Raw genomic sequence first — 144,179 nt, 5'->3', positions numbered from 1 at the left:
AACAGGATTATTTATGGGTAAATGACATATACTATGAACATGAAGGATTGTGCCCACCATGTGAAGGTTCTATTTGGTTAGCATGAAATTAATATACAATAAAATTTTACAATATGGATGGAGAGCATTTTATATCTGTTTATCTAATGTGCAAAATCACAACAACCAGTATCTCATATGTATAATGTATATTTTCTCCTGATTACTTCTGATTTTATTCTATACATAATGAAAATGTTATGGTTTGGATGTGAGGTGTCTCACAAAAGCTCTTGTGTGAGACAATACAAGAAGGTTCAGAGGTGATATCATTGTGTCTTAACAGTCTTAACTCAATCAGTGAATTAATCCCCTGGCAGAGATTAACTGAGTGGTAATTAAAGTGGTAGGGTAGGGCTGGAAAAGATGGTAATCAGGGTGTGGCTTTGGGGTATCTGGTAAACGGAATGTCTCTCTGTGTCTTCTGATCATCATGCGAGCTGTTTCCCTCTGCCATACTCTTCCACCATGATATTCTGCCTTACCCTGATCCCTGAGGAATGGAACCTGCTGTGTATGGATTGAAACCTCTTAAACTGTGAGACCTTAAATAAATCTTTCCTCCACTATAATTATTCTAGTTGGGTCTTTTAGTCACAGTGGTGAAAAAGGTGGCTAAAACAGAAGATGTCATGGTGCTATTACAAAATTGAAAATTTCATAAGTTTTTTAGGAGATTTTTTATTATATTGATTTCGTACTTATGCTAATAAGCTTGCTTTAAAAAAATCAGATTACCCATCTACCCACCTACCAATATATATTTGAATATATGTTATATGAAATCTTGGCTTATGCTGTATGTGATCCATTGCTTGGAATACAATGAAAAGAAGCAGTGTTCACATATATTTTAATGTTATTTTCTCCCTTATTGGAGACTAGAAGTTTCTATCAGAATCACTTTCTTGTTCCATCCTTTCTAATGGCAGAAATAGATAATAGAAATTGATAAGAAATCATGCATTGGGTTCCTTATTACTACATGTCTTGCCTCATACAGTTTATTGGAATCAGCCATATATGTGTATATATGTGAACAAAGTCAATGTTCTATTTTGTTTCAACAATTAAATATAGATATCTAGTCCTAGATTCCTAAAGTTTCATTACTTGCTACATGACAAGACATTCCTGGAGCAAGAGAATTCCTTGATTCTGTACTCTTATCTTTATAAAATTGTGAGGAAAATCTTTCTCAAAAGAGATTATGGAAAGGAGTAAAGGTAGAATATTGTAAGCTTTCGTTTTTCTCACTACTTTACTTCTACATCATAAACTTCTCCATTTGTTATTTTGAGAGGAAGGTAATAATAATAAGAAAGTGAAATATTTATGTTGGAAAAATCTTTGAAATAATGACTTAATTATTATAAAAATTAATCATTAAAAATATTGTTAAAATATTATTAAATTACTATAAAGTTAAGATTTAACTATCTCATTTTAAAGTGCTTCTTTAAATCATTCCTTCTCTTTATCAGTTACCATCATTTAACTTCGCACTTGAAATTAAATAAGATTTTTATTATAACATATAAATGTTTCCATTTTACATCTCAATATCACAGGGGGAAGAATGAAATACTTTTTCCGCTAAATCTTAAGATGTTTTATAATGCAAATTTTATTTTAAACAGGCTCAACCAGTTTTTAGTATGTTTTATGACTAGATATTTTTGATAGCTGAGTCAAAAATAGTCTGATAAATTTTCTTTGCAAGTTTTTGTTTTTTATTCTTTTGTTAGTATTTGCCTAATTTTATAATGCCTAATTTTATATATTATTATTAAGTTATCACCAAACTACTTATTCAAAGACCTCATCTCCTGTAAATAGTTTAGAAGTCAACTTTTAATTCTACTTCAGACTGTGTATTTTTCTAGTCTGCTGCAAATGCTCCATCTAAGGACTTCTCTTTGGCTTCCTCTTGGAGATCCTCTGCCTTTCTGATGCTAGAAATTCTGACTCCTGGACCCTAGGTATTGCTTCACTATCATTTTGTGAGATAGCTTTCAGAAAATTCTGAAAATTATAAGAATATGTACATATTTAGACATATATTTATTTTACATTCACACTTGTCCATGATCTAACTGGGACAGACTTGTGGTGTGGGAAGTAATTACTCTCTGATTTTTTAATTTCTGTTTTTTTATGATGTGGACTCCAGTGTTATTATAAAATATTTTAAAACTATTCTCAATTATTTAATTCTTTCTATCTCTTTCTGTTCAATGACATGTCCTCTTTAGATGTTTTAAGAATATTTATTTTCATCTCTAGCATTTCAGATTTCAAAATTCACAATAAAAATTTATGGCATGGGTTTGGGGGTGTGTGTGTGTGTGTATGTGTGTGTGTGTGTGTGTGTGTGTGTGTGTGTGTGTTATTTATTCAGTAGACTCCATTTGATTCATTCAATTTGTAAAATAATAATAATAATAATAATAGTAATTATAATAATAATGATGATGTAGTTGCTCCTTTTCCCCCTTAATACTGTTTGTTTCTAATTTTTGTGATTCTTTCTACTTTGTTGATATATTCCTAGACATATTATTATCATTTTTCTGCTGAAACCTGCATAGCCAGTAATTTAGGTTCCCAGGCAGGGCAGTGAGGGGATGGAAAAAAGAAAAACAGACAAATAGAGAAAAAGCTGGGTTTAGGTGTTGACTACTCCTTGGTAGGGAGTTAGTGAAATACAACAAACTCAACACGTTTATTACAGAGGTATAAACATCAAAAGGATTTATTGTGAAAAAATTAATTCAAAGTAAGGAAAATCAAGGCCATGAGTACAAGCAGCCTGATCATGATAATCAGCTTGTATCCATAACTTTCTACCCCAGGACAGCTGGCATCTGAACTTCAAGGTCAAGGACTTAATAGCTCATTGTCTAGCAAGGAAACTCTTATTGAATAGGATGTCATTATAGCAACTGGGCAGTCTTAAATTGATGCCTTTTCTCCTGACATTTTTCCTTAAAAATTTAATACATTTTAATATTAATTTTAAGTTTTTATTGGCCTATATACAAAACTTCTAATAGCTTAGTCATTTCTACATTAAATTTCAAAATATGTTTTTTAATCCATAATTTTCACATCATTCATGAAGTCAAGGAAGCAATGTTGTCCTTATAAATCTGAGGCTTTTAAATTTTGTTTATTTTTTAAAAATGAAATCCTTTAGGTGCTTCTGTTAATTTGTTTTTCTATTTGTTTGCTTTAGTTTTTCTGATATTTAGAGCTTTTTTCTCAAATATATATTAAACCTAAGTAGCTTATTCACACTTAATATATGTCTCTAAAGAGATATTTAAGAACTTTGTGTTTTGTAGCTAAAATTATAATTTGTGAGCCTTACATTGTTCAAATATTTACCAAGTTTTTCTGCCTTAATTTAAGGCATATTTACTGCTATCAACATTGATATGTTCTTTTGAACCAGCATATTTTTTAAATAAATTTTACAATTTAACATATGCTATATCAAATGAGGCATCTTTCAATATCAGAATTGGGTGAATGAGGGCAGTGCCTCTCTGTTCTATATGCATACATTCTTAATTATTTTCCTTGCAGTTTTATATTCTCTTCATTTGTGCCACATTATTTCTGAATCAACCTTCCAGAGGCAATAAACCTTCATCCTATTACAAGGGTAGGTTTGTGTACTAGATCCCTATGGTTGCTAAAACAAATAACCCAAAGTCAGTGACACACAAAATATATTTTTCACAGTTCTGAATATTAGAAGTCTGAAATAAAAGTGATGGCACAGTTGTGTTCCCTCCAGAGGCTTTAAGAGAAAATCTATTATTGTATCTTTCATTTCTTCTTATTGTCACCATTCCTTGGATGCCAACTATATCATACAAATCCCAGCCTTATTTCTCATTGCTTTCTCTATTGTCTTGTTTTGTTCTTCATCAAATCTCCATTGTCTTTCTCTTATAAGGACACTTGCCACTGGATTTAAGGCCAACTGTGTAAATACGGAATATGCTCATCATTTCAAAATTATCTAATTAAAATAATATATAATTCATTCTCATTATAAACACATTTAAATAGATTCTACTGTCATGTATAACCAAAAAGAACAAATAAAGACTATTAAATGACCCCTTTCTAAGTAGGGTAGCCTTCACAGGCCCTAATGATTGGGATAAGGATTTACCTTTTTGGAAGGGCAGAGCACTTTGAACCTTCTATAGATGGATAGTACCATGATTGTATGCCTTGGTACACAGAATCAAGGGTTACATTTTCTTTCATATTTTTAAATCATTTTGCTTATTTTCAGTATTATACCAAACACTTGCTGTGAGAGGCACTGTATTTCTTTCATTTCTGAGTACATTCTGGGATCTAAATCACAGAATGTTTACTTATTTATTTTTATTACATGTATTATTCTTGCTAACTTCTATTGTAATTATTAATACTCATCCACCAGCTTTGCAGTTATGAAAATCATTTAATCTCTCTTAAATATTGAAATTTTTCTATTATCTCAGTCATTGTTTTGAATGACTGATAAAAACCCATTTATGAGCATTTTAAGAAAAGCTTAGCAAGGAAATAGAGAACTATAGAGTCATTGATTCAATGTAAACATGAATTAAAGTATTACAACTATTTTTTCAAACCATAAACATTAATAAGCCTTTCTTGATAATACTGTAATTTTTTATTATCAAAGATGCCAGAAGAAGAATATAATTTCAGGCTATATTTTAAACATAGGAATAAAAGTATACAACATTTTAATAATCTTCATTTATAAGTGAAGCACCACAAGGTGGATTTTGTTTTGCTAATTTCTATCAACAGACAGTAAATTCTCAATAGCATTAAAATGTCTTGTGAAGATTATGAGTGCCCTCTACTAAAGCTGTTTTTCATTCTTTGAATACATTTGGCAAATTTACTGTTCCATGAATCAGTAAGATTTGACCTCACAACTAAAATAATTAAAAAATGGAGTGTGCAAATCACCACTCATAATTAGTGTTTTCTAAAGACCAAGTGGATCTGAAATATTTGTCATTTGAAATCCACCTAATGCATTTATATGAGTATTTTAGATTATATATATTGCCTCTTAATTCACCGTGCTGATGTTTATTTTTTTCCCCACTCTTTAAATGGTTGGAAAATGATCCATCAATATAGCACTTACCAGCTTCTCATGTGTGGTCAACTTATTGACCAAAATGAATAGCCTGTAGTTCCACTAAGTTAACTAACTAAATAATAGTTAAAAATAAATAAAATATAATAAAATAAAAATTCAAAGAGCCAAAGTTAAAATAATGTGATAACTTGTGAAATTCATAGTAGACTAGTCAACGGGATAAATGTATATTGATCCCAAGCAGCTTTTCAGTGACATAGGCGAAAATGAATCCATTTTCTGGATTTTGGTCTTTACTTTTCCTAAATGGAGGGCATTTGTTAACCACTACACACAAAAGTTTCACACATGGTACATATTCAAATTTTTGTAATAAATGGATTGTTGATTGGAAGGATTAAATTGTGGATGAATCAAATATCAATTTTAAAGGCTTATTGAAAAGATAATAATTATGAGAAAAAAATTTGCTATTATTTTTAACTTCTACAAATACAATAGTTTTTGTCCCTCTTAAAACACTTGCTAAAAGTGAACATAAAATCTGTTTATCCCTGATAAGGAGAAAAAGGTATGAGAGTGATGCAACTTCTTAATTAATTTATTTCTCTTCTATCTCTTTTAATTAATTTATTTCTAAAATATAGCAAAAATTCAAAACATATTTTAAGGAAGACTTGAGGATTAATTTTTACATTTGAATTTAAATTCCAGTGTCATCTTTATTATGTATTATACCTACTTACTTTTTTATTTTATGTTTTTAGAGCTATTGATACCTTGGATAAATGATACACTAGTTCGTATGGTATATTTAAAGACGTCAACTTGGGAATGAGGTTAATACCTCATGAATTTCCAAATCTCTATTGTAAATCAAATTATAACTTATAGTAGCATAAACCATCTACTTTAACTTTGACTTCTTTAGCACAATAAAATGCATTTTAGCTAAATACTAAAATAATTGTGAATTATTTGACAAACACCTCTCACTAGTTTTTGTGTAATAGATGTTTGTTTCATAAAAAGGAAGAAAACAAATATTTACTATTATTAGTTCATATAATGTTAGGGTGAACAAGAATAAGACTCATAAAACTAAGTAATGGGATAACATTTCAAAACTAAAAAAGATAAGTACATATAATTAATTAGTAACAAATATATAGGATCTAGTAATTAAATAAGGCAAAGTATTTCCATATTCAATGACAAAGTGTCATACAGAAGTAAATGTCCAATATGCAAAATTGTAGAAATGGTATGCACATTGGTTGACTTTATAAACTGTAGTTATGATGACGTACTTTTGAAAATAAGGGTAAAGCCCATATATAATATATCTAATATCATCACAATTTTGATCTTCACACAATGAAAAGTCAAATAATCAAGATTAAATAATGGAAGTTTATTTCCAAATATGACAGACATCAATTCTACTTTACTTATTTTTAGTTTATTTTTGTATATTTCTGTGACCTATTTTATTCTTCCAGAATTTTCTTACTTATTTACATAAACTTTAACAGAAAAAAAACTATGTTGTTCTAAGTACATTTTATACCTCATTTCCATCTCCATTTCCTTACTTTTAAATGTTACAGTAAGATAGTAGACATTAATATACTCAATTTGTACGAATATACCTTTTGTCCAAAAGGTTATAAGACTATTTTAATTTTGCACAAAAAATGAAACTATGACATAATCACAAGGATGCCTGAATCTGAACATTTATTATTATTATGTATGAGTTTACGTTAAAACCTAATTAGTGATATCATTGTAACATTACAGATTATTATAAGAGCAGAAAGTAAGTGAAAAAAAAAACCAACTATTTAGAAACTTAGGCAAATATTTCATAAGATATGTGATACTTGTTTTTAAACTTGAATAGGGAGGTATTTTATTAGAAACAAGAATAAAAATATATCAAGAAAAGATAAAAAGCTACAAAAATATGGAATAGCATTTTTCTTCAAATTGAGCAAACAATTTTAGTGCCCACTATTTTCTAGATGTTATAAGTCATCTAATATTTTTAGAAATATCAAAAAAACCCTAGTTCTATCCTTTTACCTTTGGCTCCTTTAATATAGCAGACATGCTTATGGATAAACTACCTTACATCAGTATCCAGGCCTGTCCCAGTTTCAGCCCAATTTAGTAAAGATGATTGAAAAAATAATGCCATATTATAAAAACTCAATAGGATCTGAGAAGAGGAGCTTACCCCATCTCAAATAATCATAGAAGACTTCAAAGAAGAGGTGACTGAGATAGATTTCATGAGCTTAGTGTAATTCAGCATGGTAAATAGTGACTGGAGAGGGTTTTCAACTAAGACTGGAGAAGGAAGCACAAGGTTCGTGTATTAGTCACCTTTGCATCACTATAAGGAAATAACTAACAGGGGCTACTTAGGAAATTAAGAGAGATTTATATGGCCTTGTGATTCTGGAGTTTCAAGTCCAAGAGTAGATGGCCAGTGCTCTGGAAAAGGGCAGCACATCATGACAGGAAACTGTATCCTATTGAGGGCTCCACAACAAACCAGGAGACAGAGAAACTCAAACAGTAGGATCCCCTAATCCCTTTCAAGGGCATGATGCCAACTCTAGGCTGGGTCACATGATTTAGCATTTTTTATTGAAATTCTGCATTGTGGCTCAATGTACTTCTAAACTAGTTATCTGTTTTTAATTTTTTTAAATTTTATTTGTATTCATTCATTTATTTATTTTAGTTTTAGATGGACACCATGCCTTTATTTTATTTGTTTATTTTTATGTGGTGCTAAGGATTGAACCCAATGCCTCACCTCTGCTAGGCATGCACTCTGCCACTAGGCTACAGATCCTGTCCCTAATCTTTTATTTTATTTTATTTTTGCTGTGCTGGAGATTGAGCCCTGGTTATTGTACTTGCTGGACAAGCAATCTCTGACTAAGCTACATCTCTAGTCTAGTTACCTTTTCCTTTGCTTGTCTCCTTTATATGTCCCCAAATTTGAATGGCTAGTTTATGGAGTTGAATTTGTGAGAGAAATACATGAAAAACTTTGTATATTTTCCTAGCTATAACTTCACAAATATGTGAACTATGATCAAATGAAAATTTATTTCAAAGTTTATAAAAAGTTATTCCATACCAGAATATAGACTATATAAAAAAATTGCTATTCTCATTAAAATTCTAAATTAGTTATGCACTGATTTGTTTCACCTAAATGATTTTCATTATTTGATAATATCAATAACTCACATAAAATATTCTGCAAGAAGGTAAGTACCACTGATAGTAATTGCCATTTTTTTTTAAAGAGAGAGAGAGAAAATTTTTTAAAATATTTATTTATTTATTTTAGTTTTCAGTGGACACAACATCTTTATTTTACTTTTATGTGGTGCTGAGGATCGAACCCAGCACCCTACGCATGCCAGGCAAGCAGGCTACCACTTGAGTCACATCCCCAGGCCCTTATCTCATTCTTTTACAGAAGATACAATTGTAAGTTACAAAGATTAGCGCCAATTTTCTTAAGTTATATGATCATACAACTTGTTAATTAGTAAAACATAATTTTAATCCTAATTACTGTCCCTATTTAGGAAATAATATGTATTATTTTTGGGGGGGTGGCAGGGGTGCCAGGGGTTACATTCAGTGGCCCCCGACCACTGAGCAACATCCCCAGCCCTATTTTTGTATTTATTTAGAGACAGGGTCTCACTGAGTTGCTTAGCAACTTGCTCTTGCTGAGGCTCGCTTTGAACTCATGATCCTCCATCCTCAGCCTCCCCGAGTGTCGGGGTTTTTAGCCCTCTTTCCCTCCTGACCTGCGGGACAGATGGGGAGAGCACACCCCAACTAGGACGAGCCAAGAAAGGAAAAGGCCAACTGACTCCCCGCAACCAGCCTTCCCTTGGAGGACCATCAGATGCTTCAGGGAGACCAGTCAAAGCAGGATCTCAGTTTATTGACAAAGCACACACAGCTAATATAATGTACATGAGCCAATCAGGATAAAGGTCAGCAGGGTGGGGAGAGTTCAAGTGTACACCCATCCTACACGAGCTGTCCACAAGGGTGGAAGGGTTCTGAGCCTATTCTATAGGTGGTCCGATTTTTTCATCACAACCCAGGCAATGCCTTCTGGCGGATCACTGGGCCCTATCTTAGCCACATGTGGCCCCAGGACCAGGAAGTGGGTAGCAGCCAGCAAGTTAGGTTTCCTCTTTTCTGATGCAACATACCCTACATGTTGCATGCCCTACATCAAGTTAGGTTCCTCCTTTCTGATGCACCATGCCCCACATATTATATCATGCCCTACACCTGAGGTGCTGGGATTACGAGAGTGCACCACTGCCAGGCAGAATATGCATTATTAAGGGAGACTTTGTGTTTTGTCTTTAATAGTCTAAAATTTCTTAAAACCTACTTGCTCATTTCACTTTACAAATATGCTTTGGTAACATCTATGAGAATGAGTAACATCAACAACCATGATCCACTGCTGACATACAGACATCACTTTTATTTAAACACTTTATAAAACTCCATGTAAATCATACATAAATAGGGAAATGAATAAGTAATTGTATCTGGGGGGCTTTATTTGTTTTTGTAAATATCCCTTAGGTCCAATGATAGATAAAATATGACTTAATTGAAAATATATAATTTTAATAAACATTAGAATGTATATTATGGAAAATAAACAAAAAACCCCAAATATGTGGATTCCAAATATTGTCAATTAATATCACAGACTCCTTGGGTTTTCTCATTTTTATAGTGTTTTCTCTCTAATCTAATAAAATTAATTTTATCATAAGCATCACCAATGCAAGTTTAAATTCCAAGTCCTTTCAGTCCTAATTATTAACTGTGCTTGAATGATAACCGTAATATTGTGTTTACAGTCATCAGGGTCACCTATCAGAAACAAAGCTGTGTTTTATTGTTTGCTACTACCATATGTTGGTACAATATGTTTTATTAGATGTAAATATTCCCAGACACAAAATATAGTGTTTCTCTTCACCTATCCTTAGACAGTTTCCCATAATTCTAACACTCATATTCAGAAATAATGAAGAAATCTCAGATTTTTAGACTTCCATAACTCATTAGTATCATACAATCAAATCATCATTTTATTTGAACTTACTGAAATTTGAAAATGAAGTGAAATATGTCTTGTGTGTACAGTGATAATTTATTTCGCTTATGTTCCTTTATTTGGTGTTTCTTTATTTAGATCTTTCTGTATTTAGTTCTTCCTAGCAAAACAACACAATGTAATGATTGTGTCTTTAATCTAAAATCCTCAAAATATTCAGTTCAGAGAATTTTAACAAGTTTTTACTAGTTATGTATGGTAACTTGTAAATTTAAAAATATCACATAACAAGAGATGCAAATCTCCTCATCAAAATGCTGTAATGTTTTATGTATATGATATTTTTTCTATAATTTACAGAATAAATACACACTAAAAATTTCTATAATACCAACATTTCTGATATTCTTAAACCTAATTAGTATGAGGAAAATTCTGTCTACACTTAATGTTTGCTTTGAGTTGAGGAAGATACAATTTATACAATTTATTCCTAGTTCCTAATCTTCTTTACTGAATTTATTCCAGTGAAGGTAGAGTGTTCCTTAAATTGGGGATAGAAGCCTAAGCATGCATAGGAAAGTTCCTTCTTTTTCTCTGAGAATTAAATGGTGGATAAAAAGGATAAGGAATTTCCTTGGTTTATCAATAACGCAGTTGGCAAGTATGTTATATGATGTTTATGATCAAGTTGCTAAGGCAGCCATATGCATATATTTGAACTGCTGGCCCATTTGTCCATGATATCAATTTATAAATGATCAACTCATTCTTATTTCTATATCTTTCTATTTCAGGTTCATGGCACAAACAATTCAAACTCTTTCTAACTTTATCTTTTAAAATTTCTATTAGATCATTTCATGAGCAATCAACTAGTGCTATCTTCCTGTAACACAGAAATAATTTTTTTTCTTTCACTTTTCCTTCTACCTCCAGGCCTATCATTCTTCTCCCTTTACAGCAAATGTAGTTACTTTTGATTTTCACTTCTCTTCACACTATGTATTGAATCCACATCAATCAGCTTATTGTTGAATACCATTCTGACAGCATGTCAAGATCACCTGAGATCACTATGCTGATGAGTTCTTTTGACAGTTCTCAACCTTCATGAGTTTTGACCTCTCAGAAACACTTGACACAGTTGATCATTTTCTTCTCTTGAATGATGTCTTTAGTTGGCTGGCAGCTCAGTATTCTTCATTGGCTTCACCTTCATCATTACTTACCCCTTATTCTTTTCCAGTGGCAATATGAGAAAAAAAAAAAAAAAACACATCTTTCCAGTGACTTTTGATGTTTTGTATCTATATTAACTACCTTGAAGATTTTATTCAGTTTTCTAAGTTTAGAAGCCAAATATATGTAGTGGGGGCAACAAAATTTATATATCCTCCAGTACTTGTCATTAACTCTAGGCTTATAAATCAAATTTTTAGGTCTCTATTTGGATGACCCACAAATAAAAACATCAGAGTGGATGTTTGAAAACTGAGTTCCTATGTTTCCTTGTTTTTTTAAACCTACTCACTGAGCTTCCTGAGCGGATAAATGGAAAATTCATATTTCACAATGCTAATTGAAAAACTTGGATTCATAACTTTTCATTCCATTTTATTCTACACTTGTATCATTAATTGAAATGAGCTTTATCTTCAATACATGCATATTTTAAATTGCATCAATATAATGCTATGACCTTGGGAACTAGCTACCAAAAACCTTTCACCCTGATTATGGCAATAGCCTTCCAAATGGTCTCCCTACTTCCAACAAGCAATTGGGAAAAGAGTAGTCAGCTTGAACCTGTAAAACATTATGTCAAGGCACAGCAATCTTCAAACCTTCCAATAATTTTCTACTTAATTTAGAATAAAATAGTCTTTTTCAGTAATCTATCTGCATTACATTTTTTCACACCTCTAAGCTCACATAGTTCACTTCTGTTATTCTTTGGCTCCCAATACAATCCACTAGACAAAACAGGAAGTTAGACATTCTTGGACTATATCACAAACAAGAATTTGTATCTAAAGTTTCCTGAGCTTATTCTACTATCCATACAGTTTTAATCATGACCACTCTTTTAGATTCCAATCAGTGATTCAGATGGCACTTACTTTAAATTGCAAGTTTCCATCTTGCAATTGCTGTATTAATCACCAGAATACTTTTCTTAACTGATATGCTTATGTATTATACATTTACACATGTGCTTCTTCAAATAGTCTCTAAGTTTCATGAGGAGAGGGATTTTATTTGTGTTATTAACTACTCCAACTCTGGGCCTACTCAGTACTTCTCCGACTATTTTCTTAGTAAAAATTTAGTGTTCACAAATTAATACCATTTTTATTAAACTTTCTTCCTATTATAATTGATCCTCATTAAAAATTTGAATGCATTTTGCTATTAAACTATATCCTGAATCTCTGAGATTGTTTTCTCCATCATTTGAATATTTTTACTGTTACAAAGTTATAATTTGCATAAGTAATAAACATACCAATAACATAATATAAGAAAGGAACTTAGGAGACAAAACATAATTTTAGTTACATATATTTTCAAATATTTGAAATTTGAACTTTTATAAAACTTTAATTGTTTTTTATAAATCGAGAACACTATCAGTATCTACTCTGAATAGGACAGAAACATTTGAGGCAAGAAGCAATAATTAATATTGATGTAAAGATATTGCATAAAATATTAGCAAAGAGAATTCACCACTACATTAAGAAAATTATGGGTCAGCATCAAATGTTTATGTGAGAAGTAAAGAGTGGTTTAATATTTTCAAATCTATAAATTTGTCACCATACAAGGAGATCTAAAAAAAATAGATGTGATTATCTTCATAATTTAGCAGCTTTTAATAAAGGATTTGACTTTATTTTATTTGACAAATTAAAAAAAATAATCTGTTGGGAGTTGCATTAAAGCTCGGTATCAATCTGTGTAGAATTGAATCAGTATCTCTTTCTAAAATGAAAAATGTGTCATTATTATTTCACTATATGATTTATAACACTTTTTTTTTCTTAATTGCCTCCTATGCTTTTACTAGTAGAATTTGTTTTAGAAATAAAAAACAAAAATAATGATTAAATATACAAATACAAATACTATTACCATTATCATGAACTCATTTTTATTTTGTTCTTGTGTGTGTGTGTGTATGGTGTTGAGGATCAAACTCAGGGCCTCATATATGCTAGGCAAGCACTGTAGCTCTGAGTTATACCCTCAGTCTTGCACATATTTTTAATGGATTGCTCCAATCAATCCATTATCTTTTATCTTAGATTTTCTGGCATCCAATCCTGATCCTTCTTAACTCTATTACTTTGCTTATGGTGATTTCTCCTTTCTTCTCTCCATCCATTCCTTTACTCACTCTTTCCTTCTTCTTTTCCTATGTTTGTAGTTTATTTTCCTTTAAAAATTTTTTACTCTTATTGTTTTCTCTTTGCTTATAATTAGAATTCTGAAAACGTGAAGGATTTTTTTTTATTTAGAATTCTTAGAGACCAAGGTCAGAGTTTCTTGTTGATATGCAAATTAGATAATTTTTTCTTGCCTTTTCTATATTTTCAACCCTGATACATTTTATGTTTATGCTTAAGCATGTATTTAATAGATCATAGTTTGTACAAATTCTATCTCAAAACACATATGAGGCCAGGCTTATAAATCTGTTGGAATATGTTGAGGTTATTTTGTTCCTGAAACATTGGAATACAGATTTTTGTTTTCATTTTTAACTTTTCCATTGATCCAATTTTGAGATCTTAACTAGAAACCAAATATTTTTCTAGTAGTTAAGTCTATATCTAAGCATTTCTCTTATCAAAATCCCATACTACACGCAAAGATACTTTTACCCTAAGTTGCCTGGAGGACAAATATCAGACAAGTAGGGATAGACTTTGGTGCGGGTGAAATTTTTCAAATTGGCCACTTCAAGGGGACCCCTTGAGTAACCTATGTAACCCCAAACTACTTGCCAAAAGTCAGCTTTGCTTTGTAGTACCAGATTGCTATTATAGCATTTTCACATGTGATCCTCCTGGTAACTCTACCAGGCATCTTTTCTCATTTGGAGATGTAAATAATAAAAATGTCTGCCATTCTTTTACCTCAGTGTCAGTGTACTGGGTCTTACCATCAAAGAAATCCATTGGTCTTATAAAACAGTTGGCATTATAAATAGGATGGTATGAAGACCACCACTGTTACGGTTTAGATATGAGGTGTCCCCAAAAGCTCATGTGTGAGACAATGCAAGTATTTTCAGAGGTGAAATGATAAATGCAATTAATGGATTAATACACTGATTTGGATTAATTGGCTAGAACAGAAACTGCAGGCAGCCAGTGGCTGAAAGAGGTAAGTCACTGGGGGTGCGCCTTTGGGTGTAAGTTTTCTCTTTGATGAGCAGAGTTATCTGTGATTCCTGGTTGACATGTCCTGAGAGGCTTTCCTTTGTCATGCCCTTCTGCCATGATGTTCTTATCCCCTGTGGCCCAGAGCTATGGAGTATGATGACCGTTAGCTGACCCTCTGAAAATGTGAGATAAAATGAACTCCCCCCTTCTATACTGTTCTTGTCAGGTCTTTTGGTGCTAGTGACACAAAATTGACTAAAATAACTACCAACTCTTGTAAAGGTTCTTGGCATACAGGACACCTAGAGAGTAACTTGAGATAGATATATTATCTTCTATTGTGCATTTTGCTCTCTTTATTTTTTGATTGCAGGTGATTGCCAAGTCTCTCCATACTTAAATTTCCTTGGGGTGTAAACTCCTATTCCAGGTGGAAGTTCACCTAGGGCAATAGAAGTGATTATTCACTAAAACCACACTTCCCTAGTCTTGGGCATTCAGGTGTGATTCTGGAAAAAAAAACTTGTGTTTTGCAGGGGTCTATTCCTAAGGCTTCTCATTTCTTTAGTGTTGATGGTAATTTGTGGTTTTAACTTTTTAAATATTTTTAGAAAATTAGAAAAATACAAAATAAATAAATAAACAAACAAAACCCCATCATTTGTGTCTATCCCCTTATTTTAGTAAACCCCTTTGGAGGAAGAGGCTCTTGGGTTTCCTTTCCATTATAAAAAGGACATGGTCGTTTCATTGACTTTCTGTTTAAGTGGGTGTAGTGAACTATTTGTTTTCTCTCTTACTGTGTACCTCACTGCTATTTCCCCACACACTTTATGTCTCTGAGACACTTAGAATACATGTAGGTTGCACCCAGGAAACAAATAGCCTAGTGCTTACCTCAAAGGAATCCTCTGGCATAAGGAAAGGAATATTCCAACCCTAGACCCTCTTCTTCATCTGACATTTTTGCACCTGCAGGTAGAAATGGCCTTCTCCTACCTCAGTCCTTTTTTAAGATGCCACGATGCTAGAGGAAATCATTCCTTCCCTAAACCCCTTGGCTACCTATGATGCTCCTTGTAATCAACTGAGAGAAAAGCAGTGGGAGTTTGCGATCATCATAAGTGATGCAGATCAGTGGAATGTAACTATTTTTCATCCTTTATCTCATATCCCTGATGAAGAAGGAGACGCAAGCAAGAGTCAGCAGAATTGCCCAAATATACAACTTTGTCCAAGTCTGCAGAACTCAGAAGTAACCATAATCAAATTCATAACAACTACTGGAGCCAGGCAACAGTGGCACACACTTGTAATCTCAGTGGCTCAAAAGGCTGAGACAGGAGGATCATAATCTCAAAGTTAGGCTTAGCAACTTATTGAGGCCCTAAGCAACTCAGTGACACCCTGTCTCTAAATAAAATACACAATAGGGCTGGGAGTGTGGCTCAGTGGTTGAGTGACCCTGAGTTCAATTCTCCAGTACCAAAAAATAAAAATAAATAAATAAACTACAGGATTATTGTCTAGGAGTTTCTTTCTTAGGATAAAATCCCTAGAAATATCTTGCTTTTCAGTTATCCAAAATATAAATCAAAGTCACATAGTTCTCTACAAATGCTGTAGATATAATATAAGGCTATAGAAGGGCACTTACACTCCCTTTCAGAGTCCCAGATGCTATGAAAAGTAACAAAGTCGTTAGCCTCAAGATACATAGAAAACACAATACTGGACTCTTGGAAAAGACATTCAGTAGGACTTTCATTGACCTAGAAGTGACTGTTTTAATTGGGAGACAAAAGATCTCTTCAAACAACTCCTTTTTAAATTCTTCTTTTCCAAATAAACTGCTGAATGGGTCTGTTTTGCTCCAGGTTTCAAGCTTTCTTAATTCAAGCTTCCCTTGGCTAATTTATATAACTTCCACCAACTTAAAAATTAACACAACAAAAATAGCAACAAACCTTATCTTGGCTCTTTCCTATATTTAAAAGAAAATTTGTCTTAGAGCCATTTATATGAAGCTTTGTATTATATGAGGCCTTTAATAATGTCTTCCTTTGTGATTATGAATTTTCAGGCCTGAGGACGTTCCACAAAGTCTTGTGTCCAGAAAGAGGCTTAATGCCCTCATGAAAATAATTTGTTCCATGGGTCAAGAACTTCCCCCTCATCTACAGTACCAATTTGAGCCATTTTTCCCCATCTCCCAAATTCTTTCACAATAATCTGACTGTAAAAAATGGAAAATTTAATCCAGCTCTCTATTAATCTCTTCCAGAAGGTTTAAATTATTGCTCCATGGTTATTTTCTCAGACAGAATACACCAAGAAATGACATAAGAATCCATATTTGATGAATAGATTCACATTTGGTAATAGTAATTGAAGTCATTATTATATCACATAATGATGAAACTAGACAATGCCTTCTTAATAATAATACATACCTGAGAAAAAACAATATCAGGCAACAGAAGCCCATGAAGTACAGCTAGACATAATTCCATTGGATATTGGTCTTGTTACTATTAGTTCTTTTAAAATATCTCACAGCAATGAAAAGCTGACTACCAGACTATACTATCCATCAATCTCACTCTTTTGTATGTACCTAAAGAGACTGAAAACATGGTCTCACAAATACCTACATATAGATGTTTCTTGCAGGTTTATTCATAATTGTCCAAATTTAGAACAATCAAGATATCCTTCATCATGTAAGTGAACAAATAAATTGTGGTGGACCTATATTGTTCAGAACTAAAACAAAATGGGATACCAAGACACTAAAAGACAAAGAAAAAGATTAAATGTATACTGCTAAGTAAAAGAGGCCAATCTGAAAAGTCTGCATACAATAAAATTCAAACAATATGGCATTTGGGCAGGTAAAAATACGGAGATAAGAAGAAGATTACAATATAGCCTATTTCAGAGGTGAATAATAAATGATTGGGTGGACCACAGAAGATTTTGAAGTCAGTGAAACTATTCTATATGATTGATACTATAATAGTAGATATGTGTAATTATTTATTTGTCCAAACTCATAGAATATATGACTCTAAATTGGACCATAATATAAAATATTCAAACCATGTGTCAATATAGCTTCATCAATTATTGAGAATGTACCACTTCATTGGGAGATCTTGATAATGGAGGAGAGTATGAACCTGTGATGCCAAGGGTAGATGAAAACTTTGTAAATTCTATTCAATATCACTAGAAACTGAAAGTACTCTAAAAGTTTATTAATTAAAAAACAACACTGTGACTACTATGTGATTTCAGTACTTTGCTCCTTTGATCCTGTATTAAGGAAGAACATATCATGTGAGTATGTGTGTGTATACATTTGTATTTGTATAACAAAAAGAGTAAATTTACTTCTCCTTCAAACCATCATTACTCTTTCAGTTCACAGAACTGAAAACAACTTCACATTATATATTTTAACTACTTAACAGAATTTGACATGGCAGCTACTACTGCATTCTGCAATTGAGAATATTCACTTCTCTTTGTGGTTTTGAACTTGGTCTGCTGTCCTTCTTCCCAATAAGAGAGATATTTTCTTCCTTGCTGAAGTTCAAGAATCATAGCCCCTTATGATTTTGAATGATTTTCAGTCTCCATGTGAATTTTTCTAATAGATGTATGCATAAGAATTATATATTAAAGATGGATAAGCCAATTCAAATATCACATTATTGGATTTTTAAAGAGTTTGGCTTAAATGAATTGAAAATTCTTAAAAAAAGTAAGTCATTTATCTCATAATAAAACTTCATAAACAAAGAGATGAGAAGTAATTGGATTTGGAGAAGAGAATTTGTATTAGAAATGATACAAAATGCCAAGTGTCTTCTTGAGAATTTACTTGTGATAATTATACTAACTGACACAAATATCAGAATGTGTGTTTTTTAGGTAAACGATGTCAGTTATTAGGTAAATTTGAAGATATCTTTAAATCATGTAGCAGAGAGCAATCAGAACTATAAATCAGCAATTGACTGTTGTATACATTGAGGTTAAAACTATAACAATGAAAGATGTGACCACTGCTGGGAAAGTGAAATGAAGAAAAGTCTGATGACCTAAAATTTAGAAGCCTTCACCTTCATACTGTATAAGGACAAAAGGATAAGAAAAGGATGAGCAATAAAAATATATATATATATTTCGAAACACTTTAGAAGTTCTATAGAAATCTGCAATAAAACTTTCAGTAAACCTACCCATGATAAGTTTACATAAACAAAATGGTGAGAATTTACACGATTTGAATTCAGATATTTTCTTGGGAATGTTCAAATTTCAGAGTGTGTTAATGTGCTCATTAGTAAGGAGTTAAGAATATTCTTGTCCAAATCCATGTCTACCTTTGCTACAGCTCATGCATTCATTATCTTATCCCAAGAAATATACAACTATCAAGAACGCCATCAACACCAAACTACTGAAGTGGCAAAAAAGATGCATCTTGTTCTGTACTCTACTTGCTGCAAATAAACTTCTGGCATCCTTTTTTATCCTCTCTTATTTCATCTGGAGCTCTGGGTCACCCTGGGTCTTGATCCTGTCTGATTACTAAGCAGATTCAGCATTCAGCACTTGCCATCAGATGTTGTCGCTATTTTCCCAGTGGATGCATCCTGTGACCCTGACAAAGATGCATCATACCACTGATCCCTTTGATTGCTGTACTGATTTCTATGATTGTTGCCATCTGCTATACATATAAACATCAACAACAACAAAAAGAAGAGAAAAAAGTCCACAGCTAATGAAATCACTCTAAATGGAAGGATTTCAGATGTTATATCCTATTTACTGCAACTCACAGAATGGAAATGAACTAAACAGTCTAAACATCAAAGTTTGTAAAAGTAGAAGTACATTTTAAATATGTTAAACTTTTGTTAGTATGACAACATCAGTTATTATAATTAGCTCTAAATTGCATAAGAAAGATATTTGGCTATACCTTTAAAGAAGGAACAAAACAACCCAAAAGAAAATGAAATTCTAAAGAATTAATTTTCAGGAGAAAAAATAAAATGAAACATTGAACACCCTGACTTTGCTGCCATAATGAATTAGGTTAGATACTTTTCCCTACACATTTCCATATGAAATGTTTCATTTGCAACTCACAATAAAACATTGAAACAGCATTATGCTTTTTATATAGATAAAAATCTTATGATTCTGTGATTCCCACTATTTTTGATTATAAAGGAATGAGTTTGTTGAAAAGTGATTAATAAAATATAAATGTTTGGGGATTAGACCCAGGCATTAATATATATTTTCAAAGTCACCTCAGCCCTCAGTAAATGCTAATGTGCAAAATCATCTTTTCTGTAAAGTCATCCATGAACCAACTAATCATAAATATTTTAGAGTATAAATCTGATACTTTCTTCAGTTTTCTTCTGGATTATTCATCTGTTTAAATATGGTTTCAATTTTATTAATTAGTGGTTTCCAAGAAACTCATGTATCATATTTATGTTAGGTTGGCAAAATATTCACAAGATTATTTTAGTTTTTCCTATCATTTTCCTACTTTGAATTATAATGTATTATATTTGGACTTTTATTTCTTTATTATGAGCTATTCAAAGTTTTAATTATTTCATTAGTGTTTATAAGGAATCAGAACCCAGATTTATTTTGTAGTTTTTTCTTGTATTTCCTAATTTGTTAATTTACAGCATGTTTACCACTATTATCCTTGTATTTCCTTGAACTTATTTTGATTTTGTCCTTGTCAATTCAACCACTTAACTCATTTGTGTTTATTTTGCTCTTTTATCCCACCTGTACCAGCATCTATAGAAAAGCACAATGTGGTGAACTTTTAAACATTGTTCATCCAGCTGGTGAGGTATGTTTACTTTTGCCCCAGGGAGAAGAAGAAAAATCCTCAAGGTACTTCATAAAATAACTTTCTATTTAGGAAAATTCTGGCAAACATCCCACATACTCTGAAGTTCTGATTGCTTCCATGTGTCCCTATAAATTCCAGCAAAATATCCGGACAATAATTTTAATAGTGGCACATCTCACCTTCTAAGGGACTGCTGTAGGTAATTGCATTGTGCCTCAAATACTTTCTTATGATAGATGTCATTTGAAGAGAGAAACTCCAGACAACCTTTCTTTATGGAATCTCAAATCTAGACTCTTCTGTATATTTGTAAGCATAGTCCTTTTTTTAATCTATTAGAGATTGAATGTTTGTGTCTCCCCAAATTCATGTGTCGAAATCCTAAACCCAAGTGTGGTACTAATAGGAGACAGAGACTTGGGGAGATGATTATTAGATCATGAATGTGGGTCCCTATGACTAGATTAGTGCTCTTGTAAAAGAGACTCCATGGAGTTACCTCATTCCTCTTCTGCCATGAGGGGACACAGTGAGAAGACAGCTATTTATGGACCAAAACAGACCCTCACCAGACATGAAATCTGCTGATACACTTAATTTGGTTTCCTGATATCCAGAAATATGAGAAATAAATGTTGCACAAGCCACTCAGTCAGTAGCAATTTTTTTACATCAACCCAGACTGACTAAGGAACCACTGTAGCCAACCTCACCAAATCCTGCCTGTGTGACTTTGAAAGCTCAAAATAAAACTCTATTTACAGGATTTTCTCCATTTGTACTTAAGACAAAATTCAAGTGGAATTTATGTAACCAAACGTTAAGTGTGTTTATCTCCAGTGATAAGAAGTCAGTGATTAAAGTGGTGTTGTTATGATGACTCAAAGATTCCATGAGGAATGGACTTGGACTTTTGATTTCTCTAACCTGAAAATGTGGCTTCCTTGATGATCTAAGATGGGAAAGTTGAAAATCAAAAACATAAACTGAGTTAGCTAGAAAAAGCTTTTTCTGGAAGTACTACCATGCACTTTCTCTTATACCTGATTGACCAGGGCAATGTCTTATGGCTCTATTCTGTAGAGAGAGTTGGGAAAAGTCTTTTCAACTGGGCACACTATCACCCTCAATGAAATAGGGATCTGTTCATTTAAGAAAAAGGAGAAGAATGAATATAATGTGAGGCAATTCACACTCTTCTCAGAATACCCTTGCATCTTCTTGTTCTGACTAAAACCATGCTGTCAGAAAAGACATTATAAAATTTGCCCCACATATACATACCATGGACTTAAGATCTAGACTGCGGAGTGTTTTTGCTCTCCTTGTTATCCTTTACTTTTTCTAAACTGTTTTTCTTATTTTTCCTTTCAAAAACCCAAGATAATTTTGAATCGGGAAAAAAATGCTTTTCTTACATATCTTTCCCTATGGAACTCCTACTCCTACTCCTCCCTCCTTGTTCACTTGATCACCTTATCTTCTGTTCTTCCTCCTAACACCATTTTTGTAGTATTCTTCACAGGCTACACCATCTGCACTGAACTTTCAGTTTCTTGACATCCTGATATTAAAAATTATTTCCTTAATCATATTTTCAATATCCATTATTAGAGCTATTTTCCTCTTATTACATGTAATTGCATACCTCTAAAATTTCTGTTGAAGCATTTTACATTGTAATCTCCAACTAACATCTTTTCAGGTGACTCATTCTCAACTCACTGCCCAAGAAATCCTCTAATACCCTTGCCAGACTCAGTGCTTCTTCCTGCAATTAAGCCTCACTACCTTATTTCCTTATTTTCTCCTTTACCCAATTTATATTCCACTTTCTTGAATAAATTCATGCCCTTGTTGTTATCAGGTTATCCATTGCTTAACTCATGCTTTACAATAATTGCTAGTAGATCATACTTAAGCTCTATCTGCATTACTGCTGGAGATGTTTAAAAACTGTGTTGAATGATGCTGTTTTACTCTCTAATGGGTATTCAACAGTGACCCTATAACCTTGAAATTTTGTATCTCTCTTCTCCTTGTTTGTGAATGACTCATTAACTTGTATTTCACTTTAATGATCTACAAGCAACATTTTTTTTTCTCAGCTTTTTGTTTTTATTTCAAATTCCATTGAGGGAAGGCTCCATTAAACAAAAACGACCTCATTTTATTTTTGGTATATTTCCCAAGCTCCTTTCACCAGAAGCTCATCTATTTTTTTTTCTCCCTTGAAAATTAATAGAACAACTGTTCTTTTGACTTTAACCTCAAGCTGATCTCTGAACTTATTTTGAATCATATCACTTTTTACATAATTTTATGCAGTTGTTACATTGCATTTTCTCCTCTCTACTAGATTATTCAAAACTTCATAGAAGCATAGATTAAAATGTATGATTTAAATCACCTCTTCAAAATCTTTCTATGCCTGGATTCCACAAGCATTTTATCTGCTCTTTCTCACAGAAAAATATAATTGAACATATACTTGCATTTATTATATTCACTCCAAAACTTCTAATTAATTTTTAAATTACAAAAATTTCACTTTCATCACTTGCAGACAATAAAGTGCCTCTTGTCAATATAACCAATTGACTTTATCTTACTAGATTTAATGGTTAATTTTCTGCTCTTTTCTAAATTGAGCTCTTATAAGACTTGATATAAGATATTGATATTTCTTAAAAAATATACTCATTGAAATATAATCTACATATCAAAACTTCAAACATTTGTTGTGTATAGTTCAATAATTTTAGCATAGATATGCTATTATTCCCATAATAAGTTTTAGAACACTTCTATGATTACTAAAAGAAATTTTATGTGCATTAGCCAGCAGCTAATCACTATCCCATCCACACACTCAGGCCTAAGTGATTACTATTATTCTTTCTGTATCTGTAAGTTTTCTTATTATTAGCATGTAACTTAAATAGAATAATATGAAATGACTCTTTTAGCATAACTTTCTGAAGGTATCTTGATATTGTAACATGTATTAATGTTTTTGTATACTAATATTCCATTGTATAGATACCCTATAATTTTTCAGACACTCATAATTAAGAGACATTTGGAATATTTTCATAATAGAGACATTATGGAAATGTAATAATAATCATTTATGTACAAGTACTTGTGAGGCATATTTTAATCTTTCTTAGATATATATCTATTTTTTAGAGAGAGAGAGAGAGAGAGAGAGAGAGAGAGAGAGAGAGAACTTTAATATTTATTTATTTTTTTTTTAGTTTTTGGCGAACACAATATCGTTGTTTGTATGTGGTGCTAAGGATCAAACCCGGCCGCATGTATGCCAGGGTAGCATGCTACCGCTTGAGCCACATCCCCAGCCCTAGATATATATCTAATTGTGTAATTGTAGGGTCATGGGTAATCCTATGCTTTGCAACTTGAGTGACTGAAAACATTACTAAAACAACTATACAATTTCACATTCCCATCAACAGTGTAATTGATTTCCAAATCCCTTACCTACACTTGAAATGATCTGCCTTTCTGATTATAAACATCGTAGTATGTGAAAACTACTATCCCTCTGTTTTAATTTGCATTGTCCAAAAGGCTAATTGTGCTGAGAATAATTTCATATGCTTATTAAATAATGTATAGACTTCTTTGGAGAAATGCCTATGAAAACTTTTTACTCATTTGCAATTATTTATTTTATATTGTTGAGTTTTAAGAATTTTTTAATCTATCATAGATGTAAGTTCCTTAAATGATACAGATTTGTACACACTTTCTGTGTAACTTTTTTAATGTTATGATCTGTAGTACCAAAGTTTTTAATTTAATTCAATCCCATTTACCTACATTTTCTTTTGTCAGTTGGGCATTTTGAGTCATCTTAGAAATGAGAATTCTAGTCCTATGCTTTCTTTAAAGAGTTTGACAATTGAGTGTCTTACACTTGTGCCTATGTTTTATTTTGAGTCAATTTGTAACTATGTTGTGAAGTAAGAGTTCTACTCCATTCTTTCATCTATCCATTTGTCCCAGCAGTATTTATTTAAAATACTACCATTTCTCCCATTAATATATCTTGCACTCTTTCTGAAAATCAATTGACCATAAGTGTGTGAACTATTTCTGGGGTTTTTTTGGAGGGTACCAAGCATTGAACTCAGGGGCACTCAACCATTGAGCCACATCCCCAGTTCTATTTTGTATTTTATTTAGAGACAGGGTCTCAATGAGTCCCTTAGTGCCTCTGCCTTTGCTGAGGCTTTCTTTGAACTCAAGATCCTCCTGCCTCAACCTCCCTAGTTGCTGGGATTGCAGTCACGTGCCACCACATCAGTCCTGTATGAACTGTTTTTGTACTCTAAATATGATTCTAGTGTATCATGTTTATACTTATGCAAGTATCCTGCTGTTTGTATTCGTAAAACTGAAGTAAGTTTTTAAACTGGTAAGTAAGCCTTCTCCAAATTTGTTATTTTCAACTTTATTTTAGCTATTATAATTTTTTTTTGTATTTGCATATGAATTTTAAGGATAACCTATGAATTTTCCTGGAAAGCTATAGCTGCAATGCTGCATTAAATCTATTGATCAATGTGAGGATTACTCTGATCTTAAAAAATAATATTTCTCCTTTTGATTGATGAATGTGGTTTACCTTTTCATTCTTTTATATTTCTCTATTTCAGCAATGATTAGAAGACTTTAGTGTGTGTTTCACTATTCTTAAATTTATACCTATGTATTTTATTCATTTTCATGCTATGTTACATTGAATAGCTTGCTAATTAAAATTAAATTTTGGGTATTGTATACTGACCTTGTTTATACAACCTCACTGCATGTTTATTAGTTTCAACAGCTTTTTTCCCCCAGGAGATCCTTTAAATTTTTAATATTCAAAACTATATCATCTATTATTTGCTTTCCAATTTGTATGTCTTTGTTTTTTTCTCCTTTAATTTCCCTTGTTTAATTGCTCAACTAGTAATTCCAGGCAACGTTGAATGGAGGTGAAAAGAATGCATATTCTTTTCTTTTCTTCATTTTAGCTCATTACTTTATTTTTGAAATATTTATATCCCTGAAACATCTCTTATTCCATCCTTTGCTGATTTTCTTCCTACAACATTGTTACTCTTTTTGAAGGTTTATCTTTTTTTACTTTAGCTCAAAGTTTTGGGATTAGCCAAAATCATCTCCTAAATTTTAGAATTATGTGTATATTCTATCATTTTTCTCAATTGATCTCAGGGATTTCAATTGCTGTAAATTTTATCTCTATGATTATTTTTTTTCCAAATAAATGCCTCTTTCACTTTTTATCTTCTTCACTTTCAAACTACCAAACACACAACTCACTCAAAATTTTAAAAAGTGCATGAAAATTAATATACAACAAACCTGTAATCCTCATAAGACTGTCTCTCAACTTCATGGCATATATGTCCATTTCCTTATATAGAATGATACGTGTTCATTTCTTATACAAAAGCTAAAATTCATTCTTTCTCCACCTAGCACAATCAAACAAATATCAATAAATTATGATGGATCTACTTATAGAATAAGTCAATGCATTTTTAATGCTTTATTTAATTCCTACTATAACTCCAGTTTACATATTTCTTTAATGCACTACTGCAAACACCTCATACTCAATTTTCTAACATATAATCACTCACACAATCCTTTTTCTGCAATGCTGAAGGATCTTTTAAAATCAGAATCTCATATTATGCTATTCACTTGCATATTCATCCTCCAAATCACTCAATGTATTTTGGGTAAAATTGAATTATAAAGTCTTATACAGTATATACTTTTCCTAAATATTTTTCTTTGTTATTATAATTTTTGATTTATTCAGATTCTTATTTTGAATGATAGCATAATCTTATGACTATGTTACATATAGCAAAATAAACTCTAATATATCATTCACCTAAATTTAGAAAATTATTAATACTTTGCCATATATGCTTTCTTTGTTCATTTTATTTCTGTCTACACACACACACACACACACACACACAAACACACACACACTTCTTCAAGGTATTTTAACTCATATGATAATAACATTGCATCCCTAAATGTTTCTGCATGTATTTCACACACATACACACAAAAAAAATTCGTCTCACATAAATGAAATATAATAATCACAGTAATAAAGTTTAAGGTTGGTATAAATTGATAAAGACCATTATTAAATATAGTGTCTATTAGTCTATTTTTGTTTCTATAACAAAATACTGAATACAAGGTACTTAAAACAAAAAAAAGTTTACTTAGACCAGAGTTTAGGAGCCTTAAAATCCAAACAGCATAGCTGTAGCTCTGTCAAGGGTCTGGTGGCAAATGACATCAAGGTTAGAGTGCATATTCAGCAATGATCTAATTCTTATGTGAAATAGAGATTACATGCTGAGATAAGAAGTCAGAGAGTGGGGAGTAGTCAGTAATGACCTCCAATTGTCTCCACTTCTTAAGGGTCCCTAACCTCACCATCATTACACTGAAGACTAGCATTCTAGTAAATAAATGCATTATTGAGGGAAAAACTACATCTAACCCATAGTATAGTATTGACATTCAAATTTCCTCAATAGTTCCAACAATGCCTGTACAGATCTCTGCACAAATCTAGAGATATATTCTAAGTCACCTTCAGCTGTTCTTTCCACTGTCTTTACTGACTGGATAAAGCAAAATGTTAGCCTTCTTATGTTTTTATTTTTGCTGAGAGATGAAATAGTAGGTACTGTTGTTTGATTCTTCTATTTTTTTTCTATTTTCTATTCAGTTGCCAATATACTTCCCCATAAGTATTGTGTCTTACAATTGAAAATCATTACTGTGGAGGCTAGGATCCTATGCCTCATTTTATGTCTATTCACCATTTTTTGGTGGACAGAGTGGGGGATACACTTTGAGGCATCTTCTGATACCTTTTGTTATTTTACCTGGGTATAAGGCTGGGGCTATAGCTCAGTTGGTAGAGTGCTTGCCTTTCATACACAAGGCCCTCGGTTTGATCCCCACAACAACAAAAATTTACCTGATTTCACTGTTGTACAATTATTGATGATTTTTGTTATGTTTGATACTTTCTTAAACTTCTGCTGGTGAATATGTTTCTAAATTTTAAAATGTTATTTGTTTACATTGTATAAGGTAAAAAAAATCTGGAGATTTTTCTGATATGGTTTCTTTTCTTTGCTGGAAGCATATTATTAATTCTTTTAAACTTAAAACACTACATCAAATGTTGTAACAGGGGATATAATACAGATGTCTCCATATTAGGGAGTGGAAAAAATTTGTAGGAATTATGAGGGCAAAATATTAAGAGGATACAGAAAATTTTTCAACCATATTGTGAAGATAATTTATTTAATTATACATTTTATGGTTATAAATGGACTTAAGATATTTTCTTTAAAAAGAAATGTTCAACATGAAAGGTATTATTTTTAGTCATGTTTCATAACAGAAGTTCAATACAGAAAAAAAAAGAATCCCTACTTTTACAAAAATGGAAATTGGTTTCAGCAACTACATCCGATGGTGTAATATCTCACAAATTCTGATAAGGCCAGCTCTGTAGAAATTCTAGTTAAATTCAAAAGTGTTTGATAACACAATCCTATATCCAAAGTCCAGGCAACTTAAAAAAAATTCAGGAGAGAAAAATGGAATGAGCTTCTCTTCAAAGGTACTCAAAAGCTATTAAGTCTTATTTCATATCACAGTACATGGGCTATCTCTTTTGTCACCCACCTCCAGGCAAGATTGCACCTCATATATCGGAGAGGTGAGTCTCTCTAATTCTTAAAATACTTCTGGGAAGTAGATATAACAAGTTCTCTTAATGTCAAAAAAGATAGCCTTTTAATCAGAAAACTCTCTGCACATAACCTTTCTTGAAATACATTAAACCCATTTTCTCACAGAATTCAAACAAGAATATAAGGAATTAATCAAAAGCATATTTAGAAAACAATGCATTTTTCATATACTTGGATAGAAAGTAAAATTAATCTGAAATAAGCTTTTATGAAGAGAAAGTGGCATTCGAGTTATAGCTTAGAAAATTATAATCATAGAAAACAAAAAAGGACATGGTTGGCAAAAATTAGAAAGACTTAGAAAATTATATTCTTTCTTATTGATAAAGTAGGAAGTGAAGTGAGAATAGAAAGGTAATAAAAGCATAAGGTCTTAGAGAATGGACAGAAATGTGTAATTTAGACTAAATTTGAAAATATCAAGTCAAAATGGGAAAAATAATTGAGATGGTTTAAAGATTTTCCTAGGAAAGAAAATTTAACAAAGCCAGCATATTTAAACATGTGGTGTGTATGGGTGTCTGTACATACATGTTTGTCAGTTGTGATACATACACAGTTTTGCTGTTGCTTTTCTTACTATTTTATTGCATTTTCAAATTAATATTAATATGTAGATATATGATCAATAACATATTTAATGGGATTAATCCTACTTCCAATTTCAATTTTTTGGATTATAATACATATTATAATATGGTTTGATGTACTTAAAGTTTGTTAAGAGGATATACCTACTTTTATGTGTTCCTAATTCATGTATGCTGAATGCATACATGATCATTTCAATAAATCAGGATCAGTTCACAAAATATTTATTTCCCTATGATGATACTGTTTAGAGCATACGAATTTTCTGATTATATCATAATAGACTTAGGGCTATCTACAATATAATAGACACCAATATTGCTGTATAATTCTGCATTTTAAAAATACCCTAAAAATAAACTGACAATGCTGTAATTTTTTTTCATTTCTGACATAAAATCATCAAGTTATTTCCTTTAGCTTTTTCAGACACCAAGCTGTCTCAAATACTAACTTAATTATGCATTGTCAAATTATATATAGACTCTAATTAACAGACCTCTCCTTCAGTCTCCTTCCATAAAGTGAGTAATCAATAATTCTAATGACAGTATTCATGGATGAAATAGATGAAACGAGACACTCAAGTTTTATGAGATCAATGTAACAGAAATTATAAATGTGAAATAGAAACAAATCCTTTTAAAAACCACATCCCCATAGAACATCGTTTTGTCCATTGCAAAATATCAGCAAGGTTGTGCAAATGATCACACATAAATATAATATTATTTATCCTCATCAAAATAAATTATAAAACTCTTCTTTCAATAAAAGTTGATTAAGCTATATATTAACTCTGTGTTAAATTTATTTAGCTTTAATATGTTTAATATAAAATATAATTTAAATTTCTGACATTCTACATAAGACACAATATGCATTTTAAGGATCTATTAATTTAAATTATTAAATTATATTAAATTATTATTAAATTAAATTAATTAAATTATTTAATTAAAGCTTGCATAATATATACCTAGTATATACTAATCTCTAGAATATAAAAAGGGATGTTATTATTTACAATACTTTTTACCTTTAGGGACTTTATAGGTTCTATAATTGTAAGCAAAAGGAAACTTAGTACTTTTCAGTTGTACATGAAAATTGGGACTCTTGTACACTTTTGATGTGGTGTAAATTGATAAAGCCACCATAGGAAACAATGTAGAGCTTCCACAAAGTTTTTAAAATACAGTTAAACATAAGATCTAGTAATACTACCAGGAGTATATATCCAAAATAATTGAAATTGTAATCTCATAGATGTATCTGTACACCCATGTTAATTATAGTCTTATTCACAACAGCCAAGCTCTAAAAACAACCCTAGAATTCATTCATAAATGAAATTTTTTTTAAAAAATGTGACTTATACATCCAAAAGATGTATAAGTCTTGAAACAGGAAAATTCAACCACTTGCAATGCACACAAGAATCTCAAGGACATTACACTCTTTGAAATAAAGCAGTCACAGAAGGACAAATGCTGTGTGATTCCACTTCTCTGAGTTGCCTATAATGGTCATACTCCTCATATTAGTAGAGAATATGATCATGACTACAAGTGGCTTAGGAAAGTTGTTTAGCAGGAATAAAATTATGTTATAAATTAATTAGGATAAAATTTAAAAAATAAGTTATGAGATGTGCTGTTTATCATATTGCCTTGTATTATAATGCATATGATATACTTCAAGATGTGTTCCTAACTCAATAAAGAAAAATATAAACAATAATAACAAAAAATGCTAACAAGGAAACTCTGAAAGGTGCCCATATGCTTTGATTGTGCTGATGACATTATGTGCGGTTGTGTATGTTTAAACTTATCACATTGTACATACTAGTAATATGAAGTTTTTCGTATGTTAAGTATATCTCATTGAAACTGTTAAAATGATTGAGTTGAGTTTTTGGATTGTAGCTAAGTGGTAATGTACTTTCTTTGCATGTTTAAGGCCCTAGTTTCTATTCCTCACACCACAAAATGATTAACAATAAATAAAATTTAAGTCATATTAGAATTTTTTAATATTTTATACCCTCTAAAGTTTTTAAAAATTTTTTTCAAGATATAAGAATTGAGTAAATATATTGTGGGTAGATGTGTATGTTTAAACTTATTTTACTTGTACATACTAGAAATATGAAGTTATTTTTCTGTAAAGTATATCTCAATAAAATGACTTTCTCTCCAAATTTTCAATGCAATTAAGACAGAGATTTAGACGTATCATTGAAAAGAAACTTCTCAAGGAAAAAATACAGACATATAGGGATATTAAAATTAAATTCAGTATAGTGTCTTTAATGTTAAACTAATTTATAATAAATAAATTATATATATATATATATATATATATATATATATATATATATACTATATCTATATATAGTCTCTACAGTTGTGGCATTACCTGGTATCTCACAAGAAGAATGGAGAAATGACTAATTGCAGACTTTCTTTGGTATTCATAGGGAATTGGTTTCAGGGTGCCTCCTGGGTACACAAATTCAAGTATCTTATGTAAAATAGAATAGTATTTGTATATTACTTATATACAACCTACCATATACATCAAATAATCTGACATTATATGTAATACCTAATATAATATAAATAAAAATAATTATTTTAATAATAAAAATGTCTTTGTGTGTTCAGTACAAATGTAATTTTTATTTCTCAATATTTGCTACCTGCAGTTTGTTGAATTCATGGATGTGGAACTCACAGAGGTGTAGAGTCAAGTGTATTTGTCTTAGAGTATAAGTGCATAGGTAAATCATTCATCAAATAATTGTTGAATTCAAAATTCTCTTTAATCTGTTCTCAATGCTGTGAAAAAAATGATGAATACAAGGCTGTATTTGCCCTAAATGTGCTTAAAATTAAGTGGGGCTTTTGAAAAAAAATATTAATGCAGTAGAAATGTATTAACTTACATGTGGATCTTGGGCACTTTGAAAGAGCTTAAACACCACCTAGTAATAATTAATACAAATATGGATGAAAATCCCACATGATTTAACTCTTAGGAGAAAAAAATATAGCCAAATAATAACTTTTATTTTAAATATAAGAACAAAGAATAAGGGGAAAAGAGAGAAAAGAAAGGGAGAAGAAATAAAGAAAAAAGAAGGACGAAAAGGAGAGGAATATATCATTAAAAAACTAAAGAATACTTTGGTTTTGAAGCTAGAATTATTATTTGCTTTTGAACTTGAGTGCCATGAATACAATCACAAACATTTATATTTTAGTAATGTATTTATAAACATTATTGGACTATTCTATGGATTATAATGACTTTATAGCTGAAAGTAACCAAAAACACAGAAATGAAAACCTCCGCATCTTTTGCCAACCCTGGAGTTATTTAAATGCTAAAGTTGTCATGTTTTATGAGCTGATGATTACAGAGCAAAATGTTCTGTCAAATCAAACATGAAATTGACAGAAAATGTGCTTATCTTTCCTATTCTGAGCAATTCAATGCCAAAGAGCACAACTAATTTGAATAATGGTTAGCTCATTTACATAATAAATTGTTTTTATTTAAAAAATATTTTACACTATGAAAACAATCAAATGATTTAATACATTATTCTTAGAATTATTTTAGTATTTTATTGACAATATAATTCTGTTCCCGAGTTCATGAAAATACATCAATATTAAAGATACTTGGAACTTGAAATCCAGTTCTGAAAATAAGCTGCCCTCCAGCAAATTGTATGATTCTTAAATTCTCTGTTGTTCAGGTCATGGTACCATGTGCAAAATGAAAGAATTATTTCTAAATAAGATAAATTGGACAGATTAATGCAAATATTAATTTGGGATTTTCTATAGTTTTTCAACCAAAGAAGTAGATAGATTTCCCATGACCTAGAGTTTATTCCTTCAGGTTAAAGTTCTTAATCAGAATTCTGAGTTCATAGTGCATTTTCTTTTGACATTGTACAATATAATATTCAAACCCCCAAATATCTTTTAGTCAAAACATCAAGGTTACCAGTTCAATAAAATAGCATCATGAGGATACTGTCAAATTTTGAAGCTGATTTTTTTTTCATTTCTGTATAAACAAGTACTATCTAGGTCAAATCTAATCAAAAACCTTATGATAGTTTTAATAAAGAAATGCATGAGTATAATTAAACATGGCAGAACCTTGTACATACTTAAATAAAATCCTTGGCTGGGAATTAATTAGGTCTGTTGATTTCAAGATTTATTTTCTGAACCTTTAAATATCCACATATAATATAGATTTTTAATAGTAACTTACTGTAGAAGAGTATTATTATATGACTGGATGCTTCACAATTGCCTTTATCTTCTTGGACAAGGTACTTCTTTTATGTAGAAGATTAACTCAAGATTGTCCCAATAATATATTTGCTAGAAAACTGTACTGTTCTTTTATAGCTAGTTTTATTGAAATAATCTAGATAATATTTAAGTTCAAGACATATATAATGAAATTTTTCATAATTTATCTAAAAATAATAACTTCTTAACTGATACACTTAAATTTCAGTCAAAAATAGGACTTCCTAATGAATAATCAAAACACTTATTTCAGAAATTTAGGATGACAAAGATTCCAGCATATTTGGAAACTTGTGTCTTCCATGGCTGATATTGACCTAAGTGTCAAAGTCTTTGAAAAAATCAAGGAAGATAAGAAAGCCCTACAAAACTTCTTTTTGTTTTTCTTTCTTTCCTTTTTTTTTCTTTTTTGATACTGGGAATTGAATCCAGAGGGCCTTTACCACTGAGCCACATCCCCAGATAAGTGTCTGTAGTTGTTCTTGAATTTATAATCCTTCTGCCTCAGACTCTCAAATATCTAGATTTATAAGACTCTCTTTATGGCACAGTTTTTTAAGGAATGAGTATTGTTACTCCCCATTTTCCATTCTCAAAAGTTCAGTTATACAGCTGTCACAACCTTTATTATGAATAGGAAGTCTAGGTATATACCATATAGATTAAAAAACAGGGTGTGGCTTATGTAGGCAATCTTTACCAAATGTTTTTCCTGATCATTTTTTATCCTCAAAAGCAAACACAAAAGCAAAAAAAGATGAGCTGACCACCCACTACTTGGCCAGTGTTTCCACATGAACTTCTTTCCGTTAGTATCATATGTGGCTTTTTGATCCCCTGTTCTAAAGCAGGAATTTGGAACATGTAACCTGTGCTCCTTCTGCCTTCATGTCAATATCATGTTTTATTGCAATACAACTACCTTCATTTGTTTACATAGTGTCTATATATCCTTTGATTCTGTGAGTGCAGAGCCAAACAGGGTTGAATACTAACAGGCTTGGAAGCCTTAAATGCTATCCAGCCCTAATATTAAGTTTGTGAATGCCTAGTCTAAAAGAAAAAGTTATTTATGTATGAAAAACATAATGGCTGAGAATGGGTAAGATAAACATTTTCTTTATACTTCCAAAAAACAAAACAATCAAACAAACAAACAAAAGCTTCTCAAAAGGAAAGAGAAGGATGCTATATTTGTCACTGTGGGCATTCCAACAACTTCTGCCTTGACAGTAGAGAAAATTTCTGGGTATGATATTAAGTTTCTGATTTGTGAAGGAAGTTCATATCCAGGTTCTCCAGTTTCTCCACTGCACTCTGGGAGGTTCATCCATGTACATTAGGCTATTTGGCTATAATTGATGACAATGATTGGCAGCTTGTTGTCCTTGGGGATTACACAAGTTTCTATGTGATTTCAGCTGAAGGTCCATACTTTTGTTTTGATGTGGCAGTTTGTTGTGTTGGGGATTACACATAGTTTCTATGTGATTTTAGCTGAAGGTCCATATTTTTGTTTTGGTGACTAGAAAGAGGAAATAAAGGCTATAATATATTTAGTAAGTTATATCAGCTAATTTGGAAATTGGTCATTTGATTAATTTTTTGATTTTGCTTTGATTCAAAAGTCATAAAAATAATTTGATGACTTTTAAAATCACAAAGGTTTATTTCTTGATTATATTGCATTTTGACTCCCTCTGGCAGCAGCTCTGATCTTTCCAAGGCTATAGATAAGGTTGGGGTAAGTTTCACTTCTTTATTCTGGGTCCAGCCCACTGGAACAGTTTCTATCTGACATATGCCATCTTCATGGGATTGTACATTACAATGTACAATGGCTTTTAAAGTTTTTGCTCTGATATGTCATATGTCATGTCCATTCATGTTCCACTGACCAAAGTAAACCTAATGCTACTGAAGTGTGGTGGCAGACACAATACCAAGGCCACTGAAAGTCACAGGGTGTTGGAATAACTTTCAGTCTCAGCTAGTAGCTACTAGCAAATCAGAAGTGCCTGAAATATCCAGGATCCTTCAGGCCTGACAGGACCGCCTGCAGGATGGGATGAAACCACATCCTCAGCACTTGTGGTTAGCATTGCCAAACTTCCCGGCCAGGAAACAGAGTCAGGGCTTCAGGGCATGAAACCCCTGATTCAGTAAGGACTAAAGAAACTTCCAGATTGCTTTCTGCCATGACAGCGTATTTAGAGTTTCCTCACAGTGTGGTTATGTTAGGCAGAAGATGATTGGCTTATGGATATTGTCTTGCTTATATATGATTGACAGGCATGCCACACTTGAACCCTATAACAGTTGTGTGCATTCCAAAAATAAACTGAGCTACTGGATGATGACCTGAGGTGGGTCTCCAGGCAGTTCTCTCACCAGCTCCTGGAGTCTGTGTGTTGATTCCGCTTCTCTATCCCCCACAACAAGGTAGCCTAGTGACCATCTACCACAAAGGAAGTTAGGAACATATTCAAGAGGGCAGTGAATTGAAATGCATAATCTGTTCGTAAGTATGCAAAATTCCTACATAAAACTACATACTCTGACTTCCAAATCCTCTGATTTGTGTGCTTCAAGCCACTTCTTAACAAGTAGTAAAGTTCACAACAAAACATAATTTTCCAGCATAACTTACTTCTTCACTTATGTATTCAAATGCTACTTTGAATCAAATTAAATACTCTACCTTGAAAGCATTAGGGTTGAGTTTTAAGCACTTATCTTTAATCTTTGCTGAAAACTGAGTCTTAAAGTTCTTTCCAATTTTATTTTATTCAGCTATTGTGCCTTTCTAACTCCTTAAGGATGATATTCCTTCTATTCCTTTTTATTTCTGTTCAAAACCAGCTATTTTTTTGCCTGAAATAATCTCTTTTATTGAATAACTTCCTAAGCAATCTGATAACAACCCACACCCACTACTAACAATCTGTTTTCCATCCACTTTCCAGGAAGCTACAAGATCAGTAGACACATTGTCTGCCTTTCAAGTTATCACAGGAAACAAGTTTTCCCAAATGTTTTGGCAATGCATAAGCAGGATCTTCTGCCTGATATCAATATTTTTGTCATGTGACTACTAATTGGATACCACATGTTTTATGTTTCTATTTGGCAGCACCCCATTTCAAAGTAACATTTCTGCATATGGTAAGGTAATTCTAGTTAATACAACAGATTAACCATGAAATATAGCCACCTGGGTTTCAATTTATATAAAGTGTTAATTGTGTGTTGTAGATGTTCAATAAGTACATCCAAATTCAATTTTGATATTGAAAGCCAGGTGGCTGATGTTAGCAAAGAAAGGATAACCCAAAGAAAATGTTTATGTTCTAAGAATTTGCACATAATTCTGTTTCATTTTCCCTTTGGCAAAACTCAATCACATGGCCATGACCCATCTGAAAAGGAGGCTGGAAATTATGGCTTTGGTTTGTGCCTGGTACAAATAATAAAGCTTTTATTGCTGCTCCTGCAACAGGTTGCTGATAATACTTATTTCCTTCTAAACATCAAAAATCTGTTGTATGTAATTTTGAGTTTGTTTTATTTTACTTTTTTTATTTTTGGTTACATTAATTCATTGGTGAAAGCTAGGTTCTATTTTAGCTTCTGTATCCATGGATAAATTTCCTGGTGCAGAAGTAACTTTTTATGTGTACATATGCATGTCAGTGATAAAGTGAATATAGAGCACATATGAAGACCTGGGTTCAGTCCCCAGAACCACAAATAAATAATACAAATTAATAAGGTAAAATAAGATGACAAATACATACAAGTGTGTGAAAGTAGCCTAAACTTTACATATTTAGTAAATTACTTTTGATCACACATTACTATAATTAAAAAGTAAGTTTTAATTATAGTTCCACAAATTACCTAAAAATCAAAATAGATTTCACATGAAAGTTTCTGTTATAATGTCAATATAATTTGCTATCTTTACCAGATAAATAAATAATAATGGACAAGAATATTAGCTAATTTAGAAATCATTGAAAACTCTAGTATGCTTGTTTTATAACATTGAATTTAGGAGTGCTTTAATTAGAAAAGTTATGTTAAAGATATTATAATATTTATAATAAAAAAAGGATCTTGTTCCTTTTCAAATATGTAAGCATTTAGTAATCCTTCAGGATTAAAGCAACAAAATAAATGAAAACAAATATGCAATTGGTGTTTATGTATTCTCTATTAGAGGCTGGACATGGGGATGCCTTCATTCTGTAGATGAGAAAGTGGAAAGCTTAATAATTTAACTTACTCAACTTTTTCTGAAAGTATTTAGGAATGAAACTGAGTGAACAGTCTTAATAGTTCTGTTTTTACTTCATGATTTCAATGTTATTATTTTAAAGAGTTATATAAATGTAAAACATGAAATTCTAGAAATACATTTTTAAAAATGAATGCAAATAATATTTAATTCAATATAATTATTTAAATTATTATAGTGAAACCCCTTATGTTACAATAGTTGGGAAAGCAAGCAAACATTGACCTACATGAAAAGTTGGCCCTCTGCAATGAACTGCCTAATATCTAGATTGTCTTTATTTGAGTGGGCACCCAGGTGAATTTGGAACTTATCCTAGTATTATCATTGTTGCCTCAAACAGACATCTTCTCACCTTCACCTGAATTCTATGATTTTTCCCATGAGATAAGATGAGAGTCTTTGTAATAACATTACTAAATCAGGATGTATGATTGCCTTCAAGACTTGATAGAAATGATAGAAGTATTAATTAAAATATAACATATTGACAAATGGGCAAAAACAGTTTATAAAATAAATTTCTCAGAGATCCAAGCCTTGATACTACCTTTAAATAACTTTAGAGAGAAAGTGACTATATAACTGCTGTTAGTATTTAAAAATGAAATGGTGGTACTTCAACTTCTGCTATACCACAGTATGCCTTTTAATTTTTATCATTCTTTGCATACTTTAAATGCTGCTCATCCATGAGAGTATTTCCAATGTTTATATGATAATTTCAAAATTTGTTTCTGTCATCTCATCCAGGCCTAATTTATTAGAAGTATTTTTGCTAATACAGATAATTTAAAAAATATTTTGAGCTGAATTATTATCTCTATATTAAAAAGTGATTTCTTTGAATACTGCTTTACTCATGTTTTGTGTTTATTTTTTGTTACTTCACCGAGATATAATTTATATACACTAAAAGTTTATTGTATTAAGTGTAAATTTTAACAAATTTTTACACAAACATACACACACACAGAGGATGTGTTTATACATAAGACTAGATTATATGCTCCAAAACTCCATTCTCCTCCTCTATTCCTGGTAAATACACCTCTCAAAATATTACCATTATTATTGTTTTGTTTGGATTTACTAATTGTTAATAATAAGCTTCAACTTTTGTTTACTTTTGAATTCTATAAGTTTATTTGATAAGTCATATTGAAATATCTTAATGTATTGTAAGACTTTCTTCAATTCTTGGATTTTAAGATCAATAATAGTAAAATCTATTTTCCTTGCTGTTTATTCTTTTATGAAAACTTATCTGTTCACCTGGTATCTAGTTTCTTTTTGTCTAGAAGACTTTCTTTGTAATTTCATGTAATATATGTCTACTGCTGGTAAATTATTTCAATTTTTGTATGTTTGAATAAAATACAACAATTTGCCCCATTTTTTAAGATACTGTTTATGGATGTAGCATTCTGAATTGTAATTTTGTTTTTTTTTTCTTTTGTTTTGTTGTTCCCCTGTCTTCTTATGTCTATTATTTCTTTCAGAAATAGGCTATCTTCCTTTTCTTTGTTCCTCTGTAAGTAATGCTTTGTTCATCTACCCTCTCAACTCCTGCTGGTTCTAAGATTTTCTTTTTATCTCTGGTCCTGAGTAATTTGATTATGATATGCCTTGGCGTAGTTCCTTTATATTTCTCATTTTAGGGATTCATTGACCATGTAGGACCTGTGAGTTCATTTTTTAATGTTTTGGATCTCTGAGTTTATAATGTTAATTAACTTTAGAACAATTTAAGATAATTCATTGGAATATTTTAAGTGACCCCTCCCACTTCTCTTCTCTTCTTTTTGTTTATTTGTTTATTATTTATTTATTGATTGATTTTTTGGGGGATCAAACCTAGGGCTTTGCATGTTAGGCAAGTGCTCCACCACTGAGCTACATTACCAGCCCATCTCTCCTTTTGCCTGCCAATGAAACCAGGTGATATGCTGAAGCTACTGGAAAACTAAGGGAGAGAGAGAGAGAGAAAGTGGCAGGGGGAGGAAATTCTGCCAAAATAGAAAACAATCAGTGGAATAGATGAACAGGATGGAGGGTGTGGGAAGCAGGATGGGATAAGGACAGGACAGTAAAATGAATCCAACCTATTTTTCCCATCTCCATACATGAATATACCACACTGAATCTTATTGATGTGTAAATACAGGACCCTGAGAGGAGGGAAAAAAGCTAAATATACATTGCAGAAAGATCAGCAGAGTAGAAGTAAATAAAAAGAGGTAGGGAGGAGGGAAGGGAAAGAAGAATTAAAGCAAATTATATTCCATGCCTTTATAGCTATGCAAAAAATGAATCCTGGTGTTATATAATTGGAAAGCACTAATAAAAAATATATAAGTGTTATAGAGAAGAAAAAAAAGTGAAAAAATTTCTATAACTCAGTGACGTGCTGATTTTAAGTCTTTTGGGTATAAACCAAGCAGTAAGATAACAGGGTCAAATGGTGTTTCTATTCCAAGATTTCCAAGGAAACTTCCACACTGCTTTCCATAGTCGTTGCAACAATTTGCAGTCCCACCAGCAGGTATAAGTGAAACTCTTTCCCCACATCCTCACTAACATTTGTAGTTGCTTGTATTCTTGATAATTGCCTTTCTGACTGGGGTGAGATGGAATCTCGGTGTAGTTTCGATTTGTACTTCTCTAATTGCTAGAGATGTTGAAAAGTTTTTTATATGCTTTGTTGCCATATATCTTATTTTGTGAAGTGCTTGGTCAGTTCCGTTTCCCATTTATTAATTGGGCTGTGTGTGTGTGTGTGTGTGTGTGTGTGTGTGTGTTTGTTGGGGGGTGTTACATTTTTTTAATTTCTTTGTATATTCTAGAGATTAATGTTCTGTCTGAGATGCTGGTGGTAACGATTTTCTCTTATTCTGTAGACTATCTGTTCATGTTTTTGATTGTTTCTTTTGCTTTCAGTTTGATACCATCCCATTTATGGATTCTTAATTTTATTTCTTGCACTTTAAGAGTCTTATTGAGGCTGTAGGTTCTAAGCCAACATGGTAGAAAATTAGGCCTACTTTTTCTTCTAGTAAGTACAGAGTCTCTGTTTTAAGATCTAAGTCCTTAATTCCACTTTAAGTTGAATTTCATGCAGGGTGAGAGATAGAAGCTCAATTTCATTTTATTCATTTTTTTTACAACATATAGATTTCTAATTTTTCCAGCACCATTTTTTGAAGAAGCTATATTTTCTCCTATGTACATTTATGGCTCCTTTGTCTAGTATTGGATAATTTATGGGATAATTGTATTTATGTGGGTTTGAATATGTGTCTTCTAATATGCCCCATTGGTCTTCATATATGCTTTTGTGCTAATATCATGCCATTTTGTTGTTATAGCTCTATAATATAATTTAAGGTCTGGTATTGTGATGTCTTCTTCCTCATTTTTCTCAATAAGTATTGCTTTGGCTATTCTGGCCCTCTTATTTTTCTAAGTTAATTTTATGTCTACATTTGCTATTTCTATGAAGAACCATTGGAATTTTAATAGGAATTTCATCAAATCTGTAAAATACTTTTGGTAGTATGGCTGCTTTGATGATACTAATTCTGCCTATACAAGAACATGGGGGATCTTTTCGTATTCTAAGGTATTCTTCAATTTATTTCTTTAGTGTTCTGTACTTTTTATTGTAGAGGTGTTTCACATCTTTTGTTAGATTGATTCCCCAATTTTATTTTCTTTGAGGCCATTGTGTGTGGAATAGTTTTCCTGATTTTTCTTTAAGCTGAGTCATTATTAGTTACTTAATTATGGATATTACTTTAATATCCTGTACTTTGCTGAATTCATTTTTGAGTTCTGTAACCTTTCTGGTGGAGTTTTTTTTTTGGGGGGGAGGGGTTAAACATAGAATCAGCAAATAGGGACAGTTTGTACTCTTCTTTTCCTATTTGTATTCCTTTAGTTTTCTTCTTTTGTCTAATTGCTCTGGCTAGGTTTTCTAGAAGTATTTTGAATAGGAGTGATGAAAGAGGGTATTCCTATATTGTTCCAATTTCTACAAAACTTGTTTTCAAATTTTATTCTTTTAGAATGATGTTGGCCTTGGGTTTGGCATATATAGTTTTTACAATGTTGAGGTATGTTAATACAATTCCTAGCTTTTCTAGTGTTTCTAACATAAATGGATGTTGAATTTTGTTGAATACTTTTTCTGCATCTATTGAGATAATCATGCCTTACTTGTCCTTAAGTCTAATTCAAGTTACAAGCCAGAAATAAATCAAAATGGCAGGGAATAAAAATCATTTCAATGATAATATTGAATGTCAGTGGCCTAAACTCATCAATCAAAATACATAGACTGGAAGATTGAATTAAAAATTAAAGCCCCCAAATATCCTGTCTTGAAGATACTCACCTCATACTCAAGCTGTCGCATATACCTAATTAATAAATAAACTAATTTTAAAAAGATGGAAATAAACTTATTCAAATGTATCTTGTAAAGAAGCAGGGATTTCTACCCTTTTATCAGATAAAGTGGTCTTCAAGACAAAGCTAATCAGAAGAGACCATGAAGGCCATTTCATGCTGCTTAAGGGAACAATATATCAACAAATCATAGCAGTCTTAAATATTTATGCCCCAAATAATGTAGCATCTACATACATCAAACAAATCCTTCACAATTTCAAGAATCAAATAGACCACAACACAGTAATATTGGGTGACTTTTACATGGCTTTCTCACCACTTGGTAGATCGTCCAAACAAAATCTAAATAAAAGAGCTAAAGAACTAAAAATAAAATTAATAATTAGCAGACATATATAGAATATTTCATTCATCAATTAAGAAATGAACTTTCTTCTTAACAGCACCTGGATCCTTCTCTAAAATAGACCATATCTTTGGCCAAAAAGCAACTCTTAGCAAAAGCAAAAAGAAATAGAGGTACTACTTGCATTTTATCAGATCATAATTGAATGAAATTCAATCAACAAAAAAATAAAAAATAAATTGAAGCTGCTCCAATACCTGGATACTAAATAATATTAAATGATGAAAGGATAACATAATAAATCAGGGATGAAATAAAAAAAAACTACTTAGAGGTAAATGAGAATAGTTATACAACATATCAAAATCACTGGTACACTATGAAGGTAATGCTAAAAGGAAAGTTTCAAAGCTCATTGCATTGAGGTCATTCATCAAAAGAATAGAAAATCAATGAACAAAAGACCTAATATTACGTCTCAAAGCCTTAGAAAAAGAAGAACAAAGCAAGGCTGAAAGCAGTAGGATACAGGAAATGATTAAAAGCAGGGCAGAAATAAGTGATTTTTAAAAACAATAATTAAAAAAAATCAATGAAACAAAAATTGGTTCTTTGTCAAACTAAATAAAGTTGACAGAACTTTAATAAAGCTAACAAATAGAAAGAGAGAGGAATGCCAAATCTCTAAAAATTTCCATGAAAAAGGAAATACCACAACAGACACCACTGAAACACAGAAGGTAATCAAAAACTACTTTGAAAATCTATACCCAAATAAAATAGAAAATCATGAAAACATCAACCAATCTCTTTAGACATGTGACTTACTCAAATTGAATCAGCAGGATATACATAATTTAAACACATCAATCTTAATCAATGAAGTTGTAGACACCATCAAAAGCCTACCAAGGAAGAAAAGCCCAGGATCAGGTGTCTTGTCAGCCAAATTTTGCAAGAAGAGCTTACACCAACACTCCTCAAATTATTCTATAAATATAAAAGGAGAGAACCCTTCCAAATTTATTTTATGAAAATAATATGAGCATGATACCAAAACTAGACAAAGGCACATCAAGGGGAAAAAAAACAAAAACAAAAAATTTCAGGCCAATATCCCTGATGAAGAGAGATGCAAAAATTCTCAATTAAAATCCTGGCAAATAACATACAAAAACATTAAAAAGACCGTGCACCATGATCAAGTGGATGCCAGGATGCGAGCCTGGTTCAACATATATGAATCAATAAGGTAATCTAATATATCAATATTAGATGCTCAAGTGAAATTGTAAAATATTTAGTTAGAGCAATAATCATGGATTGATGGTACTAGTTTTTGGTTGGAAGGGTATAAATATATTTTGAAACCATGAAATTTAAAGATATCACAAAGATGTGAGTAAAGCATGTAAAACCACAAATTGTGGTTTGACCTTTCATGTTGAATGTTAATTATCAACATAAGAAAGAGAAAAATAGAAAGAGTAGGAATGTGTTTCAACATTTTAAAAGCTATCTATGCTAAGTCCAAGTCCAACATCATTCTATTTATGCATGTTGATTTTATATCCTGCCACTTTGCTGAATTCATTTATTAGTTCTAGTAGTTTCTTTGTAGACCCTTTTGGGTCTTCTAGGTATAGAATCATGTCATCCACAAATAGTGATAATTTAAGTTCTTCTTTTCCTATTTTTATGTCTTTAATTTCTTTCGTCTGTCTGATTGAAATCCTTTCCTCTACAAACAGGAACAAGACAGGGTGTGCTCTTCCACTTCTGTTCAATATAGTTCTTAAAACCCTAGCCAAAACAATCAGACAATGAAAGAAATTAAAGGGAAAGAACTCACACTATAACTATTTGTAGATTACATGATTCTATATTTAGAATATCCAAAAATTCCACCAGAAAACTTCCAGAACTAATAACTCAAATGCCTTTCTATATATCAGTGATGAATGCACTGCAAAAAAAATTTAGAAAAACCACCTCATTTACAGTAGCCTAAAAAAAAAAAATGGAAATCAATCTAACAATGAAGTGAAAGACCTATATGATAAAAACTACAAAACACTAAAGATAGAAATTAAAGAACACCTTAGACGATGGAAAAATCTCCCATGCTCTTGGATAGGCAGAATTAATATTGTTAAAATGGTCATATTAACAAAACCACTTTATAGCTTTGAAAAAATTCATATTAAATTCCCAAAGACATCTTCATGGAACTAGAAAAAGCAATCATTAAATTTATTTGGGAAAAGAAAAATGAGAGACCTAGAATAGCCAAAGCAATCTTAGGCAAAAAGAGTAACATAGGATCACAATACCAGAACTTGAACTACACTGTAGAGCAATAGTAATAAAAACAGCATGGAATTGGCATCAAAATAGACATGTAGAATAATAGTACAGTATAGAAGATGCATAGACAAACCCAAATACATACAGTCATCTTGTACTAGACAAAGGCACCGAAACATACATTGGAGAAAAGATACAGTCTTCAACAAATGATTCTGGAAAAACTGGAAATCCATATGTAGTGAAATAAAATTAAACCTCTCTTTCATCTTGCATAAGCATCATCTGAAAGTGGATGAAAGACTTAGGCACTAAAACAGAGACCCTGGGTTTAATAGAAGAAAACATGTAACCAAATCTCTACCATATCTACTTAAGAACTGAATTCCTTAGCCAAACTCTTAGAGCACAATGAGTAAAATAAAAAATAAATAAGTGGGAGGGATTCAAACTAAAAACCTTCTTCTCAGAAAAGGAAATAATCAATATTGTGAAGAGAGAGCATACAGAATGGGAAAAAATCTTTACCACATGCACAACTGTTTTAGTTAGTTTTTTTGCTGATATGACTAAAGGATCTGATCAGAAAAAAAATTAAAGGAGGAAAATTTTATTTGAGGGCTCACAGTTTCAGAGATCTTACTCCACAGAAGGCCAGTGTCATTTCTTGGGTCTCAAGTTGAGGCAGGACTTCATGGGAGAAGGCAGAGGGAAACAGCTCACATGTGGAACAGGAAGCAGAGAGAGAGAGACTCCACTCTCCAGATGCAAATATATACACCAAAATTATGCCCTAATTTACACTTACTTGACCCACACCCCACCACTTTAATTACCACTCAGTTAATCCCTATCAGGGGATTAATTTAGTGATTGGGTTAAGACTCTCACAACCCGATCATTTTTCTTCTGAACCATCTTGCATTGTCTCACACGTGAGTTTTTGGGGACATCTCAAAACCAAACCATAACACACCACCAAAAACAAATAACCCAATCAATAAATGAGCTGAGGAACTGGACACTTAACAGAAGAAGAAATACAATCAATCAACAAACATATGAAAAATTGTTACTCATCTCCAGTTTTTAGAGACATGCAGATAAAAATTACTCTAAGATTTCATCTCACTCTAGTCAGAATCGCTATTATCAAGAAAATAAGCAATAAAAAGTGTTGGCGAGGATGTGAGGGAAAAGGGTACACTCAGACATGGCTGATGGGATTGCAAATTGGTGCAATAATTATGGAGAGCAGAATAGAGATTCCTCAGAAAACTTCCAATGGAAACACCATTTGACCTTGTTATCCCACTCCTCAATTTATACCCCAAAGATATTAAAATCAGTGTACTGTAGTGTCACAGCCACTTCAATGTTTATAGCAGCTCAATTCATAACAGCTAAACTATGGAACCAATCTATATGTCCTTCAACAGGTGAATGGATAAAGAAAATGTAGTCATATACACAATGGAATATCACTCAGCCTTTAAGAAGAATAAAATTATGACATTTTCAGGTAAATGGATGGAGCTGGAGAATATCATGCTTAGTGAATTAAGCCAACACCCCAAAACCAAAGGTCAAACATTTTCTCTGATAGGTGGATGCTGATGTATAATGAGGGTGGGGTGGGGGTAGGGAAGAATGAAGGAACTTTGAATTGAGCAGAGGGGAGTAAGGGGAGAGGAGGATGTGTGGAGTGGGAAGGATAGTGGAATAAGCCAGACATTATTACTCTAATACATGTATGATTATAATACCAGTGTGACTCTGTAACATGTACAGCCATAAGAATAAGAAGTTGTGCTCCATTTGTGTTAAATGTATCACAATGCATTGTACTATATTATATAACTAATTACAACAAATTTATAAAAAGAAAAATAGTTAAAAACGCTAAATACAAAAACATAAAATATATGATTTATTTTTAAATTATTTAAATGAATGATTATGCATTTGTTATATCTTCGTTATTAATACTTTACATCTTATATCAAATTAGACTACCTCCAGAATTCTAATTTAACCCTATGAAATTCTCTTTACTTATCATTATCTATGTTTTGGCATATTTTAGCTTGAATAAATAAATATTTTTAAAATATTTTTAACCAAAGAATAAAATAGACACTCTTATATAAATGTGACCACTCTAGGTATATGTTTTTTTTTTATCTAAATTAAAATTATTTCATTCATCTAAATTCTAAATTTTCATTTCAAAAAGAAATACTGGAAGATAAACATTCCATTAGTAATTATAAAGCACTCAATGCTTTCTAAAATATACTATTTCATATGATCTTTTTAGAAAAATCTTGAATTTTATAAGAAAACAGTGTAATTTTTAATCACCAATAATGCAAACTAAAACAAAGATAAATGAAAGCAATTGTTAAGGTAAATAAGAGAAGTTCTGGTACCTCTTTCAGAAATATTTTTATTCTAAAAACTGCACAAATATAGATACACTCATGATCAGAAAACTATATACATTATATTTTAGAGGCTTTGGCTTGACCTGAAACACTCTTAAGGAAATTATATTTTCTTCAAAATTCCTATGAACTATTATAACAAATTAGATGATTTTAATCTTTCTATTGCAAACAAAATCACCTATTTATACATATTCATGATGAAATTATCAAAATAGTCAATCTAATACAAAAAAATAACCATTTATATTTTAATATGTTTACCGTAAATCATAGACTAAAAATTATCTGAAAATCATATAGAAAATGTACTGTTTCAATCAATGCTATGCTTGAAAAAGGAGTAGCAGACTGATCTTCCCAACATGAAAAACAAAATGAAATTAATTAGGTTAAGTATTTTTAGGCTTTAAATCACCATGATCCTTAAGAATATGGGTCATGAATCAATTAATTCCATTTTGCAGAATACCCAGATATGGCCTGTAAATTGCTTTCTCAATGGCAGTATAGGAATATCTAACAGCTGTGTGTGTTAAGACAGAGATGAGGCTGGCGAGATGATATTTGCACCACAAGAACTATACATCAGATCAAGAAGTGAAGAGGAATTTTTCACAGTATATTAGGGTCAATTAATTAAAAAACCTTACATGCTGTAAGAGAGTAATTTTCAGGTGAAAGGGACATGGATTTTATTACATATATTATATATATAATATATATTATACATAAGTATAGTTGAATAATGTAATATCCCTTTAACTAATAAGAAAACTAGAAAAATAAATGGCTAAAGATATTAGAATATCAGCTCATGTGCCCTATTTGGCCTCATTTACATTTGTATAATAATACACTCAAATTTCTGAAAACACATGTTTGCGAAAAGCACATGACATATCCACAAAGATAGATTGAGTACAAGATACTAGAGTAAGTATCTAAAATTTTCAGACATCAAAATTCTATAGTTCATATCATCTGGGTAAATGGGAAAGTTGTTAAAAATAAAAAAAAAAAACCACTAAAATATCAAAAAATCCCCAAATTTTGTTAATTTAAATAGTACACTTATAAATCCTATATATATCAAAGAATGCATTGCCCCAAAAATTAAAAACTCATGTATCATACTAAATAATTAAAATAACATTTATTAAAACGTCTGCAGTTGATGTGACAAAGACTACATAGGAAAATATATTTACATGATTTTCTTTTTTTAAATTTTTTATTATTAGTTGTTCAAAACATTACAAAGCTCTTGACATATCATATTTCATACACTTGATTCAAGCAGATTATGAATTCCCATTTTTACCCCGTATACAGATTGGAGAATCACATCATTTACATATCCACTTTTTTACATACTGCCATACTAGTGTAAGTTGTATTCTGCTGCCTTTCTTATCCACTACTACCTCCCTCCCTTCCCCTCCCCTCCCCTCCCATCTTCTCCCTCTACCCCATCTACTGTAATTTATTTCTCTCTCTTGTTTTTTTTTCCCTTTCCCCTCACTTCCTCTTATATGTAATTTTGTATAACAATGAAGGTCTCCTTCCTTTACCATACAATTTTTCTTCTCTCTCCCTTTCCCTCCCCCCTCTCGTCCCTGTTTAATGGTGATCTTCATCTCATGCTCTTTCTCCCTGCTCTGTTCTTAGTTGCTCTCCTTATATCAAAAAATACATTTGGCATTTGTTTTTTAGGGATTGGCTAGCTTCACTTAGCATAATCTGCTCTAATGCCATCCATTTCCCAGCAAATGCCATGATTTTGTCATTTTTTAGTGCTGAGTAATACTCCATTGTGTATAAATGCCACATTTTTTATTTTTTATCCATTCATCTATTGAAGAGCATCTAGGTTGGTTCCACAGTCTAGCTATTGTGAGTTGTGCTGCTATGAACATTGATGTAGCAGTATCCCTATAGTATGCTCTTTTAAGGTCTTCAGGGTATAGTCTGAGAAGGGGTATAGCTGGGTAAAATGGTGGTTCCATTCCCAGCTTTCCCAGGAATCTCCATACTGCTTTCCAAATTGGCCACACCAGTTTGCAGTCCCACCAGCAATGTACAAGTGTACCCTTTTCCCCACATCCTCGCCAGCACTTGTTGTTGTTTGACTTCATAATGGCTGCCAATCTTACTGGAGTGAGATAGTATCTTAGGGTGGTTTTGATTTGCATTTCTCTGACTGCTAGAGATGGTGAGCATTTTTTCATGTACTTGTTGATTGATTGTATGTCCTCCTCTGAGAAGTGTCTGTTCAGGTCCTTGGCCCATTTGTTGATTGGGTTATTTGTTTTCTTATTGTTTAATTTTTTGAGGTCTTTGTATACTCTGGACATTAGGGCTCCATCTGAAGTGTGAGGAGTAAAAATTTGTTCCCAGGATGTAGGCTCCCTATTTACCTCTCTTATTGTTTCTCTTTCTGAGAGAAAACTTTTTAGTTTGAGTAAGTCCCATTTGTTGATTCTTGTTTTTAACTCTTGTGCTATGGGTGTCCTATTAGGGAAATTGGAGCCCGACCCCACAATATATAGATTGGAGCCAACTTTATCTTCTATCAGATGCAGAGTCTCTGTTTTAATATCAAGCTCCTTGATTGATTTTGAGTTAACTTTTGTGCATGGTGAGAGAAAGGGATTCAGATTCATTTTGTTGCATATGGATTTCCAGTTTTCCCAGCACCATTTGTTGAAGATGCTATCCTTCCTCCATTGCATGCTTTTAGCCCCTTTATCAAATAAAAGATAATTGTAATTTTGTGGCTTGGTCTCTGTGTCCTCTATTCTGTACCATTGGTCCACCCACCTGTTTTGGTACCAGTACCATGCTGTTTTTGTTACTATTGCTCTGTAGTATAGTTTGAAGTCTGGTATCGCTATACCGCCTGATTCACTCTTCCTGCTTAGAATTGCTTTTGGTATTCTGGGTCTTTTTTTTTTCCATATGTGCTGGGAGCCATCAGCCAAGTAGGTATGACAAATTCCTTGCCAGCTTACTCCCATGCTGTCTAGTGGAAGGACTTCTGAAAGGTGACCTTGCTCAAGGACCAGGGCAGGATCCATGTTTAGGGTGTTCCCCCTTTAGAATAGGGCAGTTTAGCATAATAGGAGAGTAGGGTGTTTCCCCTTTAGAATAGGGCAGTTTAGCATAATAGGAGAGTAGGGTGTTTCCCCTTTAGAATAGGGCAGTTTAGTATAATAGGAGATTAGGGTGTTCCTCTTTTGGAATAGGGCGTATCCTGCTGCTGAGTTCCTCTTGAGTGCTTAGGGTCAAACAGTATATTTTGGGAGACAGAAGCCCATGCGGAGTGGATTTGGGAGAGAGTGGATTAGGGCAGAGTGGAGATTTGGGAAGAGACCGTGGATTCCCCCAGAACGTGTTTGTAGACGGCCGGTGTGAGTTCGGGAATAAAGAATTGCTGTTTGAATCTACAAGCTGTGTGGAGACTCCTGATTTGTGCCCAGCCAGAGACTGCAGCATTTTTTATTCACGTGATTTAAATGGCTTAATTTAAATTAAGTAAACAGCTGTTAAGGATTCTTTTTAAAGGTGGTTAACAGATCTGCTTGTTTACTAATTTAAATCAGGTAAACAGCTGTTAAGGATTGTTTTTTTAAGTAGGTTAACAGATCTGTTTGTTTACTTTCACCTTTCCTTTTCATTATATTTAATAATTCTTTTCAGGATAATGTCTTTTTAGCATCATTGCCAGAATTCCTATCTTCATCCCAATGAATATAACTCAACAAGTATGCTCAATCAAGGAGTCAACTTACTTTGGGAGGAAACGAACTTTGGGAGGAGACGGACAGATTGATAGATTCCTCCCCTTTGAACTGCTTACAGAACTTGCCTGGACTATGTAACTACGTTTAGTGCAGCAAATTGTGGTAATGCTGGCATATCTTTGCTGATGGTGTCACCAGTGATCTTTGCTGATGGTGTCACCAATGATGCAATTTTTCCAAAGGAACTGTCAATTGGCTTGGTGTCGTGGCATTTCTGTATCCTCCTCCCTTCTGCTAGTGATGGTCTAAATTTGGGGGCCAATGGCTATATGCTGGACCGGCAGTCAGTGACGGGTATGATCCAATTGCAATGGTATCAACCTAAGACAGGAGGCTGACGCCTAAAGGTCAGTTACCTAAAGGTCAGTTTTCCGATGACGGGTAAGAGCCATATGTTGAATTGGACAACCTACCAGGCGCGGTCCTTAAGCCACATTAACCTCACTCCCCCACTGGCACCAAGGCCAAATTTGGGGGCCAACAGAGGTGAGGCAAAGAACCTCACCCCCCCACTGGTGCATAGACCTATCCACAAGTATGGCTGTATGCTGGACCGGTAGTCAGTGACGGGTATGATCCAGTTGCAATGGTATCAACCTAAGACAGGAGGCTGACGCCTAAAGGTCAGTTACCTAAAGGTCAGTTTTCCAATGACGGGTAAGAGCCATATGTTGAACTGGACAACCTACCAGGCACGGTCCTTAAGCCACATTACTTGTTGTTTAATTAATCAGAAGGGGGGAGATGCTGGGAGCCATCAGCCAAGTAGGTATGACAAATTCCTTGCCAGCTTACTCCCATGCTGTCTAGTGGAAGGACTTCTGAAAGGTGACCTTGCTCAAGGACCAGGGCAGGATCCATGTTTAGGGTGTTCCCCCTTTAGAATAGGGCAGTTTAGCATAATAGGAGAGTAGGGTGTTTCCCCTTTAGAATAGGGCAGTTTAGCATAATAGGAGAGTAGGGTGTTTCCCCTTTAGAATAGGGCAGTTTAGTATAATAGGAGATTAGGGTGTTCCTCTTTTGGAATAGGGCGTATCCTGCTGCTGAGTTCCTCTTGAGTGCTTAGGGTCAAACAGTATATTTTGGGAGACAGAAGCCCATGCGGAGTGGATTTGGGAGAGAGTGGATTAGGGCAGAGTGGAGATTTGGGAAGAGACCGTGGATTCCCCCAGAACGTGTTTGTAGACGGCCGGTGTGAGTTCGGGAATAAAGAATTGCTGTTTGAATCTACAAGCTGTGTGGAGACTCCTGATTTGTGCCCAGCCGAGAGACTGCGGCACATATGAATTTCATAATTGCTTTATCTATTTCTAGAAGGAGTAGCACTGGGATTTTGATTGACATTGCATTAAACCTATAGAGAACTTTTGGTAAAATTGCCATTTTGATGATGTTAGTTCTGCCTATCCAAGAACAGGGTATAGCTTTCCATCTTTTAAGATCTTCTTCTTTTTCTCTTTTTAGGGTTCTGTAGTTTTCATTGTATAAATATTTCACCTCTTTTGTTAGGTTGATTCCCAAGTATTTTTTTTTTTTGAGGATATTGTGAATGGGGTGGTTGTCCTCATTTCCATTTCAGAAGATTTGTTGAGAGTTTGTTTTATGAATGTCGCAGCACCATTATTTGGTGCATAAATACTGATAATTATTTTGTCTTGTAGGTGAATGGTTCCTTTTAACAGTATATAATGTCCTTCCTTATCCCTTTTGATTAACTTAGTCTTGAAGTCGATTTTATTCGATATGAGGATGGCCACTCCTGCTTGCTTCCAAGGACCGTGTGCGTGGTATGATTTTTCCCCACCTTTCACCTTCAGCCTGTGTATGTCTTTTCCAATCAGATGTGTCTCCTGGAGGCAGCATATTGTTGGATTTTTTTTTTTAATCCATGTAACCAGCCTATGTCACTTTATTGGCGCGTTTAAGCCATTAACATTTAGGGTTACTATTGATATATGGTTTGTACTCCCAGCCATGTTTGATTATTTATCTTTTTTTTTTTTTTAATTTGGTTTGTTTCTTCATGATTAGCTTCTTCCCGGCCCCCTTGCTTTACTGAGGTACTTCCCACTGTTGGTTTTGGTTATTGTTTTTCATTTCTTCCTCCTGTAGTGTTTTGCTCAAGATGCTTTGCAGTGCTGGTTTTCTGGCTGCAAATTCTTTTAACTTTTGTTTATCATGAAAGATTTTTATTTGGTTGTCATACCTGAAGCTTAATTTTGCTGGATACAAAATTCTTGGTTGGCATCCATTATCTTTCAGTGTTTGAAATACGTTGTTCCAGGATCTTCTCGCTTTCAACATCTGTGATGAAAAATCTGCAGTTAACCTTATTGGTTTACCCCTGAATGTAATCTGCCTCCTTTCTCTTATAGCTTTTAATAATTTCTCTTTGTTCTATATATTGGATATATTCATAACAATGTGTCTTGGCATTGTTCTACTATGATTCTGTATGCTCGGGTGTCCTGTATGCATCTAAAATTTGTACATCTGTTTCCTTTTTTATATCTGAAAAGTTTTCTAAAATTATTTCATTCAACAGAATGCTCATTCCCTTGGTTTGTACCTGTACACCTTCCTCTATCATGATGACTCTTAAGTTTGTTTTTTTATGTTATCACAGATCTCTTGGATGTTTTTCTCATGGTTTTTTACCAGCCTTTCTGAGTTGGCTAGACTATTTTCAAGATGATATATTTTGTCTTCATTGTCTGACTTTCTGGCTTCTACTTGTTCCACTCTGTTAGTAATACTCTCATTTGAGTTTTTAATTTGGTTTATAGTTTCCTTCATTTCTAGGATTATCATTTGATTTTTTTAATAGTCTCTATCTCCTGGTAAAGTTGTTTATTTGCTTCTCTTATCTGTTTATGTAATTAATTTTCAATGTGTTCTTTCATTGTTTGAATTTGCTGTCTCTTGTCCTCTTTAAGATTCCATTCCATCTGTCTATGGTATTCCTTGAGTTCTATATTTGACCATTTTTCTGATGCCTCTAGGTTCTCCTGTATATTTAGGCTGTCCTGCATTGTTTGTACTCCTTTTCTTCCTTGCTTTTTTATTCTGCTCATGTTACTTCTGGTTCTGTTTGACTGCTAAGTTACTGTTTACTCCTATCAATTTATTTGGTTTTGTGTGTCTCTGGGGTCTCTCTTTTGTGATGGGAGACTATAACTAGATATGATGAGTTTTGTTGCACTTTATTGCAGATTCATTCGTTTCCTAGAAAAAAAATGTATTAAAACCACATGTCTTGTTTTTCAACTTTAGAAGCTGAGGAAATTCAATAGGAAGTATATAAGATGTACTAAATTACAAATTAGAGAGCATAAGTCAATGAAATGGATTACAGCCACACGAAAGAAAAAATTACTAACTCAAATGTCATTTCTTCTAAAAAATTTTTAAATATGATAAATCAGTAAAACAAAAAGGAAAAAGAAGATAAACAACAAAAATGGGGAAACGACTCAAAAGGTATTTACAAATATACTTATGCTATTTTTCAATAAGCAAATGGAGTATACTCAAGATTGACAACCAACCACAGGAAAATGCAAACTAAATAACAATGAAATTATGTTCAATCTTTCGAGAGTGGATAAAATTATATTGTCAGGTACCTGAAGATGTGGAAGTTCTGAAAATTTCACACAATAGTGGTTGGATTGCAAAAAATGTTCAAAGTCTGATTGATATTTTTAATATATTTAAAATATATTTACTATGTGATCCAGTAATGATATAGTTTGTCAAGAGAAATAATAATGTTGGCCCATAAAAGTCTTGTACAATAATATTGACAAAAACCTTTCTCAAGATAGCTTAAATCTGTAAATAATGCACAAAAATGTATACAATGTTTATTAAATATAACATAATTATAAAATACTTTTAGTGTTCGCAATAACATAAACAACATCAAAACAATATTTAAGTGAAAGATCCTATTTACATTTATGTTAATAATAGTTGGGCTGGGATTATGGCTCATCGGTAGAGTGCTTGCCTAGCAAGCGGGAGGCCCTGGGTTCGATCCTCAGTGCCACATATAAATAGATAAATAAATAAAGGTATTGTAGCCAACTACAACTAAATATATAATTTGTATGTATATGTCTATATATATGTAAAATAAATAAATAATAGTCATAATTAATTTAGAGTCATAGAAAAAATCTCTCAGGAGGAATGAACAAGTAGGCTGATAAAGACATTTTCTGTGATATTGTATTGTGGATTAGTTTATATATTTTGATTGAGATGTATAATTTGTCAAAACTCCTCATATCTATTAATAGCTGTCTGAAATTTCTGATATTCTAACAAAATCTAAAATAATCAACTTTTAAGAAGAAAAAATTTATTTTAAGTCACATTTTTTGAAGTTTCAGTCCATGGTTACTTGGTCCTATTTGATTTTGACGTAGTGACACAGAACCTCATGGCAGGAGTATGTTGTGAAAGAGGTCTGCTCCCTTTACAGCAGCTGAGGAGTAAAAGAGAAAGAGAGAGATAGAGACAGACAAGGAGAAGGAGAGAGAAAGGAAAGGGCCTTGGTCCCCATATCCCCTTCAACTGTAGGCTCCAAGTAACTCAACTTTTTTTCCACCAGACCCTGTCTCCTAAAGGTTCCACCACCTCCACATAGCACCACAGGCTACAACCAAGCCTTTTAGATATTAGGTCTTGGAATACACTTCTAAACCATAGTGAAGTTCACTAGGAAAAAAAATGAGTGAGGAATAAATACATCTGTATTAGGATCTCTAGGGAAACAACATATAAATGATAAAGTATTGATTCATGATATAGGGAGACTGAGGAGTTCCCCAAGATCTTCCATCTGCAAGCTGGAGACCCAGAAAGCTAGATCTGAAAGTAAGAGTGTTCTGGATTCCACCTTGTTTGGAAGGCCTTAAAACTGGAAATACACGGGGCAGGAAACTGAAGTTCAGCTCAAAGCTTAGACAGTCAGTGAATTCAATGTTCCTCCTTTTGTTCTATTTGATCCCTCAGCAGATCAGATAGGCCTTCCTACATTAAGAATTTAAAATTAGGGGCTGGGGATGTGGCTCAAGCTGTAGCACACTCTCCTGGCATGTGTGCGGCCTGGGTTCGATCCTCAGCACCATATACAAACAAAGATGTTGTGTCCGCCGAAAACTAAAAAATAAATATTAAAAAAAAATTCTCTCTCTCTCTCTCTCAAAAAAAAAATGTAAAATTAATTAATTAGTTAAGATAAAATAAATGACATTTCTAATTTGACTATCATAATTCTGTGGAATGTTATAGTTATCCACTTTTTCACAGATGAATACAGATAAATTCACTTTGGCTTGATATTTGAAAGCCCAAGAAATGTCAAGTTGTTCATAGTGTTTGATAATAGTTTATCTCTGGGGAATACTGCAGGTATAGATTTTGACTAGTGGTGGTACTATTTTATTTCCATTCAGGAATTTTCCAGCTCCTATATGTCTTAAAAAAACAAACAAACAAAAAAACAAAAAAAAAAACAAAAAAACTCTCCTGTCTAGCAGTTCAGGAACTTGGGCAGCAAAGCCCAGTTTTAGCACCTTGAACTTACAATGGGAACACCAATGGGCATTTCAACACATTGCATTACATAAGTGAAAGAGAGTGAGACCCTGGTGGGCACAGAATACTTCTCAATCTAAGGGAAGGGTACAGACTGGAGAAGGAAAAATTGGGTTGTAGCCTGAAGCTCAGAAAGGAAGACACTCCATCAAATATGCAGTAACTCTCAGATTCTACAACTTCTCATACTCAATGGTATCTTTGCCTTCTAAGAATGGCATAACAATTTCAACTACTCATAACCTTGCAGTTACTTTAAATCTAATTCTGCATATCTAATATAATATCATTTAAGTGCACTTTTAAATTTCATATATAAAGAAGTGTTTTGAGAATAAATAGGTTAAGTATAAATATTGTGTGAATAATTTAAAAGTGTTCTTTCATTTTTTTCTGTTTTATTTTTTACCAATTCAGAACTAATTAAATAATAAAAAGAGTTACTGCTATGAAAAATAGAAAACAATTCTTAATGGTTTATAAGACAAAGTCACAGTTCAAAAGGAAATGCTTTCAAGAATGTGCTAAAAATAAAAAGTATATCATTATATGAAATAATTATTTGTATTATATATACACTGATGTTAATGTTAATATTTGAGGTAACAACAAAATATTCCTTCATTCAATTTTTGGAATAATGAGTATAAAGTACTCTTAATGATACTGAATGTATTCTTTAAATTAAACCACTAGATAGTTTTGATATGCCCTTTATTTATTGCCCTGATATTTCTTCTTATATAAAATAATAGTCTAAATAAGACTAGGCTGTTATAATTAGGCTATAATTTTCAAAAACTGATATTGCTCTTTAGTTGTAAATTAGGCACCCTATTTAAAGGTTTAATTCACAAGTATTTCATAAATAACACATTTTCTAAAATATTACAAAAGTCTAAAATCACCCACTCCATGATTTGTGAAATAGAATCATAAACAATCCACCTTCACAATCACTAATATAAATATCTTATTAGAAATTTTAAGAATATATATTTTATATTAAGCCGGTATTTGTTTCAAAGTATTTATTGCTTAAGTAAAATTACTTAAAGCCTGTCTTCATTTATTGAAACCAAGTTGAATAATCCAATTTTTAAAAAATGATTAACATGAATATATCAATAACTCTGTTCAAAATACTTTCCTTGAATGTGGCAGAGAAAAATATACCTATTTTAAAACATTGACTGACCTAATTATTTCATTCTTCTGACTATATAATCTTTCATAAGTGTTTTTTTGTCTTAATGTCTTTACTGGATTTAAGAAATGGAGTTGTGGAGGTCATTTTCTGTGACAGGATCTCTGAACATCCATTATCAGTAGACACTGAAAAGATTAAAACTGTCATATCTAGAAGTGTACATTGACAGAAAACTGCTACTTTGGTGTCTAATTTTGTTTTGAGAAAGTATTTAATATTATACTGTCCATCATGCTAGTATTGAAGATCTAAATATGGTAGATAATTTGAAAGCACTCAGTGTCAATGTTATGTCACCTACCAATTACTACATATTGAAAGATAAATGAATGACATAAAGTTTTCTGAAATATATTCAACATAGACATTCATTTTTGGTGGTAACTTTATTCAGTATGCATTTTTCTTTTCTTTCAGTTAATAGAATGACAGAAAGTAATTGTGATTCATGCAATAGGCTATACAAATTATATCCCAAAGTTCTCACTAAATAGCTGAAACATATTTGAGTAGTTTAAATGTTTTTCATCCTCCTGAATGTATCTTTGTCTTTCTTATGATTTTAGACTCCATTAGTATTATGAATATTGAAAATAGTTTGTTAGAAGAATGACTGTATAAATACTACTCTAGTGATTTGATTCATCTTTTGCCTAATTCTTAATTAAATATAATGGTGTAATTTTCAGTTGCATGTTTATTTTACCTTTCTAGAACATTAAATATAATCTGAAACAAAAAATAATTATTGTAAGTCTAATTATCAAATGAGTAAATAAAATTTTTTTAGAAGCTCAAATTTGAAATTTAGGTTTCATTGTGATGTCTCTGAGTTTGTATTTTATTATGCTTAAAGGGTTTCAATGTTTTTTTAGATTACCATTTTTATCTTTTAATAATTTTGAAACTTTCTTATTTATATTATTTTACTCGTATAAAATTTTTTGCCTATCCTCTTTTTCTTTACTCTTATACTCAATTTTCAATAGTATGAATACTTTTCATTTATAATTCTTTTATTATTTAAATGAAAAAATTTCAGTTATTTCCTGGTTGCATTTTGTTTTGTATAATTTTTATGGACTTATCTTGTAGTTTACTTTTTATTTTCATTGCTATGAACAATCTGCTATTAAGTCCAAAAATATTATCCTGTTTTATATCATGTGTTTTTCTAGCATTTGGCATCTAAAATAATTTTATTCTCTTGTTGAAATTATCCACATATACATGCATATTGCCTACAAGTCTCCTGAGCATTTTGACAACAATTAATTTAAAGTCCTTATGGAATAATACTAAGTCCTGTGTCATTTCTGAATTTGATTTTGTCTTCGTCTCTTGATAATGCTTCGTTTTTGTTTTCTTTTTGTATTTTGAACACACAGGCACACACAGATGCACATGCATGCATGTTACATATTGACATATTGAATAATAGAACTTTGAGGAATAGAAAGAAGGTACATCCAAAAACCACACTTGAAATATTTCTGGTGCTTTCAGAAGACTCAAAAATGCTAGTATATATGAAACTGAGTGATTGAAGGAGAGAGAACAATATAACCGGAGACACAATGGAAGCCATGTTACTTGGGTCATTCTCAGAATCTTGAATTGTAAAATCCAAGAATTTTTGAATAATATAATCCAGACTTCACAGAGTTTTGAGTTTGAGTTGATTATCTGAAATACAGATTTAGAGGCAAGGAAGTCGGTTGGACATATGGCTGAGAAGACTGGCATGATAATGTTTATTGAGGAAAAAGTGGTCCTTGGATACTATCTCAAACTTTGCAATTTGGAGGGCCACAATTTATTTCTTGTATGATTATTTATCATGAGGGTTCTCAGACCCAACAAATGGATTCAATATCCTGTCATGTGGAAGAAGATGCAAGGCATGTTTAAGATATTAGTCATCCCTTATTTAGAGATGACAACAGCCTCTAGCCAGGCCCCAGCTTCAGCTGCAGCCTCCAGTCATTTATTGCTAGTTCCATATAACCCAGTCAGTTGCATTTAGCCTTAGAAATCTATTCAATAAGACTTTTGATATGAAGGCCAAACAAAGAAGGCACATTGCCAATAAATCATATAGGTGGAGGCATTCTCACAACAATAAAAATTATGACCTTGAGTACATATACTGAATCAGAGTATTTCTGATCTTGAATGCACACCACCTATAACACAGCCAATTAATGGCCTTGGTCACATACTAAAAACAACATAGCCTGCTGGAAGGTTGGTCTTTTGGGGCCTGTCCCTACACTATTCAACTCACTTTATGAAAGCATGTAGTTTCAGCAGTGAAAGGTGCATTCTCACCTGGGATTTCTGACTCTTATGAAACCCTATTTAAGGTTTCTAGGATACCAGAAAGTTCTGATGATGTTGTCAGTAAATATACTTACATCATTTATGACAAATGTACTTAATATTATTTACAATAAATATACTTACATTATTTAAGATAAATATACTTATGATAGGATCTGTGAAGCCTTTTCCTGATTCCAAATTCCAAAGGATAGCCAATAAGGAATTGTTGGAGGGCATATAGACAAAGCTTATGGTCCATTATGTGAGGTTTTTATCGCATGGGAAGGAGCTTGTGGTGGGGAGATGTGGTGTGTCATAATCTCAGGGATTGCATCTCAAATTTCTGTGTTTTTATAATAACCATTCTAAAAATTTCGAATTACAATTAGGCCATCCATATTTTTCAGAGGTAAATGTATGTAAGTGTGTGGCTGTATAATTGTAATTTATAAGTTTCCTGTCTTAAGCTGGAAAAAAGTTTATTAATAAACTTTATAATATTATAACATATTAGGTAAATAAATTTAAGCTTCCATGTGTATTTTATAGCATATTTTGGGAATACTTAACAAATTTGGTAGCTCAATATATTTGGAGAAAAATGACACATTAAACCTCTCTGGGCCTGGATTTATGTATATTGAATGAGAATTTTCTATTTTTTCTTATGTGAGCTTTGTAAAATAGTATTTTTCAAAGAATTTTTACTACTTAATTTAGATGTTTGAATTTGTTCATGTACTACAAGTATGTTTATTTTTATCTTTTTCATTTGATCCTTTTCTGTTAATCAATATTACTTAGGTTTATAAAAGTAAATAACCTTCTCAAAAACTCCCTGCTTATATTTATTGAAATTCACTATGGTAAAGAAGATGATTCCTATTTCATTAATTTCAACTGTAATGTAAACTCTAATGTAAACCTGATTATTATGGTTCAATCTGATATTTAAGTGCATGCATATAAATTTTTAGTTAAAAAGAGTTTTGTGTGGGTGTCTCAATGCCCCTTAAACCTGTATTGTTGTCCTGATCCCCATGTTGTATTTATGGTATTTCTGCTCATCTTCTCCCTGCACTGACAAGCAACCGAGCAAGCATGTAGCTAGCCTCTCTTATTCATTTCCCACCAATATCACCTCCTGTGACTGAGATGCTGCAGGATATAGAGTTTTTGAGATCCAATCTAAATCAAGGGAACTCCTTCAGGCAGCAAAACTGGTTTTCCCATCTTTCCCAGTCCTGATAGAACTACTGTTGCCGACTGAGCTTTTGTTAGGGCTAAGGGGCAGACCCAGACTATAAATTCACCAACTCCCACTGTTTTTATCTGAGGTTTGATTGTTTATTGTGAATAAATTCTTTTCTGTTCAATGAATTCTTTGCTTTATTTTAGAGCTCAGAAGTGGCTATTAAAAAACAAACAAACAAACAAAATAATCAGCTATAATTACTTATAGAGAAAGGATTTGTGAAACTCTCCTTCAAACATGGTGGGATTTCTGCCTCCCAATATTCACTTTTAAAAATACAGGGTACTGGGATTGCGTTGTGGCTCAGTGGTAGAGCACTTGCCTATCATGTGTGAGGCACTGGATTTGATTCTCAGCACCATAAATAAATAAATAAATAAATAAATAAATAAATAAATATCCATCAATAACTAATAAAACATTTTTAAAAATACAGGGTATATGTTCAGCAAGTAAGATGGGTTAGTTGGGGAGCAGACACTCAAAAAATGCAAACACCCATTAACCTGAATTATGTGATAGATATATTTTCCAAGGCATATGGATTTAGATTCAATTTTTTTTTGTGTGTGTATGTTTTGGTACAACACATTGAACTCAGGAGAACTTGACTGTTGAGACACATATCCAGCCCTATTTTGCATTTTATTTAAAGACTGGGTTTTACTGAATTGATTAGCACCTAGATTTTGCTGAGGCTGGCTTTGAGTTTGCAATCCCCTGTTTTAGCTTCCCATGCTTCTGGGATAACAAGGCCTGTACCGATGCACACTGTGATTCAATCATTTCATTCAGGTATTTAGATAAGGATAATTCCAGAGGGCTAGAAATTTTTGACATGTTTAGTATATACAAATGTGCAAATTTATGCAAATTAGGTAACTTACTCAGTGGCTCCAAAGAGAATCATAGTGTGCAAGTGATCCTAGAATCCTTTCTCATAACCTCAAAAGTTCAAAACCAAATAAATGCAGTAGTATTATTTTTCTTACTGTTTTATATCTACTTCAAGAGACACTAATATCTCCTTATATCTTCTTGGTACAGTAGTTATTCTGTATTTGCATATATTTGAGATTTTTAAAGATTCCGTTAAATTTCTATTCATGCTCCATATTATCTGTTTATATTAATTTACATTTTAGAGCAAGTTAAAATGGATTATTCATGTAAATAATTACACTACTAGAATAAATCATCATCTCTTCCATCCTTGGACATAATGACACATAATTTTATTGGAAAATCATTCTAAAACACTTTTATTTTTACTTTAGCTTAATAGCTTTGATTTCAAACATCAATTTATTTTAGTATATGAATATGCATTTTTTCTTTGTACCTATTATACCTTAAATTGTAGGTTGGCAAAATCTACGCATACACTCACATACATGCACACAACTATGAATGTACCTTACTCAAAACTTCGTTCACCCTAAATTCCGTCAGACACCAAAGTAAAATGTAAACTTCAGTGAGGTTAAAATTACAACAATAGAATTTTGGGAGGTAAGCTGAACTTGGTGAGCTGCATTTTCAAGGTGACAACTAATAGTTCCTGAGGGAAATTGCTCACTGTGAAGTTCTGAGGTTCCCTTTGTTGGTTCATTACCACAGTAGCAACCCTTTGCCATAGGGCAAGAACAAAGTCAAAGAGACAGATGAAAGTGATTGAAAGGGAGTGTAAATAGAATGACATGAAGTTCCCAGGTTCCAACTGAAGGAGCAGAATAATCTTAAACACAAGGTAGGGATCTGAAACAACTCTTTGAATCAAAAGAAGACTCTATTAAGCATATCTAAGAACTATTTAGAAATATACCATGTATGCTATAGTTTACATTTCATTTGAAATTAACTCTAGAGACCTCAAGTCATCTAGAAGTTATATATTGTTTACTTTGTTATGTTGTCTCTAAAGTACCTCTCTGTTGGAGAAAGATAAAATAATAATGGTGTAGGTTATTTTTATATTACTCACCAAATAAGGTTTGTATGATCTCTTGTATGACGTATTTTTTGTGATTGTGCTTTAATGCTTCTTTGGTATTTGTCTTTCCTTTTGCTTCTCCCTTTTCCCCCACTCAATTAAAATTTAATGTGTTTTGATTGATTTTTTTCATTCACAGTCCATTTTCAACTATGATTCAATTATCCATCATTATTGTGAGAAATAAATTTAAAACTCTACTTTAAGGACACAAAATGAGTTAAATCAATGTCTTTTTATAAAGAAAACCCAAGCAACATGCCAAATATATTGGGCAGCAGATCAGAGCTTGAATAAAAAAGGACCCAAGGGATTTCAATAGTGCTTATTCTTTTTCAAGTGAAATAATCAGTTTAATGTATATTTGGAGATGATCAAAAGAAAGAAGGATGTTGTTTCCAGTAAAATGTTTACTATCTGAACTCTGCAGTTGATTCCATATTCAAATGGATCATATGAGATGAATAGAGCATGAGACACAGCTTCTCAGTAATCCATAGAAAATCCTTTATAGCTGCAGTTAAATGTTTTGGTAAAATGTTTGCCCATGCTTCTATTTTAAAAACCTATTTGTTCTTGGTTTAAAATAGAGGATGATAACCTACTTTTAATACAAAGGATATTCTATATTTATTTCATCATTTATTTATTTGTATTTTAAAAACATGAAAATTTATAAATTTTATGTTTTTAATTTAATAAGCTCAGATAAAAAGAAATCTGATTCCTAAGAAAGAAATTAAATACACACCACTAGTTCTGAAGGAAAAAAAAAACATAAATAAGTGGTATTAAGGAAATAGTAGTATGATTATATTTTCTTTTAAAATATTGATAATATCAAAATGCAGTATTCTTTTACTTGAGGTTTCTAACTTACAGTTATCATAGTAATTTTACTTGGTTAGCTTATACTAGAGCATAGAATACTGCTCTTGCCAATATTTTGCTTAGAAGAAGTTAAGATAAAGAGGAATACATTTCCCAAACTGTTTCAAATTCTAGTAGGCAAAAAGATGGACTATCATAACCCTCCTTCTAGCAAGGAAGGTTGCTCTTTTACAGGGAATTCCGATAGAAGATAGAAGAAAATATGAAGTGAAGTTAGCCAATCCCAAAAAGTCAAATGCCGAATGTCTTCTCTGATACAAGGAGGTAGATTCATAGTGGGGTAGGGAGCGGGGAGCATGGGAGGAATAGACAAACTCTAGATAGGGAAGAGGGATGAGAGGGAAAAGGAGGGGGCATGGGGTTATAAATGATGGTGGGATGTGATGGACATCATTTTCCAAAGTACATGTATGAAGACACAAATTGATGTAAATATACTTTGCATACAACAGAGATATGAAAAATTTGTGCTCTCTATATGTAATATGAATGGTAATGCATTGCACTGCCATATATAAATGAAAAATATAAAAAATTGTAATCAGGAAAAAAAAAAAAGAAGATAGCCTCTGTCAGTTCCTTTGTGGATTGCCTTACCTATCTTGACTCATACCATTTCAGAAAATTCCCAGTGTTATTCTGGGCAAAGTGTGGAGGGAAAAGCTTCAAGTTTTGTTGGGTCATCATCTCCAGCTACCTAATTTTGCTTTTTTCTTTTACTTTTTCAAACTATTTCTCTAGTAAGTATCTTGCAACCCAAACTCCATTTCACAGATTATCTGGAAAAACTAACCTTAAATGAATATAATATAAATGCAAGGGCCATTTTTTGTGGAGTAAAAACCACTTTTCCAGGTTTAAGTCTGTTCTCTGTGGCAAAAGAATCTTTAATCTTCATCCTCTCTAGTGGGAACTTTGTAATATGTCAATGAAGTACATACATGCTCACTCTCTAGGAAGTATATACACATACATACTACCTCACTTCTAAAAATTGAGCATTTACATAGCATATAATTTCCTTAGGCTTATTGAAAAAGTACTCCAGAGAAATGATCTCTCTTTTCAGTAGGGTATCTTCCTAAGTTTTTCACACACCTTCATATATTACCCTATAAGTAAACAGTTACACAAGCAAAAGTTTTCATTGGAATTCAAAAATATGTTTTCACTTGTCTATAAAATATTTAATTTTGCTATTTTTTCATATAATCTTGTTTTATTTACCTTACCAATCCTAGTATATTACCATTTCCCTAATATGTTAACATTAATGAGAATAAAAATAATCTTAAATTTTCTTTTTGGTATTTTTGGCAATCTAAGGTATCTAATTACTTAAAACAGAATAGAAATGCTAGAGGTTTTTCCTTTAATGTAGCAGATTCAAATATTGAACTTCTATGTAAGAGAAAAAACTATAAAAATCATGCATTATAAAAACATAAACGTGATTACTAGGTCAAGTTAAATAATTGTCTATTCTTAAACTTCATGATAAATTCTTTTAAGTCTATGTTCAATGTACATAACGTATTTCAATTTATGTTTTCTGCTATTCATTGTAAAATATTTTCAAATATGTCTTTTGGAAGTACAGATATTTAACAATACAAAAACAAGGAAAAAGAAAGTCATTTAGGAGAATAATAAAATTTCAAGCTGTAAATATATATTTAACATTTACTAGAGAAAAAATAGAATTTGTTCTAATGAAGGGTAAATTCTATTATAATGAATATTATGTGGAATTAAAACACTTGTTTTGAAGAACATACTTTGTAAATTGGCATTTTCCTCCATAGATAGGATATTCCAGTTACTATTGCCTTTCAAGGAAACAGAGGCCTCCTTGCTGGGACATCTGAAAATTAGATAATTTCAAGCATTTTCTGACTAGATCTGGTGAAAGAAAAAAAGAGATTCCACCCTGGTTGAGTAGAAAGAACTATCTGATACACACTAACAGAGATTAGTAGAAGACATTTAAGAGTAGATTTGAGGAAGATTTATCCAGGAGGGCATTAGAAATGTGCTGGTGAATGGGTCCCTGACATCACTGAGGAGTTCATTGGTAGCTCTTCTCCTGGGTCAGCAATTCTGAAGTCAGTATTGGTGATACAGTTACGACTATAAACCTGGAGATGGTGAAGCTCCAAAGTAACAGAAACCAGGTGGTATCACTTACCTCACAGAAGTAAGAACAAAGTGACAGAATAAATTGTGGAAAGACAGAGGGCCAACCAAAATGGTTTTACCCACATAAATTGGTTGTTAGCAGATTGTGCTATCAGTGATACCTAAATTAACAGAATCATTGTTACTATGCAACAATCAAAGAAAGGGAGTTCCTATCATCACTCTATTTAAACTGTCTGATCCTTGCAGAAGCCAAATAGAAAATTACTATGTACTGCTACAATCTCAAGCAATTTGCCACCAATATTGGCATGAATATATGTTATCACTGGTAGAGGGCAAGTCTAAGGTAAAAGTTATGCAGCAGTGGATTTGATTACTTAGTTGTTTCTTATCCTGTCAGAAAAAAAATAGTAATTAGATACAAATTGTGTTCACTTTAACTGTCAAGATTACTACTTTATATATTGTTCCAGGTTTAATTATGTAAACTTTTTCAGAATATAGTTATAAGGAATCTAGACTAATGTTTTGTCCCACAGATCATAATATTGACCAATTATATTGATATCATGCTCATCCAGCAGAATGAGCAAGGAGTAGCTAGTATTTCTTCATACTGGCAAGACTTAATGGGAAATACAAATTCTAAAATATCACTTGCAATAATACTACAATGTGAAAATGTAGTTATAAATCTATCATGCAACTTTATTTATATTAGAAGAGTGATTTTAACTATAAACCACTATTTTAGCCCAAATTTATACTCTGAAACTGAAAACATCTCAGGCATGACAAAATTGGCCATGTCAAAATGACATAAAACTATAAATTAGGAAAAAAAGCCACAAACTAATTTACCCAACAATCTTATCATTTCCAGAAAGCAGCTTTCTGTCATCTACCATGTTAAAATAAGTACATTATTTTTATTGTTATGGGTGCTAAGCTCTGAAATCTAGTCTAATGCATCTGTAATACTATCCTAACTTTCTCATGATTATGTAGAACTTTGAGATTATTTTGAACAGTTGAAATAAGCTTGTTAGTTAGATAATTAGATACCACCACAAAATGGTAATGGCAGAAGAGTGAAGTAAAAGTTTAATGTCTGTGTTTTGTGTGGAGGGTGTGGTTGGACTGAAGATGAGGCAGAAGTTTAAATATGTTCAATATAAAAATACAATTATGATGGCTCTACTGTTTTTCTTGTTACTAGTTGACACATTGTGATTAAAGAAAATTCGAGGTTTGAAATTCGTTTGGGGAAGACTGGGAAAAGCAAAATTCTCATGGTAGGATTATGGAAAGCACAAGAAATGATTCATAATCTAACATATTTTAGATGTGAAAGTAGCATGCCATTTCCTGACAGACCAACTCTGATGACTCAAAAGAAACTCTAAAATGTGCTTTTTATTAATGATTTACTAAGTGTGAATACAGGACAAATCTTAAAGTTGACATATCTTTATGATGGTAGTGGTTATTTTTTCACACTTTGGTGCACCTGAAATCAGAGAATATTTTATAATTGGTGAAAATCTAGATGTAGTAAAAAATCAGGCTATTGTATTTTATTCTATCATATACAAAATATACAATTTTATGTATATCTGTGTTTGAGTGGAAAAGGTGTAGAAAGGTTTCAGTATTGTAGATTTTCAAACTCAGTTCACCTCATAGTGATTTCATTACAGTGAAAAGTGGTTTTGATATATCATCACTTTAAAGTAAAACTGGTTCAGGGAGTCGAGTAAAGGTTGCATTTTACAGGTTACTGAAGTAAGGGTAGTTTTCTTAAAGACATTTTATTAAGATGTAATGAGCATTACCCTGATGCTTTCTTTTCCACTTTACTATGTACATATCTTCCTTATTTGACTTGATATGAATTCACAATGTCTAAAACCTTCTAGCAAAGTTAGAATGAGCTTGCCATAGTGGCTAAACAGATATCGCAAAAGTAAAAGAAAAAAAAAAAAACTCACAAAGTGAATTCTTTTTTTTTTCTTTCACAAATGGGTTTGTGGAATAAATAACATTGGAGTATTAGTTTATTAAACTGTAAATGTGAAGTTCTGTAAGACATGATTCTCATCTGTCTTAAAATTTTACATTATCCCAACATAAGGGAAAGAAATTATCTTTTAGACAAATTAAAAATGTGCCTACCAAAAGTAACATATGCCTCTGGAAATAGAGCTTGAGAATAAAACCATATAATAAAAAGTGGGGACTATAGACTATTATATTCTTTGGAAATGGAAGAATCGACACCAATGTAACAGAATTACTTGTACATTACTACACCTCTTAAAAGTATTGATAGGCAATGCTATCCATTGAAATAAGTAGGATCTCAGAAAGAAATTCAGATTTTATATTTTGGAATCATTAAGGAAATGATAGGGAAATGAAAATTAGGCATATTTTTATAAATGCTAAGAAGCAAGATCTATGTAATCTTAACTGATGGGGAAATGTATTCATATCATTGAAGTGAAAAATAGTATTAGAAAAAGGAAATGTTGTTTTGAGGTAATTTTATGAATTACAATTTTTTCTTTTTAATCAGATTGTAATAGTGACAGTCCTAGTAATATCATTGATTCTATATTCTGAATATTACCTAAGATGCAATATGTTAAATCTTGGATCATTGTTTATATTGGGTCTACTCCAACTCTGTAAAGTGCTACATGGAGGACTTGATAGTACACAGTCTTTTTAATAACTATAATGTGCAAATCGTGACCTAAATATTATTCTAAGAATTCTCTACTCAACATTCTGTGAATTTTAGACAAAATAGCAAAATTATAATTTACTATTCTGGTTTACTTTCCATAAAATATTGTTGAGTTTCTGATTTCTCCATCACATGCTCAAAGATAATAAAATATCTTCTAATATTGATAGGTATGTTAGACCTTAATAATGTTTTTTAATCCTATCACCATATATTATCTTCCATATAATATTTTGGTTATATTTATTTCTAGTATAAAACAAAATGCTAATAATTAAATGAGCATCCCAGTAGATAAACTCAAATAATGAACATTTAAGTCATTGCTTTACTTTATTATTTCCTATTAGAATACCCAGGTAATGGAAAAACTGTAAAGAAAGGCACAGAATCATGAGATCTATCCCTGAAGAGAAACCCTGTTAGCATGTTTTAGTTCAAACATTTTCTAAACACTGACAAACATGTTTCACTTATGTCATCATATCTGAAGTGATACTTTACTGTGTTAATGGATGGATACAATAAATTATTTTGTTAAATAAGTTTATGAAACAAAAGATTGACATTATTCATATGTTTATTGTACATTGCTGAGAGGAAAGTATATGTTTTCCAAGTAAATTTGCTGATGAATACTTCTTTCTGAACCTAGATTTTCAAATAACAAGTTGGCAGACTGCTTTTGAGCCAAAAATCCATGTTAATAATCACAGGATAGCTAAAGTCAGTGGAGTTACAAATGAGCATTTCTTTTAGCTCAACTGCTTAGTGAGCTAACAGGAAAACAATATTTTCTAAGAGCAAATATGGTTTGTACATATAATGAAAATATTTAAAGTCATTATTGACTTTATTTTCTTTCATTGGGCTAAATAGAATTTCATTCTCAGTATAAGATAAACTTTTAAAATGGTCATCTTTGTCACTAGATTATGAGGACTATGTTATCTTCCCTGCATTTTGTTGAGTGACATGTTGTAAGCATATACATTTTTTAAATAACTGAATGGATAAATTGTATGCTAAAAAGGAAGTAGATAAAAGTTATAAAATATCACCACATATTATATACTAGGAAATTAATATATTGTTCTGAATCTAACACAAGATTTTTCTTGGGACATGTAACAAACAAGGAAATTTAAGTTTCTAGGATTTATTTCAAGATAAATAGACTCTAAGGATAGATACTAGATGAATCCTAGTTAGAACTATTGATTTTGTACTAACTTAGTTTTTTTGGGGGGGGGAGGCAGAGATGGGTGCCAGGGGATTGAACTTGACATCTGAGTCATACCTCCAGCCCAATTTTGTATTTTATTTAGAGACAGGATTACCCTTGTTGCTTAGCACCTGGCTGTTGCTGAGGCTGGCTTTGAACTTGCAATCCTCTTGCTCATCCTCCACAGCCGCTGGGATTACAGGTGTGCACCACTGTACCTGGACCAACCCAATTTTTAAAAACTTTTTTTTTCAATTCCATTCTCTTGTCACTGAAGATAAAGAGAAGGAAAATGAAAGAATTGAGACTGTTTTCAATAAGATCCTTACTCACAGTGAGAGTTACATCCTCATCATGGTACTCAACCTAAAAGTTATAATCATATACACATGAAGCAATCAAAGACCTTGAGTTTTGAGGAATGAAAGAGCATTTAAATAGTACCAAAGACTCGGGTTTTTTTTTTTTGTAATGAATACTCTGAGAATTAGGATTCCACAGTAGAAGAATTAGAGCATGTTGTTAAAAAAATGTTACGCAATATGAATAGAACTAAAATTATTAATAAAGGAAATTGCCCTTAAGACAAATTTATCCCCTTTAAATAAATGAATTTAATATTTTCAACAATAGACCTTCTCAATAAATAGTCTTCTTTGTCTAATTATGATCTATTCACACAAAAGTTTCAACAATATATTCTCATTTCTTCAGCCTGATTCAAATCAATTCCAATAATCAAAGAACTTAACAAAGAGTTTCATTAATCGTCTATAAATTTTTCTAGGCTTATTTGTGATATTAACCTCTTTGATTCTACAGAAACCATTTCCTCAAACAATTGATTATCTAGCAGAATTTATTACAGGGTAGAAACGAAACCAGAGAAAGCAAATGAGTAAACAGTAATAAACCTCAGCAATCATTCAATGCCCTGAGTGTTTGTTACAAACCTTCTAAGTCGGAAGGATAAATGCTATAATGATCATTAATTATGAAACTGTGCTTCTCTATTCAATCCTTCAGTCCTAATTAGACTGGAAACCACATGAGGTTATACCTAAAAGCCCTGTTGGTTCCTTTCTCACCCATTGAAAATAATAAATATGCATCCCTTAAGTAAACCTTTACTTTGTCAGTTGTCTTGATTTCTAGGAATAACACAGAGGGAAAAAAACAATTAAAAAATTAATAATATTGATTTCATGTGGGCAATTTCTGAAAAATTGGAATCAACTACCATTTTCAACATATATATATATATATATATATATGTGTGTGTGTGTGTGTGTGTGTGTGTGTGTGTGTGTGTGTGTTTTATATATGTATTAGCAAACACATATATAGGTTCATAATACATATATATATGTATATACCCTTAGAACAGTCAGATATAAATCAAACATGATAAAATACTCTTTTATATTCAAGTGCTTATAAATTGATAACAGGAATAAAACAAAATATGAAGCCAGAAATGTACCAGTTGAAGTTGGATCATTTTTTAACACAATGGTGATAAATGTACCTTGACCTCCTTTATAAAATCTACTCATTAAACTGTAATACTGAATATTATTGGAATAATGTCCAGTATGAAAGTAATATTATTTATTTCTTCTAGCAATAGTTTATTATGATGAAGATATCAATGAATATACAAAATGAACCATTTTAGCTAATATGTTCTCTGTGAACTAGTTAATCTTAAACATTGCTATTGAGAAATTCAGTTTCTGTTTTGTCTTCTCAATTACATTTCTATGTTAGTAAAGTTATTTTCAATAGCAATTTAATTTTTGGAAACAGTCCTTGATTTAGGCCAGTTACATAACCCTAAAAATCTCCAGCAGGAGGAAAACATTTTCAGCTCTATTTATCACTGTATGTCTTAAGAAAAAGAAAAATTAACAAAGTACTATTACTTCAGCTTCAGATATCCCAAGATCCATTAGGTCAGTTTCTTCCTCTACATTTGTACTTCCATAAATCTAATACTTGATATAAATTCCATCAGGTTTTATTAAAGTCTGTTGATGGTTTGATGTATTTTTAAAAAATTGTATTTAATAGTATAGTAGCTACATATATGAGCATGAACATCACAAACTGATCATTGAAAATGTTCTTCAATAAGTGTCTTAGTTCTCACACCGTCGGTATTTAATTATGCTACCACTTTGAGGTAAAAATTTCCAACTGATACCTAATGTGTCTTCCTTGTCATGTGGAAATCCTCGTGCATTCCAGTGTTTTTTTTTTATGTTGATCACAAAATATGACAGAAAGTTCTTTTTCATAAACAATAACAAGAATGAAAATTTGTACGTTTCATTTAACCAAACAATGATGTTGCTAATGATGTTTCATTTTTTAAATGATTTATCAGTGAGCTTTTTAGAGTATGAAAAGTGCTCCGAGAAAGGATTTCCTAGCATATCAGAGCCAAGACCGATCAACTTGATGCCTGTGATTTACCGAGTGAGCAATGATTTCCCCCACTAGCAACGTTACATCAATCATCATGAACATTTTTATAACTTGGGAAGACAAGTTGCATTCATTAGATTGTCTCTTGATTGGTTTACAAAATTTTAGAATATTAGTAAGGTGAACATAGAAATATAAATCTGTAGTGCAAAGTGGTTCTGACAGATCTACATATAAATTTGACGCTAATTGGTTTGTCAATAATTGATTGGCATCCAATTTAGACAAATTCATATATAAACTTTATAAACAAAGCAAAACTTTGTATGATACAAGCAATCAAAAATATAATATATTCATGGCCAAATCCAAAAGAAGCTATTTTGAAACATCTTTTATTATGAATATATTCTAATAAGAATTACTGTTTTTCTTTTCTTTTTTTCTTTCTTTTCTTTTAAGAGAAAGAATGGTAGGCAGAGAAAACTGCAGTGATGTGAAAATGAGAGTCTGAAAAGAATGGATACCTTAAAACATACTATAGTATTTGAATGGTATTACTTTTAACTGACTATATTTTCTTTTAGCTGACTATAAATAATAGGCAGATTTTCAGGAAATGTTATTTCCTGGAGTGAAAATTATGACACATTGAAAACATCTTCTAAAATGCAAATATCCTGAGCCGTTAAGAGTCTACTTATTTCTTAAAAGTGTGTCATTTTAGCCCACAGAAATGTGTGACAGACATAGGCAATAACTATGCAGGGTAGATTTCAAGCTTTCTCATAACTCTATTAAAATAGTAATCCTTGTGTATTAGATATTGATTTGAGATGTTCACAAAATTTAGGGTATTATGTGAGCTATAAATTCTGTTTAGATAAAACAGGGCATGAAATTCTGTTGACGCTCCTAGTTATAAAGTAAGGGGCAGATGAGAAGCACAACAGAGGAGTGCTGCAAAATGGCAATAGTATGTAATGGAATACGAACAGGGAAGAACTCAAAATTATCACTCAACCTTTCCTTCCACTGAAATGAATCAATCTCAATCTCTCTCTCTCTCTCTCTCTCTCTCTCTCTCTCTCTCTCTCTTGCTGGTTCCCCCACCCTCCTTAATATATATGTATATGTGTGTGTGTGTGTGTGTGTATAATTTTTATTGATTGGCACCAGATAACATATGAGAAAGGTATTATCTATTTAGGAAACTTTAAGAATACCTGAATGAGTCTGTGAAAATGGAATTAGATCTTTAATCATTAATCTTCATGTGTTCCAGGAAAAAAACTTGAGAAGTAAAATGCCCAAGAATAGCATCAGAAGCTCCTATGGCTTGAGTAACTCTGCCATAAATATTCAATCAGTGATGAAAACAAAGTGATCCCAGCAACTGTGACCATACTCTACACCTGTAGTTCAGTGTAAATCAGATTCATGTTAGACCACCCCAACTAACAAGCTGAGCTTTCGCCCCAGTTGGCCTGGACTGCTAACCTGGGAACCTGTGTTGATAACATATTCCCAGAGCACACCACTGCTGCTGTTCCAGAAACCTCTCTTGCAGAGCCATTCCTCACCTCCACACAGGATCCCCAAATGACATTTGCTTTACCTTGTATAGAGGCCAGTCTGAATAATGCAGAGAGGTATGAGGATGCTAGAGATTTCTAAATATTTCTGTTAAGGGAATATACATAGGAACAGATTGTTTCCTGGGTTTTCACCTCTCTCTGATGACTAACTTTGAGATCATGAAGGTTGCTTAAGTTTTTAAGCTTTGCTGTCTTCATTTTCAAGATATTCATAAAATGAATCCTTACCACTAAGACTGTAGTTATAATTGAGGTAGTCTACAAGAAGCTCATTAGCACAGTGGGCAGAACAAAATAAATATTTGGTAAATATTAGCTTTTTCTTGTGATTAATTGTGGCTGTGCAATTTAGAATGCAATTACTCAACAAGCCATAGGCCACAAAATAAACAGGAAAAACTTCTCAGAATGTCCCAGACAATACACTCTTGCCATAATTAATTAATGGGATTAATGTCCATTCTCTTCTTTTACTTATACATATGGTCTCACATAGATGTCTTCCAGGCTACCATACTCAGCAGCACAAAGGAAAGTTGACTTCAAGTTCTTCACGCATTGCTATCTGCACATTAAACACTGGATAAATGGAAACAGGCAAACTGGCAATTTCCCATGCCATGCTGGGCTGTTTTTACACATTATATCTTTGATCAACAGAAGAATGTACTTTTGATATTGAAAAAGTACATAATTTGTAATCACACAATACTTTTATTTTATATATAAGTAAAGCTGAGTGGCTAATTATTTCAATTTTGACACTGGGACAAATAATGCTACCTAATAAACATCTTGCATTTGGCAATTACTAAAAATTTATATGTAAATGTGTAAATGAAAGAATGATGTTTAGATGTAAAAATGTTTGCCTTTTAAGGTTAAGAGTGTGTAAATTTGAATCCCATTATATAAATATGCCACCTTCTCCACTTGTGTGTAACATGCTTTTTCTTTCCATTTCCTCCTATAGTGTAACAAATAGCTTCCTCATTTTGGACAAGAAAATTAGCCCCTCTGTAGGCAATTTCCTTGATTATAGAATAGAATGAAAATATAGAAATTCAGAGGTTGAAATGGGAATAGTTCACAAATTTAACAGGCCTCAATTAATGCCTCTGACACAGGGAGGTACAATAGATAATAATAGCTGACATTATTATTTTTCTTCTCTTAAATCATAATGAGAAACACATCAAGGGAAAATAAAAAGGAAAATTCTTGTTTTTCCTTCATATGTGATCTTGAAGTTTTACACTGACCTTGTGCTGACCTAATAACCATTCATTACTGAACTGAAAATTTAAATCTAATTTGTAGCTCCATGATATTTCCTTATATTTTTCAGCTTTGTTTTTAAGAATTCTCTCTATATTAAATATATCTTTCACAGATACTCTGTTGCTGAGTATAATAGCCTCTTTATTTTAAAAATGAATCACACTATATTATTTGCTCATATCTCTAACACATCTCATTTCCTTTCTGTGTCTCTCCATTTTTAGTGATATTCAGGGCTGACAATTTAGGATAATAAGTTATTTTAGTTAAAAGTCTGTTTACTATCTTTTTCTGAATCAATGTGATTGAGGATCTCATGGATGACTTTTTCAATATGAAACAAATTCAATACTAGTGATAAAGAGCTGAGCGCTGATGTCATGCTGAAATTCTGCCATAGCATCCTCAGTGCTGTTCTTTATGATCACTGATTCCTTTGTTCTGTTTCCTGGATATTGCTAATGCTTATGGAACTGCACTAGATGACAGTAAATTGATTTGGACTGATATTATTTTTATACTTTTATTTGTTTCTGAAAATGATTCTTATTCTTCAAGGCATGACTGTGTTACCATTACCTCTTTATTCTCCCAGTATTCTATTCATGATAACATTTTTTTCATTATGAAAATATTGTTATTGACAATAGCAACAATTGTTGAACAAAATAATGAGTATTGTACATTAATCACATGACTCACATCAGGATGTAAGCAAGAGTTTTTTTTGTATGTACACACACATAAAAATAATCCATGCATAGGTATAAACATATCTGTAAAATTAGTAAGTTTTTCAGTTTGTTCTTTTATAGGCAGATACACCACTACTTTATGATCTCTGGTAACTATCAGTGTTTTCGCCCCTTTTATAATTTCCACCTTTAAAAATGTTTTATACACACACACACACACACACACACACTCACATATTTCTGTTCTTCAAACAATACTCACTTTATTTCAGGTGAAAAACTTGGAGTTTCGAAGAATTAACTGCCATCACCACCTATAGTCTACAATGTGCATAAATTCTATGGTTCTATGACTAGTAACACTAAGCTCAATAAATGAAACATTTTGGGATTATGAAATTCAAAAATGCATGCAATAAGTAATGTAATAATATTCTTATGTTGACCCTCCAGAAAAGGATTGAAAACCATATTCTTTTTTAAATTTTTTTTTATTTTTTTAATTAATTTTTATTGTTGGTTGTTCAAAACATTACATAGTTCTTGATATATCATATTTCACACTTTGATTCAAGTGGGATATGAACTCCCATTTTTACCCCGTATACAGATGGCAGAATCACATCAGTTACACATCCATTGATTTACATATTGCCATACTAGTGTCTGTTGTATTCTGCTGCCTTTCCTATCCTCTACTATCCCTCCTCCCCGCCCTTCTCTCTCTACCCTCTCTACTGTAATTCATTTCTCCCCCTTATATTTTTTCCCATTCCCCTCACTTCCTCTTGTATGTAATTTTGTATACCCCTGAGGGTCTCCTTCCATTTCCATGCAATTTCCCTTCTCTCTCCCTTTCCCTCCCACCTCTCATCCCTGTTTAATGTTAATCTTCTCATGCTCTTCGTCCCTTCTCTGTTGAAAACCATATTCTTTACTGCTTCTGTTGATGTCTTACTTTGCTTACTTCACAATTTTGCATGTTCACAACAGTCTTACAGTTGTGAACACTACACAGTAGTAACTACATTCATGGCCATTTCTGCCTACACCTGTGGGATATGATCCGAGTTAAGTCTTGTATTGAAATGATCTAATTTTTTTTTTTTTGCAAATGCTCATATAGAAATAGATCTAAAAATATCTGTTGAAAAGAATTTTATTTTCTGTAATATTATCAGTATTACCATTAAATAATTTTTAAAAAAGTTTTTTTATTCTGAGATAATTTTAGATTCACAAGAAATTGTAGAAAATAATACAAAGATGTCATATAATTTTCCCTAATGTTAATATATTGTAAATCTATAGTACAATATCAACAAATCATTGATAATGACCCATCAAGACACAACACAATACTCAAAAGATGCCTCACATTTTCTCTTCAAGTATCTACATATATTTCTTACTCTTAACCCCAGAATTCACTTATCATTTCTCCATTTCTATAGTTTTACCATTTCAAAAAAGCCATATAAGTAAATTCACACAGTATGTGATCTTCTTGGATTTTTTTCCCTCCACAAAACAAATTGTTTTGTGTATCAGGAGGAGAGGGAAAAATATTATGTTTACCCATATTTTCACTAAAATTTTTGCCTTTTGATCTTCCTTCCTGATATCTCAAAATTCTTTCTCAGATCACATTCTTTCTGTTTAGATAATTTTCTTTAGTTATTCCCTTATGGTAGGTGTGTCAGTAACAAATTATTTTAGATTCTTTTCATAAGAAAATGTCTGGATTACCGCATATTTCTAGATAGTGTTTTTACTGAATATAAAATTCCTTTTGAGGATCCCTTTCTTTTGACTCTTGAAAAATATTATGCCACTACCTTTTGGTCCTCCCTGTTTTTGATGAGAAATCCAATATCATCCAAATTAGTTTTTCCTTACAGGTAAAGCATGGTTTCTCTCTTACAGATATTAAGTTATATGTCTTTTCATCACTGTGACTAAAATACCTGGCAAAACCTACTTAGAGTAGGTAAAATTTATTTAGGGTTCACAGTGTTAGAGGTTACGGTCCAGAGACAGTCAAATTCATTGCTTTGGACACAAAGTAAGGCAGCATATCATGGCAGAAGATCATGGTGGAGGAAGGCTGCTCCTCTATTCATGGTACTGAGAGAGAGAGAGAGAGAGAGAGAGAGAGAGAGATGCAAAGGACCACAAGGAAAATAAACCCTTCCAGGACACTGATTCTAGTGGCCCACCTCCTCGCCCAGCATCATACTACCTACCTAACAGTTACCATCCTATCTGTCCAATCTAGGAGCACCTCTTATAATCCAATCATTTACCTCTGATTATTCCTACATCAAACGGAGCTTTTAGGGGACACCTCATTCTAAACCATAACAAGTCATTTTCTTCCTCTTGTTTTTGTAAACTTGACTATTAAAGGATTATCCTGCTTGAAATGCATTTGCTTCTTGAATCTATACATCACTGCCCTTTGTCTAAGAAGTCTTCTTGTTATTTCCTTCAAAAATTTTCAGCTTTATCCTGATCATTTTCTCCTTCTGTAACCCAGATTTTATGATTAGTAGATCTATGATTTTGGCTCTTCAAGTCTCCAAGGACCTTTTTCTATATTTCTTTTTGTAGTTATTTTTTCTCTATTGTTCAGACTAAGTAAATCTCTTGCTCTATCCTTAAGTTCACCAATTATTTTTTCCCACAGTCCTCTTAAATCTATTGTGAAGTCCATCCATTGAAGTTTTGAACATTCTTATTATTTATTGTTCCATTATTTATATTTGGTTATTTAGTTCCTTACATCTTGTGTTTATTTTTTTGGGACGTTCTAATTTGTTTCAAGATTTTTCATGGCTACTTTAAACATTTTTTTCCTTTACTCACAATTGAATCCAGGCATGCTCTATGATTGAGCTGCATTTCCAGCCCTTTTTGTATATTATTTTAAGACAGGATCTCACTGGGTTGTCTAGGCTTGCCTAAACCTGTGATCTTCTAGCCCCAGTCTCCTGAATAGCTGGTATTATAGATGTGTGCTACCACAATCAGCTACTTTAAACAATTAGCAGTTTCAACATCTCAGTCATCTTCATATTGATATTCTTTCTCCATAAAAATTGTGTTTCTCTGGTTCGAGGTATGATTTTCAGTTGAAGTATTGATGTTATATTATGTGATTTTGTATCTTATTAAAACTTGTGTTTTAGCAAGATTGCACTGATATAGCCCCAGCATAGAATGGGGTAGGGTCGTATAATTACTGCCACAAGGAGGATGCATTCCTGTGTTCCCGACTTGGTCTCTATTAACATCTAATGTTAGGTACCTTTTATTGATGGATGGTAGGGAGACTTCTTGTTATTTTCTATGTTGATCTCTCTCTTTCCACATATACACACACCCACCAGCACATAGTCATGTGTTTCAGTTGTGCTTAGAGAGAAAGGTGTATGAATTTCATATTCTCTGAAGAAAAAAGTCTCATTAACTACGTTCTATCTCTTTTCATTATTTCCAGAATTAAGATACATAGATTTCAAAGTGACACCAAATCTTTCATGAACAGTAAACTTACTATCAACCAATAAAATAACTCATGTAGTTTTGTGGCCATTTAATCATAAACATGTGATCTAGTGGATACAGTATACTTTTTCATAAATGTTTACAGATGATATTTTTTCCCACAATATTATTAACAGCCATAAATTTCTTACTATTTTATATAGATTTTTTAATTCACAAATTTTACTACATAAATGAACTGTTGAAATTTCCAAAGTGTACTATTGTGAAATATTTAAAATGGGGCTTGTATGCTTATGAGACAATTCAAAATGATTAATAAATGTTAAATTAGGCCAATTGATTAAGATTTAGAGACTGTGTTAATCTGTAGTTATTTTAATCATCCCTATGTTCATAAAGATCTTATAAAACATGATTCTGTGTAAAAAATTTTAATGTTTGATTTTTAAATTACACAAAGATAAAATTATATAAAATATGATGCATTTAGCATCATCTACCTTTTTCTTGGTTTGGGGATTGAACCCATGGAGTGTTTAATACTGAGCTATATCCTCAGCTCTTCTTTTAATATTGTATTTTGAGGCAGGGTCTCCCTAAATTGCTTAGGGCCTCACTAAGTTGCTGAGGCTGGGTTTGAACTTAAAATCCTCCTGCCTCAGTCCCCTGAGCCACTAGGATTATAGGCATATAGTAACATACCCAGCTGAGAATTTTCCTCTTAAGAAAGTCTTTATTTCTTTATTGAGTACTGTACTTGTCCATCACTGTTCCTTCAAGCTTTATTTGATGACATTTTCTCAAGTCCTTTAAGATTCTATTCTCAATCACAATTTTCTTGCATTCTGCATATTCCTTCTCTCCCATTTTTTTTACTCCAGTTTCTTTCTGAAATTGTGCTTTCACAAATTGTCTAACATTTTTAGATACTTCCTAGAACATATTTCCAACTGAAGTCATAAAAGACCAGAGTTCCATCTCATGTATCTCCAAAACAAAAATGCATCTAATGCCAAGTGCAATCTTTGTGTTATGTTCCTTGTTGAAGATAAGATTATTACTGTCTGTCTTGCTCTGAGGTGCATGCAATAATTTAGCAGTTTCTGAGCTTAACAGGCAGGAGGAGATGAACTATATCTTAATTATTGGACTGTATCCTTCTCCCACTATTATAAACTTAAATATTTCCAGTGTATTTTTATAATAATTCGCATGTAAATATTTACCATAATTTATTAAAACTTTTTCATTACTACAGATGAAGGTTACATATATAAAGTTTCTTTTTTCAAGTTTATTTCCATGAATTCACAGTAAGCTAATGTCATTTAGCATCTTTATTTTCTTTTCTCACATTTATAATATTTCAAAGATTTAAAAGTACTAACATAATATTTTTATTTGTTAACATCTATGTTTTTAAGGTATTCAGAGTAAGTCCATTTAAAGCTTTGACAAATTGTAAAATAAATCGTTTCTTCCAATTTCTAATTGCACTTAAAAATTTTGGTTTGAGGCATGTCAATCCAAAGTGAATATAGCAAGAAAGCCCTACGGCTCATGATCAGATAGACGGCAGAGTGGATGATTCTGTCTAATGAAAAAGCAACAAGACATGAGAAAGGTTGATGGTGTCATGAAGTTGTCATAAGAGATGCTCAAGTAAAGCCTATAATCTGCCTCTGGCGTGTGTGCATGAGTATGTTTCTGTGCCTCTCAAGTTTCTCACAGAGATTCTGATATTCACAAATTTTGTAACCCAATCAAGGCAATGTTCACTTTTCTCAACTGTCATCACCCTGGAATTATCAGACATATAGTCCAGTTTTAGCAACTCTCCAAGATATATGTCAATCTAAATCACTTTCTAGGACACTTGGGCATAAGCAATTTGTGACTGTTGTCTACTAATTTTCTATCAACACTTTATCTTTACAGTGTGTGTGTGTGTGTGTGTGTGTGTGTGTGTATGTGTGTGTGTGTGTATACTTCTACCTATGACCACTGCTCCTGAAAATAAAATTCAGAATATTTTATGAAATGATCCAGACCCAGAATTCGCAGAATTCATATATACTTATTCATATATCACTTATTGATGGTAGAAACCTTTACAGGTACAGCGTCATTTGGCCTTAACACAAGAAAATAGAACATTCCCACAGCTACTATGTAACTTTTTCCCGCTCAGGAATACATCATGGTAAAAGAATGAAGGACAAAAAACATATGATCATCTACGTAGATGCAGAAAAAAGCATTGACATAATATAAAACTGCATGATAAAAATAATCAAAAGAATAAGAGAAAAGTGAACTTCCTAAACCTAATAAAAGCCAACTTCGAAAAACCCGCAGCTGACATCATATTTAAATAGCGAACAATTAAATGTTTTCCATTGTCTTAAATTGGAAAAAAGACTAAGATGTTTGTTCTTATCAATTGTATTCAACATCTTACTGAAGGTGCCATATAGCTTTGTTAAATAACCTAATTTTAGTAAAGCCAACTCCTAAACAATTGTATTAATGAATAGAAGCTCAATTTTAAAAAGTAGAAATGAAAGATGACCTAAAACTTTGAAGAAGACAATTCATCTCTCTCTCTCTCTCTTTCACAATTGTGTCACAAATATATATATATATGTATATATATACACATATATATGTATATATATATCACAAATATATATAATGTAATATATATAATGTATCACATTATATATGTATATATATATGTATTTAATTCTAATATGTGTTATAATTCTTTGAATTATAATTGTTGAAAAGGCTTTATCTACCAGTAATTTAAAAATATTCTGTTAAAACTATTATTATAAAAAATTTACCTGATAATTGATCTAACAAATTAGAATTCCTATAGTAGAATAAATAAGGTCTCACGTTTTTCTGTTCCTTCAATCCCCAGTTGGACTATTCATATGCCTTGTAAATCTTAGCTGTATTTGACTTTCAGTCAAATAAATTAAAGGAAATGAGTGAGCTATAGTACTTGGCTTCAAGAGATTTTGCAGCTTCCATTTTCAACTCTTGGAAAGTTGCCTTGAAACTACAATATAAACAGGTAGATATTGTCTAATAATGATATTAACATAGTAACAGAGAAGAGAATTGAGGCTACTAATGGCCTAGAATCAGGCTATAAAATATATCATTATTGTATAAAATTATTACCTTTACAGTAGTTAAAATGGTGTAGCAATAGGTAATTTGTTAATTATTTTTTTGTCAAATGTAGAAAATAAAACACAATATGCAATATTATACTTTACTGATGTTAGTTATGGTTTACACACTACCTAATTCTGAGTAGAATCAAAGTAAAATTATCTTTTTTACATTTTCTGTTCTTAGATATATCAGAGATTGTTAATTATGATTTGCTTCTGTACTACCTGTGGATATCTGACACTATTTGATTTTACTAAATTTATGCTTTTAAAAACTGCCCTACAAGAATGAATCTGGATTTCTGAGTGTTTTTGTGACCCATAAATTTTGTGCCTGAGGTGAGTACTCCATTAACTTCACCATAATCTTAGCCCCATTATACATTGGTATAAATTTGGTCTTTTGGTTTTTGTTTTGTTAATGTGGTGTGTTTGTGTGTGTGTGTTCCATTCATATAAATGCCTCTTAACTTTCTTAATTTCATAGCAGGGAAAATTTTAACTGTATGCATCATACTCATGTAAATTTTGTGTGTGTTGCACATATGCTATCTGTAACTCTTGAAGTTAATGTCATTTAAACACTTGTGGTCACCAGGAAATAATTTGGAAAGCAGACTGAAAACATTATATTAGTGTGATAAAAACACCTATATTATCCAAAGTTTATAATAAATACATTTTGATACTTCAATGTAAAAATAATAATTTCCATGTAAACACAGTTTAAATGCTGAAGTATTTACAAATGATTAGATCATATACTTTATTAGGATGTGTTATTTTCAATGCATTCTTGGAATAATACTAAAGTGTGAGGAAGAAAGTGAGAAAGAGAAATGGTTATTCTATGCATTAAATTGTCACTTGAATGTTTCTTTTCTTTGTTTCTGCTTGATCATAGTGCTGTAGAAGAAACCTATTGAATTTTACATGATAAGATTACATCTGACATATATATTGAATTTTTCTGAATTTCAATATTTTATAATCACTGACCATAGCATATAATCATCTAAGACAAATTATATCTCCTTATCTTCATATATTTTTTTTTCTTTTAACAGTATAATGTACTTTCCAGGATCCCTAAAGTTATGTTAATCAGTTTTTACCACATTTATATATTTTAATTATACAAAATCAGAAAATAGACTATACTAGTTTACACACAATAGAATAGAAGGCAACAAGTGGGTAGTTAACTGAAATATTTTTAAATGATTGTTATATATTTATCAGGATATGTTATTTTCAATTAATTCTTGGAATAACACTAAGGGGTTGGGGTGAGAGTGAGAGAGGGAAATGGCTACATGTGAATAAGGTTACCATTAGCTTCCTAAAATATGTTGTATACTTTCCTTAATTTCTAGTTTTTGAGATGATGTAGTTAAGGGTATATTTTTTAAAAAATTGATAAAATTGAACTATAATATAGAATAGCATTCGATATGTTATTGAAGAGATACCATTCCATGTCCAATATGTCCAATAAATAAAATGAAAATAATAGTAAATGCATATGATATATATTAGGTGCCCCTGTTCCAAATACATTACATTTATTAATTAATTTTTGAATTATAACTTAAGGATGTATCTGTCATATTATGTTGTACAAGGTTAGTAAACTACTAAAAGTAGCTTGCTCAGGAAACTGCTAAATGCAGAAGAAAGAACTGAGTCTAGATCATTAAACCAAGAGCCTATCCTCTCCACTGGCAATGTATATGACTCTATAGATGGTTTTTGCCTTACACCCGATAAAATAGGAACACACATTTAATATTTTTCCAATATAGATGCTACAAATATAAGCAAAACATTTAAAGCTTAAAAAGGTTTGTTTTTTAAATATTTTACAATCAAATTTCAATCAATACCTTTAAAAAAGAGAGTATTACTAATGTTGAAGTAGATGCAATAGTGACAGAGTTTCTTCCAAATTTTCTGTTATGTGGTCCCACCTCCTGGCACATTATGAGACTGTTTTTGATTCCCTCCTGGAAAAATTCACTGATAGAACATGGAAATGCTAAGCTATTTCCAAGGTATCCTAATGCTCCCATAATCCTTACTTAAGACTGTCTTTTTGAAACTTCCTTAAACAGTGATTTATTATGAATATAATAGAATTTATTTTTGAAAAATCATGGGAAATCATGGCTATGAATATTCTAAATAGCCAAAATTTTCCATATGTTCTTCTGTTTTAAAATTCTGGGAGTATTGCATTCATCTGACATTTTCTAATAAGCCACATGAATTTTATTGGCTAAAATAACAAAAATGTCTTTATTATTATTACTGAATTGGCAATTTGGAAAAGGCTTTATGATAATAGGTCATCTGTTTGCCCCATTTGGCATAAATTAGGTTGGCTCAAAAACTAATCATGTTATGGCTTAAATCTGAAATGTCCCTAATAGCTCATGTGTTAGAATCATTTTTCCCAATGCAGCAGGTTCAGAAGTAGGGGTTTTGTGAATATAATTAGATAAAAATTGAAATAGAATACTGTGTTTATCTGTAGGCAGGCGAGGTATGGCTGGAGGATGTGGGTCACTGGGAGCAGGTCCTTTAGGATTCTGTCTTTTCAAATTCTTCTTTCTTGCTCCCTGACTGCTGTAAGCTGGGAAGTTTTTATCCACCATACTTTTCTGCCATGATGTTCTGCCTCACCTCAGGCTCAGAGATATGAAATTGACCAATAGACAGAACTTCTTTTTCTTTTTTTATATATGAATTTTTTTTATTGGTTGTTCAAAATATTACAAAGCTCTTGATATATCATATTTCATACATTAGATTCAAGTGGATTATGAACTCCCATTTTTACCCCAAATACAGATTGCAGAATCACATCGGTTACACATTCACATTTTTACATAATGCCCTATTAGTAACTTTGTATTATGCTACCTTTCCTATCCTCTACTATCCCCCCCTCCCATCTTCTCTCTATATCCCATCTACTGTAATTCATTTCCCTCCTTGTTTATTTTCCCCATTCCCCTCACAACCTCTTATATGTAATTTTGTATAACATTGAGGGTCTCCCTCCATTTCCATGCAATTTCCCTTTTCTCTCCCTTTCCCTCCCACCTCATGTCTCTGTTTAATGTTAATCTTTTCTTCCTGCTCTTTCTCCCTGCTCTGTTCTTAGTTGCTCTCCTTATATCAAAGAAGACTTTGGCATTTGTTTTTTAGGGATTGACTAGCTTCACTTAGCATAATCTGCTCTAATGCCATCCATTTCCCTGCAAATTCAATGATTTTGTCATTTTTTAGTGCTGCGTAATACTCCATGGTGTATAAAGTCCCCCAAAACTTTTGCCTTTAAGCTGTTCTCATGAAGTGTTTTGGTCACATTGATAAATAGGTCACTAACATAGAAATTTGAACTAGCAATGAAGTAAAAACTGTGATTTTACCTGACCATGTCATTCAGAAGCCTTTACAACTGGTTTAAGGAAGGTCTTTGGGAAAGTTTGGAGATGCAGAATAAAACAGCCTTACAATGTTTTGAGCAGAGTTTAATGAGTGACTTTTCTATGAGTTTAGATACCAATAAGAATGTGGACATTAAAGACTGTGTTCATGAGGTTTCAGAAAGGAATGAGTGCACTATTGGAAATTGGACTTGAGGCCATTTATGTCACATTTTGGCAAAGAATTGGTTTACCTTTTGTCTTTGTTCTGAGACTTTCTTCAAGGCTGAATTAAAACACAATCAAGATTGGGCTGGGGATGTGGCTCAAGCAGTAGTGTGCTCGCCTGGCATGCTTGCAGCCCAGGTTCAATACTCTGCACCACATTCAAACAAAGATGTTGTATCTGCCGAAAAACTAATAAATAAATAAATAAATAAATAAATAAATAAATAAATAAATATTTAAAAATTCTCTCTCTCTCTCATTAAAAAAATAAAATGAAATATTAAGATTACCTGTGTTGGCAGAAAAAAAGCCTCCATCTGTGCAAAACCCAAACCCTTGCTCTCATTTTTCTATCAAATGTCAAAGTCATTGTCAGCTCCTTAAAGACAAGTTTAAGGATATGGGTCCTTATCTTCCCAATGTAGCTACAATGATTAAAGTTCATTTTATGCTTTGTACCATTACCTTTTCCTTTTTAGGTTTAGGGTTACTGGCAAGACGTTTTAAATCTCCAGCTTCAGGCCTTTGGCCTAGGATTCTGGTAGTACATGTATGTAACTTAGCTCATTACCAATAATTTGCCATTATTCTCAGAAAAGACTCATAGACTTAAATTTTTGAGAAATACTAGAAATGTTGAGATTAGGGTGATTCTTGGAAGTGGACATAATGCATTTTTTGTAGTTCGAGATGAACATAAACTTTTGGGGCCAGGTGTCAAATGTTATTGTTTATATCTGATATATTCCCTAAATATCATGTGTTTGAAGCATGATCCCCAATGCAGCAAGGTTCAGAGGTAAAGATATTAGGCAATGATTAAAATTTTAAATAGACTATTGGCAAGTGGGTTGTAGCTAGCAGATGTGGGTCATTGTTAGTGTGGACTTGGAGTGTATCTTGTTCTTAGCTCCTCTCTTGCCCTCACTGTATTCTGGCTTCCATGCGCTGTGAAGCTTCACTCTTCCATACTCTTCCTCCATGATGCTCTGTTTCACCTTGGGCCCAGAGCAATGGAGTCAGCTAATCATGGATTGAACTTCTGAAATTGTGAGCCAAAATAATCTTTTTCTCCTTTAAGTTTTTATTGTTAGGTATTTTGGCTACAGCAATGAAAACCTGACTAACAATTGCTTGAAATCATCTACATTTGAGATCACACACATTTCTACTGGTAGGTACCAGCCATCACTGGGAACTTAGCTGGTGATATCAACTAGAATATCTACATATGGCCTGCATGTCTTAACAGTATAGCAAGTTGATTTCACAAGCTGGTATCTTAAGAAACAGAAAACTGTGGAGAATTTCATCTTTCATAGCCAAACTTCAGAATGATGCAACATCATTCTCTCTATAATCTATTTTTCATAAGTATGTCAATAAATTTGGTTCATGTTCAAAGGAAAGAAATGGGAAGTACCAAAGAAGTTGTAGATATGTCTTTAGAACCACCAGAGTGGAGATTTATAGGGTAAGATTTAATTTAATTACCATGTGTAAGTTTCCAACAGTTTCCCATAAAGTTTTTTGTTTTATTTCATTATTACAATTTTATTCCCACCACTTAATGATAGGAAGTTGTATATATTTTCCTCCAAAAAATTAAACCATCACAAATTTATTTATCTTGTAGAGTTTAGATCATATAATTACCTATAATTTGCATCTTTAGTGCTGGTTTTTATATTTTCATTTATACCTATCCATTCTTTGCTTAATTAGTTGCTTCATAAATGATTCTGTGATATAATAATTTAATGATATTTTACATATACCTATACCTCTGGGTATTCTATTTGCTTAATTCCTCACTCGTATATAGTATTGTTCTAAATATTATTTTAAACAAGAATTTCCAGTTCTTGAGGAATATGAGTGCCTTTGTATGTAAAATCTTTATCTTATTACCACTACTCAAACAAAATGCATTATCGGATACAATATTTTTCAGTTTGTACTATTTTGTCATTGTCTGCTTGAACTTCATATTGTGCAGGAGAACCTAAGTACTGGATTTCTTTCTAGCTAGCACATTTAACTTCTCATTTTCTATATTAACTTATTTTCACATATATAACTATAGAAGTATTTTAAAAATATTTTCCCAGAACTTTAACAAAGAATTTTGAATTTTGAATTGTATTCTTTAGTTCATATTTAACTTAAGAATGTTTTAATTGTTTTCTAGTGAAGTGACACACACCTGTAATCCCAACATCTCATGAGGCCAAGGCAGGAGAATCTAAAATTCAAAACCAGCCTCAGAACTTAAAAAAGAAATAAGAAAACTGGTGATGTGGCTTAAGCACACTTTTGTCCAATCCCTGGTTGAAAGAAGAAGTGAATATTTTTTATTATTTGATTATTTTCAACCTTCTGTATCTCTTAGCTTATTCTTCTGTATTTATCAGTATGTATCTTGTCTTCTACATATGTTAGCAACATGTGTGTTCTTATTGTGGAGTCTTCTTAAGCACATGTTTTTGATTTATTTATATTCTCTTTATGTGGTTGTAATATTTTTTATATTTTTATAAACATATTACAAGAACGTGTTTGTTTCTCAGGAGACTAAGAATAGCATAGTTGTTTTGTGGTTATGTGTTTGCTTCTCTAGGTCCTCTCTCTACTTTTTTCATGTTTGTGCTCCAAACAGCTGAAATTAATGGATTGTAACATTTGGTTCTTTTTTTTAATGTGGGCTCCATTTGGGTTCCGAGAAAAGACTTATGTTTAGTCCTGCTAAAATGTCATATATTCATCTTAATTTTAACTTATTTATGCAAAATGATGCAGTAAAAACCATAGGAGTATTAGAAAAACTGAGATTGGGGAATAGTACTACACAGATTCATTACTGATAAATGTTTTTTTTAAAAGGTAGAAAACTAGTGAAAATGTAAGTACAATTTCACACATTTAATGCTTAAGAAATGCATAAATACTGCAATAAATGTAGGCCTTTTATGAAACTGACCTCAGGTTTGCCTATGGACATAGGCATGGAAGAGTTTTATATAGGGAATTATTGTGAATCAATAATAAGGGGAAAGAGTTACTTAAAATGCTGTAGAAAGTTGTTGCCCCAGAAGTGAAGTGCATGACCCATATCATTTAGGGTGAACTGAAGAATCTGCTAGGTCTTTGAGATGTAGGGGAACATTGCATGCCCCTGTGATTTCCTTTTCAATGGATACAGTTTTCTGAGTTCACTTATTGTCTCTTGAACATCAATTATCACATAATTAAATGTGAAATCCCTTTCCTTCACCAATGTTCCGTAATATATCCGATACATTAGAACAAGTTTTCATTTTGGAAATAAATGTTTGTGTAGTACTTTTTCTGTGATTATAAAATGCAGGATCTGTCTTTCTCTTCTGAAGACCATAACTCCTTCAAGGAAATTTTGTCCTACTTTTTTTTTTTTTTTAAAAGGTGATTTATTCCAGGAGGTGATTTCTGGAAGCAGAAAGGAGGAGTAAGGAGAATGAGGCAGAGAAGGAGGAATATTTTCTATTCCTTTTCAGATTTTTAAATTTTTTAATTAGTTATACATGACAGTAGAATGCACTTCGATACAACATTTTTATTTTTATTGGAGTATAAATTCTCAATCTTCTCGTTAAACATGATGTAGAATCCCACCAGTTGTATATAGGGTAATCTTTTCTACTATTGTAGCAGGTGCTAAAGCAGGTTCTGTTGTTGTAGTTGTTTGGTGTTTTTTTTTTTTTTGTTTGTTTGTTTGTTTTTCTGGGTCCCATGTATCCCCTCTGATCTTTTTCTTTTTCTTCTGGTCTAGGAGAGGTAATTTTCAGCTTGCCCTGGGATGTTCCACAGCCATCCCTTGTTAATTCTGCCTAATTCTTCCCAAACATCTTTTTTATATCAATCCCTGTACAAACCTCACTTATGAAATTAAGTGAAATTGTACCATCTGTTTTCAAAAGGAGTCCTTACTGATTGAGCAAAATATACACCTTAGGTACTTCTGGGTTGAATATTGACTTATTCAATAATGAGCAACACAAATAGGTAAATTGCTTAATCATTTAAAAATTTCATTTTGTCACGCATGAAATGAAAACTATAGTATATTTTACCTCTAGGACTTTCAGAGTTTTAAAACAGAGAGCATATAAAGTGCTTAATACAGTGTCTGGCATGTCTTAAGACTGTCATTGCTATATAGCATAATTTCTCCATAGAATATAATTCTGACTAAATATACATGAATACAATGACAGTATCATTTGCAAGAATACTCATTCTTAGCTTTGTGAGTGGTTTCACACAATGAGGGAATTGAGGATAGACATTTTCTTCTTAATAATTACAGTTATGGATGTCTACAAGCACACTTCTGATCTTGTATTCTTTTGCTTAGTGAATGTGCCATTGATTTGTCAAGTCTCAGGAGCTGTAAATTTGAAAATCATCCCTAATGACAAATCTAAATTGATGAACCTTATAAATCCCATTTATATAACCTTAAAAACTCCTTTATATTCCCACTTGTTTGTACTTTGCTGAAATCTTCATGAGTTCTTTACCTGCACTGCTGAATTGTGCTGTAGCTGCACTCCTTTCTTTAAGTACTATCAGAAAATCATATACCACATTGAAAGGAAAGGAACTTTTTGCATTGTGTAACAAGATATCCTTGATAAAGAAAAGGTGTGAGGGCTTCCATTTGTTTTCACTATAATGTCTAAAATTTTAATATGCATGGTTTACAGATCTCTCTGTCATTCAGATTTTTTTTTTCAGAAAGTAAATAAGTGATTACTAGAAAATTCTGAGCCTCACAGCTCTTCCTCCCCAGCAGCTGAATATATTCATTTAGCAAATGTTTATTAAATAGCTTCTTATCTTAATACCCAGTTTAAGGACCAGATCTGCAATTAATCAGTTTCTATCTTACCTCCTGATACACTCACAATTTTGCATAAAAATCATGTGCTATTTTATCATTTTCTTCTATCAGGAAACCTTAAGAAATGTTTCATTAACTAAATTTTGACCTACTCATTCCTTTCTATCATATTTGTAGGAGGATATTCTTAGGTGAAATTTATTCAGAAGAATGTTAACAATATCATTTATAATCTGAATAAAATGGAGTATGAATGTCAGTTCTCTCTTGACCAATGTGGGCTCAGTGCTAGAATGAAGATGAACAGAAGTGTATAAGTAGAATTAGCAGTACCTGATGATGGATTATATTTAGGATGTGAAGAAAAGGGAAGCATTAAGAGTAAATCCTGGATTTGTGGTGTGATTATCTAAGAAGATGGTATTTATATTTCCTGAAAGACAGAAAAATGGGGTATGGATGTCTTATAAATCATATAAATCCAGCATTCCTTTTTGGCTTATCTTTCATTTGGCTTGTGTTTGTGGTACAACTCCTTTTTTCTTCTTCATGACTCTAAAACATTTCTGCTCTCCTATTTCTCATTCTCATAAACATGTGTTTTATGTAGAGGACCTGCTATTTATTGTTTACCTTTAAATTCTCTTCTTCTCAAACTTTAATATACATATAAACCACTCCAGATACTGTTAAAATGCAGATTTTCATTCAATAATCGGAGGCAGACCTGAACCTATAATTTACTCTGGGTGAGACTGATTCTACTAGTTCGTGTGAGACCAATGTACTCATATAACATATATCAACTAAAAATGCATAAACCAAAGTGTTATTTACAAAGAACATAATTCTTCAATATTTTTGCATTGAATTTGATTGTAGAAATTTTTATTACTGACAAAAATAATTTTGGTCAGATAACATGCGGCCTAGACCCCCAAGGAAATAGAAACATGCTGAGCCAATTAGTTGTGCCTCTTGGGGACAAACTGACATGAATACTCTGTATTCCTGGTAGACAGAATCTTGGTTGAGCAACTTTTTTGGACTGGCTCTCCATTCTCCCCACCACCTCTGAATCTGAGCTGGTGATGTCCTCTGCATCTCCTGAGAGTAAATTCAATGCTGTGTTGCTTCCAGCCTCCAGGTCCCAAATCAGAGGTAAACTTTACTACTCTTGGGTTCTTGTTGCCACTTTATGTAGCCTCACAGAGCCTGGAACTCTCCTTTGCCCTACTATTCCAGGGTTCAGCATCACCTCTGCCTAATGCCTCATTTTTCAGGGACTTAAAAAACATACATGGTGTCTCAGCTCCAGTACCATAAATTACAGCTCTGTCCTGTATTCTTGGGCCAGAGGCTCTAAAGAATTTCTTTTTCCCAGAGCAATGACAGTCTACAATCCAGAGGCAGAGTCACAGCTCTATATTTGCCCATTAGGCCTATCTTACTGGAGTGCGACTCAGAGTAATAGACTATGGTTGTGACTTCCAATGGAAGCAAAGTGCACTTATAATTAGCAATACAGAAAGTTTAAAACTTATTGGGTACTACTTGGTCAAATTCAGAAACTGTAATATTTGAGTAGTGGTATGTAAATTATTTATATCTGCAATATGAACCTTAAAAGACAAAACAAAAAAAGTATAGCTACAATAATTTAAGACATGCACAATATAAAAACATAAAAACTATAACTTTAAAAACATAAATTATGGGGAAAAGACAAGCACCTATAGTTATACAGGCAGCTGAAGTTAAATTGAATCACCTTAAAATGAAATTTTAAATTATATGATGTTTTATATAAGCCTATGGTAACCATAATGCAAAAAGTATAATATATACAAAAAGTAATGAAGAATTAAAAACAGTAGTATAAAAAAAGCTATTTATAAATGTATACAAAAAGAGATGGAAATGTGATAAAGGCAAAAATCAGAAAACAATAACAAAATACTAGCAGAAAAGACCTTAAATACAAATGTGTTAAGTTGTCCAAGTAAGATATATAGATTGGCTAAATGGATTTAAAAATACCAGACCCAGGTAATGTATATGACAACTACAAGACACTTTATTTTAATGACACAAATAGACTGGAAATGAAGAGATAGAGCAAATGACTTCATGCAAATGACAGTCAAAAGATAGCAAGGGAGGCTACACATTTAGCAGGAAAAAAATATTTCAAGTTAAAAACTGAAATAGGAGACAAAGAAGGTAATGAATGATAAGTAATCAATCTGTCAAGAGTACATAACAATTACAAATACATATATGAACTCAACTTCAGATTAATTAAGTATATAAAGCAATATTAATGGATACAAGGGAAAAATAGGTGTCAATATAGTAATAACAGGAAACTGCAATGAGCCAAATTCAGCAATCATAGACCAACCATACAGAAAATTAACAAGAAAATACTTGACTTGAAATGTCCTTTATAACAAATGGACCTAACATACACTTATAGAACTTTTTTTCCCATTGAACAGTAGCAGAATATATATTCTTTTTTAGTGCACATGGATTATTCTCCAGAATACACTATATAGTAGGTCACAATAAGTTTTAACAAATTTAAAAATACTACAATCATATTAAGTATTTTTTCTGACCATAGTAGTATGCAACTAGAAATAAAAAAATGGATTAATTTTTGAAAATTTACAATTATGAATAAATGAAGCAATATGCTCTTGAACAACCAATTGATTAAAGAAGAAAGTAAAAGTAAATAAAAAGATCTTGAGACAAATTACAGTGGAAACACAACATACCAAAATGTGTAGATTCAACAAATAGCTCTAGGAGGGAAGTTTATAGCTATAAATGCCTACATTTAAAAATATGCGGTGACTCATTCCTCAATCCCAGCAACTTGGGAGGCTGAGATAGGAGGATTGTGAGTTCATAGCCTGCTGAAAGGTCCTGAATCAAAATAAAAAATGAACATTGATGTAAACTGAATTCACCAGCAAAGCACAATGTTTATACTTCATGATCAAATGAGATTTATCCATGACAATCAAGACATTTAGTGGATGCCAATCAATCAACACATTACATTAAGAGAATGAAAGAAAACACAGGCTTAACTTTATTGATACAGAAGGACCACTTGAAAATTTTCAACATCCATTTTTGATAAAACTTCTCAGTACTCTAGGAAAAAAAAAGAAAAATTTCCCAATACAATAAATACTACTTACGTAAAACTCTCAACATTTTAATTATTGAGAAAAAGCCTACTGTTGCTTTTCCCATTCAATATAATACTGGGATTGCAAACAAAAATATCAGACAAGAAAAATAAATTAAATGAAAGAAAGTAGTAAAGTTATTTCTACTTGCAGATGACATGATTTATTTAAAAAAAAACAAACTTTATTTTATTTGTTTATTCTTTATTTTTATATGGTGCTGAGGACTGAACCCAGGACCTCACATGTGCTGGGCAAGCACTGTACCACTGAACCACAAGCCCGACACCGAAATGATAATTTTGTATGTGAAAGATCTGTAAAAATTCACAATAAAAAAGAATTTTTACAGGGGCTGGGGATGTGGCTCATACGGTAGCGCGCTTGCCTGGCATGCGTGTGGCCCGGGTTCGATCCTCAGCACCACATACCAACAAAGATGTTGTGTCCGCCGAGAACTAAAAAATAAATAATGAAATTCTCTCTCTCTCTCTCTCTCTCTCTCTCTCTCTCTTTCTCTCTCTCTCTTTCTCTCTCTCTTTAAAAAGAATTATTACAAGTAGTAAATGAAATAAGAAATGGTACAAGATACAAAATCAATATATAAAAACCAATCACATTTTTGGGCAAAAAAACCCTCACATGATGAAGAAATTAAGAAAATATCCTATTTACAATTGCAATAGATAGAACACTGAGTGCCTATTGAGAAATAAATGAATAAAGAGAATATGGTACATAGATTAAATACAATACCAATTAATCATGAGGAAGAATGAAATCCTGTCAATTCAAGCAAAAGGGATGAAACAGAAAGAAATAATGTTAGGTGAAATAAACCAATACAGGAAACAGTTACCATGTGTTTTTCTCATGTCAAAGCAAAAAAAAAAAAAAAAAGTCAACCTGAATGTAAAATATCAACTATTAGGGCATAAGGAAAAATGAAAGGATGTTAAATTTTATTAGTATATATTGAATGCTTGTATTGTATTGAAATATCACCTGAACCTCATTGATATGCATACTTATGTTAATTAAAAATAATGCTATTTTGAAACTATTAAGTAATAAGTTCAACCAGGGAGGTGGAAATCTGGATTTTAGAATTTATTCAATGACTTAAGTGATGATGAAAGAAACTGAAGAAGAAGCAAGTATGAAAGGATAATCCATGCTTATTGATCAGAAGAATTAATATTTTGAAAATATTCATGCTTTCTTCTGGTGTGGTGGCAAGCCCATAATTCCAGTGACCTGGGAGGCTACAGCAGTAAGATTGCAAGTTTGAGGCCAGCCTCAGCACCTATAAGGATCTAAAAAACTTTGTGAAATCCTGACTCGAAAGAAAGAAAGAAAGAAAAGAAAGAAACAAAGAAAGACTTTGGGATGTAGCTCAGTGGAAAGGTTCCTTTGGGTTTCAATCACCAGTACTAAAACAAACAAATACACACACATGCTATGCAAAGAAATATAGGTTTTCAAAAATTCTAATGATATTATTCTTAAAATTAGAATAAAATGAATTTGTAAAATTCACCATGAAATTATAAAAAGTGAGTAACCAATCAAATACTGTGAAAGAAAAACAAATTGAAGATGTTACAATTTTGAATAGAAAATTATGTTTCAAAACAGGTAACAAAATAGGTACTGGCTTAAAAACATGCACAAACAACCAGTGGTTGGGAGTACAAATCATATCAATAATAACCCTAAATGTTAATGGCTTAAATTCACCAATGAAAAGATATAGACTGGAAGATTGGATTAAAAAATATAGACACAGCAATATGCTACTCCAAGAGACTCATTTCATAGGAAAAGATATGCACAGACTGAAGGTGAAAGGTTGGGAAAAATCATACCACTCACATGGACTATGGAAGAAAGCAGGGGTTTCCATCCACATATCAAATGAAGTAGACTTTAAGCTAAAGTTGGTCAAAAGAGATAAAGAAGTACATTTCATACTGACCAAGGGAACCATACACCAACGATGAACAACAATTATAAATATATATGCTCAAAACAATGAAGCACCTTCATTCATCAAACAAACTCTTCTCAAGTTCAAAATTCAAATAGAACACAAAATACCTGGGTGACTTTAACAATGTCATCATTCAATGAGAAAATACATTTTCTTCTCAGCAACCCATTGATCCTTCTCTAAAATATACCATATATTATGCAACAAAGCAATTCTTAGCCAATACAAAAAAAAGTAGAGATACTACCCTGCATTTTATCAGGTCATAATGAGATGAAATTAGAAATCAATGATAAAATAAGAATTAAAAGGGACTCCAACACTTGGAGACTAATTAATATGCTACTGAATGAACAATGGTTTGCAAAGAAAATAAAGGAGGAGATAAAAAAATTCTTAGAGGTATATGAGAAAACTGATACTACATACTAAAATTTCTGGGACACTATGATGGCAGTACTAAGAATAAAGTTCATTGCATGGAGTTCATTACTTAAAAGAAGAACAAGTCAAAAAATATATGACCAAACATTACAGCTCAAACCCTTAAAAAAAGAAGAACTTATCAACACCAAAAGCAGTAGAAAACAGGAAATAATTAAAATCTGAGCTGAAATAAATGAAATTGAAACAAAAGAAACAATTGAAAAAATTGACAGAACAAGTTTTTAATAAATAAAATTGACAAACCCTTAACCATCCTAATGAAGAGAAGGAGAGAGAAAACTCAAATTACTAAAATACGTGATGAAAAAGAAAATATCACAACGGACACTATAGAAATACAGAAGATAATTAAAAATTATTTTGAAAACTTGTACTCCAATAAAATAGAAAATATCAAAGGCATCAACAAATTTCTGGAGTTGTATGATTTGCCGAGATTGAATCAACATGACATACACAATTGTTTAAATTGTGTATTAAATTTATCTGTTTAATATAAATTTTAAGCAATGAAACAGAAGACACCATCAGAAGCCTACCAAATAAGAAAAGCCCAAGACCAGATGGATACACAGCTGAATTCTAAAAGACCTTTAAAGAAGAACTAATACCAATACTCTTCAAATTATTTTATGAAATAGAAAAAGAGGGAGCATTTCCATTCTCATTCTATGAGATCAATATCATCCTGATTCCAAAAGCAGACAAAGATGCATCAAAGAAAGAGAACTTCTGACCAATATCTCTAATAAACACAGATGCAAAAATTCTCAATAAAGTTCTGGCAAATTGAATATGAAAACATTTCAGAAAGATAGTGCAGCACGATCAAGTGGGGTTTATCCCAGGAATGCAACGTTGTTTCAACATACTGAAATCAACAAATATGATTCATTACATCAAAATACTTAAAAATATGTCTTTCCCTTAACTCATGCAGACAAGAAGACTGAGTTTAAAAGAGCTGGCAGCAACATTAAGTGAAGAAAGAGGTGAAAATCATCCAAACAGACAAAGATTTTCAAATCTCGAGACTGGTACGGCTCTTCAACATTAATGGTCAGTTTCTATGCTGGAAAGAGTGCTGGAAAGAGAGAGTGTGCACCTGGAACACCTTCATTTATAGGGAACTTAACAAAGGAGTTTTGTTAGGATGTTCTTCACCAAATAAGGCAGAGGTGGCTGGCCTAGACCCAGTGGGTAACACCCAGTTTCTGAGCTATGAGAAAGCAGATTTTTTTCTGCTGAGTGAATGTGGAGACCACCTGCATCACACAGTCCAGACAGTGTGCAATGCCAGACCAACAGCCCCTTGGCTTAAGGGTAAGAGAGGATGCTTAATATAGCTCATGGGTACCCCTCTCTCACAGATGCGAATCATTTGATTATCTCAATAGAGGCAGAAAAGCATTCAAAAAAATACAGCACACCTTCATGCTCAAAACACTAGAAAAACTAGGGATAACAGGAACATATCTCAACATTATAAAAGCTATCTATGCCTAAGGCCCAGGCCAACATCATTCTAAATGGAGAAAAATTGAAGACATTCCCTCTAAAACAGAAAAAAACAAAGGTATGCCCTCTTTCACCACTTCTATTCAACATAGTTCTTGAAACACTAGTCAGAGCAATTAGATAGACAAAAGAAATTAAAGGGATATAGTAGGAATAGAAGAACTCAAATTAGCACTATATGCTGATGATATGATTCTATATCTAGAAGACCCAAAAAAAATTCACCAGAAAATTTCTAGTGCTAATAAATGAATTCAGCAATGTAGCAGGATTGAAAATAAACACCAGTAAATCAAAGGCATTTCCATATATCTGAGTCATATCCTCTGAAAGGGAAACAAAGAAAACTACCTCATTTAAAATAGCCTCAAAAAATAAAATACTTGGGAATCAACTTAGTGAAAGAGTTGAAAGATCTATACAATGAAAACTACAGAACACTAAAGAAATAATTAAACAAGATCTTAGAAGATAGAAAGATCTCCCTTGTTCTTGGTCAGGCAGAATTAATATTATTAAAATGACCATATTACCAAAAGTACTATAGAGATTTAATGCAAGTCCAATCAAAATCCCAATGACCTTCCTCATAAAAAATAGAAAAAGCAGTCTTGAAATTCATCTGGAAAAATAAGAGACTCAGAATAGCTAAAATAATCCTTAGCAAGAAGAGTGAAGCAAGTGGCATCACTGTATTAAAACTTAAACTATACTACAGAGCAATAGTAAAAAAAAAAAAACAGCATGTAATTGGCACCAAAATAGACTTGTAGACCAATAGTACAGAATAGAGGACACAGAGACTAACCCAAATAATTACAGTTATCTTATATTAGACAAAGTCACCAAAAATATACGTTGGGGAAAAGATACCCTCATCAACAAATGGTGCTGGGAAAACTGGAAATCCATATGAAAATAAAATGAAATTAAATCTCTATCCTTCACCATGCACAAAACTCAATGTGGATCAAGGACCTATAAATTAAATAGAGACATTGTACCTTATGGAAGAAAAATTAGGTCTAAACCTCCATCATGTGGGATTAGGCCTCGACTTCCTTAGTAAGACTCCTATAACACAATAATTAAAATCAAGAATCAAAAATGGAATGGATTCAAATTAAAACCCTTCTTTTCAGCAAAAGAAACAATCAGTGAGGTGAATAGAGAACCTACAGAATTTTTATCACAACACACCAGATAGAGGAGTACTAATCTCTAGGATATATAAAGAACTCAAAAATCTTAACACCACAAAAACAAATAATGTAGTCAACAAGTGGACCAAGGAACTGAACTGACACTTCTCAGAAGATGATATATAATCAATCAACAAATATATGAAAAAAGGCTCCACACTGCTATCAATTAGAGTAATGCAAATCAAAACTACTCTAAGATATAGTCTCACTCCAGTCAGAATGGCAACTATTAATAATATAAACAAATATAAGTGTTTCCAAAATGTGGGACAAAAGGCACACTTGTACATTGTTGGTGGGACTGCAAATTGGTATCTTTTTGTCTTATTCTGTTGATATTTTACCTAATAACAATACATAAAGTAAAATGTGAATTGGCAATTGAAAAACCAAGTGTTAGCATACATTGAAGCTAATATACATTTTTTTAAAAAAAATCCATGCCTTCTTCTGAACTCATTACATTTGGAACTGTATTATCTTATTGTCTTCCCTAGATAAACATTGAAGACTTGCATTAACTATTCTCATAAAATGTTTTAAGATATACTAATAACAAATGCATATTTTGATTCTCTTGTTTCAGAACAAAGGTTCAGAGAAATTAGTGATATGATTATTATGTAATTTAAAGCACTAGAAATCTACAAATAAACATTTGCATTTTCAGGTTAATAATTAATTCCATATATTGCTAAATTGGTTGTGAATACCTTGAATCCTCATTATAAAAATGGAAAAAAATACAAATCCCACGTTAAAAAAACCCACAAATCCTCATTATAAAAATGGAAAAAAACAAAATAAAATGTTGTTAAATGTAGTCTACTCCCTAGTCCTTTTGCTTCAGGTCTTGTTAATGGTCAAATGACTGCAAGGACATGTATTATATTTTTTAATTCTGCTGTATTTTGTATTTTGCTTACACAGAATTGTTGGTTAAAAAGAAAGAAACTGTGAAAATAATAGTTATTAGTTCTTACTGATCAAGAAAATCTAAATAATTCAATAGCCTATCTGTAAAACTAAAATAGTGAATTTTTATGATTTTGACAGATTTTTATGAAATGTGTTGTATTCTCCAATCTCTCTCTAGCTATTAAATTCAAGAGATAAAAGAATAATATCAAAATAGGTAATTTGATAATTCAAACTAGTTATATATACTTAAATATTATACATACACATATATGTACAGGTGTATTATAAAAGAGTAGATTTACAGATGTATTAACATATTATTTATTTTATATCCTTCCCCTATGATTGCTTTATACATTTTATTCATTTATACATTCTTTTTTTTATAATTTTTTTTTATTGGTTGTTCAAAACATTACAAAGCTCATGATATATCATCTTTCATACATTTGACTCAATTGGGTTATGAACTCCCATTTTTAACCCAAATACAAATTGCAGAATCACATCGGTTACACACTCACATTTTTACATAATGGCATATTAGTGACTGTTGTATTCTGCTACCTTTCCTATCCCCTATTATCCCCCCCTCCCCTCCCATCTTCCCTCTCTACCCCCTCTGCTGTTGTTCAGTTCTCTCCCTTGTTTCCCCCCTCTTTCCCCTCACAACCTCTTATATGTAATTTTGTGTAACATTGAGGGTCTCCTACCATTTCCTTATGCTTTCCCTTCTCTCTCCCTTTCTCTCCCCTCACTCGTCTTTGTTTAATGTTAATCTTTTCCTCATGCTCTTCCTCCCTGTTCTGTTCTTAGTTGCTCTCTTTATATCAAAGAAGACATTTGGCATTTGTTTTTTAAGGATTGGCTAGCTTCGCTTAGCATAAAGCCATAATGCTCTAATGCCATCCATTTCCCTGCAAATTCTGTGATTTTGTCATTTTTTAGTGCTGCATAATACTCCATTGTGTATAGATGCCACATTTTTTTATCCATTCATCTATTGAAGGGCATCTAGGTTGGTTCCACAGTCCAGCTATTGTAAATTGTGCCGCTATGATCATTGATGTGGCAGTATTCCTATAGTACGCTCTTTTAAGATCCTCAGGGAATACTCCGAGAAGGGCGATAGCTGGGTCAAATGGTGGATCCATTCCCAGCTTTCCCAGGAATCTCCATACTGCTTTCCAAATTTGTCTCACCAATTTGCAGTCCCACCAGCAGTGTACAAGTGTACCCTTTTCCCCACATCCTCGCCAACAATTATTGTTGTTTGACTTCATAATGGCTGCCAATCTTACTGGAGTGAGATGGTTTCTTAGGGTGGTTTTGATTTGCATTTCTCTGGCTGCTAGAGATGGTGAGCATTTTTTCATGTACTTGTTGATTGATTGTATGTCCTCCTCTGAGAAGTGTCTGTTCAGGTCCTTGACCCATTTGTTGATTGGGTTATTTGTTATCTTATTGTCTAATTTTTTGAGTTCTTTGTATATTCTGGATATTAGGGCTCTATTTGAAGTGTGAGGGGTAAAAATTTGTTCCCATGATGTAGGCTCTCTATTTACCTCTCTTATTGTTTCTCTTGCTGAGAAAAAACTTTTTAGTTTGAGTAACTCCCATTTGTTTATTCTTGTTATTAACTCTTGGGCTATGGGTGTCCTATTAAGGAATTTGGAGCCGGACCCCACAGTATGTAGATCGTAGCCAACTTTTTCTTCTATCAGACACAGTGTCTCCGATTTGATATCTAGCTCCTTGATCCAATTTGAGTTAACTTTTGTGAATGGCGAGAGAAAGGGATTCAGTTTCATTTTGTTGCATATGAATTTCCAATTTTCCCAGCACCATTTGTTGAAGATGCTATCCTTCCTCCATTGCATGTTTTTAGCCCCTTTATCAAATATAAGAAAGTTGTAATTTTGTGGATTGGTTTCTGTGTCCTCTATTCTGTACCATTGGTCCACCTGCCTGTTTTGGTACCAGTACCACGCTGTTTTTGTTACTATTGCTTTGTAGTACAGTTTGAACTCTGGTATCACTATACCTCCAGATTCACACTTCCTGCTTAGAATTGCTTTTGCTATTCTGGGTCTTTTGTTTTTTCATATGAATTTCATGATTGATTTATCTATTTCTACAAGAAATGCCATTGGGATTTTTATTGGCATCGCATTAAACCTGTAGAGAACTTTGGGTAATATCACCATTTTGATGATGTTAGTTCTGCCTATCCATGAACAGAGTACATTTTTCCATCTTCTAAGACCTTCTTCTATCTCTCTCTTTGGGGTTTTGTAGTTTTCATTATATAAATCTTTCACCTCTTTTGTTAGGTTTTTTCCCAAGTGTCTTATTTTCTTTGAGGATATTGTGAATGGAGTGGTTTTCCTCATTTCCATTTCAGAAGTTTTGTTGCTGATATACAGGAATGCCTTTGATTTATGTGTGTTAATTTTATATCCTGCCACTTTGTTGAATTCACTTATTAACTCTAGCAGTTTCTTTGTAGACCCTTTTGGGTCTGTTAAATGTATTATCATGTCATCCACAAATAGCAAAAATTTAAGTTCTTCTTTTCCTATTTTTATGCCTTTAATTTCTTTTGTCTATCTAATTGCTCTGGTTAGTATTTCAAGAATTAAATTGAATAGAAGTGGTGATAGAGGGCATCCCTGTCTTGTTTCAGATTTTAGAGGGAAAGCCTTCAGTTTTTCTCCATTTAGGATAATGCTAGCCTGAGGTTTAGCATATATAGCTTTTACAATGTTTAGGTAAGTTCCTGTTATCCCTAGTGTTTTGAACATAAAGGGATGATGTACTTTGTCGAATGCTTTTTCTTCATCTATCGAGATGATCATGTGGTTCTTGTCTTTAAGTCTATTGATGTGGTGAATAGCATTTATTGATTTCCATATATTGAACCAGCCTTGCATCCCAGGGATGACTCCTACTTGATCATGGTGCACAATTTTTTTGATATGCTTTTGTATTCGATTCGCCAGGATTTTATTGAGAATTTTTGCATCCAAGTTCATTAGAGATATTGATCTGTAGTTTTCTTTCTTTGAAGTGTCTTTGTCTGGTTTTGGAATCAGGGTCATGTTGGCCTCATAGAATGAATTTGGAAGAGCTCCTTCTTTTTCTATTTTTTGAAATAGCTTGAAAAGTATTGGTATTAATTCTTTATACATTCTTTCTCTCTGTCTTCTATCCATTGCTAATTAGTCTCCTCCTTTGGCCTTTCATCCTAAAATTGTTTACACTAGGACACAAATACACTATAATATCAACTAGATATTTTATAGTTAATGCTTTCCAAGATAACTTTTTGTTTGTTTTTACTTATTTTGAAACAATTTCCTTGGAGTTTCTATATTAGTAATAAGAGCTGCAGAAATAGATATAAAAGCTATGCAAGATATCTCCAACCATCAGGGGAAAATATTTTACTAAAATATCTTCATAACTTCAGTGATAATATTGATAGACAGAAAAGCATATATAAGAAAAAGAATAAAAAATAAGGAAAATAAGGAAACTGATAATCAACTAGTAAATGACTAATATTATAGCATAATTAAAATTAGTAATTACAATTACAAAAAATGAATAAAGTAAAAATAGAAAAGGTGTTAATGAAGGGAAAGATTTTTACATTAGTATATATAGTATAATTATATAGGGTATAATACATATGGCATTCAGGGGAGCCCTGTCTTATGAGCTAATATTTGTATAGGAATATGCATAAATTCAGCATGTGTCTGTGTCATAAAGCACAGTCAGGAAAAAGTCTCTAGAATAAACACACCATGTGTGTGTCTGAAATGGTATAGAGGGAAATGTCTAAAGATATATATGGACCTAATAAAATGATATAAGTGGTAGTACGGAATGTGAAATAATTATTTAAAGATGCATATATTGACCCACAGAGCCATTGATTAGAAAATTTACTTTAGTAGACACAAAAAATCTATTTTAACTACATTAGAGATGGCATTTGTATAGAAATTGCATGATGGCTGCAAAATAATCCATAAAAGTAGTCAAAAGAAAAAGCTCAAAAATCAAATTCACTGAGAGATAAGATAGGATGATTATAACAGAGAAATTATATTGTCTGTGGAGAAAGTTGTTAATTGGGCATGTTTAAGAAATTACCTAAACTCTCAGTTTTAATTTTGTTAAGATAGATCAATGAAAATTGTAACAATTACATTATAGGATTGAGTTGATTAACAACATAACCTTGCAAAATTCAAACTCTACCAGTCTTATCAGCCTCATATGAATATGACAAATAGGCAGCTAAACTTTTATCTCAAACCTTTAAGGTTACATGGATTTCAGAATTCAATTTCATTTTGCCTTGTTCTCTATATTATCTGTATCTATGATAAAATAGCCAAAACAGTCTGGAGAAACAATTAATTTATAGATCTCTTAGTTAAAAGTGTTGAATTTTTAAACATGTATAAATTGACTCATGTCAATTTAGGTTAGTTTTAAATTTAGTTTTTTTTAAATATCAGAATTGTGTTCAAAAGGTTATGGTTAAAGACACATGATATTTCTTTGAAGGAAATAACACAAATAATAAATATGATAAAATATAAGCAAACAGACAAATCTTTAAGAGGCAACTAAATTCCAATTAATTATTGGATGAATTGGTCTTTTTGTTAAATCTGCCACAAGGATACTTTATGACCACTATAAATAACTTTAAATAATTTTCCCATAAACAACTGTCTTTATTCATAAATGCAAGTTAATGCCAAATTCTGCCCTTTGGAACATATATACCCTCAATGAGGGCAAGAAACCCTACTGAAATTTTAAGGTGTGATTCTGTTTGTCCACACACATTACAATCATGCATTTCCCCTATATTGAATAAAAATGTTATAACATTATACAATGCACTTAGACTGTGTTTTACATCTTTATAAACAATGATAATAAGTAGTGAGTGATTCTTTTACTTTGGTGTATTGCATGTGCTATTTTGCTTCTTTAGATTTTTTTTAACTTAGTGTTATAATGCAGGAAGACAGTCATGTTTGGCACAATATATCACAGCTTCCTCTTCACTCATCCAGTTTATTATATTTTCATGCCCCAAATACTCAAACCTGTAAATGACTGTTTCAGTCCTTAGGCTCCAAAAATTTTTTTGTTGAATGATAGATGTTTTCTCCTTGTTATAAAGTCGTGTGCCACATAAACATTTTACAAGGCTCTTCGAAATGACTGCTACTAGAATTTTTAACTATAGGATTAAAAAAAATCTTTATTTTACATGTTGTATGTGCTTATTCTCACCTTTCACCATCCTTTTTCTTTTCATCCCACAGCAACCTTAGACCTACAGTATACTGACCTTTATAATGGGTTTATAGTGAATCAATTAGGCTGGGACAAAACTGAAATACAAAATAGTACTTGTTATATTATATTGACCAAACCCAGGAGGCAAGACAAGAAAAATACAGCTGATTGATTTTCTGACCTTTAAAATATTTTGTATGTACGTATATAGATCCTTAAAAAACCTAAGGGTTTAATACTAAAACTGAATTTCAATGTTTAATAATATTGGTCATTGACTACAGGTCTTGATTTTAGTAAGATTACAAATTTTCTTCTTTATATAGATGGATTGATCTCCTTATCTCATCTATGTCCTTAAACAGAGAAGAAAACTTTTTTAAAAAATTTATTTTCTGCCTTTGAGTTTTTTCACTCTTAGAACTAACAAATATGCTTCATGACAAGCTCCTATAAGAGAGAGGAATATGCTGAGTGTGCTAGCACATGCCTGTAATCCCAGTGGCTTGGGAGGCTGAGGCATGAGGATAGAATAGCCAACCTCAGCAAAAGCAAGGGGTTAAGCAACTCAGTGAGACCTTCCCACAAGATAGTATTGAATGATGATGAGCTGAGAAATTATTTCAAAACTTTTTCATGCTTTTTATCATTAATAATTATTAGTGGCTTTAAAGAAGAGTAAAATTATGGTATTTACCAGTGAATGGTTGGAATTGGAGAATATTATGCTAAGTAAAACAAGCCAATCCCACCAAAGGCCTGATGTTTCTCTAATATGTAGATGCTAATTCACAATAAGGAGTGGGGTTCTAGGGAAGAATAGTGTTACTTTAGATTAGGATAGGGAACTGATGGAAAGGAAGAGCAGAGAATGGGGGGATAGGAAATATAGTACAATAAAATAGATATTATTACTGATAGTATGTATGTGACTGCATGATCAACATTATTCTGCAACATATACACTCAGAAAATTGAGAAATTATATCCCATATATGTATAACATATCAAAGTGCATAAATTCATTCTACTGTTATGTATAACTAATTAAAACAAATATAAAATTTAAAAAATAATTATTATTATTAATAGGGTATCATGGATAACCTTTCAATATTGATAATCCTATAAGTAATTCTTCACAATGAAGCATGAGTCATGCTTTCATAATTGTTCTGTCTTAAAAAATCAAATCAGAAAATATACATATTGCATTTTGAAATTCTGTGAATGAGCAAACTGTATCTCTTAATTATATTTGAGAAAAATTAAATGCCAAAATGCTGATAATTTTTACCCATTATTGCTGAAGTCATGTATTCTAATTATTAATATTTATTATATACAGTATAATTCTTATAATATCTTTTTGATTATACAAAATGTCAGTAGCTATGCAAGTTGCATACATCACTCTTTGTCTTTGCAAAGGTAGCCATTTAAATTTCTATTCTTAAAGTTACAATTTACTATATTCAGTTTTTACTCTTTCCATTCTCATATCCTCACAGAAACAAAATTTGAGGCACTGTTTGTCAAATTGAATACTCTGGAAAATTCATATTTTGGAATTCTAACCTGCAATAACCCAGAATGTGGCTACATCGGACAGGATTGATATACTGTCTATCTAAATTAAAATGTGTCTATTAGGGTTGGCCTTAATCCAATATGATCAGTGTTCTTATACAAGAGGCAATTTTGTTGTGGTTTAGATATGAAGTGTTTCCCTCAGGAATGAGATATTGCAAGAAAGTTCAGAGGTAAAATGATTAGATTCTGAGAGTTATAACCTAATCCTCCACTCTTATGGATTAACCAGGTGGTAACTGTCGGCAGGTAGGGAGTGACTGGAGGATGTAGGTCACTGGGGGTATACCTTTGGGTTTATATTTTGATTCTGAAGGGATCTCTCTCTCAACTTCCTGACTAACATGTCCTGAGCTGCTTCCCTTAGCCACACCCTTCCATCACCAAGTTCTACCTTACCTCAGGTGCAGAGCTACAGAGTCGGCTGACCCTGGACTGAATTTCTGAAACTATAAGCCAAAATAACCTTTTCTCCTTTAAATTGTCCTCATCAGGTATTTAGGTCACATCAACAAACAAAAAGTTGACTAAAACATATTTGTGCACAGATATGGACAAAGAGAAGACAATGGAGAATTCAAGGAGAAGACAGCTATCTAAAAACCAGAGAAGACATCGGAATCAGATGCTGACACATTGATATTGGACTTGTAGCCTGTAGACTGTGAGAGAATACATTTCTGTTATTTAAGCTACCCAGTTTATGACACTTTGCTATTGCAACCCTAGCAAACTAGTACTCTGACCTTATCCTTTGATATGGCCATTAAATTTTCTCAAGTCCTGTAGGCATTGCAGAAGATATAGCTGGCAAAAGGTAGTCAATTCAAGCCAACAATTTCCAGAAATAACAAAGGAGATTAATATCTTAGGTAATACCATAGTTGAAGAAGGCAAATGACCAGAAGTGGAAACCATTTGTACCCCTTTAGGCAGTCAGGAAGTATTGCTTTTTAATTTTTTTCTGTTACATGTTTAATGAATATGTATTATTATTGAGTGTTTAAAATTGGAGAGGCAGAATGATTTAGTGGATGATCTGAACACCTAAGTTTCCCAACTGCATTTACTACTGACTCACTACAGTGACCAAGTTCAAGTCACTTTATCATCATTATCATTATATTATTATCATTATATTTTTATGACTCATATGAATCTGGTTTGAACTCATTATAATAGTGTGCTCCTCAATGGCCCAGCACATTGCAGTAATCTATTATTGGAATAAGAATCTCCTGAGGATATTGCATGCATTTAAAAATGCTGATACAAAATTGAACAATATTATAAATTTTCAGTTTCTTTGAGATAGGCAGCAATGTGCTTAGAACTATTAGTGTTTGCCTTTATTCTTCTTTTCAAAGGGGATTATTGATATAAAATTTAATTATGTTTGTTATAATATTAGTTTGGTAGACATTGTATTTTGCTGTAAATATCTTTTAACTATATGGATAATCACAAAAATAATTCATATCTATTATTTTTAATATTATAATACTAATTTTTTACTTATAATTTTACATCAGCTTATTTATAAGCAATTACATTAAAATGTCCTGATATGAATGACCATATAAATGTTTCCATTTATTTAAACAAAGTTTAAATAAATGCAATTATTAATTATCTGTGATACATAGTTTTCACATGAAAATGTTATTTTTTTAAACTGTTTATTTGGAGATAATATTTACTTTTAAGCAATAATGTAGAGAGATCCAATTACTGTTAACATAGATTCCAGCAATGTTCACACATTTTCAACTGTAGTACAATACATCAACCAGAACATGGACATTAGTACAGTTAGAATACTTAACATTTTCATCTCCATGAGGTTTCATCAGGTTATCTTTTTATAGCTATGTCCATTAAGTTTTAACCCCCCCCGCCCCTCTTCTCTGAAACCTACACATTTTCATTTTATAAGTATTTGGGTCTTATTGAAATCCACTTTAACTGACATTTTCTGACATAATTTGGAAAATGGAAAGCAATGTTCTTCTCAATATCTGGAGATACTAGAAGCTTGTCGTCCTCACTGGGCCTCCACTGCCACACATTCTGGTGGAGGTTCCTCAACTTCTGGGGAAAAGGGAGTTCTGCATCCTCTTACTGTCTCTATAAGCACTGTGTTGGCAGTGTCCTTTTTCCTGCCTTTGACTTCTTTGGATATCACCTAGTGGGAAAGGAGATGGGGGTGTTCAATACCTCAGAGTGGGCTTGAAAGTCCAGGCTCTTATCATCATCATCTTTGCTGACACTGCTTGGTGGCAAAGGTGACTCACGATGGCTGGGCAGGGATCATTGCAGTCCTCTGCTTGACCTCCTCTGGTACCACGCTGGTGGTGGTGTTGAACATATCCTCCATCCTCACAACCTCTCCGGTCAGGAAGTCCAAGACTCCTTCCTTTACACTTTGCTGGCTGAGGGGGGGTTGGGGTCAGTTTTTTACTGCAATGTTTTCTGGTATTATCTAAAAGATTTCTGCCTCATGAAATTGCTCCTTTCTTGGTCTTTATCAAAGAGAGTAGACTTTGGTTAAAAGCCTTTTATTTTTTTCTCTGATTCTTGCAGAGGGTTTTATTTACTTGGAAGTTTATTTAAGCCACAAATAAACTACAATAACTATATTGTTTTTCTTAGGTCCTGTAATATGTGGGCTTTTTATTTTCCCATGAATTAGTTCAGTGTATAATAAAAGATTAAAAAGTCAACTCTATCCTAATTGCATTGCTTTTACCAATTATCTACTGATAATGAATCCAATTTTACGTATGTAATTCTGAGAAATAATGATTTGTTTTAATCTTACATGATTTTATTCTTTTTAAAAAATCTTTATTTGTTCTTTTTAGGTATACAAGGCAGCAGGGTCTATTTCAACATAAAATGCATGCATAGAGTATAATTTAGGTTTCCATTCTTGTGGTTGTACATGATGTGGAGTTGCACTGGGTATGTATCCATATATAAACCTAGGAAAGGTATGTTTGATTCATTCTACTATCTTTCCTATTTCTATCCCTCCTCCCTTGCCCTCATTACCCTTTGTCTAATCCAATGGACTTCTCTTCTATGCCCTCCATCCCTTGCTCTTCTTATTGTGTGTCAGCATCCACATATCAGAGAGAATGTTTGGACTTGGGTTTCTTGGGATTAGCTTATTTTATTTAGCATGATAGTCTCTAGTCCTATCCATTTACTGTAAATACAATAATTTCATTCTTTAGTTAAAGCTTATATTTGATGGCAATTATTAGTATTTTGGAGACTCTCAGTTTTTTCGGCTGAAGTGTGTGATGCATGAGATAAAAGGATACTTAAAGAAATTCATCATTGTTCTTAGGATGCAAGGTTGTAGCTTCTCTATTTTCTTCTTAATCTTTAAGGATCTTCTAAATATTTGTATGCAATTTCCAGCATTTTTATTTGAGGCTACTAGAGGGTGTAGAAAAAATATACACATACTTCATCCCTTTGGAAGTAAAAATTTGGTTTCTTTTTTGTAACAATTTTGGAAAGCCATTATTTTCCACATCATATTTCTAAGTAAATTCATGAACTTTAATATAAAATGAAAACTTTTTTATAAATCAGTTATATTGTGATTCAAAAAAAAATAATGGCATCAGTGTGATTTGTAACTCTGGGTAGGGATATAATGATATATCCACAGTACACTGTATTAGGTATTTGCCTTGAATCTCTAGTACATATTAAAACATTTGGAGAATTAATTAGCCCACAATTTAAATGACATCTTTTGAATAATCAACTAATTCAGAAAATTATTGGCAGTCACTTAGTAAATATTTCAAAAATTTTAATGTTTGGAGATAAAAACAATGTAGAAAAAAGATCAAATTAGAGAGTTGATTTAGATTATTTTAAGTATTCCTTTTATTTTTTACTCAAACATATGAAAAATTAATGGACATTTGCAATTTTGAGCAAATATGCAAAACTGCAAGTGAAATATGGTGATTATAAAATGAGTAATATATTTTGTTTATTGGGCTCTAAAATTAATATTATGATAGAATATTGATGTTCAGGAATAATTAACATTATGAAGATCTTCATTTGTTTTTCCTCTTTTACAATTCCTCAACTGAAAAATATAAGTAAGAGAAAATAAAAATAAAAATAAGTTAAAATTAAAAAGTAAAAATGATAATTAGCCAAAGTAAAAGAAAAAGTCACATTACATTTTTATATCACATTTTTAATTTACAAATAATTATAGATTCAAGTGTAATTTTAAGAAATCACATTGTAAAATCACATATACCACTTATTTTTCCTAAGTATCTATCTTTCACACTATATGACAGTATCATAAATGGGATTATGACATTGATAGTGAAGATATAGAATGTTTTCTCAAGAACTCTTCTTCCTTTTTCTCATTCCTACAGGTAACTACTAGAGTGTTATCTATTTTTTTATTTTTGTCATTTAACAATATTATATGAATGTTATCATACTGTAAGTATGCTTTTGTGGGTTTTTTTGTTTGTTTGTTTTACTCAACATAATTCTTAAGAGTTTCAGACCTGTTTCTGTCTTTTCAATCAGTTGATTTCTACTTATTGCTGAACATTTTTTCATAACCTCATTGTACTTGAGTTTTTAACTAAAATCTGCTAAAAATATCTATTGTATTTAATCTTTAAACATGTGGATGTAGTTTTTGCATTCATCTGAAGATTTTGTGTGAGTATAAATTTTCACTTTTCTGGAACAAATTTCTAAGAGTGCAACTGTCAGGATGCATGGCACTTGTAAGTTTTCAGACCATCACTCACCTCTCAAAAGGGCTGAAAGTTTTTTAAAATATACTGACAGTGTCAAGTCTAGGGAGAATATGAAGAAAGTGGTCATTCATACATTACTCACATTATGATGCAACTACTCCAGAAAATAGCTTTGCAGTTCTTTCAAAGCTTGGGATAAATTTTAAGTAACAGTTTGGGGCTCACCATAAACTTCAGTTTTCTAGAATGGTGGAACAAAGACTCAATTATTTAGAATAATAGTTTCTGAATTTTTGTTGTTGTTGTTATTTATCCCTACCAGTAATATTTTAAGTATACCTCAATACACAAATATGTATATGTAATTTTTTACATGGCACCGACATGAAAATACATATTGTAAAATATAAAACAAACATATATATTATTTAAAAATACCACTTAGCTAAAAACAAATATATATGTATATATACATATATATTTGTCAATTAACTATTTATGTGTTCTGACTATAGCCTGGAGGCTCAGCTCAATATAACTTCTGGAGCCAGTGTCAGCCTCAGAGATAGCCAACATAAAAATCACTTAGAAAAGAAGCTCAAGTAGAAGAAGGAAGCTTAAGTAGAAGAAAGTCTACACATACTAGCATTCGGGGGACAAGAGCTGGATGGCTAGGTATTCTTCACTGGCCTCTAATACAGTTGATTTCTCTGATGATATTAGAGCTTGGACATTGAAATTATCCAAATTTCTTTCACAGAGTTTGTAGGAAACATACGTATTCTGTAAAAGTTTGAGTTTGCAGCAGCAGCAATAGTCACACACACATAAGATTTATAGACTGTTTCCTGTCATTTTGCCATATGATATAAGTTGAAACTTATCATAGGTCCAATAGACCTAAGTAAATATTTGAACTATGTTAAGGTTCATTCTCTGCCATAAATTTTTTGATGTATTGCTTCTACAGAAAATTATTCACACCTGATTAAGTCTATAGAAGTCAGAGACTATTCAATTTAGTACATATTGATCTTATTATTAAGATTTACATTTTATGAATGAGAGTGGATGAGTTTGGAATACTGTTTCATACCAGGAAAAGATGCTAAGGCACTATGTTAGAGTGGGGAAGGAAATATTCCTAGTGAACGAGAAGACAACATGGAAATGAAGAGAAAGTAAGTAGACAATTATGTCGCCAAAACAGATTTTATCAGTTCCTGGTGTCTTGTGACAGTAATAAAGAAAATATCAGATTCAATGAAGCATGCAAGTACAGAATGATTATAAATTATTTTTCATAAAAAAATCAGTGCTCAATCCATCATTTTGAGTTAGGGAAATCAGGTAACCACAGATCAACCAAAAGAATTGTAAACTACTGCCAGTGTGTCTGATCTGTTTATCACAAGGGTCCTTCACTAAAATAGGACAGTCCTAAAAAGTTTTAATCATCAAAGCCAGGATCACTTAAAAGCTCTCTAAAAGGAGCAAATTCCTTTATTATGGCGGTATAAAATTCCTTTACTAAGTAAACATGGTGATCTGATATTTTCATTAGATCATAATAAAAACAAAAATCTCAAGTGACTATAGGGGTTTTTGTGAAAACTTCCAAGCACTGTATAGGTATGCTAGATAGCTCTTCTTTGCTGTGAACAAAATACCTAACACAAGCAGGAAGAAAAACTTATTTGGGAATTATGGTTTCAGAAGTCTCAGTACTTAATTGGCTGAATACATTGCTCTAGGGTCTATGGTAAGCGAAAATATCAGGAGCCGTCCATAGGCTGTGTGTGTAAACTATTTTGCACACAAAATTAGGGGATATGCCTGGCATTGAGGGCTCCCTCTCAGGGAGTGATCACATGATGCAGGTGTGCCTCCCCCTCTAGCTCTGGGTAAGATACCACACAGCACCTGACATGGGTATGACTTGCCAAGTTGTCAATCAGTCTGCTGACCAGGAGACATCATGAAGCAAGACTCCACCCTTGAAACCTATCCCTCTCTGATGTCTCTGCTATAAAATAAAGGGATTCCAGGCTCATTCTCTCTTTTCCAGCACTCTTTCCAGTGTGGAAGCTGACTCATAAGGCCACAGAGCCATCCTGCTCTCAATCTGAAAAAAACTTCTGTGTGTGGTGCATGATTTTTCACTGCTTTCTTAGTGTAATGTTGCCGTCAGCTCTTTTAAACCCAGTTTGTCTCCTCTTTGCAAGTTGTGTGTGAGAGCACAGCATCATTGTGGAAGGGTAGAGTAGAAAAAAGTTGCACAGCACCTGGAAAAACCAGAAAGAAAAAGAAGAAAAAAGAGAAGAATTTGGAGACAGGTATAATCTCTAAGGATGTTACCACAGTGTTCTACATCCTACAGCTAAGTCCTGAACTGCTAACAGATTCAGTAGTTAATTAATTATCCAATAATTCATTAGTAGTCCATGAATTAATCTATTGATGATGTCATAATTCTGATCAATCCATCTTTTCCTAAAAGCCCTACCTCTGACCCATGTTTTGAAAACATGAGCTTTTGGGAGGACATCCCAGATCCAAACCATAACAAAGGGAATGAGTCTATTATTTCTTCGCAATATTACTGTACATATATATGTGTGTATATATGTATGTGTGTGTGTGTGTATATATATGATCAGTAATAGAGATTCTTGCTATCATTAGGAAATCTTGAATCAAATTGCCTCTGAGGTCATCTCTGGAGAATTGAGAAAAGAGAAGTTGTGTCTTGGTGTTTCTCCTGAATCCACAGTCTGTATCCAGTTTATTGAATTTCTCACATCTTTATGGCATTGTTAGAAATATGAAACATTTGCAAAACTTTTTTAATTCTTCAGAGTCCTCAAAAATGACATAGGCTTAGATAAATGTATATGATTAAAAGACACTTACTTTAAAAAATATATTTATTTATTCTAATTTGTTATATGTGATAATTTTTAGGACAAATAAACAGATTATTATTAGTATAGATATTGAGTTGGTTAATATTAAATTAAAAAACATTTTCAAGGTAATTATTGTTTATGGAATGATTCATTGCGAAGACTTCTTTTTTTCTGAAAATGGTTATATTGAGATTTACTTTATTTATTATATAATTAACCCATTTAAAATATGCAAAGCAATAATTCTTAATATGTTCATGTTGTTCTGTGGCTATTATATTCTTTATCATTATTATCAAATAAAAATAGAAACTCTAAAAATATTAGGAGTCAGTCCCCATTTCTCTTTGTTCTTCTTCCCAGATCCCAGTCATCACTTATTAGATTTCTGTCTCTATATATTCTCCTACTATATACACTTTTTAAAATATTTCTGCTATTGCATAACTCTTTATGTTCTTTCACACCATAACAATTTCTTGGGAGGAAATCTAATCTCAATCAAAAGGCAGAATACATACCAGCTACAATGGAAAGTCAGTTGAACATGCAGCTCAAATATCTGGAAATAAAAATGTCTTATTTCCATGAAAATCGAAGCAGAAGGAAAATGGAACTATAACCACAGTTTGGGCAGCCCAAGTATATGTCTACTGTAAAATTTCATGGACCAATATTCTTATCTGACTGATTAGGAAACAAAACTAAACTGGAAAAATGACAGTTATTGATCAAATACATCCTAAATTTACTGACATTATTAGATGCTGCTAATAGTCATTTTGGGGGAAAAAATTCTAAAAGAAACTTCCAATTTATTTTAGTGAGATTAAGTACTAAGAACTTAATATTTATTCTAAAGAGAAATATCCAGAAGAATTTGCCCTCACATTGAAAAGCCCAATATTACTTTGTCTTCTTTATTAATGTCCTGGATTTTTACATCATGCCATTACAATCTTGGTGTTTCAAACTAACAGAAAAAATATATTCCCTTACAGTTTCAGGGACCCCTAGAGCAAAATGAATGTGTCTTTAGGGCCACAGTTCCACCAAAGACTCCACAAGAAAGTCATTTTGTCCCTTCCAGCTTTTGGAGGAGGATAAAATTCTTCAGTTGTTTCATTTCAACCTCTGCCTCAATAGTCTTATTCCCTTCTCTCCTATTATAGAATCTCCCTGTCTGTACCTATTTAAAGAATATGTGTGGTTGTATTTATGGTCCAACTGGATAATCTGAGAATATATTCATTTCTAGAGGCTTAATCACATCTTTTTTCATATAATAAAAATTGTACCTTTTTCCATATAAGGCAATATTCATAGTTTCTGGGAATTCAGACATGGATACTTGTTGGTGCTATTATTTCCTACCACACCTTTTATCCATGTCTTTCATAATTTTATCATTCTAATCAGTTAAATTATAATCTGATTTTGAAAAAATTATTTATTTATCCTATAGCCTAAGTGGATTTTCATTTGTGGACAACACTGGAGAATTAGCACCATTACAATGTTTCTCCATGTTTTATGCACTTAATTCATACTAACATAAAATCAAATTAGATTGAGGCATAAATAGCAAAAAGCAGGTATTTAGAATAAAAAATAAGTGTGGACTTATATGATATGAATGGTAACTTTATTTACCAAGTTGATTGGGCAAAAGTCCCAACTATGTGATCAAGCATATTATGGAGGTCTCTTTGAGAGTGTTTTTGGAAAGGATTAAAATTTAAGTCAGTTTAATTTGAGTAAAGCTGATTTCCCTCATACTCTGGATGAGTCTTATCACTCATAGGACTGAATATAACAAAAATGTGACTGTTCAAGCAAGAGAGAATTCTGAGAGTAGATGACTTTCAGACTTTAACTGGAACATTGGATCTTCTTCAATCCCCAAACTTTGGCACACTCTACACATTTTTTATATGCCAGCCTCCAATTCATATGAACTAATTCCTTAACATAAATCTCTACACTAAAGCATGCATGCTTACATGCATATATGCTTATACTTGCTCTCCACATTCATTCATTAAAAAACAATGGGTTCTTTCTGTTTCTATGAAAAACCATGACTAGTATACACAGATTACAAATAATCACCATATTCCTGACTGCATAAAATATAAAGAGAGTGCACTGTTTATCTGGACTCTTTAGAATTATGTAAAATTTAGTTCTGGAAAGAATAATGCAAAAGGATTCTATAAGAAAATAGACAAAAATTATAAAAAGTAATCCTGTGGACTAGATGGTTTCAATATATGAGACCAAATAAAAACAATGTCAGCTATAAAATCATTGTGAATGTTAAATCTAAAAATTATATTTTAGACAAAGTAGCAAGCAAATCAAAAGACAGAATCTTATACTTATGGGTTTAACTTACAAAGCTCTGTATATTTCTCAAAAAAACATGAAGATTTGCAATTATTTAGTTTAACGATAATGGATTGTCTAACCTAATTAAGGTTGTGACCTCTTGTCAGTTTAGGTGGTTGTTAAAAAAAAAATGAATGAAGAAAAAAGAAAAAAATCATGCCTACCTACCAATGTAACAGTAGTAATTTTAAGTCCAACAACCAAAGTAGTTCATTTTGAGTGATGTCTACATATAATTCTACCTATGGCCATAAATGCTTCTTGACTATTGTAGTCTTTCAGCAAATTTAACCCCTGAATTTTAAGAGGAAAAAAAAAGTTACTAGAGGAGCCAGTGGTGTTGAGCCTAAGATGTGGTAGAATGCACTATTAAGAAATAAGAAGTCATTCTTTCAGTTGAAAGGCAGTTGAATTGAATTCTTTAATAAATCACAATCTCCATATGCTTTACAAGAAGAGTCTTAGCACAGTGGATCAAAATAGCATATCTTCAATGGCCATAACTTTCCTTTTCTCTTAGAATCACAGTACAGATTACTGAGTGTAAGCATATATGAGTCTCAGCCAAAGAAAACTTATTCAAATACCTTAATGTATATATGGGAAAATAGCATAGTATTGAATTATTGGCATTATTTTGGGGGATGTATTGTGGGAAGCTTTTAACAATTGCTCTAAAACAGGGAAATTGTGGCAATGTGCATGTGAGAGCCTGAACCAGTTTTTCTAGTGCGGATTCATTTAGGATAGGAAATTAGCAAGGATAACAGAGCAAAAGATTAAAAGGTATGCTACCATTAACACTAACCTTAGAACATGCATTTATGACTATACTCACAATGAGATAAGTTAGATCAAGGAGGAAATTTTTAAATGTTTAGTTGGTAATCTTAGAAAACACAAGAGGAAAACTAATGTAGCTTTTTTTAGTAAGTCAAATATAAACCGCAACTACATACACATATGCAATAAACAAAAAACCTGAGTGATTTTTGTATGTGAACAAATAGAGTCTCAGCTTTAGGCATTTAGGGAGAACAACTGGGAAATGAAAATGAAAGAGATGCCAGATGGTATTTGAGAGACATAGTAGTTAATATCAGAGAAAAACACAATATTTATAGTCTTTTGAAGGGAAATAACAGGTCTCTTAAGAATGATATGAATGAGATGTTAGAGAACTCAGGACTAATCAGCTAATCTTTGCATGTTAGTTAGTTTGATTAAGATATTCTAACCTGGGCTGGGGTTGTGGCTCAGTGGTACAGTGCTTGACTTTCATGTGTGAGGCACTGGGTTAGATCCTCAGCACCACATAAAAAGAATAAATAAAATAAAGGTATTGTGTCCATCTGCAATTGAAGAAGTATTTAAAAATAAATATTCTAAAGTATCCAATACATGGTGACCCAGAGCATTACATTTCATAAGTATTCAGTTAGGGATATTGCATATAGTGTTATTAGAGTCTCTACATCTAGTCAAATTAAAAAACCAATTTTAGAAAAAAGATTCAGAACCAATTCATAAATCTCATCTTCTTTTTTTCCTCTAGAACATCTCTTGGTACCAAAATTTCAATCAGTTAGGATTTTCCAAAATGTACGCACAATACATGTGCACACACACAATTACACTATTGGTACAAATAACATATGTTTGTATCAGAGTGTGGGAAATAAATCTGACAAAAATTTAGGGACCTTCTACCTCAGTGAAATTTCTAGAAGAGTTATAGTATATACTTTAGTCCACATGTATTGTTTATGCAAGAAATATGAGCTGACAGGCATATCAGTAGATGTCTGAATAGAACCTGTATTTATTTAAAAATAAATCAAGAAGCTGAATGAAAGACTCATTAAGAAGCTGATGTTTTGGCACTTTTGAAGAACAGATGATAAACAATTCATAACTTAAACACAATAACTATGGCATATGAAAAGAAAAATTTAAAAAAAATAAAATAAATATTCATGCAAATTTCACATGGATACTAAAAGATGTACAATAAAGAATATGGAAGATGGTATGATTACTCACTGTTTACCAATAGGAAGCAAAATACAAGTTTGAAATATCAGATTGAAAAATTCTCTCAAAGGGATGAAGAAAGGATAAACCAACAAAGGGCATGGAAGAAAGATAAAGAGAAATGAAAGAAAAATTAGAATTTCATGAAGTAGTTCAGTAATTATATTAGGTAAATTTATTCAGATTTTATAAATATTGGGAGGATAGAATTCAATAGAACTGTCATTAACATAAGAATTTATATTATGAGTATTCTCAGGTGTGCAAAGGTCATAGAATACCTGACATATGTGAATATTAAAAAATAAAATTTTATACAATATATAAGAATAGAAAGAAATTCTGAAGATGTTGCAAGACTTATGTGAAATATTGATTAAATAATTTTGCAACATTTACTATTGTCTTAGACATTCTTGAGATCATATAAAAGACTAAATATCTATAAAAATCTACTGTGGAATTCTAATAAATATCAACCTATGTCAGTGGCAAAGAAAGAAAACAATTTCATGATTGATGTGGAAAGATAGAGGTATGAATTTCTAAAACATATAAAAACAATTGTGATTACCTGATAAAATTAAAATTGCACATACTTTCACGTAACAGTTCCTTATCTGGGTTCATATTCCACATAAATTTGTGCATGCTCAACAAGAAGCATGTAAAAAATTGTTTTATTGATATTGTTCCCAATAAGAAAATATAGTAAACATACTAGACAGTAGATTATATAAATATATTTCATTTCTTTTAGACAATGTAAATTATGAAGTTGTGAAAATAAACGCAAAATAAACACTATATTCAGAAACGTTGATAAAAATTAATAACATAAAGAAAAAGGAAAACAAGCTGAGAAAGTAAGTTTAATAAAATTTTATTTTACAAACATGCTAAAGCAAATAGCATATTGTTTATAGACATAATCATAATGTAATGTATAAGACAAAAAAAAATCGAAGGATAGTAAACAAGATTATAACGTAAGATTGCCACTTTAAACTGGAGACTATAGATGAGTTTGCTTCTCCAAATGAGAGAACTTTTGATGGTAGATATTTTTCTTTCTTTCTTTTTTTTTATGAACAAGTGATGTTTCTTAAATTGAATCATTCAATTATATATCATATGTTAAATCAATTTAACAAAGTCTAGAGGGATAGTCCTTAGAGATGCACTCAAATAGAGAAGAGAACTAAAAACAAAAACATTTTTTAAAGAACACTTTTTTGAAGTTAGACCCAATAAAGAACAATCAATTTGCTTTCATTTAGAAAATATAGGCTATGTCCAGTTAATTCAGTTAATTGACTGAATCAGTGTGAATGAAGATAGCAAAGAAAGTGTTTCTCTTTCACTCCATTCTGAGAAGTGTAGAGTTCAGCATGGTAGAAGCACAACTTTAAACACATTCAAAAATTGACAAAGTTTTCATTGAGTTACCATTGGTAGTTCATTGATCTAAGGTATAAACTATACCTTAGAAATTTTTCCATGACAAATTGTTGAACAATGTCAATGTACTCCCTGTTTATATTTATTATTTTTCATTCCATTAATAATTGTTTTAGTAAAACTTTTTTTATATTTCCTTTGGAAGTATATTGTCTTATTTCTTTACAAAATATCCTAAAACAGTGGTAAAATTAAAGTAGAAGATTCACATATAAAATAATTTAAAACTAACATTAAGTGAGAAATTAAGCTTTTATCTAGCCACTTTAACATCTTAACCAAGACTTAAGCTCTTCATGGAATTAATCTTTTGCTTAATATTTAATAAATTGCATGGAAATAATAAAATAAAATTATAATGTTTATATCACCTGAAGTGTTTTCTTGAGCATTATACTACTGTGCTGGTTTCTAAAATGAAAATGGATATAAAAATCCTTTAAAAATGAAATTTATCTTTAAAAAATATGATAAATAATTGCAATACAATATTTCATTCAAAGAATTTCATCTTCATGAATTGTCATGTGGAGATTGATTCTCATCATAAGATAAATTTGAGAATGAACTGATTTTACAAATAACTACTCATAAGTAATAACAATTTTTCTTGATATGTAGAAAGAGATATGTATATTTAGTCTATGCTCAAAATTTTTAGAGATTCTAGAATATGGGAGAAGTTATTAAAATATCTTACAAACCTTCTAATGGACAAAGCACATTTTTATGAAGCACAGCATTTAATCACAATGTTCCAAGTTGAAAAATTAAATCTGAGAATAGAAAGGAGGAGGGTGTATATGTTGAAAATGATGGAACAGCAATGAGCAAAGGTGCATTCCTAAAATCCCAGTGACTCAGGAAGCTGAGGCAGTAAGATCATGAGTTCAATACTAAAAGGAACAGATAAATTAAAAGGAAAAAGAAGAAAGAAACTTGTTGAATAAATTCAAACAAATAAGCAAAAAAAGCCAGCCTCAACAACTTATCAAGGACCTGAGCAACTTAGTGAGAGACCCTGTATCTAGATAAAAAATTAAAAAAAAAAATGACTGGAGGTTTAGCTTAGTGAGAAAGTACCCCTGAGTTCAATCACCAGTGCCAAAAAAAAAAAAAAAAAAAAAAAAAAGACTGAATAAATAACAAAAGACTAGTTTCTCTGTCATCACAGTTACCATATTTACCAAGGAATCATTACCTTAGAAAAACAAACTCAAGGGGGACATAACAGTATACTGTAAATATTGAATTTCCCTGTGGCTTATATTACTTAAGTGTTAAAAAACTAACAAACAAACAAACAAAAAAACTGCCGGTAAAAACACTGTATGACAGAATAAGGACCCCCAGAATTCATTCATCTATGAAGAGAACTAGAACAGTGACAGAAATAGTGGAAACCATATTTTTAAAATTCTAAAAACTAACCAGACGTCCAAAATTTTGGAAAATTCATCAAGGAACTGACTCTTGTCAAAAATAACAAGTTTATGACATTTTAACTTGTCCTATTTCCACCTCTCATCCCCAGCTAAACATTAACCTTAAATCAAATGCCATTTACTCCTAGTGAAATACAATAGACGACCAGCCTGTAAGGGGAAAGAATGTCTTATAGGTCCTTCAAAGCCTCATTCCTATAGAGTTCTCATTATTTAGGCCATCTACTGGTTTTCTGAAAGGTGTACCTCTGTTAGTCTTACATAACTAACATGGACCATGCTCAGTTTAACAACCTTTTTCCTAGAGGCATCCATTGAAAATGATTATAGGAAACTGATTAATATCATGGATGTGTTTTAGAAACAATAATTACTTCCTGAGATGGCAGTTAACAAATGAGAAACAAATGGCACTAGTTGCAGGGAAATGGATAGAAACAAATGGCACTAGTTGTAGGAAAATGGATAGAACATAATGGGAGACCAAATAGGCAAACAAGGAAAAAGAAAGGCCTTGAATGTTTTCTCTCATGTGTAGAAGCTAGAGAGGAAAAGAGAAAGAGAGATGGTGGTAAGATCTCATGAAAATAAGAGACATCAACAGATTAGAAGAAAAGGACCAGAGGGGAAGGGGAAATATTGGGGAACAATATGGCAAAATTTTACTGCAACATCATATAACTGTACAAATATGTAGCAATGAATCCCATCATTATGTACAATTTTAAGAAACCAATATAAATAGAAAAGAAAAATAAATAAATGAAAGTTAGAAAAATTAGGAAGTGATATTCATAGGAACTCCCAAACTCTGAAATGTTCCTGAAATCATTCTAGGGCTCATAACCAAGGCTGTACATAGGCTAAGAAACACCTGAGATTCCTAAAGGTCCACCTCTTCCTGTGAGCCTCTGTGCTATTAGGTAGAGAATCTAATGCACAGTTGTAAACTCCCTGTTCTCATAGTGAAGGTGTTTCATGACAAACATAATGAGCCTCTCAGATCTGAGGAAAGGTATCTCAGGTCTGAGAGAATTTTTGTTTTCAAATATTTAATGAAATCCTGTCACATCACTTGGTGACACTAATATAGCTGGTTGGAGACTATGTGGCCATACATAGCATAGAATATAGGCTTTGGGGAAGTTGTTCATAAAGTTATTGAGCAAACAAAACTAACAACAAAGCATAACATCAGAAAACCCTGAACAGGGCGATGAGGGCATAGTTTGATTTTTACAGTAGCTACACCACATCATTTAAAATGTCCAGATTTCATGGGGAAATAGAAAACTGTAAGGGCCCATCAAGTTATGGCAAACACTGAAGAAGACAAAGACTAACAATATAAACTTTCCCTGAAGCAGCCCCAGTATTGGATATACTGGATGAAGATTTTATGTTACCTATTTTACATGTGATCCCACAGTTAAGGGAAAGCATGTCTCAAGAACAAAGAGGAGAATGGGAATAATGTTTCATTGAACGGAAGTCATCATTAAAACACAGGTATTCACGGAAATCAAACGGAAATTCTGTAACTGCAAAGTACAATGAATGCAATGAATTATTTAGAGGCTTAAAAACAAACACTATCATGTAGAAGAAAAAATAAGCACTTTGAAAGAAATATGACAGGCAACATTAATTCGTTTGAGGAGAAAAAAAGAAAAAAAAAAAAGGAAAGAAGAGTACAAAGATCCTGAAGACCTATGGAATACCAACAATCATACCAATCTCGGGAGTCCCAGAGGGAGGGGAAATAATGGCATAAATAGTAAAGAAAAATTGGTGAAATACTCCCAAATTTCATAGTAAATATTAATTTACACTTCAACTCAATGAATTTAAAACCGAGTACACTCAAAGAAATCTGTATATAAATGCATTTTTAAAAAATTGTCTAAAGACAAACCAAGACAAATCTGTTTTGTGTTTTTGGTACTAGGATTGAACCCAGCACCTTGTACTTATTATGCTTGCGCTCTACTGCTTAGGTTTCCTTGCCATGAGCCCTAAAGAGAGAATCTTGAAACAAAACAAAAACTTACTAAATTCTATTACAAAGGAAAGCTACTTTTCATAAGATAATTTTATGTTGTTTATATAAGTTTAGGTGTTTAATTTTCTTTTAAAAGGAGAGAGTAAATTATTTTAAACTATATATTTTAAGAAAAGTAGAAAATAATTCAAAATAATTACTAGATAGTCTCCATACCTTTATGAACAACAAAGAAAAGAGACAGGAGGTCAATAGAATATATAATATTTGAAAAAATTTATAAGCTAACTAAATCCAACAGGACAAAGCCCTTAACAAAAGGAGCATATTTTTTTCCTCAAGTTTCACATAAAAATTCTTTGAGACAGATTATATTTTAACCCATAAAAGGAGAGTATAAAGAATAAGTTCTCCGAGCATAATGAAATTAAATTAGAAATGAGTAGCAAGGAGATTTATAAATTTCACAAATATAAATTCACATATATGTAGAAATTAAACACCATCCTCCTAAATAACAACTAGATCAAATGATTAATAAGGTAAATTAGAAAATGCTTAGATATTAATGAAAATTAAAATGGCAATCTAAAGAGAAAATAAACATTCTAGAGAAGATTTACAAGAATCATTTACAAGTTCTTTGAAATAATAGAATTGGAGGAAACAGTTCTCAACCAATTTCATAAGGCCATTATTAGAGAGGAAGGCACTGCAAGAAAGGAAATAGCAAAGAAACCAAAAATTTTCATCAAAAGTCTAGCAGAACAGATCCAGAAATATAAAATGTGGCATATTCAACATGGATAAATAAGATTTATGCAGGAAATCAATACATAGGATTCAATCTACATAATATGATAATCACTATATAATGAGGATAATGAAAAAAATAATTAATGACTGTGTCTCAGCAGTTTAAATGAAAGAGCATTTGACAAAATCTTGCATGTTTTTCTTACAAAAACACTTAACTAGGAATGAAAAGGAAATTCTTCACTCTGATAAGGAGTGTATGAGAATAACCATAGCTATATAAAACTCCAATAATGGACATCTAAAATCCCTCATTTTGTATAAGAACAATATAAATACAAATGTTTTTGCTGATTCTGTTCAACATTTGACTAGAGATTCTAGTCAGGGCAATGGGGGAAAGGGGAAAAATAGGCATTAAACTTCATTTGCAAATGTTCTTGTATGTACAAAATCCAATGGAATTTCCTAAAAATAATTATTATTGCTAGTAAACAAGTTTAGCAGTATTGCACATATCACATGCTAGTAATGAAAATCCCCAAAGTGAAACTTCAATTTCTTTATAATACTATCAAACCAGTAAGATACTTAGGAATTAATTTAATGAAAGCATGTTAAAAACTACAAAGTAATGTTGAAAGAAATAAAAGGAGAGTAAGATATGTATAAATCAAAATAAATGGCATACTAATCAATTGGAAATAATATTGTTAATATGGACATTTTCTGTAATTGATCTACAAATTCAATGTAATCTCTGTCAGAATAGCAGATGAATTATTTGTATAAATTAACAAACCAATTGTAAAACTCATATGGAAACTTAAGAAACCTAAAATAAGTGTCCAACCAAAATAGTTTTTTTTAAAAAGAAAAGTTAAAATACTGTAGATCTTTTAATTTTAACATTTCCTTCAATGATATATTAATTAAATATATAAATTTGATATAAAGATTCATTAAAATAACCAATAGGTAATTGAAGATATGCTCAATAACATTGGTAATTATAAAAATGCATATCAATTCTATGAGATGCCACTTCACACCTACCAGGATGACTATAATACAAATGAAGTACAATAGCCATTGCTAGCATAATATAGAGAAATTGAAGTCTTTATACACTTTTGATGAAAATATACAATATGGTGGCTGCTTTGTAAAACATTTTCATATTTCCCAAAAAACTAAATAGAGTTATTATGATCCAGCAATCCCACGCCTAGTTATATATTCAAGAAATGTGAAACCACCTCTACTTAAAAAATGTGCCAAATTGCCTACAGAAGTATTCTTCATAAAAAAACAAAGGAAGCCATCCATGTACTCATTCATTTGGTGAATAGATAAGCAAAATGTAATATATCTGTAAAATGGACTATAATTCTATAATGCAGAATTACTAGTATATGATATAAAATATTAGGTTACGTAAAAGAAACTGCAAAGAAAAGGGAGGATACTGCATGATTTCATTCATATGAAATATACAGAATTAGTAACTCTTATTTAGATAGAAAATAGACTAGTCCTTTCTAGGAATGTGGTAGCTTGCGGATATATATATATATATATATATATATATATATATATATATATATTACGTGGTAATGTTGCAAAACTTAGTGAAACAAAACAACAGGGAAAAAACTGTATGGATGGTACACCTTAGGGTGAATCTTACAGTATATGAATTGTATTTTAATGACAACGAAGAAAATACTGTGGCTACATAAAAAGGTTAGACCCTTCTAAAGTGTTTATTCAATAAAGCTATAGAAATGGAATGTTTAATGTCTCCATTCTGTGACTTAATGTCCTTTACATGAAAAATGAATTAAAGGACATAAACACTTAATATCCAATGATAGTGCCAGTAATTAGTCATTGCTAGTTGTCCTGTTACTGTTCTGTTGGAAAAAGAACAAGTGTAAAATTTTTCTTAAAAATTTGCAAATCAATGACAATAACTTACTAAATTATGCACAGCATGAATACAACTTGTCTAAACGCTAAATTCTGGCATTATTTTCTAGTGTGCCTCCTGGTCTTGTTATTTTAAATCCTCTGTCTTTTCAATTTATAAAATATAGGAATAAGAACTTCCATAGGCTTATAAGGAGTTACTGTATTTAAGGCAACAAAATGAACTGATTTGAGCATATAAAAAAATTACTTTGCATGAGGTCAGATTCTTTCAAATAATGCTGAAAAATGAGAGTATTCCAGCTCCAATATATTATGCTGTCTGTAACAGAAAATTTAAAATAAAGTAAATGGAGAAAATAAAAGATTTGTTAGCATTTTTAAGGCTTTATTAGCTGGAAGAATGGGGAAATCTTTATTAATGTATATCAAGTTATATTTCTGTAGGCTTAAGAAGTGGTGTGCTATTACACTGCATGGTGAGGATAGCTAACAATTATGTGCTGCATATTTCAAAAAAACAAAATGGATTTTAAATGTGTTCACCATAGAGACACGATAAATGCTTAAAGTAGATAGATATATTTAACCTGTTTTAAACACTGCAGAATATATACATTGATATACTATATATAAAAACAAAAAATTTTTAAAAATAAAAGAGCAGGATCAATCGTTCCCACAAGCAGACTACCCCAGGAGCCAAGATTCAGCCCAGACTTCCCACACCAGCCCTAACAGGACCCATGCTCTCAATAGGCCCAACTCACCGCCCCGCCCCCAGTGGGGTAGATACCCATCAGAGCCTAGCCTCTGTCATAGGACCACCCCTTATGGCCAGCAGACTACCTCGGAAGGTCAAGTCCCTGGCCAGATCCATCCACACCTGCCTATTTGGGTCCCAGGCACACAGCAGGCATGGTCCAACCCTCCTCTTGTGGGGCAGACAACTGCCAAAGACTAGCCCCTGGTGTAGGACCACCCCTTCAGACCTGCAGACTACCCCTGGGAGATGAGATTTATCCCAGACTACCCACACCAACCCTCACAGGAACCACAGGCTCTCAACCACCTAGGCAGGTAGTCTACCTGACCAGATTCACCCACACAAACTTGCATAGGACTCAGATCCAGGATGTAGTAGCATTCACTGAGGGACACCAGCAGGGTCTGGAAGCCCAACACCAAGGTGAGGTAAAGACAGTATGCATGGGTACTACAAGAATATAGGAAAGAAACTGTAACATCTCAGATTCACACTGCAAAAAAGGAAGACATATAGACACCATGAACAAACAAGAGAAAAAAAGTGCCCCAAACAAACCAGGGCACTATAATAACAGAAACCATGGACAGTGAAGTTGATGAAACGTAAGAGAAGCAGTTCAGAATGTTCATAATTAAAATAATCTGGGAATTAAAAAATAACCTAAATGAGAAAATACAGGTAAAAATTGATCACTCCAACCATGATGTAAGAGAGCAAATACAGGTAGCAAAAGGTTACTTTAAGAGAGAGATAGATACTCAAAAAAAAAAAAAAAAAAAAAAAAAAACAACAGGAATCTTTGAAATAAAGGATACAATAAATCCAATTAAAAAACTCAGTAGAGATCATAACCAACACAATAGATCACTTGGAACAAAGAATGTCAGATAATGAAGACAAAGTATACAACCTGGAAAATAAAGTTGATCACACAGTGAATATAGATAGAAACCAAGAAATATGGGACAGCATCAAAAGAACAAATCTAAGAGTTATTGGGATAGAGGAAAGCACAGAGATTCAAACCAAAGGAATGCACAATATCTCCAATTAGATAATATCAGAAAATTTCCCAAGCATAAAAAACAAATTGGAAAACAAAATACAAGAGGATTACAGGATATCAAATGTACAAAATTACAACAGATCTACACCAAAGCACATTATAATGAAAATACCTAACATATAGAATACAGGTAGAATCTAAAAAGCTGCAAGAGAGAGGAATCAGGTCACATATCTGAGGAGACCAATTCATATGTCAGCAGATTTTTCAACCAAGACCCTCAAAGCTAGGATCCAAGAGATATGGGATGTCATAAAAAAACAAACTTGAGAGTCATTGGGATAGAAGAAGGTGTAGAAGTTCAAACCAAAGGAATGAGAAATCTGTTGAATGAAATAATCTTAGAAAACTTCCCAGATATGAAAGATGGAATGGATTGCCAAATCCTGGAAGCCTACAGGACCCCAAACATACAAAACCATAATAGACCAACTCCAAGACATATAATTAGGAAGATATCCAACATACAGAACAAGGAGAGAATATTAAAAGCTACGAGAGAAAGGAGGCAGATTACATTCAGGGGTAAACCAATTAGTTTAACGGATGATTTTTCATCACAGACTTTGAAAGCTAGAAGATCCCGGAACAACGTATTTCAAATGCTGAAAAATAATGGATTCCAACCAAGAATACTGTATCCAGCAAAATTAAGATTCAGATTTGACAATGAAATTAAAATATTTCACGATAAACAAAAGTTAAAAGAATTTGCATCCAGAAAACCAGCACTGCAAGGCATTTTGAGGAAAACACTACAAGAAGAGGAATTGAAAAACAGCACCCAAAACTAACAGTGGGAGGTAACTCAGTAAAAGGAAGAAAAAAAATAACCAAAAAGGAAAAACTAGCCATATTAAAATAAATAAGCATGACTGGAAGTACAAACCATATATCAATAGTAACCTTAAACGTTAATGCCCTAAATTCACCAATCAAGAGACATAGACTAGTAACCTGGATTAAAAAAACAAATCCAACAATATGCTAAATTCAGGAGACTCATATGATAGGAAAAGACATACACAGGCTGAAGGTGAAAGGTTGGGAAAAATCATACCACTCACATGGTCCTTGGAAGCAAGGACCTAAATCAACTTCAAACCTAAGTTAATCAAAGGGGATAAAGAAGGACACTATATACTGTTAAAAGGAACCATCCACCAACAAGACATAACAATTATCAATATGTATGCACCAAACAATGGTGCTGCAATGTTCATAAAACAAACTCTCTTCAAGTTCAAGAGTCAAATAGACCACAACACAATAATTATGGGTGACTTCAACACACCACTCTCTCCATTGGACAGATTCTCCAGACAAAAACTGAATAAAGAAACTATAGAACTCAATAACACAATCAATAACCTAGACTTAACCGACATATATAGAATATATCAACCATCATCAAGTGGATACACGTTCTTCTCAGCAGCATATGGATCCTTCTCAAAGACAGACCATATATTATGCCATAGGGCAACTCTTAGTAAATATAAATGTGTGGAGATAATACCATGCATCTTATCTGATCATAACGGAATGAAACTGGAAATCAATGATAAAAGAAGGATGGAAAAATCCTGCATCACCTGGAAAATGAACAATATGTTACTAAATGATCAATGGATTACAGAAAACATAAAGAATGAAATCAAAAAATTCTTAGAGATAAACGAAAACACAGACAAGACATATCGGAATCTATGGGACACAATGAAAGCAGTTTTAAGAGTGAAATTCATTGCCTGGAGTTCATTCCTCAAAAAAAGAAAAAAACCAACAAATAAATGAACTCACACTTCATCTCAAAACCCTAGAAAAGGAAGAGCAAAACAACAGCAAAGGTAGTATAAGGCAAGAAATAACTAAAATCAGAACAGAAATCAACAAAATTGAAACAAACAAACAAAAAAAAACATTCAAAAAATTGATAAAACTAAAAGTTGTTTCCTTGAAAAAATAAATAAGATCAACAGACCCTTAGCCATGCTAATGAAGAGGAGAGAGAACTCAAATTTCTAACATACGGATGAAAAAGGCAATATCACAACAGACACTACAGAAATACAGAAGATAATTAGGAATTATTTTGAAACCCTATATTCCAATAATATAGAAGATAGTGAAGATATGGATAAATTTCTTAAGTCATATGATTTTCCCAGATTGAATCAGGAAAATACACACAATTTAAACAGACCAATAACAAAGGAGGAAATAAAAGAAGCCATCAAAAGACTACCAACCAAGAAAAGCCCTAGACCGGATGGATATACAGCAGAGTTTTACAAAACCGTCAAAGAAGAATGTATACCAATACTTTTCAAGTTATTTCAAGAAATAGAAAAAGAAGGAGCTCTTCCGAATTCATTCTGAGGCCAACATCACCCTGATCCAGAAACCAGACAAAGACACTTCAAAGAAAGAAAACTACAGACCAATATCTCTAATGAACTTAGATGCAAAAATCCTCAGTAAAATCCTGGTGAATCCAATACAAAAGCATATCAAAAAAATTGTGCACCATGATCAAGTAGGATTCATCCCTGGGATGCAAGTCTGGTTCAATATACAGAAATCAATAAATGCTATTCACCACATCAAAAGACTTCAAGATAAGAACCACATGATCATCTCCATAGATGCAGAAAAAGCATTCAACAAAGTACAGCATCCCTTTATGTTCAAAACACTAGAAAAACTAGGGATAACAGGAACTTACCTCAACATTGTAAAAGCTATCTATGCTAAGTCTCAGGCTAGCATCAACCTGAGTGGAGAAAAACTGAAGGCATTCCCTCTAAAATCTGGAACAAGACAGGGATGCCCTCTATCACCACTGCTATTCAATATAGTACTCAAAACACTGGCCAGAGCAATTAGACACACAAAAAGGCATAAAAATAGGAAAAGAAGAACTTAAATTATCATTATTTGTGGATGACATGATTCTATACCTAGAAGACCCAAAAGGGTCTACAAAAAAACTACTAGAACTAATAAATGAATTCAGCAAAGTGACAGGATATAAAATCAACACGCATAAATCAAAGGCATTTCTGTATATCAGCGACAAAACTTCTGAAATGGAAATGAGGATAAACACTCCATTCACAATATCCTCAAAAAAAAAATACTTGGGAATCAACCTAACAAAAGAGGTGAAAGCTTTATATAATGAAAACTACAGAACCCTAAAAAGAGAAATAGAAGAAGACCTTAGAAGATGGAAAAATATACCCTGTTCATGGATAGGAAGAACTAACATCATCAAAATGGCAATAAAGTTCTCTATAGGTTTAATGCAATGCCAATCAAAATCCCAAAGGCATTTCTTGTAGAAATAAATAAAGCAATCATGAAATTCATATGGAAAAACAAAAGACCCAGAATAGCAAAGCAATTCTAAGCAGGAAGTGTGAATCAGGCAACAAATGGGCCAAGGACCTGAACAGACACTTCTCAGAGGAGGACATACAATCAATAAACAAGTACATGAAAAAATGCTCACCATCTCTAGCAGTCAGAGAAATACAAATCAAAACCACCCTAAGATACCATCTCACTCCAGTAAGATTAGCAGCCATTATGAAGTCAAACAACAACAAGTGCTGGCGAGGATGTGGGGAAAAGGGTACTCTTGTACATTGCTAGTGGAACTGCAAATTGGTGCGGCCAATTTGGAAAGCAGTACGGAGATTCCTGGGAAAGCTGGGAATGGAACCACCATTTGACCAACTATTGCCCTTCTCGGACTATTCCCTGAAGACCTTAAAAGAGCGTACTACAGGGATACTGCCACATCCATGTTTATAACAGCACAATTCACAATAGCTAGACTGTGGAAGCAACCCAGATGCCCTTCAATAGATGAATGGATAAAAAAAAATGTGGCATTTTTACACAATGGAGTATTACACAGCACGAAAAAATGACAAAATCATGGAATTTGCAGGGAAATGGATGGCATTAGAGCATATTATGCTAAGTGAACCTAGCCAATCCCTAAAAAACAAATGCCAAATGTCTTCTTTGATATAATGAGAGCAACTAAGAACAGAGCAGGGAGGAAGAGCAAGAGGAAAAGATTAATATTAATCAGAGACATGAGGTGGGAGGGAAAGGGAGAGAAAAGGGAAATTGCATGGAAACAGAAGGAGACCCTCATTGTTATACAAAATTACATATAAGAGGTTGTGAGGGGAAAGGGAAAAAAAAAACAAGGGAGAGAATTAAATTACTGCAGATGGGATAGAGAGAGACGATGCTAGGGAAGGGGAGGGGGGATAGTAGAGGATAGGAAAGGTAACAGAATACAACAGTCACTAGTATGGCATTATGTGAAAAGGTGGATGTGTAACCGATGTGATTCTGCAATCTGTATAAGGGGTAAAAATGGGAGTTCATAACCCACTTGAATCTAAAGTATGAAATATGATGTTAAGAGCTTTGCAATGTTTTGAACAACCAATAAAAAAAAAAAAGCTAGGAGATCATGGAAGAAAAAATACCAAGCTCTGAAAGAAAATGGATGCCAACCGAGAATCTTATATACAGCCAAACTAAACTTTAGATTTGATGATGAAATAAAAACCTTCCATGGTTAACAAAAGTTAAGAGAATTTACAACTAGAAAGCCTGCATTACAGAACATCCTCAGCAAAATGTTCCACTAAGAGGAAATAAAAAAAAGATGAAAATCAGCAGAAGTAAATATTATATTAAAGGAAAATGTAATCAGAGGAGAAACCAAGTCATGTTAAATACCAAAAATAGACAAAAATAACTGGGAACACAAATCATGTCTCAATAATAACCTTGAATATTAATGGCCTAAACTCAGCAATCAAAAGACATAGAGCAGCAGATTAGATTTTTTAAAAAAGACCCAATAATATGCTGCCTCCAAGAGACTCATATTATACAAAAAGACAACCACAGACTGAATATGAAGGGTTAGAAAAAATCATACCACTCAAATTGACTGCAGAAGCAAGCAGACTTCAAACTACAGTCAATTAAAAAGGATAAAGAAGGGCACTACAAACTGCTCAAGGGAACCATTTACCAGCAAGATTTAACAACTATAAATATATATGCCCCAAACAATGGAGCATCTACATTTATCAAACAAACTCTTCTCAAGTTCAAGAGTCAAATACACCACAACACAATAATTTTGGGTGACTTTAACACACCTCTTTCATCACTAGAGAGATCTTTCAAACAAAAGCTGAACAAAGAAACTATAGAACTCAATAATACAATCAATAACTTAGACTTAACTGACATATATAGAATATTCCATCCTTCATTGAGAGAATACACTTTCTTCTCAGCAGCACATGGATTCTTCTCTAAAATAGACCATATAATATGCCACAAAGCAACTATTAACATATATTTAAAAAAGTAGAGATACTACCCTGCATTTTATCAGATCATAATGGAATGAAATTTGGAATCAATGATAAAATAAGAAATAACATCCACTCCAACAGCTGGAGACTAAATAATATGCTACTGAATGAACAATGGGTTACAGAAGACATCAAGTGGGGATTAAAAAGGTTTTAAAGGTGAATAAGAACACAGATAAAACATATCAAAATTTCAAGGACACTATAAAAGCAGTTCTAAGAGGAAAGTTCATTGCATGGAGTTCATTTCTTAAAAGAAGAAAAAGTCAACAAATAAATGACTTAACTTTACATCTTAAAGCCCTAGATAAAGAAGAACAAGTCAACACCAATATCAAAAGAAGACAGGAAATAATTAAAATAAGAGGTGAAATCAATGAAATTGAAAAAAAAGAAACAATTGAAAAAATGATAGAAAAAAGTTAGTTCTCTGAAAAAATAAATAAAATTGACAAACCCTTAGCCATGATAATGAGGAGAAGGAGAGAGAAAATTCAAATTACTAGCATATGAGATGAAATAGGTAATATCACAACAGACATTATAGAAATACAGAGGGTAATTTAAAATTATTTTGAAAACTTATACTCCAATAAAATAGAAGACATTGAAGGCACCAACAAATTTCTTGAGTCATGCAATTTGCCCAGATTGAATCAGGAAGACATACACAATTTAAACAGACCAATATCAAGAGATTAAATAGAAGATACCATCAGAAGCTAACCAAACAAGAAAATCCCAGGACTGGATGGATATAGAGCCAAGTTCTACAAGACCTTTAAAAAAGAACAAATACCAATACTCTTCCATTTATTTCAGGAAGTAGACAAAAAGGGGGAGGCAGCACTTCAAAACTCATTCTCAGGCCAATATCACTCTGACTTCAAAACCAGGTAAAGATACATCAAAGAAAAAAAACTTCAGACCAATATCTCTAATGAACATAGACGCAGAAATTCTCAATAAAATTCTGACAAATCGAATACAGAAACACATCAAAAAGATCGTGCACCATGATCAAGTGGGATTCATCCCAGGGATGCAAGGTTGGTTCAACATATGGAAATCAATAAATGTAATTCATCACATCAATAGACTCAAAGATAAGAATCATATGATTACATGAATTGATGGAGAGAAAGCATTTATCAAAATACAGCACGCCTTTATGTTCAAAACACTAAGAAAACTAGGGATAACAGGAATATATCTCAACATCATAAAGTCTGTCAATGCAAAGCCCCAGGCCAACATCACTCCAAATGGAGAAAAATTGAAAGCATTCCCTCTAAAAACTGGAACAATACAAGGATGCCCTCTTTCACCACTTCTATTTAACACAGTTCTTGAAACACTGGTCAGAGCAATTAGACAGATGAAAGAAATTAAAGGGATACACATAGAAAAAGAAGAACTCAAATTGGCACTATTTGCTGATGACATGATTTTATACCTAGAAGATCCTAAAAGTTCCAACATGCACCTTCTATACCTAGTAAATGAATTCAGCAAAGTAGCAGGATATAAAATCAGCACCCATAAATTGAAGGCATTTCTGTATATAAGTGACAAATCCTCAGAAAGGGAAAGGAGGAAATATACCACATTTTCAATAGCCTCAAAAAATACATAAAATATTTTGAAATCAACTTAACAAAAGAGGTGAAATATCTATATAATGAAAATTACAGAACCCTAAAGAAAGAAATCAAAGAAGACCTTAGAAGATGAAAAGATCTACCTTGCTCTTGGATAGGCAGAATTAATATTATCAAAATGACCATACTTCCGAAAGCAATATACAGATTTAATGCAATTCTGAACAAATTTCCAATGACATTCCTCATAGAAGTAGAAAAAGTAATCATGAAAGTTATCTGTAAAAATAAGAGACCAAGAATAGCCTAAGCAATCCTTAGCAGGAAGAGTGAAGCAGGTGGCATCTCTATACTAGATGTTACAGAGCAATAGTAACAAAAACAGCACGATATTGGCACCAAAACAGACTGGTAGACCAATAGTACAGAACAGAGGACACAAAGATGAACCCACAAAATTACAATTACATAAATATTAGACAAATTTGCTGAAGAAATGCATTGGAGAAAAGATAGCTTCTTCAACAAATGGTGCTGGGAAAACTGGAAATCCATATGCAACAAAATGAAATAAACCCCTATCTCTCACCATGCACAAACTCAACTAAAAATGGATCAAGGACTTAAAAATAAAACCAGAGACCCTACATCTAATAGAAGAAAAAATATGCCCTAATCTCTATCATGTGGGATTAGATCCTAACTTCCTTAATAAGACTCTTATAGCACAAGAATTAAAATCAAGAATCAATAAATGGGGTGGACTCAATCTAAAAAGTTTCTTCTCAGCAAAAGAAATAATCTGTGAGGTGAATAGAGAGCCTATATCTTGGCAGCAAATCTTTACCCCTCACACATCAGATAGATATGTGATTAATTTATCTTTGTCAAATTCATATACACACACACACACACACACACACACACACACCACACACACACACACACACACACACCTTGCATAATTAAAATAAGTTTAAAGAAATGCCTAATGAAAATACTTTGTAGAAAAATAATAGTCAATATGCAGGCTTTGAATAAAATTTTTTTCTGTCTCAGTTATTTATTCTGCTTATCTTTTCAAAATAATTCCACAATATAGAATCATAATGCAAACATTAAAAGACCAAAACTAAGACATATTATTCATCAGTATGATAGAATTTTATGTATAATTTTACATTCACTAGATTATTAATCTCTATTTCTAAAAGTAATATATATCTTTCAAAATAATAATGACAAAGTTACCACAGAGACACTTAGGTGTCTTCTGCTTTATTTTTAAATCTATAAATAATTCACATTTTTTATTTCCTATTAAGCAAAAGATTTAATATTGGACATTTATACAACATGTAAATTTAACACAAATCATTATCTGTAATTCTCTTATTGTCACATGCTATAAATCAGGATATAAAATATAGGGTAAAAAGATAAATCTCTCAACTTAAACCTAGAAAGTTTTATTTTGTTGTTTCCTTCGTCTCTTGCCACCCTTTCCTTTCTTTTTGTAGCATTAGTGCATAGTGCATATCTCCCATCCCCATTTTGGAGGATCCTTGTACAGTGATGAATCAAAACTCTGTCCTTTTTTTTTTTTTTAACTTGGAAGAGAGTATAGGGGACCTTAACAATTAGCCAAATATCTATCCATTTTTTTTTTTTTTTTATGTAAAGACAGGGTCTCACTGAGTTACTTAGGGCTTTGCTAAGTTGCTAAGGCTGGCTTTGAACTCATGATTATCCTGCCTCAGGCTCCTGAGCTCCTGGGATTATAGGCATAGCACCACCATGCCCAACTATACTACCTCTTTTATATTTATTCAGTAGGACAAATAAATGAGTTTTAATACCTGATTACCTGAGTCTCTTCCACATGACAATAGGAATCACATTTAAAGAGAAAAATATTTATATTTGGCTCTGGATTTTATATTCAACATCTTTCCTAAAACAACTTATACTGGTGCTCAGAGCTATGTCTTTAAAAACACAAATTTGTTTTTTAATTAAAATTTTTATGTCTTTAGTAATTAGAGCTCTAGATTAAATGTATCTTCAGTGACAAAGGTTTGCACACTGTGTCCATGAATGATTAAGTCAAATTTGCTGTATCTCTAGAGTTGCTCTTCTCTAGATCACAATAACTCTGAGATACTGTCAACATCCCTACTTCTTTCTTTAGACATATTTTACTAAACAACAGTCCTGACCTGTCAGTCATACATACTTTTATGTTCGTTCATACCTCTGGGTCCCAACTGTAATATAAATTCCCTGAATACTGATTAATGAATGAGTGGGTTGCTTGGGACATAAAGCAGTAACTTTAATAGGCAAACACTGACACATTAGCTTTCAATGCTATCTTCAGAGCAGGAGATCCTAATAAACAAAGAAGTAAGCAGAAAGGAGATAAAAGAAAGACAGCATGCATTGAAACAATGCTTTTTAAATCATTTTCAGATTTTTCTAATTCTTGCTGTCTTTCGTATAGTCAAGGAATTTCTGTCACTCAGTGCAAAGGAACAAAACTTACATTGGCACTGAGTTGTTTCACATTTCATTTGCCTATAGCAAGGTTTTGAAAACTACTAAAACTCTTTTATGGAACATAAGAAAGTAAGATTTTTTGTTGTTGTTTCTAATAAATGGCATTCTTACAGCCTCATTAATCAAACCTCCTCTTCTCAGAAACAAATTAGAGTTTATCCTAGTGAATTTTCTTTCACATTTTTCTGGTGTTAGAACACACTAGCAAAATATGTTTTAAGTATAATAATTTCATCAGATCCATTTTTATTAAATTCAGTCAGTTTGACATTTCAAATTTTCTCATTTTAATTATACCTCTCTTTTTAAGGATCTCAGAAACTTATAAAATCTTGTAAACCTCTTTCCTGATTAAATCTTGTACCTCTTTCTTGATTCTTCTTTTCTACCTCAATTGAGTTGTTGTTCACAGATGGATTGTAACTTGTTAAAAATGAGGCTTTCCCTCCAGATACAGTATTTGTGATAGAGTTCCACTGATAATTTTATTAACATTATAATTGCCAAATGATAAATGTGATAAAATTCCAAAAGGTAACTGTGCTTGTATTTGCATGATGAATGGGGTACTTTCTTCAAAGAAACCACAGTAGCCTCATTCTGTTTTCAAGATTTGTTGTTGTTTGGAAAAAAAAAAAAAAAAACCTCTTTATTTTGTAAACCCATGGGCACTTAATTATGTACTAGTATAGCAAATGAATGAAGGAAGAGGAGGTAAACAATAGTGAAGGATGGAGCGTGCATCAAGAAGAATATGTGCTTTACCAACAGAAGGCTTGCCCCAATTGCTGTCTTCTAGAGACGGTGTGGTAACAGTGTTCTTTTAGCTTGCAGGTTTTCAATCGAATATACAAATCCAGTCAGCTTTTGTTTTCCTAAGAATTTAATTAAATTTTTAATGTGACTAATGCATAAATATTTTAATTTTAGAAATAATGTAATCTCTAAGCCAAGCACACATAAAGACCATATTTAACACGTACTTCTTGTTCACTACTTCCCCTCTAAAGTAACCAAGTTTTATTTTATCAAATATTGGCAATCCAATATAATAGGGAATTTAACTTCTCCTAGAATATTCTATAAAATGTTGCAAATTCATTTTAGCTAATAACTTAACATTCATCAATGACAACACAGTGCTAAAGGGTTAAATTCTAATATGCTCTTTGAAAGGGTCAATATATTTGGGATTCTCATTTTTACCCTAACAAACGGATTCTGTTGAATATCATATCTTTATTCTAATCCACAAATAACATTTCAAATGACTACATTCATAAAATTAACATTTCAGGAACATGAGCTACACTTATCCTTTGTTTTAGATAATAGACAAAAATATCTTGAATAACACCAGAGCACAATAATTTGCCCATTTTACAGCAATACTACTTATGGTTCAGAACCCACAACTCTGAAGAGAATTAATGTGCCAAGAATAAAGCAGTGAATGAGTCTCAGCTGCAACCAGAAGACAGGAGTAAATTTTAATAATTGGTCCACCCTTTATGTGTGGAATTTCTGTACTGAATGTTTAATCACACAAAATTCATTTGTTTCCACAAAGCTCATATCTTTGCAAGCAACTTAAGAGCAAAATCTTTGGTCTAAGCTTTCCCTTGGTTTTAATATCCAATTATTTTAAGAATCTATAAAATTATGTATGACTGTGTATAAAAAATTTCAATTGATTTCCCCAGTGTGTCTTTAAAAATTAGAGTAAAAATAATGTCTCTCATTCCTAAGAATTTCAATTGAACTTATTTTGGTGAATCCTTATTGTTTAAAGTTAATTACATGAATAGATGTAGTGCTGTGAAAACAGGTTTATGTATTGGTTTCAGTTCATTCAATCAGAATTAGTAATTTTGACTGTATAGTAATGACATATTTGTCTAGTCAATAATTCTTTCTCATCAGATTCTCCATTCATAAAGATTTTACCAAGTATAGTCAATTTTCCTCCTATCAAAAATATAATTATTGCCTGGCAACCCTCATTTTTCACATTTGTTACTACCATTTCCAACTTATTTATCCCTCTTTTTTTCACTTTGTTTTTGTTTGAAAAATAGAGCATTACCTTTCTGTGAAGCTTCCAGTATTGTGCCTTTGAAGAATATATGAAGTGATTGGTTGTATACTTCAAAGCCAACCAAAATTGAACAAAATAAACTCAAGGAACATGTAATGCTAATGAGCTTCCTAAAATCACTGTTTCATCAATGGATGTGAGGATAGAAAATCCTCTGGGAAGGAGTTTCAGGACAATCCAACAACTGAGAAGATGTCAACAGGGAAATATACATGCTAATTTAATACATATGCTTTTATTAAATGTTAAATCAATACTTTATAGAGTATGATTCAGATTATGAAGTTTCTAATATTTTTAAAGTTCATATTATTTCCATTTATCATGCTGGAATTCAGTAATTGTTGTGTAATTCCATTGCTGGGCAAGGTTTTTAACAATGTTGGAACCTCATAGGTTCATCACTTATTTCTTTCAACTATTCTCATTCTGAAAATATACAAGACTTTGAGATTGTTTTTAAACAAAAGGGATTAAATTCTAACTATTTGGAATTCTTTGTTTGAAGTGATCATTTGACAAATTTTATTTATTATTCAGAGTAATTTTCTTGTTATTTCAATAACTAAAAATTAAGATAACTCATTTGTATGAACCAGTTCTAAGTGATAGTTATTAATAAAAACAAATTTTGTTAGTATATTTTTGGAGTGAAATATAGTTGAAAATTCATTTTATAATGAGCAATCATGTGTGTTCTCAATTTAGCCACTGTTTTTAAAATAATTATATGTGTCAAAACTTGAATAAATATAATATTTTCTTTAGGATGGATACTTTGAGGAAGAATATATTATAGGAAAACACCAGTAGCATTCTAGAATAAAATAAAACTAAATAAAGTTAAATAAAATAAAATACTGTATTCACATAATGTTTTACAAATATATCTATTATCTGTGGGAATCATATCAGAATCAAAATAAAGTGTATAAAATATCAGTATAATTAAAGTCAGACATATACCTTTATGAGAATAGAAAAAGTATTATTTTCTACAAAAAAATTAGCTGAGAACAAATACTGCCTACATAGAATATAATATGAAATAAATTAAATACAATTCAGTTATACTGAATATAACTGAATGAGACATTTAAACCCTTATTGCAAAACTCATCTCTTATATGGTAGATTTTGCTTGAATTCTATTTTAAACCATGTATTATTTATCTTCTTTAATATGATGAGAAACTAAAGCCTATATATGTTTTGTAATTTCCCCAAGCTATATCGTTATATAGGATTAAAATCAGAGCAAATCAAATACATTTAGTTTGGTCTTGAACAATGTTAGTCTAATTTTTTTCTGTTAGAGGGACTGTAAAATGAAGATTATGAATATAAATCTTATTTTAAAACTAAAAACACCCTCAAGCATCACCAATAGTGAAATTTATCCTAATGTAGTACAATGAATTATAGTAGGCTCTTTAATGAAATCATTGCATATGTTCACATAAAGATTTTACCATGTTAATAACTTTAATCGGTAGTCTAATATTGTGCTATTGACCATAATTATTAATAATTATGTTGAATAATTTCTTAATAAAATATTAATGAAAAGTCCAAAAAATATACCTACCTATAAAACTTTGCTTGTGTGTGCAAAAATATTTGGAGAGTGGGTAGGGGAAAAAAACTAAAATGCTACATCAATTTATCAGTTTAAATTGAAACTATCTTGGTATATCTGCATACCTATATAGATTCATATTAATGAACATTTGTGAGGTGTATTTATATACATATATATATGCACATATGTATAAATACATAAAAAATCACAAAAACATCTTACAACTTAAAATCACAATATTTTCAGTTGTGTAGTCCTATATTATAATTTTCTTAGTTCTCTTGTTTTAGTCAGTTTTTCTCACTGCTGTGACTAAAGGACCTGACCAGAACAATTGTAAAGAAGGAAAAATTTATTTGAGGACTCAGTTTCAGAGGTCTTGTTCCATAGAAGGCTGGCTCCATTCCTTGGTGCTCGAGGCAAGGTTGAACATCAGGCCGAAGAGTGTGGTGGAGGGAAGTAGCTTACCTCATGATCAGGAATCAGAGAGAGAGTTCCTACTCTCCAGATACAAAATAAGTACCCTAAAACCAAATGCCCAAGTCACACCTCTTCCAGTCGCACCCTACCACTTCAGTTATTAATTAATCCCTTTCAGGGGATTAATTCACTGATTGGTTAAGACTCTTTTAACCCAATCATTTCCCCTCTGAAACTTCTTGCATTGCCTCACATGTGAGCTTTTAGGGGACACCTCACAGTCAAATTATAACATTTCCATAATCTACAAATAACTAGTTCTAAACATTCAATTTCATTATCAATTAACAAGTAAAGATAAATCGGAGCTATTTTATAACTAATATAATTATATTACAAATAAAAAAGCTAATAATTTGCCTGTATTTTCCTAATAATCAGTATGTGGTTATTTTATATTTTGAATATAATATAGTTTTATATTATACTTTAATTTCTCACAGTTGACTTTTTGGAGTGTATCACCAACTATACTCAAAAATTCTGTGGACTGAATAGTTCTGTTTTCCACAAAGTCATATTTTAAAGCCCTAATCCACTATCATGACTGAATTTTGAGAAAGAGCCTTTATGGAATCAATTATTATAAATGATCCTATAGACTTAGGCCTTTATAACAAGAGACACCAAATAACTGGTTTGCTTTGTGCCGCAGTCCGGCTGGGCAAAATAACCGGGAGGTGGCAAGCAACTTGAAGGCTGAAGTGGGAACTGCTTTATTGTGGGGAAACTCAGTGGGAACTGAGTGGGAACTCAAGGTAGCAGGCACCCAAGGTAGTAGGAGCTGCCTTATTGCCCAACAGCAGAGGTATATATACCTAACTGATTACACACAGCTTGACTCAATTAGCATCATCCAGATACAGCAATCAGCCAATAAGGAATCCCTACCATCTTAATAGCTGGGTGGCGTTGCCTCACAAACCACTCCTCCTGGCAAACTGCCAGGCGCCATCTTGATTTGATTGCGGCCCCCAAGAGCTTTCTCTGAATGCCAATG

This window comes from Callospermophilus lateralis, chromosome 12, assembly GCF_048772815.1.
Source record: "Callospermophilus lateralis isolate mCalLat2 chromosome 12, mCalLat2.hap1, whole genome shotgun sequence".
Taxonomy (NCBI): domain Eukaryota; kingdom Metazoa; phylum Chordata; class Mammalia; order Rodentia; family Sciuridae; genus Callospermophilus; species Callospermophilus lateralis.
This window is presented reverse-complemented; position numbering follows the sequence as displayed.